Source organism: Cibotium barometz, chromosome 62 (genome assembly GCF_041138505.1).
Source record: "Cibotium barometz isolate CiBa-2024 chromosome 62, ASM4113850v1, whole genome shotgun sequence".
In the NCBI taxonomy this organism is placed as follows: Eukaryota; Viridiplantae; Streptophyta; class Polypodiopsida; order Cyatheales; family Cibotiaceae; genus Cibotium; species Cibotium barometz.
The window spans coordinates 28431975-28576153 of NC_141107.1; the positions used below are offsets into that span (position 1 = coordinate 28431975).

The following is a 144179-nucleotide window of genomic DNA, read 5'->3' on the forward strand; positions in this document are numbered from 1 at the left end:
TCAATTATGGGTGGGTGAGTACTTATTTGGTTCCACCGATTCCAGTGGTAGGGTGGTGGCTAACCCATGGGCCGGATGGGGTTAGGCTGGAATTAGTGGAGTTTTAATAATCAAATTACAAAATCTTAGGATTACGCTAAGATTCGAGTAGTTAAATAATCTCCTGATAAATTTTTCCATAAGTAGATCAACGGCTGTGCCTGACCTGGATCAGGAAAAAAGCGTTGAATTTACTAAAATGATCAAATTATATCAGTGATAGTTTCCTTCTATCTGGTTTATCCAGTTAAAGGATAACTTAGAATTGATCACGTTAGAAAAATTCGTTTTAAAAAAAAAATCATAATGGTGGAATCGCCCCCGCTTTCCGGGCATGGGAATTTTTCCCGGTTTCGGTTTTTGGAGTGACCACCAGCCTAGTTTCGTGCCCGGACATTCGAGAGCGAGACCCCGAGTGAGAAACCCGCCCCGCGCATGTGGGGGCTGCTTCCGCTGTTCGGCTACCGAGAGTCCGGCGCGCGGAGGGGGCAGAGGGATCTCACAAAGCTAGTGTCGAGATTAGCTAGCTACTCTTCTCTAGGGTGCACGAGGCCTAGCCCATTTGCACAAAGGCGGATGTAGGAGAGCCAAAGCTACCAAGACAATGTTATGCAAATCCAACTCCTAGATCATACCACCCAAATTTAGTTTAGATGAAGAGGCAGTGCATTTATTAGAGGCTATAAAAATAACAATCAACGTCACCTCACTCAGAATGAAGGTGAAGGAGCTCTTGGACCAATCAATACAAATGCCAAAACCACCACAACTCCACACCCTTATATGAGCTACACCAAGAAACAATGTAGGAAAGACTGAATAAGAAGAAGGTAGAGTTAAAGGAGATAGACATGCCACATGTAAATTGTTGAGTATGGTGGTCACATCAGATTTGGTGGTGTGGATTACTGGTTATAGTAGGTCACTTGCATTGCTTCTGAGATGGTAAGACAAACACTTCTCTAAGTGCTCATTCCCTACTGCTAACCAAAAAATATAGTGCGCATGGCAAGGTCAGTATAACCCTTGACCATGGAAACACTAGAAATAGAGACAAAGGTGTAAAAGAACCATAAATACAAAGTTGATGCATGCCATGGTAAGGATTCATCTAGCTAAGAGGAGCGTGAGATGTGTACTTGAACTAGATGATTTCGAGGTCTCTAAATTGCTCAAAGTTGTAGAGCTCTTAACCTTTGCAAATCTCACACTTCATGCACCTTGAGCTTAAATATGTGCAAGGAACTTGTGAAAAAATTTAAATGTTGTACTTGAGCTATGATCTCATAATTAGACTCATGAATCCCTCAAGGATCCTTGATTTATGCCAGTTTTAAAGCAATTACACTTTATGCTACCAAAAAGCTAAGAATACTTACACTTTGTACGTTTATCCTTTAACTTGTGATGTTTTCAGCAAGCTCAAAACCCCTAACATCCCATTGAATCTATAAGCCCAACACATAAAGGAAGATTCCACACTCTAATTTATGTAACTATAAGGCCAACTTGATGACCTTACGTGCAAACTACAACACTCGTTGTAAGCAAAATTCCAAGTCAATGACTTTGGCAGTAGTTACTTAACAATTTTTTAAGGGTAATCCCATTTCTTTGCCAAACCATGGCCATGGAGCAAAATTCCAAGTCAATGACTTGGGCAACCATGTAACATTTTAAAGAGGCGACCCCATTTCGTTGCCAACAACCAATGGCTTGAGTCGATGACATATATCGGGTTTTTATCCCAAAACAATAAGGCTCCTAACATGAATAATACAAAATGCAATTGATCACTCCAAGGTTTTATTAGCCAAAATAACCAAGAAGAAGTGGCAAACATAGATGAAATTGAGAAATAAATTTGATCAATGAAGATTTTAAATCCTTTATGGGCAGCAAGTATTCAAAGCAGGGTCCTCACCCTTTGAATTGCTAACTCCATGTTTCCTATTATGAGAAAGCTCCACAAGGCCTAAGGGCTTCATTAGTAAGATCACATTCTCAACACTCTCTCTTGATACCTCACAAAGGGTATGTAGGCCAAGGAGATGATAAACCACTAAGGCAAGGGGTCTCATGCTTTATGGATAAGGACTATGGTATGGTTAGTTCAGGAAAGGGGAAGACGTTCACAAAGAGCCATATTAAAATGATGCAGGGCTCTCCATGCTATATGTGCAAAGATCCTCACAATCTGTAGCTTGAAAGATTTAATAGGACTATTGTATGGAGTATGGTTGGCTAGTTTAAGAAAGGAAGAACTTCACAAAGAGCCATATTAAAATGATGAGCTAGGATAGGAGGCAAGGCTCTCCATGCTATATGTTTAAAGCTCCTCATGGTCTCTAGCTTAAAAGCTTTGATAGAGCTTCTGTGTTTCGTGGCACCTATTGCCTATGGGTTGCTACACCTCTGTACATGATTTTTCGTCATAATATTACAAGGGTTGGTGGTGGATAGTAACATTTTTGCGACACCTGCTGCTATGATAAGGATGGAATGACCCATATATTAGAATGGAGGTGGGTTCTTTAACTCACTTAGCCTGTCTACCTCTGCAAGGGATCCTTTTGCCCATGTACACAAGTACTTAAGAAAAACATTATTTTTTCATACCTAAATAAGCTGGGATTTTGCAAGTAATTATTCTAATCTATGGAACTATATTCATGGGCATCATTATGTGTTTTAGCTTTGAATATTGCTGGATCAAATCTTTGTTTTAATTGTTCTGCATGGTAAGTATTTAAGAAAAATGAAAGAGTGTTGCTTTGAACTATGAATACACATGGTTATGAACATGGGTTCATTCTGGCCATGATCATCACTCTATTTAGACTACATCTTCTCATACTAAAGATATGCTACATATGGTTATGAGTTGCCCAGCCTAGGGCACACAACAGATTTACAACTATCCTCTAAATCTCTACTAATACAGTCTGACACCTTACCCTCCTTAACTTGAATCAGCTGATCCTCTAAAATGTCTTCTTAGGTCAGATATGACTTTGAACAACCCTATCTTCTCAGCTGACCTTCTTTGACAACCTGCTGACCTAAACTGACTCTCCAGCTGACTAGTACCCGACTGACTCTCAGCTGACTAGTACCCGACTGACTCTCAGCTGACCAGTACCCGACTGACTAGTACCCGACTGTAATCTAATCCAGTTAACTGCTCTGCTGACCTCTGTCAGATTCTTGTCCTCCAGATCCTTAAATTTTCCTCCAGATCCAGCAATCTTCAATCCTTGAATCTCTAGCTCTAGACCCTACTGAATATGTTAGTTATCCTCTACTAACTCTTATTTGACTCAATTCTGACTAAACTGATTTTCCTAACTCACCTGATTCAAATCTCCTTACCTCTGTGTCCTTTGACACTATCATAAACCTTCAAACACTTCAGATCCTACAAAGATTGAATACTATTATAGTCTCTTACCTGACTTTAGCTATGATGACTGCCTAAGTCTTATCTGCTTCAGCTTATCAATTTGACTCAGATCTTTCTACTTAATGTATCCTCTAAGCCTTAATAACCTTCCAAAACATTGAATCTCACAAAGATTCAGCCTTATAACCCCCAAACCAACATCATCTATCTTCCAACTGACTCTATTAGATATCTTTCATCCCATAAATTGTTTGACTGACTTAGACTGACTTTTGACTGTCAAACTAAACCCAAAATAGCTTCCTCTCAACCTAAATAGACTGACTCTATTCTTCCACACCCTCAGTTGACGGGTTATGACACTCACTTGACCCTATCGGACACTGATGACTCTCAGCTGATGCTATCTGACTTAACATACTTAAGATCTTCACTCATAAGTGCAAGTATTGCTTTAAACTATGAATACACATGGTAATGAACATGGATTCATTTTGACCATGATCATCACTCTATTTAGACTACATTTGCTCATACTAAAGATACGCTATAGATGGTTATGAGTTGCCCAGCCCAGAGCACACAACAGATTTACAGCTATCCTCTAAATATCTACTGATACAATCCGATACCTTACCCCCCTCAACTTGAATCAGCTGAGCCTCTAAAATGTCTTCTTAGGTCAGATATGACTCTAAACAACCCTATTCTTTAACCCTATCTCCTCAACTGACCTTCTCTGACAACATGCTGACCTAAACTGACCCCAACTAACTCTCAGCTGACCACTACTTGATTGTAATCTGATTTAGTTAAATGCTCTGCTGACCTCTGTCAGATTATTGTCCTCCATACCCTCAGATTTTCCTCCAGAACTAGCAATCTTCAATCCTCAAATCTCTAGCTCTAGGACCATACTGAATATGTTAGTTGTCCTCTAACTGACTCTTATTTGACTCAGGTCTGACTAAATCGATTATGTTGACTCAGCTGATTCAGATCTCCTTACCTCTGTGTCCTTTGACACTTACAGACCTTCAAACACTTCAGATCCTACAAAGATTCAACACTACAGTCTCTTACCTCACTTTAGCTGACCTTCAGCTAAAGTGAATAATGACCACCTTAATCCTATTTGGTTCAGCTTATTGATCTGGTTCAGATCTTTCCACTTTAGCTGACCTTCAGCTGAAGTGAATAATGACCACCTTAATCCTATTTGGTTCAGCTTATTGATCTGACTCAACATACTTCCGATATTTACTCACAAGTGTTTTTATAGTCTTACTGAGTTTTGAGAGTCTGTTTCAAACTGTAACATCTTATTGAAACCTACAGGGTTTAGCTATAGGGGTGCTGCTCCTTAGCAATTGTATGCAAGTTTGCTAATTACATAGCATTGAATTCTTTGCTATCTTCAGCTCAGTTAATCTACTCTTACTGAGGGGAAGTACACTCCCCTTTCACCTATTTGATCTGGTTCTCTTCAGGTCCTCCTTCTATGTCTGTAGTAGTAGCAGGATTTCAAGATTGATAGAGACACGGGCTGGCTCATAAAAAATTCATAATATTTGTAAGATATTAATGAACTTGCTAAATGAAGGTCCTTTCCACATAAATTTAATGGTGGTGAATGTTGGATAAACACATAACAGTTGGATGTATCAGTACATGTGGTGCTAGGTGCTACTTGGACTTACATAATTTAGCTTGGTTAGCCTTTTTTGTTTTTAACTTGCAAAGGTACAGTGACATCTATAACATGTGGATAGGTCCATTGACACCTATAATACACATTCAAGCTAATAAATTGTTTTGTTCGTTTGTATGGATGCAGGTAACATGACCTACCTTCTCTTCTCTTGCGGTTAATTTCAAACAAGATTCCCTTACTATTTAAATCACTCATCCACTAGATGCAACTTGTCACTCATCATTGACCCTAAAATGTACATGACTCATAGTTGAACTTGCTTCATGTATAACATTTCTTTAATCAAGATGGTATGGCTTCATGAATAGTTTTGTCTATTCATTTGTGGATATTGTATATGTTTTAAACTAACCACACACGCACGCACGTACACACGCACGCACGTACACACGCACACGCACACACACACACACATGCACACACACGCACCTGCGCATGCACACATGCACAAAAGCAAAAATATTTTCTCCTTTGGGTCACTTAAATTTATGATAGGCAATCCTTTTTCTCGAGAGTTTACATTTTCATCTAGCTTTGGATCATACTCATTTTAAACAAGTGAAAGATCCACCATAGGCACATCGTCCTTTTTTTGGGGGATAGTATATATATTTTACTTATTATTTTATCTTAATAAAATATGCATTACAATTAATTGTTCTTCTTATTATAGTATCATAATAAAAGGATAGATTTACATAGTAAGTGTTCTTAGTTATAATATGGCCATTAAAACTTATATTAAGTGTAATATGAGTTTTGTATTGCAAATGGTGTATTAGTGTTTAAGATATTATGATATATTATATATCTTTTTATTTACATTATGTTTAGATACTAGAGTAATGAGTGCGTGCATGAGTGTGTGTGCGAGAGAGAGAGAGAGAGAGAGAGAGAGAGAGAGAGAGAGAGAGAGAGAGAGAGAGAGAAATGACATGAAATGTTATATTAACGTCTTCAAAAGGCCAAAGTGACCTATGAGACCAAAGTTACAACCATGTGACATCTGATACATTGTCTGGAAAAGAAAAGAGATAGCCCCACAATACATCAGTAGGGGGGAAGCTAATGCTACTAGTCAAAATGGGGTACATGAGTACATGGATACATGAATACATGAATATGGGGGAGTACAAAAGTGAATATGGGGTACATGAGTACATGGATACATGAATACATGAATATGGGGGAGTACAAAAGTGACAGTGAGTACAACAGTATATGGCTGGAGTCGTCATCATCCTAGGAGCTCTAGCATGGGTCTCTGCGCAGATGGCCTGGATATCTGTCATAGTGAGATGCCTGGTCGGACGAACCCGATGCCTCGCAATGATGCTCATTTTAGTATATATATATACTCGTACACATGTATGCATTTATATGTTTAGTATATATATACACGCACATATATATTTAGACAAATTATTTGATATGTATTAATTAAATGCCACTGACGTGACATTTAATTAATACAACCTTAGAAGATGAGTTTCTCGCAACCCCTCCCTCTCCTCCTTCTCTCCCTCCCTCCCTCTACTCGTTGAGTGAGCCCTTTGAGGCTTTATATAGAGAATTGTGGACCTTAAATAGAAAGGATATGGGTGAATGCATGCAAATAGAAACAATATGGGGGCCATCATTTTATTGTCTTAAATATATAGGATTGCAAATAGAAAGCATATGGGTGAATGTATGCAAATAGAAATGATAGGGGTGGGGGTCATCATTCAAATAGAGAGGAAATGGGGGTCATCATTTCATTTACTTTGACATACTAAAATGAAACCATTGAAAAGAACTCTTATTCTTGAAAACCTTACATAATATATTTAATGGAAATACAAAAAACATTTTGGTGCCAATATATATGCACCCAAAATGTTTTTTTGGAATAAATAATGTTTATTTTGTTTCGTTGAACCTTAGGAAAACGAAAGTTTTGAAATACAAAAAAAACATTTTGGTGCCATAAGCACATTGGATGTATTTATTGATGTTGTGCGTATTACTACATGGCCAACCCTGGGACCAAACGTTTATAACTGCCTCGCCCAACACAGCGAAAACTTCATCCTTTGCAAAGCAAACCCTCAGCTGTCTCCTCTCGGCCCAGTACTTTCACCCACCTCGACGAAAGGCCAACCTTGTTCCGACATCAGCCAAAGGGTAAGAGGTTGGGGCTGAGTGAGCTGGCCGCTTTCTGGTCCCTCTACGTCTAGCCTCCTCTTGCAGCCTCCCTTTTCAACCCCATTGGTTCCGCCTCTCATACTGCAAAGGAACACGCAAGCAAAAGATTCGATTGAGGGAGGGATCCCCCCTCTGTGGGTCTGTGTGTGTGTGTGTGCGCGCATGCGCACGCTTCTCCCGAACATCAATGCCCATAGCTCTGCCGTGGCTGAGACAGACACAAAAGTCATACCAACACTTGCATTCGCCCGGGTAAGTTTATATATATATATTTTCACAAAGATTAATCCTTACATTCATGTAGTAATTGATTCAAATGCCATTGGTTAGCTTTAAACGATTGCTGTTTGGTTCTAATGCTTATTTGATTCAGTTAAAAAAACAGGTTAAGGAGCTAGCTTGATGTGTGTGTTGGGATGTGGTGTGGCGGGGCGGCCCATTCACTGTATCTAACCTTGAAACCAAAAACCCTGGAGAGCACAACTGTACGGGTGTTTGAAAATCCCCTTCTCTGTAAATTTTGAATGTACTAATTTGGAACTAATGTCAATGCATTAGCCTACCAGTTACCATTCTCAATGGTGAGGTTGTGGGCTCAAAACCCATCAAGGACACCCACCACTTGCTAGAAGGGGTTCACATGCTAATGCGTGTACTATGCAAGTGGGTATGATGATCTCCACACTTGCACATCAGATGCCATTGATGACTCAATGGGCACTCTCCACCTTCATATGCGATGTTTGTGTGATAACATCAACATGCTATTTGGCTCCTTAAAGCTTTGTGGTCTCTTTGGCACCGGGAAGGCCAAAGAGAGTGAGGGTAGTTCTAATGGGGGAGTGTTGAACCCCTGACTCTCTTTGGAAAAAATTCGTGCCACAAGTGGTAAGCAAACAAGGTCCTGTTTCTAGCCGTGTGTCAAGGAAGTCTCTTTAAAGCCAGTGGTGGGGAGGCTTTGCCATGCTTGGGCTACTTGAGTAGTTGTGACACCACAAAAGGACATGATAGTTGATGTCTTTTCACCATAGGTGGAAGTGGTTCTTGAGGATGTCCATAGGGAGGACCAAGCCTTGAAGCCCAGCATGAAGTTGGTAGATGTTCGTCTGACCATACATGGCAAAGGAAGTAGTACATGTGGGTTACAAGTTTGAGTTAGTGATTCTGAGGAGCACCGTCTATCTTTTTGATGATTCATTTACAGGATTTCTTTGGATTCGGCAAAGAGAGGTTTGGTGTTGTATCTGATTAGGTGCACTAGTGGATGGAGATGTTTCCATGACCTTTGGAAAGAAGTTGTTTCAAGGGCCAATACTTCCTCACAAGTTCCTAGACTAGTCCAAGGTACAGTTTCTTGATCATGAGTTTCGTAGGGAGATATTTTGCGGTTTTTGTGTCGACAAGAGGAGACAATGTTAGCCATAGAATAGGACGTAAAGTAGTCTCTCAATTCTCAAGGCATCTAGTACCTTGGACGTGGCTTGGATGAAGTTTTTCAATTCTTGTGTGTGACACCCATAGAGATATTATTTACTTGAGGAAAGTTGTAATCCTACTGGAGGAGAGTTTGCCCAACCTACAGATCAATAGAGCCCTTGGCTGAGCAAGCATTGTCAGGGATAGGCTACCTGGGATCTGGACCAATGGCTTGCGGAGGGCCACGTAAGAACCAAATGTGGATGAATGCCAAAATTGCGACCAACACAGACATCATTCTTACAAGGAACGAGCAGAAACATCATTTTGCAAAATCATAAAGACTGAACAACGTGCGCATACTATTGAGGAAGGTGTAACAACATCATCAGTATCCGCAGCCTCATCGGGTAGTGACATGTGGTGCAAATGGGACAAAAAAGTTATTGAAAAGTGCCTTCACCAAATGTCACATGGACCCCTTGTACTCAAGATAATGCTACATTCAGTACACTCAGGACACCTTTTCTGATATGCATTGTGCATGTTGTGAGCCTTTGTCTAGGGACATGTAGCTATGTGCCCTCTAGGTCTTAGGAATTGTCAGTGTCAAGTCATTTATTCTAGTCCTGCACACCAAGATGTAATCCTCTTGCAAGATGTAATGTTGTACAAGGCTGCACAGACACTTATTTGACCCATGGTTGGGTGCGTGGACTCTTGGATAAGAGTCTTAGGGTTTAAGACAAGTCTTGGGTTGTCACGTGTACCCTGCACTGGGTACACAAAGACACACTAGCATCATCATCAGGGCAACATTTGTATAGAAATAGTACCTTTTTGGAACTTTTGCATTTCTTTCAAAAGATCTGGCAGCTCGTTCAGACCAGTTGGCAGCTCAAGAGATCTAGGAGTTGTGCCGAACAAAAGGTAGTTCAACAATATTGCATACATAATGGATTGTTAATGCAAAAAGATAAGGTCTCTGTGCCGAATGTTGATGATTTGTGAAGGGGAATTCTCTTCGAGTGTCATGATGTTCCAAGTGGAGGGCACGCATGCATTCAAAGAACTCTTGCGTTAGTTAAGAGATATTTCTATTGGCCAAAGATGTGGTCCTATGTGGAGGCTTATGTAAAGAAGTGTAACCAGTGCCATTGAATAAGGCTGATCGCCCTAGGCAGGGTGGTTTACTTCATCCTCTAGGGATACCAGGAGCCAAATCACAAAGTATCTTGATGGATTTTATCGTTGAGTTCTCGAGGCATAATTATAAGTAATTATAGGGTTGAAAGCTTATAAAAGCAATGGGGCTAATGTCAAGGCCAGTGGCCTATACAAGTGAAACATACGCTCATAAGTTATTACAATCGTTTGGTTTGACATTGTTGAGCATGGAGCATCGGGGATGTTCACGGCGACGACACACCTTAGGGTGTGGTCTGGTGGTATGGGACGCTAGGTCTTACTATGGAGGAGCTTCTCCAAGGATGTAGCTACGGCCTCCAGCTTGTGATGAGTCCGGAGGACTCTATGGCTGGGAGGTGAGCCTTATGCCTCACTCCTACGTGGTTCTAGGGCTTGGTCATGGAGGACCTTACATACATGCTTCACTCACATGCTTGTGTATGGATTCTAGTGAGCATAGTTTCTTGTGTCGGAAGACATTGGGGATTGGGGAGTGAGATTCTTTGCGACAAAAGCTTCCAACTTGGCCAAAGGTTTTAGTTTCATGAATAACTTTGGAAATCTGGCATGTGATGCCCATGAAGCTTGTATCTTGAGGAATCCTTGATAATTGAATCATATTACAAGGGGGGTCGTGTGAAAACCTGCCCAAAATGGCATTTAACCAGCCCAAAAAGGGTATTTATTAGACATATATTGTCTTGTGCTACTGGCCAACAGCCCTTATCTGGGCTGACCAGCAGCCCTTCCACATATATAAAGATCGCTTCATAAATTCAGCACAACACAACAAAATAATCAGCCACAACCAACTTCAGCAACCGGCGCTACCTCTGCAGCAGCCGTCTGAATCATCAACACATCTTTTATCATCAGTAGCAGCAGCCGTTGGCTCCACTCCCTGCACACAGCAGCAGCCCGGCTACATACTGCTACACCTTCATCATCACATCCTGCAACAGCAGTGTTTCTGCCCACACCATTTTGCTGTCGGCTCTACTCCCTGCAGCAGCAGTAGCCCAGCAACCTCCTGCAATTCATCGTCTATCTTCAGCACTGCCTTTGCTGTACCTACTCTGCGTGGTGCTGCTTCATCATCTTTAGTAGTCTCCTACAGCTTTCAGCCATCTGTTTCCTGCTCTTGCATGCAACCCGGGTGTCACCATCGACAGTGCTTGACCCCTGCGTTTCTGCCGCCCACTACAGGTACTACCTCGGAGAGCCACCCCAGTCATAGACGTGAGCCTTCAACTACTTCGACTTCCTCTTTGCTGCTTCTTCGGCCTACTACTCAGAGTCACCTCACATTAGAGGGCCTCTTGTACTGGATTTCATTCCCCATTATACATACACTCATTCATCCATTACATGCTGTGTTGATTTGCTCTGATCTCTCACACATCTTGTCCTTTCGTCCTTTTGCCCTCACATGGTATCAAAGCTATCGTGAGCAAAGGGATTGAAGACCTCGAGAGCACACAGCATAGATTGTCTACCCATGATTTCAGAGGACCAGCCTTTGTTACGAGATGTTGGTTCTCCTTACTCAGATCTAGACCATACGGAGGATGGGACTTCTTACTCATTGGAGAGCCTTGTTCGAGGTCTTCAATCGGGAGACGACCAGCCTGTCTACACCTGCTCACCCTCGACACCTTTGGCATCTCGTCCTTCCTCTCCGAGCTTATCAAACTTCGCTACCAGAGGGGGATACATGCCTACAGCGAGCATGCTAGTACTGGACTTTAACATGCAGCGAAAGTATTCATAATGGAGGATCCTGTCACACATGCTCACACCGTCTTCTGTATCCTGAGTTTCGTGAGTTCAGCAATCCACTTTATGACTTCAAACTTTTAAGAGATTTTAGAGAGATAGAGATAGAAACTGTACATCGTATGGGGTCCCAAATTACCCACTGAAGGGCCCCCTATCCTATTACCGGAATAGTGTTTTCTTTATTTCTTTGAAGAGACTGACTGTGGACTGACGATAAGCCAAACGCAAGATCTCGGAGGATCCAGAGTAGGAAGGCTGCAAATTTGAGGTTGAGAGAAGGGGCTGATTGGGACTGTTCTAGGCTATGTATGAATGTTGAAAATGAGTATGAATGTTGAGTTTTACCTTCACCAAGTGACTTTAGCAAAACGATGCATATAAGGATGCTGAAAACTGTATGTATGCTGAAAATGCAAGGTGATCTGCAGGGTTGAATGCTGTAGATGCTGGGTTTTGCTGAATGGAGGCTGAATGCTCAAGCGTTGATGCTCCTATATGGTGATGGATGAAACGCTGATGACTGATGTGCTGAATTCTCCAATTGCTTATGCTCCTTGTGCTGAAGGCTCCAAGCGTTCAGGTCCTCTAGGCTGAATATGATATGAATGAATGAATGATATGCTCAACTATTTATATGGACACTTGATGCCGGTTGGTTGGCTGAAGGGCTAGCCGACTGCATCTTGTCCTTGATAAATGGATAAATAATGTAAAAATGTCCATTAAATGCTATAAATGATGGGAAAAATATTGGATAAATCCTAATAAATGCTAGATGTTATCTGAAGGCTTCTGCAATGGTTTATATGCAATGGATGAATGCTATGCATTATGCAGAGTGCTTTCTAATGCAAACCCTAAGGCTTCTACTGACTCTACATGCATGAATGCATCTCTTCAAGTGGGTTAAGGGACTTGGACTGACTGACTGACTGACTGTCTGTCTAAGGTTGAGAATGACCTACGTAGCTCGTGCCTGACTTATCTTGGACCGAGGATTGCAATGGGGTCATGGTGTACGATAATTATCATCCTAAAGGGTACTAATAATGTACAATGTTGCACTGATGATGATGAACCATCTTGTCACCATGCACTATATATAGTGCAGAGTGCATGTGACATTCCCTCCTGCTTAGCTTGGCAGCAGGTTCATGGCTTCCAAGTAGTCTCCCAACAACTGGGGGTACTCTTGAAAGAACTCCTTATCTAGCCAAACGGCTTCGTGGGTACCTCGATCTCGGAACTTCGTATAGAACTGACGTATTCGTCGACCGGAACCATGCTTCCAACGATGAAGAAAGATCTGCTCAGGCTCGATCACTTTTGCTTCGTCTACCACGTCTGGCTGCTGTTCATCTGAAACATCAAAAACTTTTGGTCCAACATATGGTTTTAGCCAAGAAACATGGAAAACATCATGTATCGTCCAATTGTTAGGCAACTTCAACTTCATGGAGACATCACTTATCTTTTTAACTATTGGAAAAGGTCCAAAACTACGGAATGAAAGCTTGGGACAACGTTTGCTCACTTGTTTCAATCTTTGTTTCATGATGCGCAGATAGACCCAATCCCCTTCCTTGAAGTGGACATCTCGTATAGACTTATTTGCCTGTCTACTATAAGCTTCCTGTGCTTTGGTCAAGCGGTCTTTAACTGACTCAATGATTTTGGAAAATGCTTCTGTTGTTTTATTAGCCTCAAGAGATGGAGACACCAATCTCGTCAAAAGAGAAGAGAAACGGCGACCAAAGGTTGCTTCATACAGAGTCCGTCCAACACTAGATGAATGAGTATCATTCAAGATGGCTTGGACCAATGGAAGATAATGTTCCCATCTGGACTGCTGGTCATGACAATATGACTTCAGAACATCAAAGGCCAACTGGTTATAGATTTTTGTCTGGCCGTCTGTCTGGGGATGGAATGCACTAGACAACTATAACTTAGTTTCAAAGTTTTCGAATAATGCCCTCCAGAAATGCAAGGTAAACTTGGAATCTTTGTCTGATGTAATGGTGCTAGGCAAACCATGAATGGGGTACCAATGTTTCAGAAAAAGACAGGCTACGTCCTCAGCTGAGGCTGTATGCTTGCATGGGATGAGAATGCAAAACTTACTGAAGTGATCCACAATGGTAAAACACTGAGTGTTACGGGATCCGGTGGATGGTGGTAGAGGCCCTACAAAGTCCATAGATATGTCGATGAAAGGTCCGTTGGGGATAGGCAAAGGTTGAAGTAACCCAGCCTTCTTTGTATGTGGAACCTCAACTTTTTGACAAATCTTACAGGCTTGAACATGTGAATAGACATCACACCTCATTTTTGGTCAATAAAAGGACCGTCCTAATTTCTCGAGGGTACTATTGATAACTCTATGTCCTCCAACTAAGGAGTCATGGGCATCATGGAGAAGAGTTGATCGCTTTTCTCGAATGACATAGAGGCGGTTCTTGAAGAACAACCAACCGTTCTGCACTAAATAATAGCCAGGCTCAGAAGTGAGGTCAAATTGTATTGAGTACCAAACTCAGGGGAGTCGACATATTGGTCTTGCATGCTATCTAAGTCCTTCATCGTGATTTCGAGAATGGTAGACTCTTGCACTGCCTGGATGCTGGCCTTTCGACTAAGCATCTGCAACTGGGTTATGCTTACCAGGGATGTACTCGATCATTCCTCCAAATGGTTGGAAGAGCTGACTCCATCTGGCTTGTTGATCGCTCCACTGGGCACTTGGCATGGTTTGAAGCCACTTAAGTGCTTGGTGGTCTGTTCTGATTGTGAAAACCTGTCCATAAAGAAAAGGCTTCCAATGTTTGAGCGCTGTGATCACACCCAAAAGCTCTTTGTCATAAACCGAATAATTCTTTTCGGTGACATCCAACTTTCTACTGTAGTAGGCCACGGGTCTATTGTCTTGCTGGAGAATGGCTACATTGCTTGCATCGGTAATGACCTCAAAAGGTTCATCCCACGATGCTAACTTCAAAACAGGCGCTTATGAGGTAGCTTTTTGGAGTGCACGGAATGCATTAAGCGCCTTGCGTGTGACTGAGACTTTTTGTCCCTCCTTGAGCAAGTCGGTGAGAGGTGTTGCAAGGTTGGAAAACTGGTGAACATGGGTACTGTAGGCTTGACAAAGGCCTACGAAAGAACGGATCTCTTGGGCGGTCTGAGGGATGTCCCAATCCAAGATCTCTTGAACCTTTGAGAGGTCCAATTGAATCCCATCGGAACCGATGATATAGCCCAAGTATTGAACCTCTTTGAAGATAGACTTTTTGGCGTTTATGTAGAGCCCATTATCTCGCAAAAGTTGCAAGACTTTCTCCACATCTTTCTCATGCTGCTTTGCAGTGGCTGAGAATACAAGTATGTCATCAAGAAAGATGAAGACACACTTACCAATGAGGATTGCGAAAATCTTGGACATCATTTTATTGAAGGTTGCGGGTGCATTTGTAAGCCCACAAGGCATGACTACGAACTCGTAGTGACCATGCTCTGTCCGAAAAGTTGTTTTTGGAATGTCAGCTTCGAAAATGCGGACCTGATGGTAACCACTCTTGAGGTCAATCTTAGTGAAAAATTTTGCACCGTCTAAACGCTCCAAAATGTACTCAATCCTTGGTATAGGAAACTTATTCTTAATGGTGAGTTTATTCAATGCCTTGTAGTCTACACAAAGGCGTGCAGACTTGTCCTTCTTTTGGACAAATAGGATGGGTGCAGCAAATGGTGAGGAAGAAGGCCGAACGAATCCGGCTCGGAGGAGCTCAGATAACTATCTTTCTAGCTCACTCTCTAAAGTCTTGGAAAGACGATAGGGGAATGTGCTAGGAGGTTCTGATCGAGGGTGTATCATCCCCCTTGGATAACTTGGCATTGGGATCCATGGGACAAGAGAGAGGTGTACAATCTGACAACCCAGAAAGTGTGAGCAGCTTTCACATACTTTTGCTGAGAAATGAAGATACAGTCATCTTTCTGCCAAACCTCCAGCCCAAGAAAATAATGTAGAAGGCCAAGATCAGTCATCTCAAATGTCTTTGAAAGCTTGGATTGAACCTATGTGACCAACCCAGTATTTGAACCAGAAAGAATGAGGTCATCAACATACGAAACAATGACATAGATATCTCCATCAGAAAGAAGCACATAGAGATTGCTGTCAGCATATGCCCTCTCAAAGCCAAGAGATAACAAGAAGGCATCAATCTTCTGATACAAGGCACGGGGTGCCTGTTTGAGACCATAAAGAGCCTTCTGCAGAAGATAAACATGGGTGTCCCCTGAATCACAAAACTAGGAGGCTGTTCGACATAAACTTCCTCCTCTAAATCTCCATTTAGAAAAGCGGATTTGACATCCATCTGGAACACTGGCCATCTGAAGTGTGCAACCAGAGCCAAAACAATCCTGATGGTGGTATACCTGGTTGTAGGAGCAAATGTCTCATGAAAGTCTTCACTTGCCTTCTGAGCATATCCTCGTGCAACAAGGCGGGCTTTGTACTTGTCCAAAGTACCATCTGCATGAAACTTGACTTTGAAAATCCATTTCACACTAATAACACGACGATGAGAAGGCCGTGGTACCAAAGACCAAGTGTTATTCCTCTCAATAGAGGCCATCTCTACTTCCATGGCTTGTCGCCACTGCGGCTGTGAAAGAGCCTCCTTTGGACTCTCGGGCTCATCAATCTCCTGGAGAGAACTCATGAGAGTATAATTCACTGTGTGATGAGATGTGGAAGCCCGAGATAAACGGTGAGGTCCAGGGGTGGTGGTAGAGATCTGGTTATGGAGTTGTGCATCAGTGAGACCAGAATCTCTAAAGAGTTGCTGAACCCACCGAAGTAGGCCAGCCTTCCTCTCAAAGCATGAAGAAGAAGATCGAGCTATAGTAGAGGACTCATCCGATGCTGCTGGAAGTGGTGATGAGCACTGGTGAGGATAATCCCGGAGTCAAAGCAAGACTCGTAGAGGGACTGGGAGCTGCAGAAGCTGATGCAACGGAAACGGGTGACTGTAAAGGACCAGCTGGCACCGAGGTTGCAGCAGGGGGAGGAGGAGGAGCTGGACGTGGAAGAGGTAAAAGATCACTAGCATGTGTCGGGAATGGATCATCCAGAAAGTTGGAAGATGCATCAGGCGGAGAGGAATCAATGCCAAACAAGCTCTCATCAAATCGAGCATCACGGGAAATGATGATGTCATCAACCTCCGGATCCCAAAAGTGGTACCCTTTGGATCTCAGACTGTAGCCTGTGAAGATCATTCGGGGTGAGTGTGGTCCTTTTCTTATCTGGAACATGCACATAAGCAACACAGCCGAAAACACAAAGATGAGATACAAAAGGCTTGTGTCCTGGAAAGTCTTTCTTCGGAGTCATCCCCTCAACTGCTTTTGTGAGAGAGCGGTTAATGAGATAAACTGAGGTAGCCACAACTTCACCCCAGAAAGCAGGAGGGAGACCTGCATGATGCAACAAAGCACGAGCCATATCTTTGACGGTCCGGTTCTTTCATTCCACAACTCCATTCTGCTGAGGAGTGTAAGGAACTGTAGTCTGTCGGTGAATGCCCTTCGAAGCAAGGAAGTCATCAAATGGTACAAACTCGCCACCATTATCAGTCCGGAGGAACGAAACTCTACCCCCAAACTGATTTTCCACCATCGTGATCCAAGTCCTGAAACAGGCAAAAGCATCTGACTTGCGAGCTAGAAAACATACCCAAACTTTGCGAGTGAAATCATCCACAAGAAGAAGAAAATATCAAGCCCCGCCAAGAGACTCAACCTCCATAGGTCCTGCAAGATCTGCATGTATAAGCTCCAGTCTTTAGGTTGCTGGATGAGTGGCCTTCTCTGGAAATGCGAGATCCATTGTTATCAACTTAGCTGGAGACCACGTCAGGTTCGTATGTACCTTTGAGTGCTTATGTGCCTAACACTACCTGGGTGTCTTCTTCTGCAACACAGGTTCAACATATGGCACCAGCAACTACCCTCGATCCGTGGAGCTTCCTGTTGGTGTTGGCATGTAGCCATTACCGGCCGTACCACCACAGGGACCTGCGTATGGGTTTTACCCAACACAGGGATCTCGCATTGTGTTGCCACTCAGCATTCCAGGGTATCAGGTAGTTTACCAACCCATCTCAAGCACTACGCCATACCAGCTTATGTGCCTACTCAAGGATTTGTGTCTCAGCTAGGTATTCCATCTGCATCGAGTGCCCGACCTTATATCCCTTCTTATGGAGTACCCTCGCCAGGTCCTACACCTGTGCTAGGTATTAGTGGTTATTCTGGAGTTCCACCTAACCCCCTCCACTCGGGATATGGGTACCAGCCATCTTGGACCCCACCACCTCCTTTCCTTTATGTCTCTATGTCTAGAAATGCTTTCACTGAAAAGAATCGTTTCAATGGGTCTAATTAAACCACTTGTGCTAACCTTATGGAACAGGTTTTCACTTCCCAAGGTTCTTGGAACCTGGTGACGGGACTTGAACCGAAACCCCACCCCTCACTAGCACCTCTTGAAGTCATCCGCTATCGGGAAGCTAGGAATGCCACTGCCATAGTGGAGCTCATGCAAGGCCCTCTGCTGGAGTTTCATTCACAACTCCAACAATTCCCCTGTCTCTGACAGACGGGCACACCTTGGAGAGAGATATGCAGCACATGATCGCATGCGTCACATTGTGTTAGAATTTATGCATCTCAGTGTTTCGGGGTTGTACCATTTATTGGGTATTATATATATTTTTCTCCTATTTATTTGTCCTGTGAGCAGTCGGCCAGCCCTAGAGGTAGTCGGCCAGCTCACTCATGCTCTATATAAGGAGTTCCCCCATTATTCACTATTCCATCCATTCCCTTGCACAAGCTCAACATTCTCTTGCTGGCCTATTGCCATTGTAAAGCTTCAAGCTAATATAAATGGTGATCTTGTCCACAAGCTCTCTCTACTCTCTCTCGTCTTGTTTATGCTTCTGCATGTGCATTCTCAATCATGGTATCATTCACTTAGGTTCAGGCTGCTCCATCATCTGCAAATCTGCCCGCCTTCTCATCTGTGCCTTGCGTTTTCTGCCCTACCTCCTCCTGGTTGTAGTTCAGTCCTAAACAGTGGCTGCGTTTTCATACACTGGTGCGTTTTCTGGTCCAGCCACTCTTTCCCTTGCTGCTGGCCAGTTCTTGGCTGCATTTTCTCCTATAGAGGCAAGCTGGCCTGGTTTCTTGGCTGCATTTTCTTCTACAGAGGCAAGCGTTGGAGTTTTGGCTGCAAATTCTGCTCCGGCATCAGATTTGGTGAGTTCTCTTGCATGTGGAGTTGCGAGACAAGTGGCTGTACATTTCCTTCTTCCTCCACGAGTCCTTGCCCTTACGGTAGGAGGTTCCTGGTGGTTTCTTGGACTGTTTTGCTGTTGTCCAGCCTCCTTCTCTTTCAGGTTTGAGAGGGGGCTGATTGGTTATGGAGCCTTGCTTTGTTGGAAAGCACTTGAGAGAAGTTTTTGAGAGCTAAGATTTGTTCTTTGTTGATGTGGATATGGCTCCCCCTGGTACGAACAAGGATGACAAGTTGAAAGGACCCAACTATGCTCATTGGAAGCTTCAGATGCGGATCTGGTTCATCCACAAGGGTTTGTGGGATATTGTTCAGGGCACTGAAAGGAAGCCCGAGTGTCCTCAAAACTCTAGGAGGTGGACACAGGACCAGGAGGATGAATTTGCTGTGGAATTACAAGACTGGGAGAATCGAGACTCGAAGGCGCAGTCTGTGCTTGTGCGGACCATCAAGAAGAGGTCTCACCGACAGTGCAAACTCTCACCAGTGCTCATCAGATATGGTCTAAATTGGAGGATCTCTTTGCTCGAGATTCGTTGATGAGGGTAGTTACCTTGCAAGGGCAGCTCTACGGTTTGTTTTTTCCTGAAGGTAGTTCCATGCAGTTGTTCCCCATGAAGGCCAAGGTTATCCATGACGAGTTATTGGCTATGGGTGTTGCTTTGTCCTCTGCTGAGCTGGCTGCACTTATCCTCACCAAGCTTCCTCTGGACTAATATGTGATTTCTCGATCTTTGCGGTGCCAGGTCACATTCACCCAGTTGGATTTTGATGATCTTAGCTCCCTACTTTTGGAGGAGGAGTCCGTTCTCGTCTCACAGGGTAAGTTGAAGGTGTCAGTCAACATTTTTGACCAGGCACTTTCCTCAGTTCAGAAGAAAGGTTGGAGTCGTTGCTTCTCTTGCGGGAAGAGAGGACATCTATCCAAGGATTGTTTGTCCAAGAAGAAGGACAAGACCAAGGGCAAGGCTTCATCTCAGAGGAAAGGCAAAGACACAACACAGGATAGTGATATAGATTCTAGTACCACTTCTAGGGCTCCCAGGGCGCTTCCGGCTGAGGAGAACCCAGATGGTGTACTTCTCTAGTACACATGCAGTTTTCCCCCATGTGCTTCCAGCCAGAGGAGGCTTGTGGGCGGGAGAGGGGGCTGATTACAGCTCCACGTACTGGTGCATGGGGACCGTGATTCGGAGTTCCAAGCATTAGACATCTGGCAGGACATGGTTATCTTTTCTATAGCAGAGATTATGAACTGGATCTGTTCCAAGTTCATTGTTTGAGGCTTTTGGGACGTGATGTGTTTCGTCCATTGTTGGGGATTATGGGTACGGTGTGCCGAGCAGCTCATCATCTATTCTTGCAATTCACTGCACACTTGTGTAGGAATTCGTGACCAAGCAAAGTTCCTTGCTGTTCGTGGTGGCATTTTGTTTCAAGGAAACAAGTTGGTGGATGCTCTCTTCAAGGTGATTCCAGTATTCGCGGTGTTGAGGGTCCATGGTTGCATCTTCATCGTCTTATCTTCTTCCGACTCTTGCACACTATGAGCTGCAGACGGGGTGTTAGAATTTATGCATCTCAGTGTTTTGGGGTTGTACCATTTATTGGGTATTTTATATATTTTTCTCCTATTTATTTGTCTTGTGAGCTATCGGCCAGCCCTAGAGGCAGTCGGCTAGCTCACTCATGCACTATATAAGGAGTTTCCCAATTATTCACTATTCCATCCATTCCCTTGCACAAGTTCAACATTCTCTTGCTAGCCTATTGCCATTGTAAAGCTTCAAGCTAATATAAAAGGTGATCTTGTCCACAAGCTCTCTCTACTCTCTCTCTCGTCTTGTTTATGCTTCCGCCTGTGCATTTTCAATCACATTGATCTCGAGCATCAAATCCAAAAATTCTCTATTAAAGAGGGGATAACCTGAAAGTTAAGGTTGCTGAATACCAGCACCTTAACACTGAGCACACCACCACTGGCTCCGCTTAGTCTCAGGAAGACTAGGTCACACATTACTGAACAAGTTGCCACCTAGTTTCTTTACTTTTTTCACATAGACCATTAGTTTAGAACCTATGCCTAACCTATATAAGTGTGAGTGCCAACTCTTGCGCTTTGCTTGGTTGCATGACCAGATTCACCCCAAGAAGTCATCTTCTTCCTCCTCTACCCAAGCGGGAGCCCTTGTTTCCAATACCACCTCTATCCAAAAAGGGTAGCAATGGAAGGGGAACAACAACCCAGGTAATCAAGGCAAATCACAAGGCAACACCATTGATCCCAAAAACTCTGCCTCAACACCCACTCCCTACTGGCAGAATATTTCCAAAAAGAATAGATACTCCAATCATTGCCAGATGTTTGGACATGTTGATGAGTGTGTCGTTAAAGCTAGGGAAAAAAGAGGTAACAACCCCAACACCAACAACTCGAATCGCCAAAACAACCACTGTGGCAGCAGTGCCCCAAATTGGCGGTCGAGAGGGGGTAATACTCTAGCACCTACTTTGTAGGGTCCCCCACCACGGAACCAACAATGAGGCACTGGTACGAATTGGCCTAGATCTTCTCAATGGCGCACCATTGGTCAGGTTGCTCAAGGTCCCCCCCCCCCCCCCCCCCCAGTCAGTATCCTTCACCACCCCGGAAGGGATGTCTAATTGGTCATCACTTACACGACATCCTGGCCCCACGGCCAAAGTTGCTTAGGCCACATGTGAGTTAGACTCTGGCCACTCTTTCGAAAGGAAGAAGAAACAACGGGCTAGACGAGGCCGATAGCCAGCGTGTGGAAGCTTCTGCCCTTGTTCAGATCTGTCAGTTACCTGATGATCCACCTGTGCCCATCATCGAAGCCCACCCAAGTCTTCCCTGTGGGCATCCGATCACTTGGATAGTTGACAGTGGAGCTACACACCATATGGCACGCAATGCCGACATTTTGATCTCTAAACATCCTGCTAAGGTTGAAGTTCGTTGTGGCAACAACACATTGATGCCCATCAAATCTATTGGCACTGTCTTATTTGACACAAACACATGCCCAACAAGGCAACCTTGGACAATGTCTATCTTGTTCCTAACTTGGGCCTCAACTTACTTTCTGTATCCTAGTTGACCCAACTCGATCGTGGAGTTTACTTCAGCAAGCGAGTTGTCGAGGTGATTGATGAAACTACTGGTCTCGTTGTTGCCCGAGGTCAAGCACAGAAGGATGGCTTATATCGGATGTCTACTTTTTTATCTGAGCCATTTTCTGAGGGTTCTGACTTTCATCGGGTTCGTGCCTATGTGACCAAAGAACCTTCGGACATTGAACGACTATGGTACTATCGCTATGGTCACTTGCCCTATGACATGCTCTATAAGTTGTCTAGAGACCAGTTGGTTGAAGGCACATCCCGCCTCAAACTGACTGGGGATGTCTGCCAGCCATGTCAAATGGATAAGAAGCATCGTACACCGTTCCCACATTGTCAAATCCCCAAAGGATCACCTCGTAGAACACTCTTGGTACAAGGCTTGAAACTTGCAAAACAAACCAAGCAACGTGAAGGGGGTGCAGGCCTGACTCACCTCCCAACCTTGACAGCTGTGGGCAAGCCCACAAGTCTTGGCTGTCCCCACCGAGCCCCGAGTTGAGCTAACTAGTTGGACGTGCCGACCAATCTCTACCTCGTGACGTCCCATACTGCCACGAAGCTACCCTTGCAGGCTTGAAGACTGCTGTCCGCCTTGGCTGCATAAAGCAGGTGCACGTCTGCACTAGATCTAGGCTCCTGATCATAGAGCTCTCACAAAGACACGCGAGACTCTATGAACTATTGACTAACCTTGGCCACCCTTTTATAGGCTCTTGGCCGGTCATCGGGCATTCACGCTTGGGTGCCCGCTCGTTAGTCTAGTCCAGCTCGCCAATCAGCCTGCCTAACTCCAAGCTTCCCCAAGCCTTGAAGCTAGTCTTGTGCGTGTAGCACATGACATACTCCCCTTCCTCTAAGAGCTCACTCCTGAGCTCACTAAAAAGCCAGGGTAATCCCTCTAAAGGGTAGTCAATGTCTCCCATATAGCATCCTCCTCAACACGATCCTTCCACTTGATCTTGTATTCCGTGATAAGTGTATTATGCAATCGTCTTTCACGAAATCCAAGAATCTTTCCGGTTCGTGTGGAACAAATGTCATGTCCTCGACATCTATAATTTCTTGAGGAGTAACTAACTGGTCTGTTCCACCCAGTACTTCCTGAAGTCTACTGACATGAAATACAAGATGAACTTTCACATGAGAAGGCGAATCCAGTTCATATGTGATTGAACCAATCCGTCGTGTAATACGAAATGGTCCACAGTATCTAGGGGATAATTTCGGAGATCGACCTGTCCGTAAAGTCTCAGAATCTTTTGGAACGCGCAAAATACCATCGTTCCTTTAGAGAACTCTCTGGGTGAACGATGTCTATTAGAATAAAATCTGTCTCTGTCTTGAGCACTTCTGTCTCTCTCTGGGTGAACGATGTCTATTAGAATAAAATCTGTTCCTTTGCATTGCTTTATGTTTTTTGTGTTTGGGGCATTCATGTATGAATGAAAACCCAAAAGGGCATTCATGCATGTGAAAACCTCTTGCATTGTGGCATTGATCCAATACAACCCAAACTCAAAAGACTCTACAAAAGACGAAGAGCACATGATCTACGCCCGCAACAACCAAACCCCACATACTTCTTCATGTTCCTCTTCACGCACTTACCATCTTCCTCATCTTCTTTCATAGTCCCCTTTTGGCCTGAGAGGGGGGGTGTGAAAACCTGCCCAAAATGGCATTTAACCAGCCCAAAAAGGGTATTTATTAGACATATATTGTCTTGTGCTGCTGGCCAACAACCCTTATCTGGGCCAACCAGCATTCTTTCCACATATATAAAGATCGCTTCATAAATTCAGCACACCACAACAAAATAATCAACCACAACCAACTTCAGCAGCCGGCGCTACCTCTGTAGCAGCGGTCTGAATCATCAACACATCTTTTATCATCATCAGCAGCCATTGGCTGCACTCCCTGCACACAGCAGCAGCCCGTCTACATACTGCTACACCTTCATCATCGCATTCTGCAACAGCAGCATTTCTGACCACACCATTCTGCTTTCGGCTCTAACCCCTGCAACAGCAGCAGCCCGGCAGTTCATCGTCTATCTTCAGCACTGCCTTTGCTGTACCTGCTCTGCGCGGTGCTGCTTCATCATCTTCAGCAGTCTCCTGCAGCTTTCAGCCATCTGTTCGCTGCTCCTGCACGCACCCCGGCTGTCACCATTGACAGCCCTTGACCCCTGCGTTTCTGCCGCCCACTACAGCTACTACCTCGGAGAGCCACCGCAGTCATAGACGCGAGCCTTTGACTACTCCGACTATTTCGACTTCGTCTTTGCTGCTTCTTCGGTCTACTACTCAGAGTCACCTCACATCAGAGGGCCTCTTGTACTGGATTTAATTCACCATTATACATACACTCATTCATCCATTACATGCTGTGTTGATTTGCTCTGATCTCTCGCACATCTGGTCCTTTCGTCCTTTTTCCCTTACATCCCTTTCCTGCCCTATCGCTTGTGTCATCTAAATTTCAGCATTGCTATCTTATTTGTATTTCACTCCTTGTGCAAATCGGCACTGAACAAATGTCCATGCTTGTCCAGAATGCGCTGTCTATTTGCCACCAAATCGTCCAAGTCATATGACCGCATAACCTCAACATATATCACATATTCAGGCCACCCTTGCATATGACCAGACCAGCTATCTCTTCTCCAATTTAGTAAATTCATCATGCCCTAATCCATAGTTAAGTGCTTCCACCACATGTCATGTAAAATTGGTATCAGAGCTTAGGCTTTGATCCAAAGGCAGTGATATTTTTTTTTTCCCTTGTGGATTGTTTATTGTGTTTTGGGCAAGAACCCATAGAAGTTGTCCACTAGATCGATCGTTTGTATGCGCTCTAGTAAAATCATTGAGCCAACCACTATGAATACCCCAGAAGAGCAATCCACGATGGATGGAGAGCCCTGAATTTTACAAGTTCTTTCTGTGATTACCTCTACTCCACCAAGTGCTCTTGCCATGGATACCCTCACAAACATGTTGCATTCCCTTGTTCAACAATCTTTTCAAAGCCAAGCAATCTTGCAACATGTTTTACAATCTAGTGAAGATCTGGAGGATGCCATACATCGACATGCGATAGATGGAAACGTTGCAAGCTACCCTCACACAAGACGCTGGAGACTGTTTGCGAGAAAGAGAAGACCAGAAGTATGTTTTCACGCATGGGAAGCACATCAACAAGCTGTGGAGGAACATTGCCAACAAGAGTTTGCAGCCATGCATGATGAGATAAGTTCGTTGATGGATTTCATGGATAGTCATACAGATACACACCGTGTAAATGTTGTTCATACATGAGATACAAGCTGGCTGTACATGTTGTACATGCATGCATAAATACATACCACACAAGAATATAGGTCATAAGAATACAGCTTCTCACATAGAATGTAAACTTTGCGGTTTAATGTTCTGCGTTTTCCTTGCAGCCTATGGGTGCACCTTTTCATCCCTTTTTTTCCCCTCATTATTTGGTTACAGGGATGACAATGGTTTCTATTTTTCAAGGGCATAATGACCAACCAACAAACCTTGCCCATTATCATGGTCAGGGTGCGGTGACAGCAATATTGTGAAAATTCGAGGTCATGCATTACCAGGGCTGAATTCTGAGTTGAAAGTGATGTGATCAAAAATATAATTTGGTTTTCAAAATTATGGTAATTTTTTAACCAATGCATGGTGTAAGAGCTTGAGAAAAGCACACTAAAATCAGTTAACTTCAGAGCTGGAGCTCCCCTGAAGCCCCAAGCACCCCCCCCCCCCCCCCCCTCCCCCCCACACCCCCCGCAGCTTGCATGGGTCATACCACAGCAACAAAGAGTAATGTAATGGCCAAAGAGACAAGAAGACCCGCAGTTCCAGGGCAGAATGCCCATGAAATTTATCCAACTCTTGTAGACATAAGAGGCTCAGATATATTTTTCCAGAGGTCACAAACCAGTCCCAATCCGAGGGCTATCTGGAACCATTGATTGTAATGCTTAATAATTTGTTTTTGTTTCAATTCAAAACATGATTAAAGGTATGGAAAGTTTCAATTCAAAACATGATTAAAGGTATGGAAAGAGGCATTTTATATAACAGACTACATTATTGATGTACTTGCAACTTTGCTACAGTGCTAGAATGCTGGAATTTCAAAAGAAGCTCTTTGACCTGGTCAGATGGATCATGCTTAAGCTTGCAGCATCTTCTTTGGAGCAAAAGTTCCCACCTAATGCAGACCTTGTGATATAAGACATGTCGAATCACGACAGCAATGAAGACACAAATTCTTCAGAGAATGAGGTTCCCGAAGAGCACATGGAGACAAAAGAGGAGGCTTTTGGGAGTTTTAAAGGCTTTGATACAGGCTTCACAGAACAAAACCTTCTGTCAGTGGGCAGCATGGAGGCTTCACAAGACGATGCCCTAGAAAGCACCTTCTTTCAGATGACAAAAGAGGTTTCTGAAGTGACTGTTAACCAGACACCTTTTGAAAAGAGTGAGACTTCAAATGATGACAGTACAGAGGCTGATACACAAGATAATACCAAACCATCAATGGCAACAAGCATAACAGATATCAAGAAAAAGATACCTGGTCTTGTGGACCTCATTTTGCCCACTACACCTCGGACACCAGGCTTTGATATAAATCCAACTGATGTGCCTTCAAGTGATAGTGATAGTAGTGAAGCTTGTCCGCCAGTGATACCACCACTACTCAGAAGAATCTCTATCCCAGCTCATAGTCGGTTGAAAACACGACTTCAAGACCCACCACCTCTCACACCAGCTGTGCAAAGTCAACTTACACATTGCAATTCTTCGTTGGTACGCAGAAGAGCCTCTTTAATTCTTGCTAATGAGCAGCAGAACCCAAGGCCAGACAGTGGATCAGCCAGCAAGCCTTTATCTGAAGGCACTGAGACAAATGCAGTGAATTCAGTCTCAAACCTCTCAGGATCCTTCAACTTAAAATCCAACAACATGGTTTCTCCTGCTGTCCTTGACGAGGACCGTGATCCTCTGGATGATGACATCATTCCTGATAGTAAGAAGAGGAAAACGCAGGAGAACAAGTGGGCTACTTATTTGCAGTGGATCAGCCTACTCCTCCTTATAGCATTCTTAGCTTGTTCAATGAAAATAAAATTCATTAAAACAGCAGCATTTCTGGGTCTTGACTTGTGGCGCTGGGAGGCTCTCACACTTGTTGTTTTCTGTGGCCGCCTAATCTCTGGGTGGATTATGAAGGTAGCTTTGTTTGAAAACCCTCACTTGCAATGAAATATTGAATTCATTGAAATTCCATATTTTTTTATACCACTGATTCTCAAAAAATAACCTTTTGGTCTGCCGGGTGTGAAGAAATGGGGTAAGTCACACAGCACAAAGAAAACTAGTGTACAATATGGTACCTGCTCGCCTCCGGAGGTGTCATCAATGGGGGCATCTTACGCGACTTGCGATCATTGTCTTCAGATTGGTTAAACTCTCTTTGCTTGGTTTTTCCTTTAGTTGATCCCTTCGCAGCAAGATTTTAGGTCTTTCCTGCATGATCCTAGGGTTTGCAGGTGCTCTTACATTATGCAGAGACAGTTGCCTCCATGCCTGAATAATTGGTCTTGATGCAATTTGCAGAAGGTTTTGCAGGAATAATTAGGGTTTTCTGTTTCAAAATCTTCACAGCGACAGATGCTTTCTTTTTGTCTGCTCAAATCTGAAAGCTGATGCTACAGATGAAAGGATCATGATGGTTTGCAGCTCAAATGTAAAAGCCGATGCAGATAATGGATGCCCTGGGTTTCAAAAAGATTTTGCCTCTCCTGCTTCTTTGCCTGCATCAACATATGGAAAAGTTTTTACTATGTTTAAGTTCGCTGCCTGCCATTTGATTGGCATTATGGCTTCTGCCCAATCCAATCATCCTCCACCCCACCGGCCGGGAGAACAATCCTTTTCTCCGAAGACGAGCTTAGGACCTTGCAGGCAGATTTTGATGGCTCTTTATTCAGTCAGTGGATGGAGATTGCCGGTAGACCGGCCCAGTGCCGTGTCTGTCAACAACAGGGCCACATTGCCAGACACTGTCCCAGAGCCAGGGCTGCACCAGGAGTTTGCACAAATGCGGCCCCTAGGCGACACAGCCCATGACTCCTCCAGCTTGTTTGGGTTTATAGACAGGTTGACAGAGACATGCACCCACTCCGATCCACTTGATGATCACTTGAGATCCATTATAGTGGGATTGCCAATGTTGACGCATCACCTTAGCTGGGAGGTAGATGTTACATGCATTTCTTTGCTGCCCATGACCTCTCCCATAACAGGGAATGTGTTAAGACAGCTGCAGAACATGCAGGGAGTGCTCCACTCAGAGCTTGACATGGTCAGGAGGATTGCTTCTGATTTTTATTGCCGCTTGTTATCTACAGAGGCCTCGAAGGGATAGGGGATGAGCATAGACATGCGATTCAGGAATTACCACATGGGAAATGTCTAGGGGATCATGGCCTCTCCCCCACGTTTTTCATGAGTTTTTGGGATGACATTGGGGATGAGATCAGATCAGTGTGGCATTACAAGATATGTGGAACATGGGCTCTATGCTTTTCTCATGGAGGGTCTTATCCACCTCATCCCCCTAAGGGTGGTGATACGACGAACATTGCCCGGTGGAGGCCTATCACATTGCTTGGGACTCCATACAAAATTCTTGCCATGGGCGGCAGTGAGCATGAGATTGCAGCCAGTGTTACAGATAGTCATTCATGACACATAGAATGGATTCCTCCAATGAAGAAGCATCTTTAATAAGATCTTTTCCTTTTGGGAGGTGGTAGAGGGGGCCAAGGCAAGTAATTAGCTCTTGACTTGATTTTGAGAAAGTCTTTGACAGAGTGGATTGGGACTTCTTAGAGGGTACTCTCGCGCACACAGGATTTTTTCAAGATTGGATCAGATGTGTCTCTTGCCTTTATTGAGAGGCTCATAGCACTGTACTTGCTTGTGGAGGTCGAGGTGTAACGTACCCATCTTCACTAATAAAGAAATGTCCATGTAATTATGAATTTTTATCAATGATTTTATTATTTGAGTCATTTCTACTTAGAATCTTCAAATTCTGAGCCCAAATTTGGAATCTGCGCGTGATTTTACCCTAATATAGGATTTTACAGCATCCAAAACGGACACCGGATCAAGCCTATACGTTTCATTTTAGTTAAAAAACGGCGACCTTTAAACCTTAATAAATGCACGACCGCACGTCCGATTGACGAACGGTCTGAACCCCTGCGACCAGGAGAACCTCCCGGACAAAAAAACTTTTCGTCCCTCGGGGCGGTCCGGCACGCAAATCGAGGCGGGCGTCCCAAATTTGGGTACCCCGTCCCAAAATTTGGTCCGTACACACTTACTAGGGTGCCCGTACAATGATCGCCCAAGAACCAAAGGATGGCCGCCCACTGTATGGTCCACGCGTACCCTTACGTAGAAACCCATGTTGTCCCAGACTAGATAAGGTACATGTGTACCACTTCTTTCCCGGACAACCGACACCGTACCTTTTCCCTAGACCCATGCAGGCCACTGATCCATAGCCTTTGAAGGTACACCGTCCTTTCGTCCTTGCTTTGGGCAGCGCCCGTACCCTCACCCCTCTGCTATATAAACCCCCGGGGTGCTCCTCCGACGGCACGCATTTCTGTGTAGCGTATACCCTGTCCGTACCGCCGTCCGTCCCTGTGTAGCGTACTTGCTGCAAGTACAGCCGCCCTTGCAGCCACCCCTCTCACACCCCCTCATTTGGCTCTTTTCAGATAAGCCAATTTTCCTCCATCCCCCTCTTGCTAAGAGCTAGTGTCCTTAACTCTTCTCTCCCCCCCCCCCCCCGCGTGTAAATAGACTTACAGAGAGGCTTGCAGCAACCCCTCCCAGCCCTCTCCACGTTTTTGCCTTTGCCCTTAAGGACATCTCACAATCCCCCCCCCCTCCCCCCCCCCCTTTTTGCGTAGACTTTAGTAAGGGTTTTTTGGCTCAAGCGAGGGTTCGTGCGCCATATTCTTTTGCTCATACGGTGAGCAAACGAGCTCGGAATTCAGATCCGACTGAAGCGTTTCGGTCGCAGTAGCGAGCTCTACAAGGCGACGCCTAAGATGGCCTCATCGCGGAGACGACAAAATATTGCCTCAAGAGGAGCACGTAACAACGAGATGGGGGAAGATGCGCCCAACGCGGCTCCAGTCCTCCCTTTTCAAGCCCCTCAAGGAAACGGTGGCCAGGTTAGCTTGGTTAATTTTTAAAAAGAAGAGATTTTTCTTAAATTAGTGTTAACGAATGGTGTCTTTTCCTCTTAAAATGATGACATAAAAATTATATGAAGTTATGAATTATGTGATGTTGTATTCGATAAATTGCGTTGAAATTGTTATCTTCATGAATTATGAATATTTAGTAAATTGCATTGAAGATGTGATCTTTAGAATTCAAGATTTTTTTTGGCTTCAACGCTAACTGCGTTCCGTGCTTGTGTAGCTGGGCGGCGTCGTTAGCAAAGCCCGGGAATGGCCCAAGGTATCCCTCATACCTTTGGGAGAATAAGGATCGCCGATTGAGGCGAGAGATTATGAGGCTGCCTAGTTCTGAGGGCCCAGGCTAGTGCGGTAAATAAGCCCACCCTAGTGTGCAGACATCCCTCTGAGGGGCGGGAGGATCGAGCGATGGAGCCTGAGAGGGCGACGGGCCGGCTTGAGTCCTCGCCAGCGGCCGACGATGAGGTGTATGGTCCCGTAGGGTTTTGCCCAGCATGTAGAGGCTGGAAGGCCGAATTCTAGATCATCGGCAGAATAAGAATAAGAGAGCCAGTTTGGTTTGTATGGAATTGGTTCATGTATAAACTTTTTATATAATTACATCTTGTCTTTGGTATGATTGTATTGTGTAAGAAGGCTGTTTTAACGAACCTTGTGAAAAAGGGTCTTAATTAAGCCCCGGCTTCTCTATTGATTGTTACAGTGATCTATTTGATTGATTTACCATTTAAAGTTTGTTGTTTATTTATGTCAAACAGTGTGGTAGGATTAATTAGAAAATAAATTGATGCGTGAGTAGGGTGGAAAGTGGGAGGATGGAATGCCCTGACGGCACCATCCTACGGACGGGTGGACCCGATTAGTCGGGTAGCTTTTCAACAGATTAAGTGAAAGTCTACGCTAGATAGTTAGGTTCCTGGGCAACTCTATTCTAGAAGACTAGGCCAGCGGCTGTGCCTTGCATAAGATGAGAAAAAAAGTGTTGTCCCTAGAAATCAAGTCTAGTAGTTGCCCAGCTTATGATCGATTACCCTATGGGTGAGATTTGATGTTTGGAAAATCACGCTCCCCGTGCGGGATAGAGCTAGGTCATACCTATAAATCGTATCCTTGAATCTCTGCAGGGTCAAGGTGTCGATGAATAGGAAATTTTTTCCAAGATAGGACTTAGCGGACTATCTTAAGTGTTTCTCTCATCTTGGAAGGGAGGAACCTTACAATTGGTATCAGAGCAAGTTTGGCTTCTAGGAATTGCAGTTTAAGGACTGTTTTGTAATAAATGTTTTACCTAATATAATGCTAATTAGTAAAGATATCCTACTAAAACAAATAAGTTGAATTGATGTTAAATGATTGTAGGAAGAGGAAGATGCCTACTCCAAGTTTCTAGTTTTCCAATGCATCTTCGAGACTGCTAGTCACTCCTCGAATTTCGAGTTCCGCGACACCATGGTACAGATATTAGAGAAGATATCCCTCCCTCATTTCTCTCGTATTCAAAGAGGATGGGGTAGAGATTTCTGGGGTCGTGGGCCGAGATACTTCTTCATCCGAGCAGATCAGATTGGGAACCTCACCACCGACCTTAAGCGGATTCGTTGGATTGAGAAGCTGAAGATGATCCGCTTATTTTGGTTTGTCGGCACCCCCAGGGCCGACACCTCGGTGACTATAGATGGGGTTCGCATACCTCAGGACCGTTGGGTGTATGACAAAGTGATGCAGGTCTTACCTGCTGATAGAGTAGCGGTGTTGGGATCTACCCCAATCCAGAGTTTACCACCCTTACCATCAGTTTTTAGAGTCTTAGAAACTACAGCGGAACCCCCATATTTCACCTATGTGGACCGCTCTACCCTTATGTCATAGTCAAGCCTAGGAATTCCCCTTGATGTCAAATGAGACTAATTATATTAGTCTCAGATCTTTGTAATAAAACTTGTCCTTGTAAATATTTGGAAATAAAATAATTTCAATGTTTTACTCTCCAAAAATTAAGCGTTGTGCAAATATGAATCTTGTAATCTTAAAATTATTTTTACAATGATGACCAGGACGACCACCCTCGACTTCCCAATGCGCTTTACACCGATACCCAGGAGAAGAAGCTCCTACTCAAGCAAATGCAACCTCCCTCCTTTAAAGGAGAAGGTTCAAAGGTTGAGAAGGATGCTGAAGTCTGGATTGAGGCGATGGACGATTATTTCTCTGCTGCTGCCGGTACTGGAGTAGCAAATCAGTCTATGCTCGCACGGTTTCGCCTCATTGGAGATGCTAAACTCTGGTGGAAACAGTGGTGCCGTGACAAGGAAGTCACCGAGCATTCTCAAACGTGGGAAGACATCAAGCAGGCAGTGAAGGAAAGATATCTTCCTCCATCCCATGAATCCATAAAGATGAATGAGTTTTTTAGTCTTAGACATTGCAGCTTAACTCTTGAGGACTACTATTCCAAATTCATTACCCTTCGGAAGTATGCCCCAGCTATGACTACTTCCCAGCAAGTGGCTCGTTTCTGCCAAGGGCTAAATGAACCCCTAGATTCCCGCCTTGAAGCAATGAGGCCAAGCACATTATAGGATGCTCTCATACGAGCAAAGCCCCTTGTGAAAGAAATGAAGGCTAACAAACCGAAGAATCAAAAGAGATCTTACCCTGAGGCAAACCTTAAAGATCAACCCTACAAGAAACCTCAACAGAATTTCCCCTACTACAACAGAGGGCGACAAGGCAACTCTTTTGCCCCCCGCTCGTATGCTGCTTCTTCCAGAGAAGGCCCTCTGTGTTTTGAGTGCAATGAGCCAGGACATTTTAGAGCCAACTGTCCCAAGATGGCAACATCATTTCCCCAAGGTAACAGAGGAAATCAAGGCCGTGGAACCCCTACCCACCAAGGTGTAAGAGGCAGTGGCCGTGGCAGAGGCCGCGGAGGAACAGTTGCTAGAACTGTCCGTGTTATAAGTGAAGAACCGACCTTGGAAACGGCTGAAGAAGAGCGCGCCACCGTCCATGCGGCAGTAGAACACCAAGGCCCGAATAAACAATTTGGTGTAATCCAAACCCCCGCCACTCATCACGGTCAGCCATTTCAGCTTTTGATTGATTGTGGCAGTACCCATTCATTCCTTTCTCCTAGGTGCTTGCAAAAATTAAACTTGAGTTAAAAAACAGCTAGAAAAATGATTGTAGAGTTAGCCAGTGGGAAAGAAGTAGTATCTCGCCACTCTATAGGAAACCTTGATTTTGAGCTGGGTAATGAGCAAACTCATGGTCACTTTAGAGTCTTGCCACTAGGAATTTATGATGAAATCCTTGGGATGGATTGGTTAACTGTGAACAAAGCTAGCATTCATTGTAACCAGGGGAGTATCACTTTTGAAAATGAGCATGGCCAAGTAATATGTGTTCAGGGGATCATAGGAAAACCTAAGTCTAGGGTAGTTAAGGCAAAACATCTTCTCAAGGGAACACGTAAGGGTCAGCAAGTTTTCTTAGTCAAACTCAATAAAGTCATTGAACCTAGTATGGAGACAGAACCCTCTTGGCTCCAAGAATTCTCTGACATCTTCCCTGACGAGCTTACAGGGTTACCGCCTCCTCGAGAAGTCGACCATGAAATCGAGGTGATCCCTGGAGCTCAACCCGTCTCAAAAACTCCCTATAAAATGTCCCTTCCTGAAGCCATTGAACTTAAGGAGCAACTTTCCCAACTCATTGAACAAGGATTTGTACGCCCTAGTAGCTCTCCTTGGGAAGCACCTGTTCTTTTCCAAAAAAAGAAGGACGGGACTCTCCGCCTCTGCATAGATTATCGAGGGCTCAATCAAGTCACTGTCAAGAATAAGTATTCTATCCCTCGCATCGATGAACTTCTTGACAGGCTTCATGGGGCCAAAGTCTTCTCAAAAATAGATTTGAGGTCTGGTTACTATCAGATCAAAGTCAAGGAAGCAGATATACCCAAAACAGCCTTCAATACCCGTTATGGCCACTATGAGTTTACTGTAATGTCATTCGGGTTAACCAATGCTCCTGCAACCTTCAACCGCCTAATGCAAGATATATTCCGTCCTTACTTGGATGAATTTGTGCTTGTTTTCTTTGATGACATCTTAATCTACTCCAAATCAATGGAAGAGCATGAGGAGCATGTGCGTAGAGTTCTGCAATTGCTACGCAGACACAAACTCTATGCCAAGAAGAGCAAATGTACCTTCTTTACTCATCAAATTGAGTATCTTGGATTCATCGTCTCCAAAGATGGCATCTCAGTAGACCCTGCCAAGGTCAAGGATATTCTAGAATGGCCACCCCCTAAATCAGTTCGTGAAGTTCGTGGATTTTTGGGAATCACGGGTTGGTATAGGATTTTTATCAAAGATTATGCCTTGGTAGCTGCACCTTTGACGGACCTTCTTAAGAAGGATTGCAAAATAGTGTGGTTGCCAATCCATCAAAACAGCTTTGATCAGCTGAAAGTCATTATTACTTCTGTTCCAGTCTTAAAGCTTCCTGATTTCTCCAAGAAATTTGAAGTGGTTACCGATGCTAGTAGTCTAGCACTTGGTGGTGTCTTAGGCCAAGAAGGAAGACCAGTCGCTTATACTTCCCGCAAGCTGAAGCAATATGAAGCAAACTATGCCACCCATGATTTGGAGCTCTTAGCAGTTGTTCATTGCCTCAAATTATGGAGACATTATCTCTTGGAAGGCAAATTCCAGCTTGTAACTGACCACAAAAGTCTAAAGTGGATCTTCACCCAGTCTAACCTCAACATGCGGCAAAGGAGATGGATTGAAATTCTACAAGAATATGATTTCGACATCAAATTCCGCCCTGGGAAAGATAATGTGGTAGCAGATGCACTTAGCCGCAAATCTTTCTTGAATGCAGTTTCAATGCCAAATAATCCCATACTGGTCAAGGTGGAAGAAGTCTCATCTGATGATCGAGATTATCAGAGGATAAAAAAATTAGTAGAAGAAGGGAGACATTCAGAGAAAGAGAAGAATCTAATCAAGGGATACTCCACTCATGAAGGAAGCCTCTACTTCAATCATAGGCTATGTATCCCTAAGGATCCTGCTTTAAAGAAACTAATCCTCCATGAAGCTCATGATAGCCCTGCTGCAAGACACCCAGGTTATGCAAAAACATTAAATGCTGTAAGAAGGAGCTTTCATTGGGCAGGCTTGAAAAATGATGTGCTTCGGTACTTGAAGCAATGTCTCTCATGCCAAAGGATCAAAGCTGAAAGGGTCAAGATGCCTGGAAAACTTCAACCATTAGATATTCCCCAAATGAAGTGGGAGTGCAGTAGTATGGATTTTGTCACAAGTCTCCCCACTGTTCAAGGAGGATATGACTCCATTCTACTAGTAGTGGACTTACTTACCAAAGTAGCTCACCTTATACCAGCAAAGAAGACCTTCAAAGCTTCTGATGTTGCTCGAATATTCATCAAGGAAGTCCTCAAACTTCATGGTCTCCCAAAAAGGATAGTAAGTGATTGGGATTCTGACTTCACTTCAAAATTCTGGCAGTCTTTATTTCAAGCCCTGGGAACTCAACTTTGCTTTAGCACAGCTTACCATCCAGAGACCGATGGCCAGACTGAGAGAGTCAATCAAGTAATTGAGACATTCTCAGAGCATATTGTGGACGGGAACCGAGAAGGTGGATTCAATACCTTCCTCTTGTAGAATTTGCCTACAATACATCTTATCATCAAAGCATAGGAATGTCACCATTCAAGGCACTCTATGGACAAGAATGCCTGTCTCCTCTAAATTTCTCTGATCCAACCATAAGAGTTGAGGCATCCAGAAAAATGCTCGAAGAAATGGAGGAACAAACCAAGGCAATCCAAAAAGATATTAAAGCTGCCCAAGATCGACAAAAGCTTTATGCTGACAACAAGAGGTCTGAAAGGATCTTCAAGGAGGGAGACAGAGTTCTTCTACGAGTCCGACCCAAACGAAGTTCTCTATCACTCGGGAAATATAAGAAGCTCAGCCCTAGGTATTGTGGTCCTTATACAGTTATCAAGTGTCTAGGTAAAAGTGCCTATAAACTCCAACTCCCAGCCCATATCAAAGTCCATAATGTATTTCATGTAAGTTTGTTAAAACCATATGTCCCCAGTCTCGATCATATTCTTGATGATGAACAAGTTGTAATCCCTACTCAAGGAGTCCTTGAATTACAGCCCAGTAGCATCATAGATTCTAGGGAAAGGCAACTCCGAAATAGAACTCTTGTAGAACATCTAGTGCAGTGGAAAGATTATCCTGAAGAGGATGCAACTTGGGAAGATGAAGCTACACTCTTAAAGGATTATCCCCAATTCATGACGAGATGAGGACATCTCGATTTCTTTAAGGGGGGAAGGATGTAACGTACCCATCTTCACTAATAAAGAAATGTCCATGTAATTATGAATTTTTATCAATGATTTTATTATTTGAGTCATTTCTACTTAGAATCTTCAAATTCTGAGCCCAAATTTGGAATCTGCGCGTGATTTTACCCTAATATAGGATTTTACAGCATCCAAAACGGACACCGGATCAAGCCTATACGCTAATTTCAATCATTTTAGTTAAAAAACGGCGACCTTTAAACCTTAATAAATGCACGACCGCACGTCCGATTGACGAACGGTCTGAACCCCTGCGACCAGGAGAACCTCCCGGACAAAAATTTTTTCGTCCCCCGGGACGGTCCGGCACGCAAATCGAGACGGACGTCCCAAATTTGGGTATTCCGTCCCAAAATTTGGTCCGTACACACTTACTAGGGTGCTCGTACAATGACCGCCCAAGAACCAAAAGATGGCCGCCCATTGTATGGTCCACGCGTACCCTTACGTAGACACCCATGCTGCCCCAAACCAGATAAGGTACATGCGTACCACTCCTTTCCCGGACAACCGACACCGTACCTTTCCCCTAGACCCATGCAGGCCACTGATCCATAGCCTTTGAAGGTACACCGTCCTTTCGTCCTTGCTTTGCGCAACGCCCGTATCCTCACCCCTCTGCTATATAAACCCCCGGGGTGCTCCTCAAACGGCACGCATTTTTGTGTAGCGTATACCCTGTCCGTACCGCCGTCCGTCCCTGTGTAGCGTACTTGCTGCAAGTACAGCCGCCCTTGCAGCCACCCCTCTCACACCCCCTCATTTGGCTCTTTTCAGATAAGCCAATTTTCCTCCATCCCCCTCTTGCTAAGAGCCAGTGTCCTTAACTCTTTCCCCCCCCCCCCGTGTGAATAGACTTACAGAGAGGCTTGCAGCAACCCCTCCCAGCTCTCTCCACGTTTTTGCCTTTGCCCTTAAGGACATCTCACAATCCCCCCCCCCCCCCCCCCCCCCATTTGCGTAGACTTTAGTAAGGGTTTTTTGGCTCAAGCGAGGGTTCGTGCGCCATATTCTTTTGCTCATACGGTGAGCAAACGAGCTCGGAATTCAGATCCGACTGAAGCGTTTCGATCGCAGTAGCGAGCTCTACAAGGCGACGCCTAAGATGGCCTCATCGCGGAGACGACAAAATATTGCCTCAAGAGGAGCACGTAACAACGAGATGGGGGAAGATGCGCCCAACGCGGCTCCAGTCCTCCCTTTTCAAGCCCCTCAAGGAAACGGTGGTCAAGTTAGCTTGGTTAATTTTTAAAAAGAAGAGATTTTCCTTAAATTAGTGTTAACGAATGGTGTCTTTTCCTCTTAAAATGACGACATAAAAAGTATATGAAGTTATGAATTATGTGATGTTGTATTCGATAAATTGCGTTGAAATTGTTATCTTCATGAATTATGAATATTTAGTAAATTGCATTGAAGATGTTATCTTTAGAATTCAAGATTTTTTTTGGCTTGAACGCTAACTCCGTTCCGTGCTTGTGTAGCCGGGCGGCGTCGTTAGCAAAGCCCGGGAATGGCCCAAGGTATCCCTCATACCTTTGGGAGAATAAGGATCGCCGATTGAGGCGAGAGATTATGAGGCTGCCTAGTTCTGAGGGCCCAGGCTAGTGCGGTAAATAAGCCCACCCTAGTGTGCAGACATCCCTCTGAGGGGCGGGAGGATCGAGCGATGGAGCCTGAGAGGGCGACAGGCCGGCTTGAGTCCTCGCCAGCGGCCGACGATGAGGTGTATGGTCCCGTAGGGTTTTGCCCAGCATGTAGAGGCTGGAAGGCCGAATTCTAGATCATCGGCAGAATAAGAATAAGAGAGCCAGTTTGGCTTGTATGGAATTGGTTCATGTATAAACTTTTTATATAATTACATCTTGTCTTTGGTATGATTTGTAAGAAGGCTGTTTTAACGAACCTTGTGAAAAAGGGCCTTAATTAAGGAATATGTTTATTTATGTCAAACAGTGTGGTAGGATTAATTAGAAAATAAATTGATGCGTGAGTAGGGTGGAAAGTGGGAGGATGGAATGCCCTGACGGCACCATCCTACGGACGGGTGGACCCGATTAGTCGGGTAGCTTTCCAACAGGTTAAGTGAAAGTCTACGCTAGATAGTTAGGTTCCTGGGCAACTCTATTCTAGAAGACTAGGCCAGCGGCTGTGCCTTGCATAAGATGAGAAAAAAAGTGTTGTCCCTAGAAATCAAGTCTAGTAGTTGCCCAGCTTATGATCGATTACCCTATGGGTGAGATTTGATGTTTAGAAAATCACGCTCCCCCTGCGGGATAGAGCTAGGTCATACCTATAAATCGTATCCTTGAATCTCTGCAGGGTCAAGGTGTCGATGAATAGGAAATTTTTCCCAAGATAGGACGTAGCGGACTATCTTAAGTGTTTCTCTCATCTTGGAAGGGAGGAACCTTACACGAGGTAAGCGCTTCGAGATTTCTCACTCCATACGGCAAGGTTGCCCCTTACCTCCCCTGTTGTATCTCATCGTTGCAAAAACTTTGAGCATTTTTCTTCGCTCCAGTGCTGGAGTATCTGGATTGAGATTGCCACTATGCACAAAGGAGGAGCTTTTTGGACTTTGAGTTGGCTGGTGATACAATGATGTTTCTTGAGGCATCTTGCTCATGTCTTTGCTCATTTCACAGTTCCTTGGAAGAGTTTTGTCTAGTAGTAGGAGCCTTTATAAATTGGCATAAGTTTGTTGGATTTTGGGTCAGTGACTTTGAGAGGATTGATTGGTGCACATATGTTGGCTTCACATGGATTGTGAGAGGACAGACACTACCAGATATCTTGGATGCCAGGTTGGGATAGACACTACACGTGCCCAGCAGTTTGCCCCTGTGCTCATGAGAATCAAGAAAAAACTCCTTCATTGGAGCTCCATTTTACGTCATGGGCCCCCAAGACCAGAAGTAGTGGAGGGCATACCTATGGAAGGTCAGGGCGCCCTAGGCATCTCGCTCTCCAAATTTGCCATGCAGATAGGCTCCTGATGATCTTCCATATAGTCTCTACAGAGGGGGTGGCGGGGAAAAATACGCGCACCAAATCCAAGGGAATAGAATGCATTTCTGAAGGCCTGGATGATATGTCATGCTCGTAGAATATCTGGGGACTGAACCCGTAAGCCATGTAACTGTTCCCTGAGTGATGACACATGGGGCTAGAGGCACTATCAGTGCTATCCTCTGCCAAGCCCTCTGCATGTCTATGCATCCTTAAATCCAGTGTTGAATTGACCTTTTAGTACTTTGTCCTAGCTCAAGTACTCTCTCCTCCTTGTGTATCTCCATGCAGCTGGATTTGTAGTAGATAATAAGGGAGTGTTCATGCATCTGTGGTCATCTTATTCAAGGATTGGATGGAGGTGAACCGAAAGACTTTGTAAAGTAGGTACTGGTAACATCCGTGTATCTCATAGTATGCTGGGCATCTGAGCATAACTATTCTAGTCTGTCCACCTCCTGAAAACTCAAAGCTCTTGGTGATCCCTTGTTGGCTTCACCGCTGGGCTGGTCACTTTGAAGTTTGTGCAATGAGATAATGCTGCCCCATAGATAAATTATCAGGCATATATGGTTGTCCACATGCATGTGCTGTAGTGATGAAGGCGTTTGACTCTGCTGGGTGAGGACCCGGGCTCAAACCCTGCTAGCTATACCTGCTGGACAGACTATCATTAAATAATACATGTATAATCTGTTTGAAAAAAGCTATGGTTCAATGGTTCTGCCTTATGTTAGCCTTATATGTTCAGGATTGTGCTTTACATGTTTTGATTTCCTCTTTTTCATCCCATAATCATAAACTGAATCTTTTTTGTCGTTGGTGAAGCTGCTAGAAATGTTGATCGAGAAACACTATATATTAAAGAAGCGAGTGCTTTACTTTGTGTACGGGTTAAGGCGCTCTGTGAAGAACTGTGTGTGGCTAGCATTGGTTCTTGGTGTTTGGGAGAGCATCTTCCAAGGCCTTGAAGACAATTTAGCTGTCAATGTTTTGACAAAGGTTTTCTAAAAAGCCGTTGGTCCAAATCTCTAATGATCTGGCTAGATTTCAACATTTTCAAAATCTTCTTCCATCCCCACCATTGATTTGTCTCTCATTTTTGGCAGATCCTATGGTGCTTGTTTACTGCCTCGCTTTCATGGATGCTCAAAGTTCTTGCTGTAAAAGTTGCAGCCAACAGTTTCCATCGGACTGCATACTTTGACAGGATACAAGAATGCATATTCAATCAATTTCTTCTTGAAGTACTTTCCGGACCCCCAACAATGGCAGGCATTGTGGATACTGGCTCCAATCAAGACGGATACAAAAAGCAATCGATGCACACGGAGAGAAAAAAGCACAAAAATAAGTCGTCTCGTGATCTTGACTCACATAAATCTGGCGGGGCCCAAGTACAAAAATTACAAGCCCCATACATGCAAAGATCACGGAGACTTTCCAGGCAGATCTCCATAGAAACTCCAGGGTATACGGCTGTTGAAGTGGGAGAGCTTCCTGCACAATTTTCTTCCGATGCACACACACCAAGCAGGCGAAGGGTTAGTTTAACAAATCAAGGTCCCCTTATTGCAAGAAGTCCAATTCCTATTGAGCAAGACAAGCTCCAAGAGTTGACCTCAGATGTTAGTTTGATTGCCTCTCCTTACAAAATCTCTTATTGACACTTTAGCAAAGATGAACACTCTTTCAAAAATATATGATTTTTCTAACGTGTCAATGCGGATATTGTAGACGGTTTCGGTTTGGACACTCAGAAGATTGATGAAGCTTATAAGGAAGACAAATATTTCAACATACTCCTCCATTATAACACAAGAAACGGAAGAGGGGGAAATTGGTAGTGAAGTCCAGGCAAAAGCTGCAGCTAAACAGGTGAACCTTACATTAAAAGACCACAAGTTTTTGTTTCATTGTCTTTTAAGTTCTCTGAGAGATAAAAGGAAAAGCTGAAGCAGCAAGGGAATGAAATGGTGGACAGCATTCAGGCCCTTAAAGCCAGTAAGGTCCAAGATAAAAGATGCACAGGAGGGCACACTGCTGGCTGAATTGGAGCAGCTTTGTTTTGGGGGAAGGTGTGGGCATGCAGTTATCGGTCAGGAAATGCAAAACATTCAGGAGGTCAGAGGTAAGTGAGACCTCTAAATGGGTGGAGGTTGAACCAAAATGAGATTATGGCAGCCACTTCGGATGAGAGACACAACGCACAGCACCAAGCGTACAAGTGATGCAATCCCAATCAGGGATTCTCCCAAAGAAGATGACTTTCAGTCATGTGAGAGAATGGGAATTGAGGAGTCCGTTTTTATTGATGCGGGGACATGACATGAGAGTCTCTCCCCTTAAATTCATAGACAGCTAGACATGTTTGGAGTTCCTTAGGAAGAGGATGATTCTGCAGTACCACAAATCTATATTGGGGATGATCTCACTCCATATCAGTAAAAGCAGCAAAGAACTTGCATGATTAAGGTCAGAGAAGCCTGAGAGCAAGGCAACTTGGTAGCGTATAATGATGGACAGGTGACCATCAGCCCACAAAGGTCTATGAGACCACAGCTGCATGGCACATAGCCACTTGGAATTGCAATGGCACTGTGGCCAGATCTCGGTGGCTTTGCAAAGACTTACTGGGAGGGACACCATTTTTTACATAGGGACACATCATAGTTGAGAGAAGGGGTTACTGAAGGTGTCTGGTTACATTTGGGAGTTGGCTAACATGGGGGTGACCAGGCATGCCAAAAAACATGTTTCATACCTTTGAGTGCCTGTACAAAAATTTGAAACATTTCAAACGTTCTTTTCAACATTTTTTTGAACTTTGGCAACGTTGAGAACACATCTGGAATATAAATCATGATTCATGAAATTTCTTCTGTCACTTATCTTAGGCCTGCTGCCAAGGTCCAGATGGCAGCTCTCAAACCTTGTTGCTTTCACATGTTTTAAAGGGCCAGATTCATGTGGGCTTAACTTGCCAACCGATTGATTGATAGACATTGCAATTTGCTACTTCCCATTCTTTGGCAGCCGTATTCAAATTTAAGGGAAATGCAAAACGGATCCACGTACCAGCACTACGCTTCACACACAAGCCCATCACACAAATCCATAAATCCTCTTTCCTTGCAAAAAAAATTTGTAGAGCGCCCCACTATTTGACAGAACCAGAGCTACAGTGAGCATTCTGCACAGTAGCTGCCATCCAACTAAACTCACAGCATTTGAGATTTGGTAGATCTGAGTCTGACAAAACATGCAAGGTATGCTCTATGGGGGTGCAGATATTGAGCCTCGTCCTCTTTAGAATACCCAGCTTATAGTTATGCTCGGGGGTTGTTACAGGATGGTGTGTCACCCTATGCTCTCCTTTTTGCAAACATAGTGGAGTTATCGCAAAGAGGAGTCATTATCCTTTTGGGTGACATTAATGCCCGGTTAGTAGGCAGCTGACAGCTGATAGGTCAAGATTTATGACTTCCACACAAACCCAGTCATCATGATACCCTTCGCACATGAAGAAAATATTGCCGCCATGTCAAGCATGGAGTTGATGTGGCAGGCAACTTTTTCACTGTGGCGTGCAGTTTTTGGACGGGCCACTGGAGACCTAGTAGCCTTTTGTTGAGAGAGAGAGAGAGAGGGAGAGAGAGAGAGATGTGACAGCAAACACAAGAAAGAAAATTATATTTACGTCTTACAAAAGGCCCGATGGGCCTATGAGACAAAAGATGATTACAAGTATCCTTGGAATATCATTGTCATGGAAAACTGAAACTGAAACTGGAAACCTAGTAAGTGAAGCTGAGTCCTAGGTAAATGCACAGAACAAACGGGGGAGCATGCTATAAATTATAAAGGAATGATCATAATGCACCCTATCCCAAATCTGTGGAGGGGAGGGGTCCATGGAGGAGAGCCATCATGGGGCAGGAGAGGATGGCTGCAAGATCTGAAATAGTGAAGAGAGGATGAGAAGAAGAGGCCTCCATCGTGTGTTGGTGACGTGTAAGGATGACATTGATCCGGGCCTGGTGGACTGGTGGTGGTCATGGTCCAGGGGGCCCAGGTCGTCTCGTAGCTCGGAGCACTGTGGCTCGCGATAAGAGTGACCCCTATGCTCCTGGATACTGTCCTAGTCTGATGAAGTGCTGGATCTACTGGTGGAGTAGGCACAGCATGCTAGGGCTGGAAGAAGCTGGTGATCCTGAGTTGGGCTGAACTAGCTCGTGAGGTTTGTGCTCTGAGGGGGCTCTCTCTGTGTTGTCGTAGCTTGAGCAAGAACAAGCCCAAGCATCTCTGGTCTGGATAATCCATGATACGCCTAATAGGACCGAACTCCGCTCTGAAAAGGCAATGGTACCTCCCTCTGATCTCATAGTAGACTGAGCATTGGCATACATAATGCTTCTCGGACTCCATCTCTCTTCTGCATAATCTGCAAATCCTGTCCTCCTTGGGTATCCTCGCTGCTCTTGCCAGCCTCGATCTCTAGGGTATGGGATGAAACTCGGAGCTGGCCAATGGCAATCCTCATGGGCCATGGCATGAGACATAAAGATATCCATGTAGCTTGGTCTTTGTATGAGCCCATCCGTAGTAAGACTAAGGAAATGATCCTGATAATACTGCATCTTGACAGGCAAGGGTGGCACCGGGGTAATCCAAGTGTCCCTAATGTGTGCTTGAAGCAAATCATATCAGAGCACCCGGTTACGGTCAACATGGGAAAGCCTGAGGTATGGTGAGTCTGGGTCATACTGGTAAGGAGGGAGCCGGTCAATCTGAAGCTTATGTGCTGTAAACCATGTGATAGCAGAGCCATATCAAAATGAGTGTGTGCCTTTCGCAGCAATAGCCTGTTAAGACTCTAGGGCTAGGCGAGGGAGTCATGTGGGTCTCTCTCTCTCTCTCTATATATATATAGGTAACTGTCTGGAAGAGTGCCTCTATAGCCATGGGGTTTGCGGCAAACTCTGCTCGAATGATATGATGTGGGAGATATGGTTTGCTGCGAATCATCTGTGATAGCATGAGGATCAGAGGCTGCTCAATTCGTTGCCAGTTTGTCGACGATAATCCCGGTGTCCAAAAGGGGGCTGCATACATCATCGTTGGACTGACCAAGGTGTCAAAGGGCCAACTCTTCATCCGAGGTTCCTGGAAGTGAGACTGATGGCATTGGCGCTCCAGGAGGGCTACTCCTGCATTATCCTCTGGTCAATCTATCCTGGGAGGCCTGCCGCATGGAGAAACGCCCCCCCATACTGGTGAAGGTAACCTCAAGGTAGACATAAGAACTAGTCACCTCCGCTCTACTGCCTCTGTATGTGATCACTGTATCCTTCATCACTTTGTGGGAAGTGTGAAACACCATCAATTGGTTTTCCCAAGGCTAATTGAGAGCCCCCGCTAAAAATCCTGTAGTGCATCCATATGATGTTGTAGTCCGGCTTGAGAATCTGAGATAAGCGCTATGTCATCAGCATAGAGGAGCATAGCAATGAGAGTGCTTGCCAAAGATGCACCTCTCCTGCCTGCCTGTTCAATAAAGGCTATGATCTCATCAATATAGATACCAAAGAGTGTGGGGGATAGGGGGCATCCTTGTTTCACCCCAATGGTGCTAGTGATCTCCTCTGAAAGGCCCCCCTGGGCATCTAACTCTCCCCACTACTAGCTCATATAATGAAATGATCCCCTAGATCATGTCTGATGGAACCCCCAGTAACTGCAACCTCTGGAGCAAGCGATCACGTGGCACTGTGTCAAAGGCTTTGTGGAAATCCACAAAGGAGCAATAAAGGCGTATGCCATCTCCCTTAGCCTGCTCAATGAGGCTCTTGAGAGTGAAGATATGATCTAATGTAGAGAAGTTATGTCGAAAGCCAGCTTGGCGGCCTAGTGCCCGGAAGCCCTCCCTCTCTACCAAGGCACTGAGCTGTGCCTCAAGGACTAATCCATAAAGCTTGGCCATGATATGGCCGATCGTAATGGTCTTATAGTTGTTGGGATCAATGGTATCCCCACCCTTATGGGTAGGGGCAATAGTATGAAGAGACCAGGTATGTGTGGAAAGCCCTCCCAAAGTGCTTTGCTAAACATGTGTGCTATAAGTGGGGCGAGGGTTTTGGAGGCGTAGGAGAGGTGCTCTTCTCTAATCCCTGTGTGATCTTCCTGTTTGATGTGATGGTGCTAGTCAAACGTCAAATGGAGTATCAATGTTTGAGAAAAAGGCGGGCTACGTCCTCGGTTGTGGCCGTATGCTTGCATGGGATGAGCATGCAGAACTTACTAAAGCGATCCACGATGGTAAAACACTGAGTGTTGCGAGATCCGATGGATATTGGTAGAGGCCCTTTAAAGTCCATAGAAATGTCGATAAAAGGTCTGTCGAGAATAGGCAAAGGTTGAAGTAATCCAGCCTTTTTCGTATGTGGAACCTTAACTTTTTGATAAATCTTACAGGCTTGAACATGTGAATAAACATCACGTCTCATTTTTGGCCAATAGCAAGACCTTTCCAATTTCTCTAGGATACTGTTGATACCTCTATGGCCTCCAACTAAGGAGTCATGGCATCATGGAGAAGAGTTGCACGCTTTTCTCGAAGGACACAGACGGTTGTTGTAGAACAACCAACCATTATGAATTGAATAATGGCCAGGCTCAGAATTGAGGGCCAAACTGTATTGAGTACCAAACTCTCCGGAATCGGCATACTGATCTTTCATGCTATCCAAGTCTTTCCAGAGATCTGGAGAATGATAGATTCCTGCATGGTATGGATGCTGGTCATTCTACTAAGAGCATCTACAATTGGGTTATGCTTACCAGGGATGTACTCGATCATTCCTCCAAATTGTTGGAAGATCTAACTCCATTTGGCTTGCCAATCACTCCATTGGGCACTTGGCATTGTCTGGAGCCACTTTTTTTTTTTATGGGAAAAAGATCCTTCAATTAGTTAAAGAAAAAACAGCCACAAAGGACTAGATCCAACCACAAAGGGCTACATAACAACTTGCCTCATTTTAGGGTGGGAATCAAATGATCATGAGGGGAAGAGACGCTTCTCCTTCGGCTGGCCGCTCTGTGAGGAGAAGGCTATCTCATACAGGGGGAGGAGGGGAGGAGGGAACAACCACACAGGTGGTTTGTAATGCCAAATGGGGTCACCTCCTCTATCTATGAGGAAAGGGCCGGGCCTCCAAAGTCGCAAGAAAGCTTCTCGCCACTTCCGCATGCAGTCTGAACCTCTTGTAACTTCCCCTATTGATCGCGGAGGGTGTGAATGATATCAAGCCATATGCTCCTGATGATCTCCGCCAGCGGAGTGTGGGTACCCTTGATGGCCTCGCTACATCTAGCATGCCAAATGTGCCAGGTTGTTATGCTACTGCAAATCTCCCATCTCTGGCATGAGCCTGGCCGCCAGTAGGTGGGGCTGTGACTGGTACTGTTGCAATACGATGGTGAGAGATCTGAAGGCCTAGCCCTCCCCCATCCTCCTCATTAGCCCTGACCACTCCAACCTCTGTGGCCCAAGCGACAGTGCCCCATGTGATAATCCGGGTGGATGCCCTGTCCATAGCAAAGATGCGGAGAATCCTCTGCCAAATTTGCTAAGCCCAATCCCAAAGGCAATGTCCCTGAGTCTCCTGGGGGTGGCCGCACCGCAAGCAAGCCGTTGGTCGACCACCAACTGCCAGCGAAGTACCAACCGCTAAACTCCTATGTGCCATCAACCAAAGAAAGAGGGTGATCTTTCTTGGCCGAAAGCTGTCCCACAGTCTCTTCCAGAAATCTGAAAGGAAACGCTGTGAGAGGTCCTAAGACTGCCAACGTGTTGTTGCATCTATCTCGGGCATCTGGATCTTGCGATCAAGCCGCGCAGTACATGCAAAGAAGGGGGCATCTAGAGTCTCCTCCTGATCTACTGGATCATGCCAAGTCCACTCTCCTGGATCCCACTGAAGGTGTGTGAGAGGTCGGCATTCCCGTATCCATACCCGCCATAATTTCTCCCTGGCCACGTTGGCCGGTGCTGGATCTATATGCCATTCTCGTGCCTGAAAACCAGTAGTTCAGACTAAAGAAATTTGAGCTTGGGCACGGGAATGGCACCTGACAACCGAGATATCGAATTGGAGTGCCCCGCAAGATCCACTGAAAATCCTCAACTGGTCGCCAAGTCGGGACTGCTGAGCCTACCCAAAAACCACACGACTTGTGCGAGTTGATTTGTGCTCCTAATGCACGACAGAAAACCTCGATCGCCTCCGCAAATCTCTGTAGATTTCCCACATCTCTTGCAAGGAAAGTCACTGTGTCGTCTGCAAACTCCAAGTCAAGTAGCTCCTCCTGCGTGCGGAGGGGAAGACGCAATCCTTGAAGCGTGGTCTCTTGGGCGGAGAGAAAACTACTCATGGCCTCGGCGACGAATAGGAAGAGGTAAGGTGCCAAAGGATAGCCCTGTCTAACCGAGCAAGAGATGTGTAATTTGTCGCCACGGGCTCCCTGAATGAGGACCTGGCTGTGTGAGGTTGAGTAAAGTCATGAGACTCCACGAATCATGGGGAATCCCATCCGGCTCATGGTGCCCTCCAGAAAGCTCCAATCCACCCTATCATGAGCTTTCTCTAAGTCTAGGAGTAGCACAATGAGGTCCTGCTGCTGTATCCTGGCCGATCATTGTATCTTTCATAACCCGTCTGGAAGTGTGAAAGATCATGACCTTGGTTTTCCCAAGGTTCAATGAAAGGCCTCTCTGTGTACAAAAATATCGAAGGCGTCCATGTGGCATTGCAGTCCCTCCTGCGAGTCAGATATCAGAATTATGTCATCCGCATAGAGTAGTAAAGTGACCAAAATCCTTGAGAGTGATGCACCACTCCCTCCTCCTCTATCTATGAATTCCGTGACCTTATCTATGTACAGGCCAAAGAGTGTCGGGGAAAGTGGGCAGCCTTGCTTCACCCCCATAGTACTATGTATCTCCTCTTACAGACCACTTGGGCATTTGGTTCATCCTGTCACCCTCTCATATAAAGCAATGATCCCCCTAGATCATATCTGAAGGCACCCCAAGAGTCTGCAATCTCTGTAGGAGCTGTTCCCGTGGCATTGTGACGAATGCTTTGCAGAAATCCACAAAGCAACAATAGAGTCTCTGCTCCCGTGACTTGGCCTGCTCAATGAGGCTCCTCAAGGTGAAGATATGATCCAGTGTGCAAAAGTTACTGCGGAACCTCTATGGCTGTGAGCGACTGAATATGCAAGTGATAGGTATTTATATGCATGAGGAGGACTGGTCGGTTTGCCAAAGAGCAAGTCGGCTGGCTCTAATACTACACGACTGGATAAATATGCTATATATGCTGATTATAATGCTTTATGCTGCCGACCGGCGGGCCTTGATGGTCCAAGGTGGCTACATGACTAGACTTTTTCATGTTTTCTTGACATCCGGTTTACTCATGGATCACATGTAATATCTTTGCGGTCTCATTGACCCTTTGGGTCTTTCGTAGATGTTAATAACATCTTTCTTTCATCTCTTGGTCCACTTTCTAAGATCATTGACGTATCGGACCAGCACTGCCTTGGGCTTTTCCTGCTCGAGATTTGCAGACACAAGGACACATTATTGAGAGAGCTTTGGCCCCAACCACGTCGCCACCTCCCTCACTAGCCAACCATCACTAGCTTCTTGTAGACCTTGGAGGACACCCATACAGTGGATCCCGTGGACACACCTCAGACAATTGCGGACCCACCTCGCCCCAAAGGAGTTATCTCAGACTAGGCATGCGCACTCTAGCGTGCTCGGTGCCCACATCCCCCTAGACAACAGCCATGATCCACTCACAACAGCTCTAGATCCAAGACATACTCCACCACCATTGACCTACCTTTCCACGTGACGTAGCTAAGGGAGACCTCATGGACATAACTATTCATTCAAGAGTCACACCCTTTCATTAGGGATGTGCCTCTTCATTTGTACCTCTTTAGGCCCTATTTAACAAGGCCTTGTGTCTCAATGCAACAACACAGCTTTCCACTCTAAGCATCTTACTTTTCAGTGTTAAGTCTTTTTAATCATGTTTTAAAACACTAATACACTAAGAATTCCTCACACCTCATGACCATACTCATTAGCCCCATGCTTGATATATTGGAGAGTGGTATACCTTCTATTGAGGGCCGATGCTCCTCTCATGTTCCTTGTTCCTTTTATTCCATGATGAGATTTTCATGGATTTTTTTGTATCACTCCAGTGAGATAGTTTTGATTTGTTCTATTTTATTTTATGTTCCATGATGAGATATGCCATGGACATTGTTTTATCACTTTGGTAGATGCTTAATCTATTTTTCTTTTTTCTGTTTTTCTTTCTCTCCCTCTCTTTTTTTTTTTTTTTTTTTTCGTGAAATGGTGTTTTATATTATATGTAAAATGTACATCAGCCACATGGCTCACACAGAACCTATGGCCCCAAACAAAACCCCCACAAAAGATCCTCTAAAGGATCATGACCATGCAAACCTGTACACTAATAAGAAAGCCTCCTAGCCAAATAAGCATCCCAGATAGAAGCATCAAAGATGAGCCAGCCGAGCCGCCGTAGACCATAAGGAAATAACATCTGCATCCAGTAGCTGAGCTGAGAGAAGAGAAGAAAACTGCCAAAGCAGCAAACCGCGGATACGTAGAATGTGCCCATGTATTCCAGACAAGGAATCAAAAATGAACCCATTCCGTGTAGTCCAAATATGCCAAAGTCCTGTCCATCTAAGGAAATGGAATATCACAAGGTGGCTGTCTGAAGTAATGACTTGAGGACAAATCCCAAATATCCACTGATGAGCCGAAACAGTAGACCTCTCTACTGCCTCCCAAACGCGAGAGACAAAAGACCAAATCTGACGGGCCACTGGACAACTCATGAACAGATGCATAACTGTTTCAGTGCATGTCGTGCAGAAGAAGCAAGAGGCCAGTGTAATTTTACGACGGCTGAGCTGATCCCGTGTAGGTAACCCTCCCACCAACATCCTCCAAATGAAAACCTTACCTTGGTAAGGGAGTTTAGACTGCCAACCACTCATAAGAGTTTTCTGCCACCATGATTTAGACTTGTGCAATCCCCACACTTTATTGGCCTTGGCTGAAACCCAATCTTTCTCTGATACAAGCTTATGATAGACCTGGTTAGCTGAGAGTGATATCAAGTCACCAGATTTACATAGTGCCCAATCAAGCCAAGGCTGATCTGCAGATGGCCGAGGCAATGGAGTAAAAGGCTCATTTGCATGCATGATGTCAGCCCATAGTGGCTGAAATGTCCGAGGAACCCTAAAGTGCTGCCGAATACGACGAAATGAATATGGCCTGTCACGACCAGGTATCACAGCATCTCGGATTCTAACCAAGCCTAGCCTGACCATGCGGTTGAGTCGTATGCGTGAAGCATCTCTGTCTGGCCAAACAATGACACGCGACTCCACAAATGTTTCGAACTGCAAAGAGTTCAAAAGTAGTCTTTCATGACCAGGATCCCACCGAGCCAACAGTAGAACTTCATGCCAAGAAAGGAGAATATGCGATAAAATGTGTGATGAGCGAATACGGACAGGATGAGCCGCATTCACAATGTCCCACCATGAAGCCTGCACACGTGTCCGCCCATGTGACAATCCCTCCAACTCAATCAAGTCACGAGCCATGAAAACCCAAGGCTGCTCTTGCAAACACATATCCTGAAAAAGCGCCCACCTACGTGCCACCATATGCAAGCGGACATCCAGTAAAGCAGCCCCACCCATTCTTTTGGGCGTCGTAATGTGATTCCAAGCTATCCATGTTTGACCCATAATATTTCCTTGCCTCTTCCACAGCATAAACCGAATGGGAGCAACCAAACGGATGAGAGATTTGTGCGTCCAAGGTAGCAAAGGTAAAAAATAGGAAATCATGCTAAGCATAATAACCTGAGCTACCTTAACCCTCACATGCATAGGCCACCCTTGAGCTTTCCAATACACAAATTTATCTGAGATCCGAGCAGAAATCCAAGCAAGAAGCGCTTGGGGGTCCACATCCACACCCACCGGATATCCAAGATGACGAACAATGTCTCCTGTATGCACCACACGGCCTTGCCACCCTAATGCCTCAAGATCAAATTCCGTGCATACAATGAGGGCTGATTTTGATGAATTTATTTTCAGCCCAGAAGCCAATGCAAAATTATTCCAAGCTTCCATTGCTCGATCTATATTGGCTTTTTCGGCCCTGAGAAACATAAAAGTATCATCCGCAAGGGCTTGAGCAACCAATTGCTTGCCATGAGGGAGATGCAAACCAACCACTTCACCATGCGATGCCATAGCATCTAGGCGAGATAACATAGGATGAGTGGCAATGGCAAAGAAAAGAGGGCTAAGAGGACAGCCCTGCCGGAGAGAACGGGTGAGAGAAATACCATCCGAAAGTCCTCCATTGAGCATAATCCGCGTGATAGAGCCAGAGCCAAGTAAATGCACCAAATTAGCCATTTTGGGACCAAAGCCCATGGCTGTCATTAACTGAGAAAGGAAAGACCAGCTGACATGATCAAAAGCTTTTTCAAGATCCAGCTGCACCATCACAATCTCTTGCTTCTTTGCCTTGGCATAATCCACTCCAATTTGAACATTAAGAATATTATGCAAAATATTCCTGCCATGCACAAATCCATATTGATACGGATGAACAAGAGTAGGAAGCACCTTCTGCAAGCGATTAGCAAAAATCTTTGTAAAGATTTTATACATAATACCCATAAGTGAGATCGGGCGCCATTGAGCCAAAGAAGTAGGCGAAGGGACTTTGGGCAACAAACGAAGTATGCCCAACTTCCAATCGGCAGGCATATATCCCTCATCCCAAACCCTTTGACAAATAAGCGTCAAAGGCTCTGCAAGCTGATCAGCATATTTTCGGAAAAACTCATTTGTCAAACCATCCCAACCAGGGCTCTTTCCCATGGGAAGTTTGGAGAGAACAGCTTCCACTTCCCCTTGAGTAACAGGAGCATCAAGCTGAACCGCCACATCAGGGTCAACTTGATATCGTACTTCAGCAAACAATGACTCCCTTGCAGCCAGGACAGCCGGTGAGACATCCTCTCGAGGGGCAAGCAAATCTTCATAAAACCTGATGCAATGCTGAATAACCTCAGAAGGTTGAGTAACAAGGTTGCCTTTGGCATCCATCAGCCTAACAATATTCTCACGCATATGTTTTTGATGCAACTTATCATAGAAGCGATGAGATTGACAGTTAGCATCCCGCAAAGCATCAAGACGTGCAAGTAGTTTAAAGCGAACATATTGTGCTTCCTGCACCCTAGATAGCTCCTTTTTCAGCCATTCTATGGCATCCGCAACTTCAGCATCTATAGAGTCAGTAAACATGAACGCCTGCAAGCCCTTTAAAAGCGACTCAAGGAGGGCCACATGCTGTTTTTGTATAGAGGCATTAGCAAGACCATAATGACGTGCTAATTTCCGAGTGTTGGTAAGGAACACTGGCCAAGCATGATAATCAGCCATGGACACTCTTGTGGAGAAATGTCGTATCAACTGACGCATATAAACATCAAAAACTTCATGCTCCAAAAAAGTGTGATTTAAGCGCAAAGGCAAGCGTCCCAACAAGCCTTTATATGCATCCACAGGATGATAGACCATTTCAAACACAAGCGGCCAATGATCTGACAAAACCTGTTGCTGATCAACCATCATAGTAAGAACCTCTGGCAAAAAGAGATCTTGATGTAAAATATACATCCTATCCAATCTAGCATAAGTGCCCCGAAACTGTTGTGAGGCATAAGTGTAACCCCTTTCATCTGAATGCAACCAAGACCACATGTCTTGTTTTAGCGACCTTGCTGCAAAAGCTTCCCACGCCTTTCTCTCCGGGCCATCCATTACAGAATGAGGCGACGTGGCTTGCTCCCTGGAGACACACATATTAAAGTCCCCCATCACAAAGCCAGGATGAGAGATTGAAAGAGCACACAAGTCATTCCACAGCAAACGGCGTGCACGAGCATTATTTGGAGCATACACCCCTAACAACCATAAAGGCGTATCATCCCAAACAATCTGTATCACTAGAAATCTTCCATGAACATCTTGAATCACAAGAGAAGGCTGAAATTGCGAACGAACAGCAAACATAACACCTGACTGCGAAGGAGGATGTCCGCTGTAGAAAACATGAAATCCCTTATATACATAGGCTTTGCCAGCCAACTTATGCTGCTTATGTTCAACTGCACACAAAACATCCCAACCATGACAAAAAGTTGTACGCCAAAGCCTGAACTGCTTTTGGCGCGAAGAAATACCCTTTACATTCCATTGTACAATTTTCATAAGCCTTCCCAGAAAAGGAATCAACAAGGCCGTGTACTAGGCCCAGGACAATCTGCCAAATCACGAACCTTTTGAAGCATTGCATTTTTAGACATGGTATTTGTGATCTCAGATTGCCCTTGGAGTTCCCGAGCACGTGTCAAAGGGTAATGACCATCCCATGGCGAGATGACCTCACCCTTCGAACCAAACACAAGAGGCAATTGTTGTTGTGCTTCTTTTGTTAGGCGATTTCTAATAGGATAGCGTTCTACTCTATCCACCCCAAGAGGCCCTGTACCCTGAGAAAGTTGGCCTCCTGGCCTCTCAATCCTGGTCTGTTGCTGGGCACCTGAACCCAAAGGGCGACGAGCATATGTATGTAAGGGCCCCTGATGAGCACGCAAAGGCCCCCGCCAAACAGCATCTGAGAAATCCCCCCGCGGGGCAACAAATCGTGTCTTTTTACCACGTACTTCCACCCATGGCTGCTCAACCTCATTCTGAACATCCACATGTACATCCATGTGTTGGGCATCATGTGAAGGAGCATCATGCTCATCTTCCACGGGCAACTGCCCATCAAGGATATCCTTTGTAGCAGCAACTTGTTCTTTCTTAGGACATTCGGAGACAAAGTGGCCCATCTCACCACATTTGAAATAGTGGCCAGCAAATGTATCCCACCTCAATTCATACATTAAAGGTTGCAGCCCAGCCATATTGACACGCAAATGTGTCGGCCTAGGTCTCCCAGTATTCCACAACATGCATAGACGATTTCGGTTTCTAGATGTCATTCGAGGCACCACCAAGACATCACCGATACCTCGCATGAGACTTGGTAAAACACGCCAAAACATTGGTGGGAATTGTTTCACTTCAACCCAAACTGGGCAAGCCTGGCGCAACATATCTTGGTACTCTGCCATAGGCTTCCACGGAACCACATGAACCAACTGCCCATCCAAAAAAAGTGGCACCTGCTCCAAGACTGCCCTACGGGCTTCCGAAGTGCGAAAAAGTATTTCATAAAAGCCTCTCGGACCATCGTAAATCTCCTCAAGTGCCTCAGGTGACACCAAGCGGCCCAGCCATGCTCTAAGACGAGGCAACAATGGAATACGCCCAGTAAAGAAAAAGATAGCAGCACGATCATGAAAATCTGCTAGCTGTTGTAGCAACAAAGGAGTCTCTCTCTCTCTCTCTCTCTCTCTCTCTCTCTCTCTCTCCCCAAAAAAAAAAAAACAAAAAAACAAAACAATAAACAAGAGGAAAAATGATGTTTTTTGTCCTTTCTTTTTCTTTCAGATATTCTATAACATGGCTAGGCCTGGCCAGAAATCTCTTATGATGAAGGATTTCCTATACTTCCTACCTGAGGAGCAGGCAGCGAGGGCTTTTGCCCTCTTTGAAATTACAGAATCTGGTGAAATAACCAAGAAAGCACTTGCAAAGTGGGTTGTGGGAGTTTACAAGGAACGCCGGGCTCTTGCTTTTACGTTAAATGACAACAGAACTGTAGTTGCAAAGCTACACAAAGTTCTCAATGTCGTAAGACATGCAAAAACCTCAACATAACTTCTTGCTAGCACAATCCTTTTGAGCTGATAATGACTGTTTATCAATACAATTATAATATTAAGTCGTTTTAGGGGCATAGTATGTTAAAACGTTTTTCTCTCTTAAAAACATTCCTCAACTTACCTGTAAATTTTGGATCGCAGGTTCTAGCCTTAGCTCTTTTCATTGTGTTCTTCCTCATTTTTGGTGTGGAAACATCGAAATTGCTTGTGTTTTTCTCATCAGTGTTCCTTCCATCCGTGTTTGTTTTTGGTAATTCCGCGAGAAGTACGTTTGAGTCCCTGATATTTCTGTTTGTTACACACCCATTCGACGTGGGAGACAGAGTTGTCGTTGATGGACAGAACATGCTGGTTGAGGTATGTTTAATGTGCTTACTTTTTTTTATAGTAATGATATGTTACTAGGTATGTTTAATGTGCTTACTAAAACAGTACGTTCAGAATATTGTCACACCACAAATCTGTGTATGGTTGTATGTATGTATACGTGTGTGTGTATGTCTGCGTATGTATGTATGTATGTATGTATACGTGTGTGTGTGTGTGTGTGTGTGTGATCCGCCTGTTGGCCATCGCCTAAACCTGCTGCCGTTGAATGCTCTTGCTGCCGGCTGGCCCCCCCTGCCTTGCCTCTGATAGAAGGTTAATTAGTCGCCTCTTCTGGTTTTGCCCAGCCTCAGATCTTCTGTGTATGTGTGTGTTGTCATCTTCAGTTGCCCTCTGCCTCTTCGTCCCTGCTCTGTGTGTGTGTGTGTGTGCAGTTCTGGGGATTATAGAAAATTTAAGGTGTGCATAATGGAATCGCCTGAGCTGGCCATTTATAAGCGTCGGAAAGCAATGAACACCTCGAATTTGGATGCCATGTCTTTGATTAAGGAATGCCTGCATGAGGATTTCGAAGAAGCAAGATGTGCTTGGGAAGGACCTGCTCCAGTCACAGAAGTGCGTATTCCGGTGCAGGAGCTCATGGATCCGGTTGCGCAGTATGCATTGAATGCAGTGATTCTCTTTTTCCCGGGCAAGATGCCTAGTGCACAGGATGTGGGACAATGGGTTGATTTCTTGCTTAAGCGTCAAGCAGTCCGGGGTGTTTATTTTGGAGCAAGAGGATTCTATGAGGTCTTGTTAGCAGACATGGAAGCTAGAGATGCTTTGTTGGAAATGTCTCCCCTCTTCTTCAATACGCAAATGACTCATGTTCTTCCCTGGGCTCTTACTAAAGATTATCAGAGCCTTATTCGACATAAGTGCCCGGTTTGGGTTGAAGTGGTGGATTTTCCTCGTACTTGGCGTCATTTTCTTCCTTTGTTGGCTGCTCAATTGGGCAAAGTGATTTGCCCCCCCAAGTTGGATGCCAATACAAATCGTTTTTGTATTCTATGGGACACTGATCTTCCTGCTCCTATGGGCATTACCGTTGATTCTGGGGACACAGTGGTCGGAAAGCGACCATTCAAGCTTAAATGGGGGAAATTTGCCAATTCCTGTTTTCGCTGTGGCAAATTTGGTCATATGCAATCTGAATGTTCTGAACCAAATCTACAACCCCCTCCTTCGGCTGTCCCTACCCCTCAGACTCCTCCTCCAGCGAAATCTTCCCCTGAGGCACAATCTAAAGGTGCTTCTGCATCCACATCAACAACTGGACTAAATAAAGGTAAAGGGAAGCAGTCTCAAATGCCAAGTGTTCCTGCTTCCCCGAACATCAAAGACAAGGGCAAAGAGAAGCTTCCTGCTATTCAGGCGTGGATAGTACCCAAGAAAACTGTCAAAGCACGTACTCTACCATCTTCTCGCAATTATGTGCCCCCCTTGAAGAATGTTGCTCAGCAAAAACTGCCTTGTAATGATAACTCTTCCTTGGCTCAGGCCTGGGATAAAGTTGTTCGATCCTATAAGGAAGTAGTTACAGGGGGCACCGCTTCAACGCCGGAAGGCCATCACTTGTTTCCTCCACATTCGAGTTTTGATTTGGCAGCTGATGTTTCTGCGACAGATGCGGATGTGCCCATGGGCACGAGTTCTTAAGCTTTCTGTTGGTTTTCTCGCCCACTGTATATACCATTTAAGATGCATAGTTCTATACATTGCATTTCATATAATGTGCGCGGATTATGCAATCAGGATAAATGGAGGCTAATCTGGCACTATGTACATACTTGCAAAGCAGATATTGTTGTTCTTCAAGAGCATAATCAGCATAATTTTGCCGGGCAAACTTCCTATTTTGCGGGATATTGGATAGCTTATGCATCCAGCTGGCAGATGGATGATCGTTCAATGTATTATCAATGGGGAAGTTTTTGAGTTTGGTGGTGTGTATGCATACACAGCCTCTACTGACAGGGCTCGTTTGTGGCATGCCATCTCCTCTTATTGTTGGCGTTCTAATGCATTTCTTTGTGGCGATTTTAATAATGCTCCAAATCATGTGGATAATACTACTGGACATTCTCACATGCTTCATGTGGAACGACAAGCTTGGGATCTCTTTCAGCACACATGTAATGCCTTGGATTTGTGGCCTCTGTTGCAAGCCAATGATCCAGGATTCACATTTCAGCATAACGCTCGATCAATGTATCGTGCTCGTCTGGACCGATGGTATCTCTTTTAGATGCAACAGTATGATGATTTCGTATGTGATATGTGGATTGATTACTCCTTGTGTCTCTCGGATCATGCTCCGATATGCTTGAAAATACAATTCGGTTCATGTTCTGCCAATGATTCATTAACTAGAAAGAGACTTCTGCATGTCAATAATGCTTATCTTAAGCATGAGGTTTTTCGCAATCTGATTGTGGATATTATTTCGCCATTGATCTCTCAAATGCATGTTGATATGGACACAGCATGGTTTCGTTTTGTTATGCGGGTTCAATGTGTGATCCAGGATTATGGCAGACACTATTTATCGCATTTCAGAGAGCAAGTTCAACAGGCCAAAGGCACTTGTCAAAGTTTGATGCATCTGGCTAACACTTCATCTCTTACTGAAATCCAGATGACAGAGTTGCTTTCTGCTCGTGCTTTGTTGCATCGTAATGATGAGAGAAAATTGGCAAAGTGGCAGACTAGAGCTCGCCAAAAAGCTATAGCGGATAAGGGATGCACTTCTAAACAATTCTTTCGTCATTTACATCTTTCTAGGCAGTCTCAAACTATTAAGAGGATTAAACTCCCGACTGGTGATTGGACTACCTCTCGTGTGGGGCTTGCACGGGCCATGGAATCTCATTATGGCAAGATTTTTGAGGCCTCTTCTCTCACGCAGGAAGGTCGAGAGGCTCGTCGCTTGTTTTTATCTCAAGTTGCACCGATTTTATCGGCGCACCAGGCTCAACTTTTGGAAGCCGCCTTCACGGAGACAGAATTGTATGCCAGTTTGTGTGATTTGGGCCGTTGGAAATCTCCCGGTTGGGATGGCCTTACTGTAGAATTTTTCTTGTCGTTCTGGCACTACCTGGATCAGCCGCTATTGTTAATGATAAACAGGGCATGGGAGCAACAGGTTTTGCCTTCATCTTGGAAAGAAGGCTTGCTCAAGTTGATTCCAAAGCAAGCACTTTGTGAAGAGTTCTCGCAATGGAGGCCGATTACGCTCATGCCTGTGGTTTATAAATTGCTGGCTAAAATGCTTGTCAATAGACTTAAAGGGTTTTTGCATGATGGTTTGCATCCATCTCAGTATGGCTTCATTCCACGAAGGCAAATTACTGATAATCTAGCAAATGTCATCATTGGCATGGAGTATGCGAAATACACTCGACAAGATGTATTGGTCATGCAGGTTGACATTGAAAAGGCATTTGACACTGTTCTTTGGGATTACATTGCAGATACCATGCTTCGGCTGGGATTTGGGCCTAAGCTATCCTCTGTGGTTTATTTCTTGTATGCTGACAGTACCTCTGCCGGTTTGTTGGATGGTTTTCTCACAGATCCTTGGCATTTGGGACGTTCAGTAAGGCAAGGTTGTCCTCTCAGTGCTTTGCTTTATGCGATTGCTACTCATCCCCTGCTTATGTATTTGGAATCTTTGACTTCGTCTGGAAGATTGCAGGGCTTGAAATTACCCTCTGGGAAACATTTTATTGCGCAAGCTTATGCAGATGATTCTCTCTTTATGCCTCGCAATCACCAAGATGATGTGGAACAAATTATGCACACTCTTCATTTGTTTGGATTGGCAGCAGGCCTCAAAGTGAATTTTCGTAAATCCAAACTATTGGCTCTGACTGAGTATGATTGGCATAAGCTGCTTTGGCCAGGCGAACTTGTTCCTCCGAACATTATAGTTCGTCATTTGGGTTATCCGCTGGGTTGGACTGTATCGGCTACACGGAAATTGGATTGGGTAGCCGAGCGCTTGCACTCCAAGTTACATTATTGGAAGTTGTCCACTTGGCCGCTTCATGTGCGTCTTAGAATTGTGCAATGCATTCTTGTAGCTTATGTGCAGTTTTATCTACCTTTGCTATATTGGTCTCAATCCCGCTTAAAGTCCCTTATGTCAAGTATATTGGCGCATTTCTGGCGCACTTCATCTCGTGGAAAGGGCCTCAGATTGTTATCCATGGACAAGTTATGCTCTCCTAAGCGCCTTGGAGGCCTGAATATTTTGGATTTGAGACGTCATGTTTTGGCTAGGAAAGCTATGCTTTTGCCGGTTTTGTTGGATCAGCAGCAACCCTGGACTCTCATGGTGTCCCATTTGTGCCGGCATATTGTCACGCCATTCTATGGTCATTGGCAACCCACATACTGGGATCTTATATGTGGAAAACTTGAAGGACACATTCCGGGATGTCCTTTCACTTCTTCTCTCATTATTGATTGGAAGGAAGTTACTTCACATATGACATGGCATGGTTCCCGATCTTTGATGGGCAATTCCCTGCGGCTAGAGAGTTTGCATTGGAGTCGTGTATTTTCTTCCACTTTGGTTGACCGTTCACCTCGTCAGGCATATTTTCTATCTCAAAAAGGAATTTGTCAGATACATCAGGTGGTGGATGACACTGGTGAGGTTCTTTCCTTCTCTGTTGCGGCGGATCGTTTTCAATTGGGATCCCATTATTCTCATCTTTGGACAGAAATTCAGCGGATGATTGCTGATATTTCTCCTTTACCTCGCTTGAATGTGGATTCCCGTCTATCTGATTGGAATCTTGGAACCACTGCTATGGAATGTATTTCAGCTGGGACAGTTTATGCCCTCTTGCAATCGGATGCATGGATAGTCAGACATGGTAATCAGCTATGGTCTCTCTCCAAATCTTCAATGTGGTGGAAACGTACATTGTTTCGCATTTGGAAAAGTCATCTGCCTCTTAAAGAACGCCTGTTCTTGTGGCGCTGTTTGGTTGGTGCTCTTCCTGTTGGTAGCTTCTTACATGCACGTCATATTGCGCCTTCACGTTGTGTCCGATGTAAAGCTACTGAGGAGACTGTCCCACATTTACTATGGGGTTGCGTATGCTCCAGATCGTTCATTCGCCAGGTCTCGACTGCTCTTCGCCTTCGTTTCCCTTCGGGCATTTTTCACAGATGCTTTTGGCTTTTTGGGGTGTTACAAGCATCACAGTCTCAGTTTGCAGTATTTTTCAGCTGGGTCCGATTCTGGGTCTTTTGGACCATATGGCATGTTCGGAACAACCTCATGTTCCAAGCCAATGACATTGTTCCCTTCCATTACTTCAAGTTCTCGCTTGGTCACGCGCTTCATTTTGCTTATGATGCTGGGGACATCACTCTTGATGCTTATAGGATTTACTTTGATTGCTTCTAGGTGGTGGAGCCTATAGTTACTCTTCTTTTTCTGGGTTTTCCTCGCTTACAGGTTTCCCACTTGTAAATAAAAAGTGTGATCTTTTTGGTGGGTTTTCCTCGTTTTGAGGTTTCCCACCTGTAATTAATGACATTAAGCTTTACAAAAAAAAAAAAGTGTGTGTGTGTGTGTGTAGGTGTGTGTGTGTGCTGCTTACGGTGTGTGGTGTAGTGTGACGCCGGCGGTGGAGACCTGCTCGCCTGCTCCCTTGATCTGCTCGCCTGCTCCCTTGACTATCTGCTCGCCTGCTCTAGGTGAGTACGTGTGGTGAGGCGCCTCTTCCTGGACTGTGTCGGGCTCCTTCCTGGTCTGTTTTGGCCCTGCAGCTCTCTTCGCTCCCTTCTCTTGTTCCCAGTTGCGCTGTCTTATCATCATCAATCTGCTCTTCTTCCTGTCTTCTGCGACCTGCGTACGTGTATAGGACTGTCTGTGTGTGTGTGTGCGCTCCTTCAACAGGTCACTGTTTTTTCCCTTCTGTGTAAGATACTTTTCCATAGAGCTGTCCCCTTTTTCTGATCTGTGCCCTCTGCTGAATCGAATAGTCTCGATGGCAGAAACAAGCAAGTTTTATATCAAGAGAGCTCTTTCTCCTGAACCTAAAAGACAATTAAGGGAAACTCTGCCCCCCACAGCTCCTTCATCTGAAGATGCTTCCTATGTTTTTGATATGTTGAATGAGGATTTTCAACAAAGTAGAAGAGAATGGATACTACCTGCTCCGGAACTCACCTACAAGATGAAGTTGCCTTCTCTTGTGCATCCTCTGAAGAAGCTCTCTCAAACTGCAGTCATCATCTTTTTTCCAGGTAAAATACCCTCGGCTAATGATGTGGGACAATGGGTGAATTCTCTTCTAGGTGGATGCTATGCAGAAGGAGTCTATTTTGCCTCCAGAGGATTTTATGAAGTTCATCTCTTGGATGCAATGACAAAACAAAAGATGCTGGAAATGTCCCCTTTATTTTTTGGTCGTCAAATGGTGCACATCATGCCCTGGTCTCCTAATAAGGATTATCAGAATCTCATCAAACATCACTGCCCTGTATGGGTTGAAGTCGTTGATTTCCCAGATTACATGAGAACAGAGCTTCCAGGCTTAGCGATGACATTGGGACAAGTGATCTGTCCCCCTCGTCCCACAGGTAACAAAAATCGTTTTTGCATCTTATGGGATACTGATAGACCAACCCCCTCTTCTATTGCAGTTGAGATTGAGGGTGTTAATTTGGGAAAGAAATATTTCACTTTGAAATGGGGCATTTTTGCTGGCGCTTGTTTCTCTTGTCACAAGTTCGGGCATCTAGCTTCTGAGTGTCCCTCAATCCTTCATCCGCCTCCTCCAGCTGCCATTCCTCCGCCATCTAATAAAGGAGGTCAAAAGACTTATGTAGAAAAGACTGAAGCTAAAGGAGCAAAGCCTTCAGTTCCTACAGGGAACCAAGCCAATTTAGCCCAAAACAAGGATAAAGGAAAAAGAAAGCTACTGGAAAATAATTCATCTTCTCATGAGGGTTGGCAGAATGCAAAGAAGACGGTGCCTCTCAAACAAAGACCTCTCCAATCTTGCAATTGGGATGCTTCTGCTCCATCTCCTGGTCAAACTTCTTCCTCTTCGGACAGCCCCATCTCAAAGACATGGGTCAATGCAGTTAAGAAGGGTATTCCACTTTGTGAAGAAGATGATTTAGTTAGGGAATTGGATTTTGAGGGTCAGCAAGACCCTGTGGCAATGGCAGAGGCTTGATGCCTCCCTTTCTCTTTCAGGACTGTTCATCTCTTGTACATATTTTCATGCGTACTTCTCTCAAATGTTTTTCTTATAATATACAGGGCCTCTGCAATCAGCATAAATGGAGGCTCCTATGGCATTATATAAACAATACTCATCCTGATGTTGTGTGTCTGCAAGAGCATAATCAGCATTCTTTTGCTGGCCAGCATGGGTTCTTTTCAGGCTAATGGATGACTGGAGGCCTATCACTTTGATGCCTATTATATACAAACTTATTGCTAAAATGTTGGTACACCGGATAAAGGATATCCTTCATGATGGACTTCATCCCAGGCAATATGGTTTTGTTCCAAGGCATATACATGATAATATCTCCAATACTCTCATTGCAATGGAATATGCAAAATACTCTGCTCAAGATGTCTTGGTCATGCAGGTGCATGTGGCAAAGGCATTTGATACGGTGCAGTGGGATTATGTTTCTCAAATCATGTCTAAACTTGGTTTTGGGCCAAAGCTAGTTAATGTCATATATTGGCTTTACTCAAATTCCACTGCTCAATGCTTTATAGGGAAACATTTGTCTGAGTCTTGGACTCTAGAACGATCAGTTCGAGGGATGCCCTCTCAGTGCTCTGTTCTATGCCATTGCTTCGCATCCTTTGCTTCTTTACATAGATCATCTGGTTGATACTAGACAGTTAGAGGGGCTTCAGATTTCTGGTTCACGGCCTTTCATTGCACAGGCTTCTGCAGATGATTCATTCTTCATGCCAAAGAACAGTCCTTTGGAGCTTCGTCTATTGATGGATACTCTTTCAGATTTTGGATTGGCAGCTGGTTTAAAAATTAATTTTCAGAAATCAAAACTCTTACCTCTCAAGCATTGTGACTGGCATGCTATCCTGTGGCCCGGCCAGATTATTTATCCGGAAAGCATAGTAAGACACTTGGGCTATCCCATTGGCTGGAAAATCAGAAATAAGCAACAAATATCTTGGGTGCTAAACAAAATTAAGGACAAATTAGAATATTGGAAGATCTCCACTTGGCCATTACATGTACGGCTTCGAATTGTTCAGTCCATTGTTCTGGCTTATGTCCAATTCTACCTTCCTCTCTTACATTGGTCATCTCGAGATCTTTCTTCTTTTATGTCTCAAGCCATGGAGATTTTTTGGAAAACTAAGCTTCATAAAAAAGCTTTAAGGTTGCTCAAAATGGACCTGCTTTGCTCGCCAAAAATGCATGGTGGTTTGAATATTATAAACATCAAATTTCATGTGCTGGCAAGAAAGATCACTATGCTCAAAACCTTTTTTCAACAAGAGCAGCCTTGGTCTATCATGTTGGCAATTCTGTGTGGTCGGATGCGCACAAATGCTTATGGTCGTTGGTTGGTTGATCCATCGGAAGTAGTGCTTGGCAAATTTCAAGGTAAAATCCTTGGTTGTCCATATTCTACTTCCTTGATTCAGGATTGGAAGAAAGTGCTCTCTCGCATCAAATGGTCTCCCCATCCTGCTTCTATAGCTTCCTCGCTTCGAATGGAAAGCATACATTGGAGTGCTGTTTTTTACTCTCCCCTTGCTGTACAACAACCAATCAGAGCTTACAATCTTATGAAATTGGGCATCCGGTTCATTGACGATGTAGTGGATACTACAGGGCAAATTCTTTCTTTTCCGGCAGCATGCCAACAATACAATCTTGGGATGCATCATAGATCTATATGGAAAGCTATTGCAGATCTCTTACACCCTTTCATTCCGATTCCAACATTGGATGTAAGAGACAGGCTTCAAGATTGGCATCTTCAGTCTTCAAGTTCAAGATTATCCTCTCAATCTTTGCATCTATTGACTTCTATACAGGCTTATCGATTGATATTACCTCCTCCATGGATTGCTCAGCATGCTAATTCTCTTTGGCATCTGGATAAGTCTTTAGCTTGGTGGAAAGCAAAACTAACATTGATATGGAAGTTGAAAATGCCATTGAAACAGAGACTCTTTCTCTGGAGATGCATTGTCGGTATTTTTCCAGTGGGAGTGAAATTGGCTCAAAGAAGGATTGCCTCTCCTATTTGTCCAAGATGTCATCATACTACTGAGAGTGCTCCGCATTTATTGTGGTCTTGTTCATATTCAAGAAACCTTCTAGACAAGATCTCCTATTTTTTATCTCTCAGATTTCCTGCACACAGGTTCTATAAGTTTTTCTGGATGTTTGGCACCTTATCAGCTTCATTGTCACAGTATTCTCTTTTCTTCCATTGGATCAGATACTGGGCCTTATGGACCCTCTGGGTACAGCGAAATCATACATATCTGAATTCACCCCTTCAGCACCCTTATGAGTTCTTCCGAGCCTCATTGCGGCAGTCCTTATATGATGCCGTGCATGAGGGAGATTTGGATGTTTCTTGTATTTAGCTTTTCTTTTACTGTTTCTGATGGATAGGGCATAGGCTCCTTTCTTAAGCACTGCCCTGATCTTGCATAGAACTTTTTTACTGCTGTTTTTAAGTTATAGGGTTTAGACATCCTCCTGATGTCAAACCCTTTTGTACATTTATGATATAATGCAATTTGTGTGTGTGTTTATACAAAAAAAAAAAAAAGTGTGTGTGTGTGTGTGTAAATGCACAAAAGAGGCTGATGGATTGGAAATTAGATAGATAGATGCCTGGTCATAAGCCTATTTCATTTGATCAATTGACTGGCAGATAGAGCATATAAGGTGATTATTTCTCCCCCATGGATTGCTGAGCACGCTAACCAGCTTTGGTGGATATCTAACCATTGCATTGGTGGAAAACATGCCTTAATAGAATTTGGAAAATAAATTCCCTTTGAACAGAGAGTCTTCTTATGGAGATGCCTGGTTGGGGTGCTCCCTGTGGGTATACTATTGGCCAAGAGATACATTGCCTCACCACACTGTTTTACAGGTGCTATCATGCACGAGAAACGGTACCTCATTTGCTTTGACACTATCCGTCTTCTCGTGCTCTTCTTGATAGGCTTTTTGAATATTTGAAGGCTCGTTTTCCTCGGCATCATTTCTCCAAGCAATTCTGGCTTTTTGACGGACATTCCAATGAATTATCGGACTACTCACAGTTTCTTGCGTGGACAAGATTCTGGACACTATGGACTCTCTGGCATGATAGAAATCAACGAGTCTTTACCGACCTATGAGTTGATACCTATACTTGTTTCAGACGCTCTTTGTGTGAATCTCGCCAGGATTCTTATGCCTTGGGTGAGATCACTACTAGGCAATTAGATGTGTTTTTTCACTGTTTCTAGCTTTTCCTTTCTTATGGACAGCTATGCTTGTACCATAGCTTGAGTAATTAATTAGACGGCAGTTTAACATTAAAAAAAAAAATTGTGTGTATGGGTGTGTGTGTGTATGTGCACATAGTATGTATGTGTGTGTGTGTGTGTGTGAAAAGCTTTAAGGTTGCTCAAAATGGACCTGCTTTGCTCGCCAAAAATGCATGGTGGTTTGAATATTATAAACATCAAATTTCATGTGCTGGCAAGAAAGATCACTATGCTCAAAACCTTTTTTCAACAAGAGCAGCCTTGGTCTATCATGTTGGCAATTCTGTGTGGTCGGATGCGCACAAATGCTTATGGTCGCTGGTTGGTTGATCCATCGGAAGTAGTGCTTGGCAAATTTCAAGGTAAAATCCCTGGTTGTCCATTTTCTACTTCCTTGATTTAGGATTGGAAGAAAGTGCTCTCTCGCATCAAATGGTCTCCCCATCCTGCTTCTATAGCTTCCTCGCTTCGAATGGAAAGCATACATTGGAGTGCTGTTTTTTACTCTCCCCTTGCTGTACAACAACCAATCAGAGCTTACAATCTTATGAAATTGGGCATCCGGTTCATTGACGACGTAGTGGATACTACAGGACAAATTCTTTCTTTTCCGGCAGCATGCCAACAATACAATCTTGGGATGCATCATAGATCTATATGGAAAGCTATTGCAGATCTCTTACACCCTTTCATTCCGATTCCAACATTGGATGTAAGAGACAGGCTTCAAGATTGGCATCTTCAGTCTTCAGGTTCAAGATTATCCTCTCAATCTTTGCATCTATTGACTTCTATACAGGCTTATCGATTAATATTACCTCCTCCATGGATTGCTCAGCATGCTAATTCTCTTTGGCATCTAGATAAGTCTTTAGCTTGGTGGAAAGCAAAACTGACATTGATATGGAAGTTGAAAATGCCATTGAAACAGAGACTCTTTCTCTGGAGATGCATTGTCGGTATTTTTCCAGTGGGAGTGAAATTGGCTCAAAAAAGGAATGCCTCTCCTATTTGTCCAAGATGTCATCATACTACTGAGAGTGTTCCGCATTTATTGTGGTCTTGTTCATATTCCAGAAACCTTCTGGACAAGATCTCCTATTTTTTATCTCTCAGATTTCCTGCACACAGGTTCTACAAGTTTTTCTGGATGTTTGGCACCTTATCAGATTCTTTGTCACAGTTTTCTCTTTTCTTCCATTGGATCAGATACTGGGCCTTATGGACCCTCTGGCTACAGCGAAATCATACATATCTGAATTCACCCCTTCAGCACCCTTATGAGTTCTTCCGAGCCTGGTTGCGGCAGTCCTTATATGATGCCGTGCATGAGGGAGATTTGGATGTTTCTTGTGTTCAGCTTTTCTTTTACTGTTTCTGATGGATAGGGCATAGGCTCTTTTCTTGAGCACTGCCCTGATCTTGCATAGAACTTTTTTACTGCTGTTTTTAAGTTCTAGGGTTTAGACATCCTCCTGATGTCAAACCCTTTTGTACATTTATGATATAATGCAATTTCAACTAGTTTTACTAAAAAAAAAAGTGTGTGTGTGTGTGTGTGTATGTGCACGTAGTAGCTGGCTCGCTTCTGGAGAGACCTGCAACCTGCTCGCTTTTGGAGAGACCTGCGACCTGCTCGCGACCATCTGCGACCTGCTCGCTTCTCACCTGCGCGTGCGGAGAGACCTGCGACTTGCTCGCTTCTGTCTTGCAACCTGTTCGCTTCTGGCTTGCAACCTGCTCGCTTCTGTCTTGCGACTTGCTCGCTTCTCACCTGCCCGCTTCTCAACTGCGTACTGCTTGCCTGCGTAAGCTTCTCGTGTGTGTGTCATGATTTGACTATGTGAACTGCAGATTCAGCCCTTCTTTTCTTTTTGCCTTTTCCCTCTCTTTTGTGCGCGTGTGTGTGTGCGTGCGTGTGTGTATGTGTGTGTGTAATGTCCTATGTCCAGTTCTATTTGCCTTTGCTGCATTGGTCCTCCAGGGATATTTTAGTCTTTATGTCTCAAGCTATGGAGATGTTATGGAGGACAAAAATTGCTGTGAAAGCATTGAGACTGATGAAGATGGAAATGGTGTGCTCTCCTAGGATGCATGGTGGACTTAATGTCCTCAATATAAGATATCATGTACTTGCAAGGAAGGCGACTATGCTGCATACTTTTCTCCGCCAACAACAGCCATGGACTTGTATGCTAGCATCCATGTGTGTCAACATGAGGACTTGTGCTTATGGTCATTGGATTACTGATCATTGGGAGGTTGTCATTGGGAAATTTGTAGTGAAGATACTTGGCTGTCCTTTCTCTACTGCTTTGATACTTGACTGGAAACAAGTACTTTCTAAGATCAAATGGGCTCCTGATAATTGCTCGGGGACAAACTCAATGAGGAAAGAAAGTATTCATTGGAGTGCCATCTTTGACATTCCACTCGCTTTACAGGAACCTGTTCGGGCATACAATCCATGAAATTGGGAATTAGATACATACATGATGTGGTAGATGATCAGGGCTATGTCTTATCTTTTCCTCAGGCCACTGCGTCCTATGCATTGGAAATGCATCATAGGTGTATATGGAAGAAAATTGCTGATTTATTACATCCTTTTCTACTTGTTCCTCCTGTGGCTGACACAGACAGGCTTACGGATTGGCAATTGCAACCCTCTGCTACATGCACTCATCCTGTTCCTCTTTCCCATAGTCACAGGGGACGGCGGGGACGGAGCCTAGGAACGTTGGGACGCCGAAACGGGACGGCGCACGGACGGGGACGGACGGACGTCCCCCGACTGGCGTTTCAAACAGGGGACGGCGCAGGGGACGGCGGAGGGACGGGGGACGGCCTGTGCGGGGGACGGCAGAGAGCCGTTGCGCCTGCGCCTGCGCGGGTCTGCGCCCGTTTCTGGCCGTTGCACCTGCCTGCCGCCTGCGTGCCTTCGTAGCCGTTTATGGCTGTTGGGCCTGGGCTCTTCTAGCCGTTTATGGCTGTTGGGCCTTGGCCCTCTCTCTCTCTCTTGCCCTTGAGGCTTTCCTCTCTCTCTTGCCTATCTATATAAGAGCCCACCTCTACAAGGCTACAAGCACACACAAGTTCATTGCTCATTGCTCAAGCTTTCAAGGCTCAAGCTCCTTGAATCTTCTCTCTTCCAACTTCCAAGTTCCAAGCTCTAGGGCCTAGGCTCTCACGGTCTCACCTCTCCCTCAAGCCTCTTGAGTCTTCCAACTTCCAAGCCTCTAGGCTCTCTCTCTCTCTCTCTCTCTCTCTCTCTCATTCCTCAAGGCTCAAGAGTCAAGCCATCTTCAACCATGGCATCCTCCTCACGTGCCGGGGCTTCTCGTAGAAGGACAACGGGATGGACATGGTGGGAGGAGGTAAATTACACCACATCCGTTCATGGAGGCGGTTCTTGGCCATGGGTATGCAAGCTTTGCCCATACCGGCGAACGGGTGGCGCCGACAAAGTGCGAGCCCACCTCTTGCATGAGAGTGGGCATGAGGTGAGGTTTTGCACGAATGTCACGCCCGAGAAGAGACGGGAACTTCTTGACAAGCTTAGCGTCTACGAAGCGGTCGAAGCGACAAGAAGGACACCACGAGTGGCCGTGGATCCCGCGACGATGGGGAGAGGAACTCAAGCCTCTACCATGGAGTCATGTGGTGGATCGGGATCATGCACACCATCACCTTCGCCATCAAGTCGGAATGTTACTCCATCCACGACACCGGCACCCTCCATTCCACGGCCTCTCAATCATTACGTGGCCCACGGCGACAATCTACACTTGGGGAGAATTGGAACCCCAAGTTGAAGGAGGAGGTGGATATGGCGGTGGCCCGCTTCTTCTTCCACGACCACATTGCCTTTCAAGCGGCTAGGTAAGTGCAATCGATCATTGCCAATTCATCATTCATGTTTTCATCATCCTAGTCCCCTTCTCATTAGTAAATTACTTTCTTGAATAGGTCGGAATACTTCAAGGTAATGGTTAAGAAGATTGGGGAGTATGGCTCAACCTATACGCCCCCCTCATCCGAGAGTTTGCGCACTACATTGCTCGACAAGGAGAAGCGCATTGTAGAGCAAGCGGCCGACAACACAAAGCGGCAATGGGAGAGGAACGGAGTCTCCCTCATTGTGGATGGATGGAGTGACACCCGCAAGAGGAGTATTCACGGCATGGTTGCATATTCCCATGGAGAGATGTACTTCATCTCATCTCATGATGCATCCGGCACTGGGAAGAGCGCGGATGTGCTTGCGGCGGAGTGGGCTACCACCATGGAGATCGTTGGCCCCGAGCATGTAGTGGGCTTTGTTGCGGATGGGGAGCCTTCCAATAGGGCGGCGGGAGCTATTCTCCAAAGTATGTATGGACATGTCACGGTGTCCTTTTGTATGGCTCATTGCCTAAACAACCTCCTCAAGGACATCGGGGCATTACCATGGATCAGCCCGCTCATTGAGGAGGCCAACACCATGGTCTCCTTTGTCCTCAACCACCAAAGACTTCGGCATGAGTTCAACAAGAGGTCCTGTCTCTCTCTCCTCAAATATTCCGACACCCGGTTTGCCTACAACTTTCTCATGTTGGGCCGGTTGAAGGATTGTAGTGGTGCTTTGAGGGGGCTTTTCCTTAGCGACGAGTTTGTCACCATGCAAGAGTCCCATACAAACACTGGCCAAGAGTGTAGGCTACGGGCGGATGACGCCTCTTGGTGGGAGCGTGTGAAGACCATAGATGCTATGGTGAGGCCCATAGTCCACCTGTTGAGGATTGTAGACGCTATGCAGCCATGCATAGGCAAGGTCTACGAGGCCATGGATCGCATGATAGAGAAGTTGAAAGACTTCGTGCGTGACGAAGACAGATACGAGGAGATCCATGCCTTGTGTCTAGGAAGGTGGAATACCTACTACTCTCCATTGCATGCAGCAGCTTATGTGGTGGACCCAGAATTCCAAGGCAACAAGCAGGAGAGCGACCGGGAGGTGAGCGCTGGATGGAGGATCATCTTGGATCGTCTTGTGCCTGATGCATCGGTTAGGCGCAAGATCAGGGACCAGCTTTCGATGTACAGGTCATTTCATGGCTCCTATGGCTGTCATGATGCACAGGTTGACCGCTCCAAAGTTGGTGCTGCTCTATGGTGGGAGGACTTTGGTTCAGATGGACTGGAGCTGCAGCAGCTTGCCATCCGCATACTTAGCCAGGCCGTCAGCTCCTCTTGCTTGGAGCAACTTTGGAGTACCTACAGCCACATTGCCTCTAGGAAGAGGAACCGACTTGGGGTAGAGCGTGCCAATGACCTTGTCTTCGTCAGCGCGAACTTGCGAATGCTTTGCAAGAGCGTGACCAAGAAGGCAGATTCCTTCACCGAGTGGGAGATGAGTCAACAAGAAGAGCAACGGGAGGATGAGGTGCAGGAGCAGCATGCCAGTGAGGATGAGACTGAGGATGAGCTTGATGCTTCTTTGGCAGCCGCACAAGCTACCCATGACCATGAGGCGAGCACTTCACGTGGATGATCATTCATGGATCATGATTCATGGGCCTTACTACTTAGCTCTAGCCTCTAGCCTCTAGTCTTCAGCACTTTTTAAGTTTTTTGTCATTGACTCATTTGAGTCCGTCCTTGTATTTTGCCTCCTTAAGGCTTAGTCCCGACTCCTGAGTCCTGACTCTTGAGTCATGACTCATTTTGTATCTACTTAATTATTAATATGACTCAAAATCTTACCATTTTAGTGTAAATTTGTGCTCATTTTGATGTACTTCCAAAGTAGAATAAGTGCAGAGTAGAAAAATTTTAAAAAAAAGTATTTTTTGAGTGCCGTTCCCTCCCCCGTCCCCGTTCCCTACTTACGGCCGTCCCCCGTCCCGTCCCCGTCCCCGTCACCGTCCCCCGTCCCTTGTGACTATGCTCTTTTCGCCTTAACCTCCATCAAAGCTTACAGGCTTCTGCAGCCTGCTCCATGGATTCAGCAACATGCTAATTCCCTGTGGCATATAAGGAAGTCCCTCTCATGGTGGCGGAAGAATCTCGGGATGTTATGGAAGTGTAAAATGCCATTGAAACAAAGACTTTTTCTTTGGAGATGTATGACAGGCACATTGTCAGTGGGGGTCACACTTGCTAAACGTCGCATTGCACCATCCACATGTTTAAGATGTCAGGCTCCTTCAGAGACTGTTCTTCATTTTCTTTGGCATTGCCCGTGTTCTAGGATCCTCCTCAGGAGAATTTCAGATTATCTTCGGCTCCGTTTCCCGAGTCACAGATTTGGGAAACATTTCTGGCTCTTTGGCAGATTTATGAGGTCTTTGTCTCAATACTCACTATTCCTCTCTTGGGTGAGATATTGGGCTCTTTGGACAATCTGGAGTGAGCATAATTTGGCATACTTGGGTCGGCAGATTCACAAGTCATATGAATCTTTCCGAGCCTCATTGCGGCAATCCTTATATGATGCCTGCCATGAGGGTGATATGGATGCTTCTTGCATAGAGCTTTTCTTTTTATGTTTCTGATCTTTGGGATACTCTCCATTTCGGAGACCTCCCATCATGTAAATTTATGAGCATATAAATATACTGCACTGGATATTACCAAAAAAAAAAAAGTATGTGCACGTAGTATGTATGTGTGTGTGTGTGTATGTATGTATGTATGCATGGTTGGATTTGACACTTTCATCACTGGATATTACCAAAAAAAAAAAAGTATGTGCACGTAGTATGTATGTGTGTGTGTGTGTATGTATGTATGTATGCATGGTTGGATTTGACACTTTCATCATTTGGATGAGATATTGGGCACTCTGGACTATTTGGAAGGCTAGGAATCATATTATGTTTCGATAGCCTTCTCTAGATGCTTATACTTTCTTTCGTGCCAATCTTCACTAGTCCCTACATGACTGTCGACACCTGGAGGCATTTTGACATCCCACAATTTGAAGTCTTTTTCTACTGTTTTTAGATTTCTTCCTTGGATGACTTCTCTTTGAAGTACATCCTCCCCATGTATAGTGTTTCTTGGTAATAGAAAACTGGTTTTTACTATTTAGATTTCTTCCTTGGATGACTTTTCTTTGAAGTACATCGTCCCCATGTATAGTGTTTCTTGGTAATAGAAAACTGGTTTTTACTAAAAAAAAGTATGTATGTATGTATGTGTGTGTATGTATATGTATATGTACATTTACATACGTACATGCATACATAAAATTATTTCAGAGTTGTTTTACCTTGATGTATTATTAAAAACGTCATTCTTGTATCTGCAGGAGATGAATGTCCTCAACACCATTTTTCTAGGGTAAGCATATGACTGTCGCTGACACCAAAGCAGTCATAATGAACAGAATATTGTAATGCTAAAGAATAATATCTTATTTGCTAAAATTTCTCAAAAGGCTGGGTTTGTTGCATGGACCAGTTAGTATTTACATGGTACAAGCTGATCACCTCACTGAATTACTTGTTTATTTAGACTTAGAATATATATATTTTTTTCCAGAGAAGAGACTTCTATTAAGTATGAAAAATATACAAAGGGAGATTTCAAACCAAACTAGGTGGAGATCTCAACCAATCGGGTGCCTTGTGTTGCCAACAAGGTCCCATATGGGTGGAAATGAAGAATAGACCATGATCCCACTCTCTCATAAACTAGCCGCATTGTCTCTCTCCGGCCCAGGTTGTCATAAGGGTATGGATAATATCATTGCAAATCTTGCTAAGGCACTGTGTCCAAGACAATAGTGCCCTCTATGGCCTCAGTGCATCTAGCCTTCGAGATGTGCAATAATCTCCCATAGACTTAGAATATTGAGGATCATTGGGATTTCTCTATGAAAGAGAGAAATACACAAGAAGATTCATACATGACTTTTGGCAAGATGCACACCCATACTCCATGTTTCTCAATTTAAAGGACTTCTTTAGGGAGTAGCACATGCTCACTTTCCTCTTGCTAGCTATGTATGCTATGTAGAGAGAAATCCCAATGATCTTCGTAGCATACATAGCTAGCAAGAGGAAAGTTGGGATTTCTCTCTACATAGCATACATAGCTAGCAAGAGGAAAGTGAGCATGTGCTACGCCCTAAAGAAGCCCTTTAAATTGAGAAACATGGAGTATGGGTGTGCATCTTGCCTTTCACATAAACGTCATGTATGAATCTTCTTGTGTATTCCCAATGATCTTTATAGCATACAGAGCTAGCAAGAGGAAAGTGAGCATGTGCTACTCCCTAAAGAAGTCCTTTAAATCGAGAAACATGGAGTATGGGTGTGCATCTTGCCTTTCACATAAAAGTCATGTATGAATCTTCTTGTGTATTTCTCTCTTTCATGTGCCTTTCTTGTTGCAGGCCATTCCCACTGCATTAACCCTCGGAGTGCTCCTTATGCCGTGTAGATGTCTTTGCAATAATTGTCAAGTGCACCCACTGCACCTAGGTGGCACGTGGGGATAGTTATGCTATCAGTGCAAGTTTTGGGTTAATCTTGTGTTACTTGGCATGCATATGGCTGCATCTTACCATCTACGGTTTTAGTTCGTTGCTGTCTTGATTTGTGTTTGTCCTCTAAAGCTTCAAGTTCACATAAGTCACCATAGAAGTTAGCAATAGCTCTCACAAAAGGTTCTCACACATCTAGGGAATGTTCACACACAAATCCACACATAGAAGTGGATGACTGGCTCACTTCCCAAGTATTGTAACGGGGAGGGCAGATCCCGGAGCACTTAACTATTAACTCAGTTAAATACAAAGCTAAGCACAATTGAAGTACTGCAATACCAACACCAATAATACCACAATGTGGGTTGAAGCAGGGCGAACTCCCCCTCCCCATAGTATTTGATTACCACAAGTGGTCAATAAACCACCTGATTTCCATTACAATGGTATGATGAAAACAAAATCAAACATGACTTTGGGTTTCTATTGTTGGACAACTGATATGGTAGCCTACTGTCCCCTGGCTTCATTTCCTGGTCATATTTCGAAGATTCAGTTTCTTTTGCTTTGTTTCCCCCACGCCCCCCCCGCGCCCCCCCCTGCGCCCCTGGAAAAGAGACTTCTATTAAGTATCAAAAAGTTTACAAGAAGGAAGATTTCAGATCAGGCAGGGGGAAATTTCAACCAATCTAGTGCCTTGTGCTGCCAGTAAGGTCCCATATGAGAGATATATTGAAAAAGATCCCATGATCCCGTTCTCTCATGAATTGGCCACGTTTTCTCTCTGTAGCCCTCGACGATCCCTGAATCATGGGCCAAGTGGCCATGAGTGTGTGGATAATATCACACTAGATCCTGCAAATGCACTGTGTATGATAAACCAAAGTGCCCTCCATGGCCTCAATGATCTCCCATGCAGTGTCCAATCTTTGTGTTGGTGATACGTAGCCAACTCTAGCATGTCTTGAAAATGGCACCGTTGACCCAATCCCTGGGTGACCCACATGACCTTATCTCTGTCGTTCCCTTCTAACTTGAGTTGCGGGCCCAACTATGTCAACCAAGCAATAGCACCATAGTCACAAGAAATGTTTCGAGGTTTTTCAGGTTTTGTTTCGAAAGGTTTCGTCCCTCGGCTAAGAAATTGCGAGGTTTCGAAAAATCATTAATCTCATAAAGTATAAATACTTAAAGAAATTATAGTAGCTATCTAAAAACAGTGTAATGATGAAGAAATGATGTCTTCTCACACATTTCGGAGAACCATCCTTATTTTGGTGAGGCATTATGACAATTTTGCTTGATTGATCAAGGACTCTTAAGAAATTGAAGAAGAGAAGATAGAAATTGGGAAAGATTCAAGACATTGAAGGACTGTGTATGAAGAAAAAGGGGAAAGAAGAGAGGAGAAGAAGAACAAGGGAGAAAAAGAAGAGGAGAGAAGAAGAGAAGGGAAGAAGAAGAGGAGAGAAGAAGAGAATGAAGGAGTAGAGGTGAAAGAAGTAGCAGAAGATGGAAGGAAATCCCTAGTGACCCTATATAGTGCGCGTGCACCTCCTCCATCTTGCTCCTATCATCCACAGCCTGGCAATCCTAGCATGAAATCTTCATACATTCATCCTGTTAGGTAAGGAAAGCTGAAGGTTGCTTGCATGTGTGTAGAATCCATCCTCAAATGAAGAGTCTTTGGCTTTGAAGAATAAGTAGAAGCTCCTCTTAAGTAGTCCTCTAGCGTAGCAGGCTGATTACATGGGCTAGGTTGTTAATTAGTGTTATCCCATATGTTATAGCTATCTATAGGTCAATAGTTGCTATATAAGTGGGATGAGCCTATTGAGTGGACGATTGTATTTTGTCAGATGACAGAGGCTTGTGCCGAGGCTTGGGACACGGTCCACTCCAAGCCTTAGCCCTTGTGCTCGAGGGTGGTCTACCATTGTAGACCTATAGTTCGGTCATGAGCGAGCCTGCACGATCTCTAATTTGGAAACTAATCATGTTTGCCCTGTGTTTAGGAGATGTATGGGCATAACAGTCGTGATAGTAGCTTGCCAGTTATGGCACACGAGGAATCATTTTACCTATGTTCCTAAAGTAGAAGAGAGGGGTGCAGCTGAACTCATCAAACATGAGCCACCATTACTCACACATGGTCAATGCATCATTCAGAGATTCCAAGCAAGGCAAATTGTAATCCAACATACATGAAAAATTGAAGGAAAACAATTTAAACTGATGGGTTGAATAAGCTTTAAGTAAGGATGCAAGATTCATACATGTCTGTAAATGGTTTCATGGGCACATGCCATCTATTTAGAAGGAGACCATCATGTGCTTAGTTTTACTTGTTTTGTCTAGAGTCATGTGATGTGATAGTTTCTGAACCCATCAAACATGAGCCACCATTACTCACGCATGGTCAATTTACCATTCAGAGATGAAAGGCCATCGTGTGCTTAGTTTTACTTGTTTTGTCTAGATTCATGAGAGGTGATAGTTTCTGAACCCATCAAACATGAGCCACCATTGCTCATGCATGGTCAATTTACCACTCAGAGATGAAAGGCAATGGTAATCCAACATACATGAAAGCTTGAAGGAAAACAATTTAACTGATTGCTTGAATAAGCTTTTGAAGTAAGGATGCAAGCTTCATACATGTCTGTAAATGGTTTCATGGGCACATGCCTTCTATTTAGAAGGAGACCATCACATGCTTAATTTTACTTGTTATGTCTAGAGTCATATGCGGTGATAGTTTTCGTTGTTTTAATGTGTTCTGGCACTTCCTTCTGCCCTTTTCTTTCTATTGCTTCAGGCCCTCAAATGAGAAAGTGTATTTTCCCAATTCTTTACTTAGTGTAAAAGCGATCTCGAACTATTACAGAAGTCCAGATCAGGGCGATGCTATTGAATTTCAAATACATATGAGCACTCCAGCGGAAAAACTTGGGATATTGAAGGAGAGGATGCAACGATACATTGAAAGCTTGCCACAATTCTGGTATCCAGACTTTCGTATTGTATGTGACAAAATCCAAGACTCTAACAAGATGACCATGGCAATTTGGATGAGACATCGGATCAACTTTCAGGTAGGGCTCTCAACAACATTTTCAATCAAGGTATTGTATATTATATATATATGTATATGTATATGTATATGTATACATATATATGTATATGTATATGTATATGTATATCTATCTATATATATATATATATATATATATATATATATATATATATATATATGTATATGTATATGTATATGTGTATATGTACATATATATATATATGTATATGTATATGTATATATATATGTATATATGTATATGTATATATATACATATGTATATATATATATATATATATATGTATATGTATATATATATATTTTGGGTGTGTGTGTGTGTGAAAGGGGAGACCTAAAGAGACCACAAAATTGCCACACTATCACGGATAGTTATTGCATGTTCAAGATTAATAGACCACCTTTATAGATTGCACTTGCATGATTGGGCTATACTTAAATTTTGTGAAGCTAGGGTAGTTGCCAAAGTATCTATGACAAATAGTTTACCAGTTGGGATATTTTTAAAGGTAAACATTATGGAAGGACCCATCTCTTAGATTCGGACATGTGGCAATAAAGTGGATCAAAGTGAGACAAGATGCCTCACACTTGTCACTTCAGCTACTATATGGCTCTCCACTTGTCATTATAGCCTTCTCTTGCCATTTTAGCTCATGGGATGCCCAAATTCATAAATTGGACCCCTCTCTTCATTAGGAGGAGGCTCTCTTGTTGCACACTAGCCTCTACCATATTGGTTGCTTGTGTTCTCGTCAATTACTACTTGTGGAGAGTTCTTACACTCCTTCACTCCCCTCAATAGAAGGTTTCTTTAGCCTCTTGATGGCTGCACCTTCCCTGTACTGGCTGATTTATGTATTGTACCGGCTGAATGGAGGGTTGTACTAGCTAATTTGAGGGCTGTACCTACTGTACCAGCCCATGTTCTTCTTGTACTGGCTGAATGGAGGGTTGTATTGACTGAAAAGAGGGCTGTACCTAGTGTACCAGTCCATGTGTTGTATCGGTTGAATGGAGAGTTATATCTTTTTTTTTCCGAGAAAAGATCCTTTCATTAGTTATTAAAAAAAAAACCGCCCACTGGGCTACAAAGAACCTCTCCTGCTCATAAGAAGGCAGAGCAGAGATCTAATCAAGGCAGCTAGGGAGACTCTCCCTAGGTGCAAAAAAGTACAATAAAGGTACAGATAATTGAGAGGCTATATCATACAATAGGGGGGGAGGGAGGGGAATCCACACAGGTGGCCTGTAGTGCCAACGGGGAGTACCCACGTGTAGAGAATAGAATGGGCCGCTGCGCCAAGTGGTGTGGAAGGCCTAGCGCCGCAAGATCGCTTGATCCGAGTCGCCCCGGATGCGGTCATACTGTCCTCGCAGGGTGTGAATCAACTCCTGCCAGATAGCCCGAACAGTCTCTGCTGGTGGCTCCAGTCTCCCCTCAAAGGCCCTGAAACAACGGGCTCTCCAGGTGAACCATATGGTGAGGCTGTTGAGGAGCTCCCATCGTAGTTCCCTCTCCTGTGTCCCAGCCGGCGGACGAGAAATCCGATGAAGGAACAAGGCGAGGCTGGCCCCTAATGAATCTGATGGCCTGGCTGTCCTGCTCCGTCTCGTATCCCAGAGAAGGCCCTGACGAAGTCGACCATGCAGCGGCTGCCCACGTATACATGCCCTCTGGAGAGAGGGGGGCCAAAATGCGTAGCATCCTCAGCCAAATCTGCTGCGCCTGTGGATAGTCCCAAAGGCAATGTCTCTGTGTCTCCCATGGGTGGCCGCATCGGACGCAGGCCGACGGAAGGCCACTGTAGACAAGCCAGGTGCCAACTGCAGAGCCCCCGTGGGCAACCAGCCCACTGGAAAGTCGAGATCCTGCGTGCCTGTCGACTAGCCCAGAGCCTGGTCCAAAAATCCTCCAAGAACTCCTGTGAGAGGCCCTGTAGCCGCCAATGCTCCGATGCAGCTGGAGAGACCATCCTCCTCGCAGTCAAAATATGCCTCTCCAACCGAACAGTGTACTGGAAGAAGGTGATCTCTGTGGCCTCAGGGGACGCATAAGGATCGTGCCACTCGTACTCGCCAGGGTCCCACTGGAGCCGGGCCAAGGGGCGCGCAGCATATGCCCATATGCGCCAACAATCAGAGTCCACATCTGTAGGGTCAGGATCAATATGCCACTTCCGAGAAGCGGCGGCCACTACCCGAATCCTCTGAAAGATGCACTCTGCAACCAAAGGCGACTCGCCTCCACTCTCTGAAGTCTGCCCTCCTCCTGTATCTCATAGTAGAGGCATCTGCCATCCTCAGTGCAAGCTCTGACAGCAATCAGGATCTCCAACTGTGTAAAGGCTCCCATCCACCGTGGGGCCGCTGGCTCGAAAGGCGTGAACCACTCCTAAGTGAGTGCCCCTGAATGTCATCCCTCATAATCAGCCCCCCTCTGAAGTGACTCCGCCTCTCCGCCTGGATCTCCTCCGGGAGACTGCAAAAGGCCTGCCAATCTCCAAAACTGCGTGCTGGGCGTGCCGCCAATGGTCCCCAGGCTAGACGAGGCCGAGAGCCCAGCATATGACCCTGCTTTGTGCGTACCGCGGGGCTCCAGATGAGCGGCTGTCTGGCCCGCTTCTCATCACAAGTAGGAGGTCTCTGAGAAAGCCCCGGTCTCAGAAGCTCCCACGCTCGCAGAATGCTCAAGGCAAATCTGTCCTCCCATCCTCTACTGAGGCCTGTCCTCCTCATCTCTATGAAGATCCACCGTATCTTTGGTACCCAAGTGCCCCCTGCTGGGGGAGCTCTAGCCTGCAGCCGCTGAAAAAGAAGCTCCTTCCAAGGCTCAGCGCCGCCTGGAAGCAGCCCCCGAACAATAAGCTTCCCTAGCAAGGCTCTACTCTGATCAGCTGGATCTATAATGCCCAAGCCCCCCTGGGCCCTCGGAAGAGTAATAACTGCCCAAGCAACCTTAGCCCGGGCCGGCTGACCATCCCGCCCAGACCAAAGAAAGTTCCTGATCAGCCTCTGTACTTGGCTGATGCAGGAGCTCGAGAAGATCCAGCAAGACGTGATGTACCACATAGTCGCTAAAAGCACCTGATTTGTCACCACCACCCTCCCAGCCAAGATAGCCGAGCTATACTCCAATATAAAAGCTTCTTTCGAATACTCAGAAGAAGCGGGGCGATCTGCTGCTCAGGTGACAAATCAAGTCCAATCTGGCAACCCAGATACCGCACTACTGTACCAGGAGGAATCCATCTAAAACCCGGGTCTGGGCTCCATGCCGGAGTGGGAGCGCTACTGATCCAAAAGGCCAATTGATCAATGCTCCCGAAGCCACACCAAAAACCTGTAGCGACTGCTCTGCTCTCTGTAGGTTGGCCTCCTGGCCATGCAAAAACAATCCCTTGTCATCAGCAAACTCAGAATCGAGCAGGTCCTCACCCTGGACTGGGAGCTGGAGTCCTCTCAAACCAACCTCCTCTGCTATCAGATACATGCTCATAGCCTCTGCAAAGAAGAGAAAAAGGAACGGGGCAAGCGGGCATCCCTGGCGGACTGATCTAGTCAGCTCAAAACTCGGCCCCCGCCCTCCTGCCATCAACACTTGGCTACGAGGTGTGGAATATAGAGCCGCCACTCCTCGAATCCAGTCTGGCTCAAAACCCAGGCGAAGCATAGTGCCCTCTAGAAAAACCCCAATCGACTCTATCATATGCCTTCTCAAAATTGAGAAGCATCACGACCAAGTCCTCTCCGAGAAATCTAGCTCGGGCCGTCGCCTCCCAGAAGGTGAAAATGTTGTCAAGGATACTGCGCTCCTTGACGAATCCTGTCTGGGTAGCATGAATCAACTCCCCAAGGAAGGCTGGATCCTCAAACTCAAGGCCTTTGCTAAGACCTTGTAGACAGTATTGAGGATCGTAATAGGTCTCCAATGCCGAATATCATCTGACACTCCCTCCCCCTTGGGGATAAGAAAGATCAAGCCCTCTGAAAAGCTCTGCGACATCACCCCAGTGTCGACAACATACTGAAAGCCCCTGCGGAGGCCTGGCCCCAAAAGGTCGCAACAGCGCATAAAAAAGGCAGGCGTCAATCCGTCCTCCCCAGGGCAACTATGACGCGGAAGGACCCTCAAGGCCTCAACAAGCTCATCCTCTGAAAGGGGCTCACCCAAAACTGTGCGCATACGATCTGTGACCCTCCTCTGCACATGGGCCCATACAGTCTGTCTGCAAGCATCACGTGCCTCCGTGGTGGCTGGCTCCGTTGAAAGCAGGTCTCTATAGAACTCAGTGGCAATGGCTCTAATCTCCCCGGGCTTAGTGGCTAACAATCCGTCCTGCCTCCTGAGCTGGCGTACTCCTGCTCGAGCATGGCGGGGTCCGGTAATCTCAAAAAACTCCCCAGTCACTCTATCCCCAAGTTGCGTCCACCACTGAGAGGCCTGGCGATGATAGTAGAACTCATGTCTCTGCTCCTCTGTCTCTCTAACCTCCTGGCGTGCTTGGCTCAGCTGGGATGCCACCCACTCACATGTAGGCAGCTGCTCCTGAAGACGCTGGAGCGAAGCAAGGCTACGTCTCAAGCGACGCTCCCGCTCTCGTGTCTCTCCCAGCCGTGTCAAGGCTGTAGCGTGCAAAAAAGAGCTGAGCTCGATGAGTCCCTGGGCACACTGGCCTGCTGCATCCAGGTCAGAGCTCTGGCTATCATGCCATATCCTCTCAATGTCCTCAGAAAGACTGGGATCTGTAAGTATCCTCTCTGGATCCTCAACTGCAAGCTGGTCTCCCGTGTCCTCTCCTCAAGTGTCAAAATAACTAGCGCATGGTCTGAAAAAGAGGTGCCAGCGAGAATGCCAACGGAGCCACCACGCTCCCCGAACCTGTCGCCCACATAGAAGCGATCAATCCGGGAGAGATTAGTCCCTTCCTGCCGGCGATCCGACCAAGAAAAACTAAGACTGTCCTGAGAGCGGGAGAAAGCCTCATGCTGCCATGCATGAGTGATCCTCAGTGTCATACAAAATCGCTCCCAAGCTGCAAGCTCCGTGCCGTGCACTGTAACATGACTGCCTCCCACCCTATCGGCCGGGTCCTCAAGCATGTTGAAGTCTACCCCGACACACCAATGTGCGGCCTCGGGCAATGCATCTGTAACAAGGGTCCAGAAATCTGCTCTGGCACTAGCATGGTTGGGCGCATAGACATTGAGCACACCAAAGTGCTCATCGTGCATCCTCAGAATAACATATTGTGCTCTACCAGGCACAATGACCCCGCGATCCACAATGGCCTGCCGCCATACATCTGCAATGACCATACATACTCCTCCCTGCCCACCCAAAGGGCCAAAACCTGCAGACCAAAATGTGTCCCATCTACCAGGCATCACCGAACCATATCTCCGAATCCTGCTCTCACTCAAATGGTGCTCCTGCATCATCAGAATATCAATACTGCCCCCAACCAGGCATCTCTGAAGCTCCTGCCTCAAGCAACCACGATAACGTACATAGTGTGCGCCGCCAAGGCCCTATACATTCCATGAGATGATCCTCATGGATGACCTGCTGAGGTGGAGGCTGTCTCAGCCATACGGCGGGCCTTCGCAAGCGGCTTGGATGGAGAGTAGTCCCCATCCGAGCGGCTACGAATCTGCCCCCCCCCCCCCCCCCCCCCCCCCCCCCCCCGTGTGCTGCAAGAGTCTCGGACCAGGCGCCAGTGGCTGTGTCCCATGGCGACTGCCTCCCGCTCAGAGAGAGCAACCTCATGTATGCATACATAGCCAGGGTCGCGTGCTAGGTCTGCCACTATGCGAACCACCAAATGTCGGATCCCGGAGGCATCCGCACTCCCGGTATCAAAGAAATGTGCCAACTCCCAGAGTCGGCCTATCACGTCTATCATCTCCAAGATCGCTCACATGGTGAGAAAACTCAACTGCCCGAGTCTTCAAAACACTAAGAGCGAGATCCAGAGTCCACTCCCAGTCGCTAGTGCCGCAGAGAGGGAAGGAGAAGGCCACAGCTGAATCAAGTGCCTCCTCCCCTCGGGCCGGAGGTATCACCACATGAACTCTGATGGGTGCTGGCTCATGGGGGCCCCCCGCTCCAAAAAGCCGTGTGAAGGAGTAGTCGAAAGCCTCCGAGCGTTGTCTAGTGTCGAGACTACTCAGCCGACTGCGGATAGAGGATATCCGTGAAGCACGAATCGGCATGGTAGGTCTCCTCTGCGGTGCTCGAGCAAGGTCGGTGCTCAGTGCCCGCCGGACTGCAGGTGATCGCCAGGATACTGCCAGTGCCTCTCGGGGAGCTGAGGCGAGCGGAGGGGGAGGAGGGGGGGGAGAAGGGGGTGGGGAAGGAGCCGCTGAAAAAGCGGGAGCGGGAGGAGGCGACGGTGGAAGCGAGGCGGGAGGGGGGGACGGGGAAGGGGGGGGTGGGGAAGAAGGAGGGGGTGCTGGCATCTCCTGATCCTCAGGTTGCGCTGGGGTCTCCTCCTGGAGGGGAGCAAAACTGTTTCTCATGGGAACCCAATGATGCTGAGGCTGTGACTGTTGCTACATCGGTCTCTGGGCATGCTGCTGTGGCTGCCTCCCTCTACGGCGCCCCTGTCCAGGTTGCCAATCCGAGTCTCTGTGGGCTGAGCAGGTGTCCGGAGGCTGCGTGCCGAGCCACATCTGTGGGCGGGCCATCGGTGGTCTGCTGCTGCGGTGAAGGTCGGGGTCTCCTGCGAGGGCAGGCCTTGGCCAGGTGGCTGACCTGCCTGCATATGAAACACTGGTTCGGGAGCCCCGAAAACTCCACTCTCTGATCTATCCATCCCCCCCCCCTATCCTAGGTAGCTGAATGACCTTCGGAAGGGAGGAGATGTCAGGAACCAAAACTCTGACCGAAGGTAGGCCAGCTGCTTTAGCCACCACTGAAGCTGCTGTGGGGCCAGTCTCAAGCCCCGAGCCCACCAATGATCCTATCCTAGAAAGGAGCAGAAGGTACTCGCGGCGGAGTCCAGGAAAGCAAACTGTGACATGGAATAGGCGCTCTCCTTGCTTGGCCGCTGCTGGATCGAAACCATGCTGCCAAGGTCTGAAGAAGGCCCGAGCGCCCCTGATGTCGAGGGGACTCATGGCTAGGACCTGGGCCATGCTCTGGGCTGTCTCGAACTCGATCTGGTAGTGTTCACGGCCCAGTAATTGAACGTCCAGGATCTTGTCCACATCTGCAAGAAGGCGGGCCTGGAGAAGATCCCGGATCTCCCCTCTGCTGGGGCGAGTGCCAACTATACGATAGATGGTGGAATGTGCCTGGAGGCGTTCCACCTCTGCGGCGAGGCTCACTTCCTCTTCTGGCGAAAGAGAAAGCCTGATGGTCAGGGGCGGGCGAGGGGGCTGCGGAAGAGTCCCTCTGAGGTGAGGCGGGAGGAGCCTCCATCAGAGTCTGAAGCTGAGTGGAGGGCGAAGTGAAACGGAGGGTCCTGCAAGAACCGAGCTGCACAAAAAGGCGAAGCGGGGAGGGAAAAGGGGAAAAGGCGGAAGACAGAGGGGGATGGGAGGAAGATAGAGGGGAAGGGGGCGGAAGACAGAGGGGGGCGGAAAAGAGGGGCGGAAGGCAGAGGCGGAGAAGAGAGGGGGGGTTGTGGAGAACGCAAAGGGGGGGGGGGGGGGGGGGGGGGGCGGGGAGGGGTGACAGGAAGCGGGGGGGGGAGGGCGGGGCAGGCAGGGGTGACAGGAAGCGGAGGAAGGGGGGGGGGGGGAGCGGGTGACAGGGCAGGCGGGCAGGGGGGGCGACGGGCGCGAATGGGGAAGGGGCGGGGGGACGCGAGAAGCACAGGGCGTGGAGAGAGGGGGGGGTGCGAGCAGGCGGGGAAAACAATCATGAGGGGCGGGAGGGGGGGTGTGAGCCGGCGACAGTTCGAGCAGGGGCGGGGGCTACAGCTTCAGCGAGCATGCTGTTTGGATTCTATAATGGAGGTTATACTTGTTGTACCAGCTCTATGCATGAAGACCCAGTGGCATTTCTACAACCTGTTTACTGGCTGAATTTTCTGGTTGCCTCATATTGGGCTGTGTTATGGCATTTTTTTTTCAGAAAGAGACTTCTATTAAGTATGAGAAAAGCATACAACAATCACAGCTATAAGCCGGAAGAGAATAGAATCACCCCAATATGTAAGGTGATTTCAACCACTGAGGAGCATCATGATGCCATGTAAGACCTGTAGTACTAGAGGAAAAGAAGATGCCATGGTCCCATTCCCGCATAAATATCACACGCTTCGCCTACGCAGAACGAGAGGGCCCCTGAATGCGAGCCCAAGTAGCCATAAGAGTGTGGATGATATCACCCCATATAGTACTAATGCACTGAGACCCAAAAATCTGGACACCCTCAATAGCCTCCGTGCATCTAGCTCTCCAGATCTGCCATGCTGTAATACTGGCGATAATCTCCCAACTGGTGTCAATCCTCTGTCTAGGGGGTGTATAATCAGAGTGAGGAACATCCTGCAATAAACCATGCTGGGCAATACCTCTACGAATGAAAAAAACAGAATCTGTACCACTGCCCTCATAAAAAAGTTGCGGACCGGACTGGGAGAGCCAAGCAACTGCTCCCCAAGTCACATGCATGCTCGGCCACTCAATTTGCCCATAAGTTGGGCTACAGGACCCCAAATCTGCTGTGCAATGCTACACCCCCATAGACAATGTTGTACGGACTCAGAATCTGCCGCACATCTAGGACAGAAAGGTGCTACACCGAAAACTGATCTCCATTGATTGGTGGGGAGACCACCATGTAAGAATAACCAAAAGAAATGAGAGATCTGGCTCCTTCTGTATGAGTGCCAAAGTCTATGCCAATATCTGCGCTGTATCACTGGAGAAATATCATAGCTCTCCCAATGAGGCCTGAGAGTAGGAATCCTATGCATTTGTTGAGTGAGGAGAAGCCTGGCATTCCGAACAGTGAAACTGAAAAAAGGAAGGCTTTTCAAAGGATCGAAGGCATCAATCCACTCCCACTCTCCTGGATCCCACTGAAGATATCTGATAGAATTGCCACCATATAGCCACAAACACCAAGAGCCATGAGTCACTATCTGAGGAGAAGGGTCAATGAACCAGTGCTTCCCCGAGCGACCAACAATCCTCACTGGACTAAGCCTAGTGTTTGGTATGATCTCCTCGATACTACATCTCCTCAATCTCCCACCATGCATGATAGAATACATGAGGAAATCTGTATCCTCCTGGCCTGGCAGAGCAATGATCTGCAGAGGTATGCCTATCCTCGAAAAAACTCCCAGCCAACTCAGATGATAGTCTCCGTGAACGGTCCCAGAAAGCCACTCATGCGGAATAGCTGCATCAATCTGATCAATACGAATGCGAGAGCCCCTAAGATGCTGAGTGGATGCACTCTCCGATCCTCCGGTCTTAAAGGTCTTCCAAGCAAGAACTGTGTATGCGCATCTCTCCAATCCTGACCATTGCATATAACGAGATGCACCAAGTGGCCGACCAGCCTCATCCCTAATGAACTCGCTCCACATAATAGGTTGTCGGTCAGCCTTGTCCAAAGACCTAGGAAAAGCCTTTGTCGCAAAAAATATCTCATGCTTCTCCATGCTCTGACAATGGCTGCAATAAGAGGGGAAGATGGTGCCCTAATATCAGCCTCTGTGAACAAAAAACGTGTGTTGGGCATCCAGTCTCTCCCGACCCTAGGTGTACATCTGGAAATCTGAGACAAGAAAAAAATCCTTGCAAGGCTCAGTGCCTGGTAGGAAAACCTCTCACCACAAGTTTGCAAAGCAACGTCCTGCATTGAACATCCGGATCGATAATATTCAAGCCCCCCCCTCTTTTGGGCTAAATAACTGTGAGCCAAGCAACCCTGGCACGAGTGTCTGAGGTGCCATCCAAGCCCGACCAGAGAAAATTGCGGATCAATCTCCGCAATTGGCCAATGCACGCAGAGAGAAGCACCAACAAGAGGCAATAAACCAAGTTGAGGCAAGCAAAACCTGATTAGCCACCAAAGCTCTAGAGGCTAAATCTAATCTCCTGGAGCTCCAATGGAGGAGCTTCTTCCGGATACTCATAAGTACCAGAGCAAACTGCTGTGCAGGAGAAATATCAATCCCAACTTGGCATTCCAAATATCTAGCAGTACATCCTCTGTTGATCCAAGTAAAACCAAGCTCTGCACCCCAATCAACTCTCGGTAAATCACTAACCCAAAAGCCAACAGATTTGTGCCAATTAATGAGTGCCCCTGCTGCCAAACGGAACTCCTCTGGTGCTACCCGGAAGGAACATAAGCATATATGTGAAGCCTCCAAAAACAGGGCTCTGTCATCAGCTAACTCAGAGTCAACCAACTCCTCATGACCACGAAGAGGCAACCTCAATCCTGAAATACCAGCAGCAGTGGAGCGGAGAAAGATGCTCATGGCCTCTGCAACTATGATATATAATAAAGGGGCTAATGGGCAGCCCTGTCGTACTGAGCGAGAAATCTAAAACCGCTCTCCTCTATCACCGCAAGCAAGAACTCTACTGTGGGCATCACGATACATGCATGAAACTCCCTTGATCCATCTCTGAGAGAAGCCCATATGAGTAAGAGTACCCTCAAGAAAGTCCCAATCCACTCTATCATAGGCCTTCTCAAAATCCAAGAGCAGAATGGCTAAGGGCTGATTGCTCGCTTTAGTCCATTCGACGGCCTCCCAAAACGAGAAAATGTTATCAAAGATGCTCCTGCCGTGTAAGAATCCATTCTGGGTATCATGAATAACATCCTGCAAAATTGGGTGCAATTTGATGCTCACTGCCTTAGCAAGAATCTTATAGGCAGTCCCAAGTAAGGTGATAGGTCTCCACTGGCCAATCAATGTCTTATCCCCGCTCTTAGGAATAAGATAAATAAGCCCCTCAGTGAGAGAAGAAGGCATAGAACGTGTGTCCCACATCTCCTGCAAAGCCGATGTTATCTCAGCCCCAATCTCATCCCAAAAATTAGTGAAAAAAACAGGGGAGAGGCCATCCTCCCCTGGACACTTACCATGAGGTAAGGCATGAAGAGCATGACTGAACTCCTGCATAGAAAAAGGAGCATCCAGAGCGGCACACATCTCCTCGGTGATCAAATGTGGCAATGCATTCCAAACCTTCCTCTGTGCCCTGTGTCTCAGATCAGAATGCGGCTCAGCACTAAGAAGCTGGCAATAGAAATCGGTGGCAATCTGTCTAACCATGAAAGGATCTGAGTGAAGAGTGCCATGTGAATCCTGCAACTGTCTGACACTATCTCTAGCATGAGATGGGCCATGAGAAGCAAAGAAATGTTTGTTACATCTGCCACCCATCTGTGTCCAAAAGGATTCCTGGGCATGGAAACAATACTCCGTGCGCTACTCAAGAGAGTGATGAAGTTCTGCACTAATAGTACATAAAGAATCTGCAACCCATTGAGCATGAGGATGTTTCTCGTGCTCTTTCTGCAAGGCAGCCAATCTACGTCTAATAGCCCTTTCTAAGTCCAAGGCCTCTTGCCTCTTAGACAGGGCACATGTGTGATAAAAGTCACTAATATCACAGAGAGCAGAGGCCAAGCTTTGAGAGGCCTGTAAGAAGTCATGAGATGTCCAAATATCAAGCATACGACGCGATAGTTTTGCATTTGAAAACAAATGATCAGGGATGCGTACATGGGGTGATGATCCATGGCAATTCGGATCTCTAATACATAAAACCACTGGGCAATGATCCGATTTGGAGGTGCCTGTAGCAATCAAAGTATGTCCACCTCTGTCAAGCACCCAATCATGCACATAAAATCTGTCTAACCGTGCATAGATACATCCTACATCTCTTCTCCTGTTAGACCATGAATAAAGAAGAGTGGATGGACTCCTCAAAATGTCATCCTCATGCCAACAATCTCTACCATGAATGGAGAGTATAAACCTCTCCCAAGACGCTCTTTCAAGAGGATGCACCAAGCCCTCATGTCCACCTCTTTTATCCGTTGGCATCTCAACCATGTTAAAATCCCCACCAATAATCCAATGGTCGGCAAGAGGCATCAATGTAGTGAGAGATTTCCAAAAGGCAATCCTCTCACCTCTATGGTTAGGAGCATAGAGGTTGAGAATACCAATGCGTGTAGTACCCTGCATAAGAAGGATCCACTGCGCTCTCGCAGGCAAAATGACACTATGTCCAATGATGCAAGGCAAGATCAAAGCTGAAACAGAGATACAAACACCACCCTTGGTACCAACAGCTGGTGACCAAAAGGTGTGTCTTGAGAGAAGCTTGCGTGATCTCCCACACTGACTAGCATCCAGTTTATGCTCTTGCAAGAGCAATATATCCATAGGTCCACCTGTGACTGCACAATGAAGCTGGATTTTTACAATTTGTTTCCGCCGACGCGGAAAAAAACCCCAAGACCCTGAATGTTCCAACAGACAATCCTCATAAAGACTCAGAGTAGGAACGACCAGATCTCGTGGTCGAGGAAGGACCCCCTTTAGAGGCGGAAGTACGTCTCGCATAGGTAAGGGAGGGAAAACTTGACGATGTAAACCTTACCTCTCTCTCCCACTCCGGGGAAAAGCCAAGGCTAGTCCTCAGAACTGGAGAGGTACCATGACAAAGCGAATGTGCAACATCATCCTCAAGGGTGCAATCATCCTGTAACTGTAATGCAGCATCCTCCTGTGAGGGATCCAGATCATGTGCCTGCAAGGCCTCATCCTCCAAAAAAGGATCAACATCCTGTGAGGCAAGAGCTGCAAAGGGGTTAGGGTGCTCCACAGGGAGTGTGGGTGAAGGGGCAGGTACGGGGGTCCGAGGGTGCCTGCCATCCCTAACCACAACCCAACGGTGTGTGGTCTGCTGTGGCAAAGGAGCAGCTGGAGTCTCGGCATCTACAGAAGGCCTCTGATGGGCAGGATCACGCCGCCTCCTAGCATGGCCCCTCGATCTGGGAGACAATCTCTAGCAATGTGACCCTGTTGACGACAAATCCGACACTGGTCAGGTCTGCCTGCAATCTCCATCCTCTGGTGGAAATGAGATCCGTGAGGTCTCTGAAGCATAACATGATCATCAGTAATCGATGGATCAGGAACAAGCACAAGGACTTGGGGTACACCATGAAGAGTGGCGGTAATGGCCGTGGAAGCTGAGGCGGGAGAGCTCCGGAGGATTGGTACCTCTAGAACTTGGCCAAAGGATGCCCCTATGGAAGCTAAAAGCCTTCAATAGGACCAAGGAAGAGCAGGGAACCGTAATGAGACCGGGGTAAGGCGCTGATCCTCCACCATTGGATCAAAGCCCACCTGGTATTGAAAGAAGAAAATCTTCCTAGGACCAAGAGGAAAGGGGCTGCTAGCCAAAGCCTGAGAAGTAGCTTCTGAAGAATGAAAGTCCACCTAGAAGAAGCCTCGACCAAGTAAACGAGTATCCTGAAAGTGCACAATTAGCTCCGAAGGGAGAGCTGCTAGAAGCCATACACGGGCCTGTGAACGAGAAGGGTGGGAACCATAAACTCTCGCAACAAGGGTAGTCTGGACCTCAAGGTCAATGTCGTGCTGAAGAGAGGTGAGCTCGTCTTGTGAAAAATTGATGATTCTCTCGGCCAATGGGGGTGACGAAAGATTGGCTGTGGCAGAAGAAGCCATAAAGCCAATCAAAAAAATGGGCGGCCGACTTGAATCCAGGTAAAATTGCTGCTGATAGAGAGGCGGGTGCAGAAGAGGGGGGGCAAGGGCAGGAGCAGAAGGGCGGGAGCAGTTGGGGTAGCAAAGGCAGTGGGGCAGGTGGGGGCAGCAGAGGGGCAGGCGGGGGCTGCAGAGGGGGAGGCGGGGGCAGCAAAAGGGCTGGCGGGGGCTGAAGAAAGGCAGGCGAAGACAGCAGAGGGCGGGCAGGGGGCTGCAGAAGGGCTAGCAGGAGCAGCAGGAGGGGAGGGGAGGGCAGGCGGGGGGGCTGCAGAGGGGCAGGCGGGGGCAGGAAAATCGGCAGCGCACGCTCACCAGGTCATCGCAGCACGTTGTGCATGCATATTATAGTGCACACTCAACCTATATGCATAATTCAAAAGATGCTTGCCTACATGGTGTTATGGCATTTTGTATATGTATAATCCGGAATCTCTCATGGGGAGAGAAGGCCTTCAAAGCTTGTACATGATATTTTCTCCTTGGGTAATAAAATACTTCAAGGGGGCGGGTCGGCCCGTTCCGGTCTCTATGCAGTGTCAATTGTGTCAGTTGTGCACATCTCTCTTTTACAGTTTTGTGGAATAAGTGGCATATGTTTAATGCTATGGCCAACAATTACAGTATTTGATTGCATTAATGATCAAGTGTTTTGCGAAACTCCTGGGTCCTCCAAAAGTTACATTGGTATCAGAGCGTTGGCTTTTTCACACTGTTGTGTGAAGACGATCTTGTTGGGTAAAAGTACTGGCTATTAGTGTAGCTAAATACATCTGGCCTATCCACTTATGAGAGCAGTCATGCATCAAGGCATGTGCGAAAGACAATCTGATTTATGGATTCTTAGTTTGGAATTGTGGAATTGGCTTTATTGCCTATATTCTCTTCTATATGGAATTGTCTATCTTTTGGCTGGCATGGTGGGTTCATAACCCTCACGCCACAGGAGTGAACCTAGAAAAAGAAAAGCTAAGTATACTTTGAGTTTGTGAAGTTGATACTTTTGTACTTATTATGAAATGCTTTTGAGGTTCACTAACCCTTGTATGCATGTACAAGGAGAATAGTGTGTTGTTGTTTGCCTTGAGATGGTTTCAGGGAAACATTTGTTATGGCTCCCTTCATTGGGATGGATTATGTTTTTGGCTTCCTTTATTTGGGATGCATTGGACTTATGGAACTCATGGTCATCTCATGGATCGAGGATTTCTTGGTGGGCCGAAATTCGTGTAAAACTAATGATGGCCGAAATGCCTATAAACTATGTGTAGCAGAAATGCTTATGGAACACTAGGCTATCTATGCCTACGAATGATTATTTTATCTTATTACCTGAGCCAACCTCCCCTCCAAGTTGTGTGGTCAAAGAACCAACACAGTGTGCAAGTGGTAGAGTGGACATGATGCTTGATTGCAGGGGACTTATGTCTATGCCAAGGGTCATGTGGAGTGACACCTTGTTGGCAGGGGACTTGTGTCTATGCCAAGGGTGAGTAGATTGGAATCTGGTACGTCGGGGGGCGGGGGGGGGGGGGGGGGTGTCTACGCTCAAATCCAGTGGACGTTCTACATCCGCGTGCATGGTCAATCGGTCTTCTATTTATTGGCTTGGTGTTCGCATGAATAAGCATGAAAGCTAGTAGAGAGTAGTATGCATTTGACGTGACTTTGGGGATTGGGGAACGAGTAACTATTCCTTGGAGTTGGATTCGACTTGGAGTATGGACAGAGAGATATGATTATGATATTTGGACTTATGGGACTCTTTTGTCTCGCCCATTTATTTGGGACATGATTTTGAAATCTGGACTTATGGGATTGTTTTGTCTTGCCTATTTATTTGGTACATGATTATGATATCTGGACTTATAGAACTCGTCTTGCCCATATTTTTGGGACATGATTATGATATGTGGACTTACGGTATTGGGACATTGATTCTTTTAGTTATATTGGATTTATGAGACTGTCTCGTCTTGTCCACTTGATGGGACATGATTATATCTTGGATATATGGCTTGAAGCTTAAAGTTGTGGACAACTTTTAAGAAGCTGGGGAGGATGTCACCAGCTTAGACATTCAGTATGAAAGAAGTGTGGTGGACTCCAGAACGTGTAAATATTTGGAAAGTATAAGCTTTGGGAATGGGGGATTATCCTGGAATACAAAGGAGCACACTCCTAAAATTTAGGTTAGTTGCTATTTTTGGCCTGACTCCGATGGAGATTCCGTTCGCGTCATTATGTCTGGAATTGAGCAAATACCAAGAGTTCCCAAAGTACCTATGACAAGCAGTGTATAGTTTTAAAGGTGAAGATTATGGAAGGACCCATCTCTTAGATTGGGACATGTGGCAAGAAAGTGGATCAAAGTGAGACAAGTGGCCTCACACTTGTCAATTCAGCTATTGTCTGGCTCTCCACTTGTCATTATAGCCTTCTCTTGGCATTTTAGCGCATGGGAGACCCAAATCTATAAATTGGAACCTCTCTCTTCATTACGAGGCTCTCTTGCTGCACGCTAGCCTCTCATGTTTGGTTACCCACATTCTCGTCGACTTCTACTTGTGGAGAGTTCCTACACTCCTTCACTCCCCTCAATAGAAGGTTTCTTTATTTCTTTACCTCTTGATGGCTGCACCATCCTTGTACCAGCTGATTTATATATTGTACGAGTTGAATGGAGAGTTGTAGTAGCTGATTTGAGGGCTGTACCTACTTTACGAGGCCATGTATTTGTTGTATTGGCTGATTTGAGGGCTGTACCTATTGTACCAGCCCATGTACTTGTTGTATCGGTTGAATGGAGGGTTGTATCGACTGAATGGAGAGTTGTACCTACTGTACCAGCCCATGTACTTGCTGTACCAGCTGAATGGAGAGTTGTATTTGTTGTACCAGCTCTATTGCATGAAGACCCGTGGTTTTTGGGGAAAAGTCAGTACCCACACGGAGGTATATTGTTGGCTTCGCATTTCTATAGCCTATGTACCGGCTGAATTTTATGGTTGCCTCATGTTGGGCTATGTTATGGCATTTGTATATGGATAATCCGGCATCTCTTGTGGGGAGAGTAAGGCCTTCAAAGCTTGTACATGATATTTTCTCCTTGGTTAATAAAATACTTTAAGGGGTGCTGGCCCATTCCAGCCTCTATGCACATCTCTCTTTTACAGTTTTGTGGATTAAGTGGCATATGTTTAATGATGTGGCCAATTGCAGTGTTTAATTGCATTCATGGTCAAGTGTTTTGTGAAACCCTTGGGCCCTCTGGAAGTTACACTCCTGCTTGGTGTTGCCCCCAGCTCCTGCCTTCCCCTCTTCTACCGGTTCAGCCTCCGTCTTAGTTCTTCGTGGCCTATGCCTCAATGCAGCCCACTCCTATTTTAGCCTGGCTCTTGCCCACTGCCTGCTTCCCCCGTCCTGTTGAGATCCCGCCTTTCCTTCCTTCCCGTCTGCCCCATCTCTTGTTTTGACCCCCCTCTCCGCCAGCCCCTCTTCGGCCTTGCCTTCCTCGCCTCTGCCCCTTATATCCTCCCTCCCCCTCGAGCCCCTCTCGTTGCCCTAGCCCTTCCTCCCTCTTGTCAAGTGTTTTAGTTTTCGGGTTGTTCTTTCTCTTCGGTGAGTGTCAGCATCTTCTGGTCTTCATACCTCCAAGAGGATTCCATGGCAACCGCTCCATCATCACCGAGACCGAGGCCATCGTCCCTTGCCTTTCCTTCTCAAAAGAGGACCACCAGCTCCTTGCTTTGATAGTTGAATCCTTGGAGGCCTCCACCTTGGTCTGCAAGATTGTGGGTAGCCGCACGGCACGTGAACACCTCAGGGACCTTTTGCAAGCAAGCCTTATCGGCAATCTTGGTATTCATCCTTTGGGGCGTGGATCTACCAGGTTGAGTTTGATTTGCTTGCAGCATCAAACAGAGTCATGAAGCTGAGCCTCGTCGCACTGTGTACACCCTAGCAAGCCTTCTTGTGAGGTGGCAGCACGGCTTCGACCCAACGTCCGACCCTCTAGTTGGTGTCTTAGGCTTTCCAATGACAATTTGCTTTCTTGGTCTTAGGAAGGAATACCTTCCACTCCTCTTGCTGATAGGTGGTCTTATTGGGAGAGTGATGGAATCCCTCTCCACTGTCGCTTCGGTTCTAGCTCAGAGGGCCAGGATTCCATCTCTTCGTATCTGCATAGCCTCTCGAGAGTCAGTTTCTCATGTCATATCACTTCCTTGTCTTCGGGGAGCTTCTATTCTGCAAAGAGTTGAGTACTCTAGCCTCCTTTGCCAATGCTTCATTTGTTGGTAGATGGGACACCTTACTAGAGCTTGTCCTCGCCGCCGTCAGTCCAAGAGGGTGCTTCGGTGGTCTGTGCTCCCATTCTCAGTTCTTAGATTATCATCAGGGAGGTGGGGGGGATACCGACCTGCAGGCATTAGAGCACCAAGGCCTGGCCTCGGAGGATCCCGATGCAGGAGAGTGGCAGACCGTTGGTCCAAGGTGGAACCACTGTCAGACTTCCAGAGCAGGCGCGCCAGTCTGGCAAGCTCTAGGAGGATACGGTTTTGTCAGAGACAGAATGGTTATGAGCACTTATCCTAGTAACCCGCTGACGGCAGTGACAGGCCCCCTCCCAGTACCTTCGAGGAACCCGCCGCCAATGGTGACGGCCCCCCCTCTAAGTGCCTTCGAGGAACCCGTTAGTGACCCCTCCTCTTTGGAGATTGATGCCTCGTCATGATCCCGCTACTAGAGAATCTTGCAAGCATCTCAAATTGTTCCTAATGTGCATAGGTCTATGCACTGAGAAAAATGGTTTGTTGCATATGCCACCCCCATCTGTGTCCAAAATGCATGAAATGCATGAAATGCAAACTCAACCCGCCTATCCATGGCCACCTATAACTCAGCTCTAATAGTGGACAAGAGATCTAGGATCCAAGCCCGGGACTCATGATGCTTCTGGTGTTTCCTTTGAAGCACAGCCAACCTGTGTCTAGTAGCTTGCTCTTTGTCCAGAGCCTCTTTTTTCTTGGCCAAAGCAATAGAGTGATAGTACTGGCTAGTCCTCTCCAAGGCCAAGGCAAGTCTCTCCCAGGGGTAAGGATCATCACAAAGCCTCCAAATCTCACCCCCTCCTTTGCAGATACATGGAGGGCAGGCAAGAATATGACACGAGAGCGGCCCCTTATCATTAGATTCCCTGATGCCACCAGTAGATAGGCTTCCTTAGATAGACGGGCTGCCCTCAAGGGCACATAGGTGTACATGGGAGATGATCTCACCCTAGCACAGGTGGCACACTGGCATGAGACAATGGTGACAGTTCATGAGGCCCATAGAGCGGGCAAGTGGGCTATCTACAGAGATGGTAGGGTCATTATCACACTGAGTGCCGTCCCAAATAGGGACGCGGGGTCTATGAGACCAAATACTTGAGGTTAGCAGTATGGAAGTGCAATGGCACCCTGTGGTTGAATCCACGAGGTTTGAGGGAGATTCTCACAGGTAGGGATGTCATTTTCTATATGGAGTCTCATCAAAACCCTGAGAAGGATTAAACATACGTAGCCGGGTATGAGTGGGAGTCAGATTTCCAAGGCAAGACCGGCACATTAGGAGTACGTGGCTCAAGAGGCATAGCTGTCCTTTTTAGACCCCATCTCCGACAGATTCTCAACATCGTCCGGAAGGACGAGAATGCACCGTATCTTTGGGTGTGGCTACAGCTTAGCGGTGACAGAGTCATCCACAATGTTGTGTGTTATTTTGCACCGCGCCACTCTCCTTACACCACACAGCATGGCCAGTCACCATACTTACCATTATATGGGGATATTATGGAGTTCTCACAACTGGGGGAAGTCATCCTGCTTGGGGACTTCAACTCTAGGACGAGGAGTCAGTATGTCCCACTACTCGATCTGGATGACCCTATCGAACTACATGGGCTGGACATCATTGCCATGGGGCTGCAGAGATCATCACAGGACCGTGAGGTCACAGTGTATGGGAGATATTTCTTAGAGCTGGGAGTTGCACATGGTCTTGTTATCTATAACGGGATGTATCCTGATGGCCCTCCTCCGATGCCCTCACCTCCTTTCCTCACTCAAGAGGTACTAGCACCTTGGACTACCTTATGGGATCTCCGGCTTTGGCACAACTTCTCCCTGACTTCTCCATCCCGCCACACCCCTTTGAAGCTAACCATGCCTACCTCTCTTTCACTCTTACTTGCACACCACCCGCCCCTCCGCCGCCCCCATCTCACAGTACACCCAAGCCCATTTTGGTAAAGAAGTGGTTTTGATCTTGGACGTGAGCATCCGTTTGGTTGGATTTTGAACCCGCCTCTTGTAATGCTGGAGGAGGGGGTAATCCTTAATGTCAGCATGTTCATTCTGTCGTGGATGCACAGTTTCTGCATATGTGCACAATGCATGGGTGCTTGCAAAGCATCATGGCATATATCCTGTTGTAAATCCTGCAAGGCCTCATGAGATGGCAACAAGTTTTGTGCATCCATACCAAGTGCATCCTGCATATTGTTCATCCCAAGCAAGGACTCATGCCTTGATGCAACATCCTTCTGCAAGGATGACTCTGCAAATTCATCACTCTGACCCAATACATCATCACGGTGTACATTGCGAGGCCTCATTCTGTACCCTAGCGTTCCCACTTGGAGGGTGGTAATGAGAGACGACCTGCCACTCATGGCTGAGGCGGAGCATGAGGCTGTGTTGCTTGAGGAGCGCGTTTGCATGGCCTCCTATGACCCCTAGCCTTAGGGCAATCCCTCGCAAAGTGACCCATCTGGTGGCTGACCCGGCACTGGGTAGGTCTACCTGACATCTCCATACGTTGCTTCAATGGACCATTAGGTCTCGGAAGTAGCACAAAATTTTCAAAGGACTCACTGTCACAGCCAACACCATAACCCTGGGAATGGCATCAGCTGAGGCAGTGATTGCCTGGGCAACAGAAGTGGGAAAATCAGGGAGGACCAATCCAAAGGCTGCCCCAATGGCCTCCAAAAATGACCAATAAGCATGAGGAAGACATGGGAACCTGATTGTAATAGGGTAACAGTTCCGTTCTTCTTTGACAGGGTCGAGGTAGTTGGTGTAGGGTAGGAAGAAAATATTCCTTGGGCCTAGAGGGAAAGGACTGGCCCCCGAGCACTTCTGAGGCTGCCTCCTTTGCCTCAAAGTCTAATTGGAAGAATCCTCTTCCAAGTAGCCTTACATCTTTAAAATGGAGCGCGAAGTCAGAGGGCAATGCCACTAGTACCTAGCCAGGGGCTTGGATACAGGAGGGGTGAGAGCCAAAGATTTTTCCAATGAGTGTCATCTTGGAGTCTTCCTCAATTTCGGCAAAGAGGGTGGCAAGCTCGTCTTGTGAAAACTGGATGGTTTGCCCGGCTGGAGGGGATTGATTAGCCATGATGCTAATTGAGAAAAAAAGGTCAACTTGAACCCTATTTAAGAGTATCAGTTCTTGAGGCTAAAAAGGGGCACCCGAAGCAAAGCTGAGGAGGGGCAAGGGGCGGAGGAAATAGAGGCAAAGCAAGGGAGGGGCAGATTCACAATGGATGGTTCCCACTTCCTATGGAGAGGAAAAGTACATGACGGAAACCCTTGTGAGTAGCACATTCTCACACTTTTCCTCTCTGTATAAGGGATCAAAAAAAAAAGCCACCCAATTCTAGTGGTGGGCAGATTCCACAATGGATGGTTCCCACTTCCTACTACAGGTGCATGCATTGCCGGGTGCATGGGTATCAGCCGCACCAACCCTTCCCTTATGGCCCTTATGGAGCCCCCACCTCTTTGTGGACATTCATGGCACCCCACTTTCCGGGGCAATTGTTGGTGTTGGCTCGTGGCTCGTGGCTCGTGGCTCTAGGGTAAACCTAATGCTAGAATTCACACTCCGTGCAGGTAATGAGACCAGCCAACTTCTGTGTCTGGATGGCGGACCAACGTGAGGTAACTACCATAGGCCTAGTGGAAGGCGTCACTGTCGTAATCCAGGAAATTTCATCCTTGCTTGACTTTGTGGGTCTCTAGGTAACAAGACCAGCCAACTTTTGTGTCTGGATGGCGGACCAATGGGAGGTAACCCCCATAGGCCTAGTGGAAGGTGTCAGGGAATTTCATTCTTGCTTGACTTTGTGGTGTTCTGGCTTCCTGAAGCACCGGAGTACTACATGGCTGGGGTACTAACCGTTTGTGGATTCTCAAGGAGCACGGTCCACGAGCTGAAATTGGAAGGTCTGGACCAAGGGATCCGTGGGGCCATGGTAGCCCCCACTTTGTCCGCCACCCCTCAGCCGACCACATCTTGGCCCATGTTTGGAGAAGGCCTCGTCCCCCATGGTGATGAGTCTGAACTACGTCATTGGCGCAAGCGGTGGAAGACCTCGAATCTTACATGGTGGACATCACAGAGGTACCAACCGACTCCACCAACTCTCTACAGAGCACTATGAGGTAGTAGGCCTAGGGGAGCTTGTCATGGGCCGCCATAGAGGACGAAGGGTTGTCAAACCTCTCTCGAATAAGGTTGACAAGCACCCAACCACGGGTCTGACCTATCTCCCGAGGCCCTAGGACAAAGAATCTACTACACAAGTTCTCTTGGAAGAACGTGCCATACAAAGAGGGGTTAACTTCTATTCATGGGAATCTCTTGCCATCTTTGACCATAGCCTGACCCTAGCACATTCCACTACTTGCAAAGTTATCCCTGTGCATTTTGATGGCATAGTTTGACGACCCCATTCTTGGGCTCTACCCTTCAATCCTAGCATTTCAGATTGAATGTTGCATCACCTTAAGATTTGAGCACCCAAGTTTAACTAGGCTGTAAATCTGCTTCCAGTGCCCATCATGCAAGTATCATGGTATAAATATAGACAGGCTGGCTAATATATTTGTCTATGTCGGAGGCCTAGATATGAAAAGTAAAAACACTAAAGTTGAATCATGGTAGCGTTGGTGCTATGGGGAGAGAGAGAGAAAGAAAGAAAGAAAGTTAAGACCCCAAGGGCCTATGAGATCAAAAGTAATACAATGGTACCATGGATATACTCTGAGCGAGAGAGAGAGAGAGAGAGAGAGAGAGAGAGAGAGAGAGAGTCAATTAATGTCCTGCCTGGTACACCATTCCTTAGTTGAAATAGCATTTAGGAGATGCTCTGGGCATTACCTATTAGAGATTGTATATGCCTATTTTTTGGTCTCATAGGTCATTTTGGCCTTCTTGAGATGTTAAAAAAGTCACTTCTCTCTCTCTCTCTCTCTCTCTCTCTCTCTCTCATGGATTCATTGTAACTTTTGGTCTCATAGAACCTTACGGTCTTTTGCAGACATTAATATATCTTTCTTTCTTTCTCTCATAGACTAATTAGGTCTTTGATAAAATCTCTCTCTCCCCCAAACACACACATGCACATGCATCGGGTGCAGTGTAGTTTAAATTTTCATTTTTTGGCACAAATCCAATCAAAGTGATAGTAACTAGAAGATGTTGAAAGTAATTAAACGAGTTTTCAAAACATGACAAATGTGGTAGCCAGTCTTTGTGAGTGACTTTATATGGATTTAGACCAGAGGGATTACCACCTTCATAGCTTGAGTGGATTATAATAAAATTGTGATCACTAACGGGCTTACTGTACACACAATTTGTTTTGTTAGGATGGAGGGGAGAGATTCCAAAGGAGAAGTAACATGCTGCTATATTTGAAGCAGCAACTTGAGGATCTTGGTATAGGATATCAGCTTCCAAGTCAAGAGATCACAGTTAGTGGAATTCCTATAATGACCACACCTTCCTTATAATGAGCTGGCATCATCCTTGAGACTCCAACCAGTGCTTCCTCTCACACCCCATTTTGCTTTTTGGGAATTCATGTACTATAGTGTGAGAGCTTTTGTATTGTTATGGGAATGTGAGGTGGATAGGGCGAGTTTTGAGCACCGGGGGTGCTTGGTGGCAGTATCATGTAAATTTTGTAAATCAACTGAGCATAGCTGATCTCTTTTTATAGCCTGAGTTTTACTAAAATGTTCATATTTATACACCACTTAAAATGAATGGTGAAAATTTTGGTATCAAACTGTTGGAAGTGCATGTTTTTGTAAAGTGAACAGAACTTATTTGGAAATTTTAGTCAAATACCTCTCAACAATTGTGATCTAGATCAAGGATAAAAATCATTTGCATTGACGTACTAACCATGTGGAAGCTGGTCCATGATGGAATTGAGGTGTTGTGTACCTCCCGGGCCTCCCCATGCCCAAGTGGAGACCACACTGCCCACAAGGGGGGGTGAGCTTGAACTAACTGCCCCTCCTCCTCCTCCTCTCTCTCTCTATTGTTCGCACTGTAGGCTCTCTGTCATCTCTCGTAGGGTGTCTTTCTTGCCCCTCACCACCTCCCCACAGTAAAAACCCATGAAAACAAAAAACACCATAACCACCTTGGAAAATCAATCCATGAAAATTCCATGCTCATTACAGGTAAAACATGGTGCAAGGGGATGAAACCGTAGGTAGAACAGGTCCACAAAGGTGGCTCCATAATATCGCTCCCCTAGTGGTGCATAGAAATAGTATGAGTGGGTTTGGAAAGGAGGAATAGTTAGTTTTCCCTTGATAGTACCATTCTATGCAATCCGAGTCCAAGATAGGGTCACTCTTATCAATCCATGAAAAGTCTTAATCTTTGTATCCTAAGGGATACCCAAATGTTTAGATGTGTTCCCATTGGCAAGCCTAAGCATGAGGCATTTATGAGTGGTGGCAAGCCTCCTTGTCAATCCTTGGTGATTATGCTAACATCAATACCACCATCCAAGATCGTGGGTGAGATCGTAAGTCCCTTGTACACACAGTCGGTAACATTGCATTCATTTTGTCACTTTTAAAATAGTGTCCTAGCTTGTTCATGGGAACTTTGGGCTATCCTTTGGGTTTTGCTATATGGAGGGAGGGTGGGGCATGGTTCACTTTCTTCCTTCTCCGTTTCAATTTCAACTATATGGCATCAATATCATTAACAAAGTGATTAGACGATGATTAAGATAAGATTAATGAGCAATTAACTAATAGCTTAATGTAGGCATGGATAATCAAAAACCAGCAAATTCTCATTAGGCCAATGTCTCAATTTATAGAGTTTACATCCACAAGATGTCAAGCATCTAATCCCACTGATCTCTCTTTAATTCACTCCACCTCTTTTGCTTGATTCTCTCCACCTCTTCATTTTTCCTAGAATATCTCCACACATCCTAAATCTTCTCATGCTACCCTTTATTCTCTCTTAGTAGATACCTCTCACCTTTGATCCATCATAGCTCATCACATTGCTGCAAATTTAACAGTGGCTATCATAAAGATCACAAGGTAGTTGTAATGCCTTTATTAGCAACATAATGCTGCTAGAATAAATGGTCTAAAAAATTGGCTTCATGTCTTGAAGATTCTTCCTTGGGCCTCTCCTTGTCTTTTCCCTTTTCTTCTTTGTCTCGTTTCTTCTTGTAATAGTTGGCTCTTTTTCTTACAGTCGAAACAAGACCTTGGGGTCTTGAACTTCTTCTCTTCTCATCCATGAGAAGAGCCTATTCACGAAAACATTGTGGAGTGGGGTGTTGATGAATATGTAATTGCCTCCATCCTTGTCACTTTTAAGATAAGAGATGGGGTAACACAAACTATGACAGACACACATTTCTCAATTTTGAGACATACTAACAAGAAGCACAAACGTTGCCTCTTCCTCTTCTATGGTGATCCCTGCACCACTTATTAGTTAATGTTGTTAACATGAGTAGCAACATTAGTTTGTTCATCCTTCTCCACTATGTAAAGCTTTTTTCTAATAAAGATCATTGTTGCATTAATTTTTCCAAAGATGGCTTTGAGCCTAGTCCATGCTCCATTTGAGTCCTTAATGATGAAAGAAAGTATTACAATTCCATTTCGCAACCATTTTAGGGTCTCTGCCACTTGGGTTCTTGTCTATCCCCAATCACAATGCCCCACATATCCCTATCAATCAATTCCATTTGCATCTTGATGCTCTTAGTGTGATACTTGGATCCATCAAACTTCTCACAACTTTGTTAAAATAACCCCTCCCATTTTGTGAGCATAACTTCACACTCAAGTACAATGAAGAGGAAACTCTTTATAGATTGAGGGTTTCTTGAAAGGTCTTCAAAATTACATAGGGTGATTATCCCTCACCAAATGAAGTGTAAAGGTCACCCTAAACAAATGTAAATATTTGTTAAGAAAATCAAAAAAATCTCAAGCTTTTGGCTGTGAGATAATAATGAGGTTGTTTTGATTTCTTAACTTTACTTTTTTTATTTACATTATATATGCCTAGGCCTCTTAGAACTTGACTCACAAGTTGATGTTGATGTAGCCATGCATATTTACTTTTACCATTGCTTCTAAGTTACTATTTTCACTATACTCACATGTGAATGTGTTCATACAGTTATCCTTTATCATGATGACATTACAATGGTTTGAGTCACTCACAAAGAGTGAATTTTTTTTTGTAAATGAGGAATTTCAAATTATCACCCTAATTAGTGGCTTCACTTTTTCCAGTAAATAGTGAAGCAAAAAGAGTCAACCCTCTGATGCAAATTAGCTTAGATTGCTCATTCCTCCTCATGATTTGAGTTGATTTCTCTATCGATGCAGAGACACAAGTTCTTAAGTGCATAGTTTCACTCACTAGATATCGTGTTACTTTAGCTCAATTGGTAGCTATAAAACAAAGATAAGCCTCCATTTTGACTAGTGATTCGTGTTTAGAGTATTGCTAGCTCAATCCAGAAGCATTCAAAGCAATCCAAGGCTTATTGGGAAAAGCTAACTCAAGTGCACATCCGTTCGTAACAAAAAATAATGCAAAAACCGATGCTATCTACTATCAATTTGGAGCTAAATGAAAGAGTGGATTAGGAATTCTTAGAAGGAACTCTTGCATGCTGGGATTTTCTCAAGATTGGATTAGAGGTGTCTCTTGCCTTTATTGGGAGGCTCACAAATACCGTGCTTGCTTTTGGAGCTTATAGTCCTCTCCTTACAGTATCCCATTGGATGCATAAACTTGGATCATTTTCCTTCGCTCCAATGCAGGAGTATATTGTCATTACCATTGTGCACAAAGAAGGATCTTCTGGACTTTGAGTTGGTTATTGACACAATGATGTTACTCGAGCTATCCTACTCATGTCTTTGCTCATTTACATTGCCTTGGAAGCGACCAGTGCCTCAAGTCCCTAAACTCATAGTCCTTGACACACTCTCTCTCTCTCTTTGTGTCCACCAAGGCTTACTTACAAGTGCCCGTGACCTTGACTGAAGTGCTCACACATACATCTATCACATGGCCTACATCATCGGCGGTGGCTCAAAGGTGGTTTTACTATGTTGGGACACAAGTTACATTGGGTTGTGGGGTTTCTCTCTCTCTCTCTCTCTCTCTCTCTCTCTCTCTCTCTCTCTCTCAGAAAAGATGATCTGACTCCACTTCCTTATTAGGAGTTTCCATGAAGTTTGCCGATGTCGTTCCTCCTCCACTGGGTTTGCTGTAGAAGCAGTCTCTTGCCATGTGTCATGGCTTCCCACAGTTGTGGCATGTGAAGGTCCTTCCTTCTACTCTGCCTCTTCCTCGTCCTCGTGAGAATCCTCCTCGAGTGAAGAATGCTTTTTCCTCTCCAGTTGTTGAGTCCACCCATTTCTTCTCTTTGACCTTGGACTCTTGCTCTAGTAGAGCTCCTTCTATCTCATGCAGCTTCAATTTAGGTACATTCTTTAAGGTTGCTACAATGTTTTCATATTCACCTTTGTCCACACTCTTCAGAAGCACTGCTAGTGCCTCATCATCCTCTACCTTCTTGTGCCAATGGTTGTCAGTTATTGCTTAATGCTTTTGTATTTGTTCAAGTGTGTGATTAAAGGTTCACTTTCCTTCATGTCAAGTTTATAGAATTGCATTAACAGATTTATCTTTGAAATTTTTTGCTTGAGTGCCAAATAATTTATTGAGTTCATCCCATGCATCTTTTGTCCATTGGATCCCTGTGATGTGGTGAATGATTTCATTATTTAAACTGAGTGCGATGAGTCCTAATGCTTTCTCATTCCTGCTCTTTCACTCATTTTTTCCACTCACCTCTGGCCATTCATCTCTTCCCTCAACTAGCTCCCCAGATTTTTCCTCATGAGCAAATACATGGTTTTTGTTTGCCATGTATAAAACTGCTTCCCATTAAATTTGGCTATCTCTTGTGCCATGCTCATGATGATGTGAAGGGGGTCTTACCTCTTGATCCACTTTCAAGATTCAGGAGCAGTGTCTACCCTTTTACAACTCAATTTGGTGTTTAGGTGATGATTACAACAGATTTATCAGCATAAATTCACCAAAAATTACATAAAGCCAAGGGTAACAAATCTGTACTGAATGGTTGGAGTATCAAACCATCTCCGAATTGTAATCTGAAGTTATAGGGATCTATATATCAGATACCCAATGGTAAATTTGAACCCTCAATTGTACCAAAATATAGTGATTAGTGTTGATTAATCATTGATTAGTAAAACAATATCCTATTTTGTGTGCAGAAAACAGAGTGTGTGAGGAGGCGAGATTTGAAGCCTTAGAGTTCAAATGAGCTCAACTCCTTTCAAAGCCATCAATAGGAGTTAGTCTAGTAGAGGATCAAACCAAGAAACAAAAGATTTGACCAAACATTGAATGCTTAATCTCTGTTTTACCAAAGTCACTGATTTGATGCAGAGCTTGATGCCACTTCTCCTTGAGGAATTTCACAAATCTGACATCATCAGCATGTAGAGCACCCTTGAAAACCCCTGGGGCCAAGAGGAATTAGATCAATTTCTTATGTGGAGGAGAAGATCTGCAGATTTCTTCCAGAAACAGGCGCTTGAAAAATCACGATTTTCAACAGCTTCTCTCAGCGGTTTGGCGATTTGACGTGATTGGCTGATGCGTGGGCAGCTTGGCTAGGTGGGCCTAGAAGCTTGAAGCCTATTGTTAAGCCTGGAGGGAGATCAAGCCGCTCCACCAGTTGGGGGTATAGAGGCTAATTGAAAAAGAGCTAAAAATTTGCTTCTCTTAATCTTAATTAATTGGATGATTAGCAAGATAATGAGCTCATAAATTGGATGGATTCTAAGCTAGGCTTTGATACCATGTTAAATTTGCAGCAATGTGATGAGCTATGGTGGATCAAATGTAAGAATCAACATCATTAATAAAGTGATTAGATGATGAGTAAGACGAGATTACTGAGTAATTAACTGATAGCTTAATGTAGGCACGGATAATAAAAAACCAGCAAATTCTCATTAGGCCAATGTCTCAATTTATAGAGTTTACATCCACAAGATGCCAAGCATCTAATCCCACTGATCTCTCCTTGATTCACTCCACCTCTTTTGCTTGATTCTCTCCATCTCGTCACTTTTCCCAGAATATCTCCACACATCCTAAATCTTCTCATGCTACCCTTTATTCTCTCCCAGTAGATACCTCTCATCTTTTCACTGCTTCTCACTCATTTATAGATTCTCTTTTACAGCCTCTTGCTAAGGGCTTGTTCCCACACACACCCATTGACTTGTATATTTCAACACCCACTGGGCAAACTTGGTGTTTTTCACTTTGTGTGAGTTCACACACCATGTTGGTATGTATGTAGATAAAGAGAGGGTGTTGAATAATGTGATCTACATACAAGAGCCGTAGAGGTCACTTAGTGGTGGTGATTTTAACACGTTTAGGCTATGAACTATGGTCTCACTAGCCATAGTTCATGTAGGGTGTCGCTAGCACCTTATGGGTGAGTGAAGGAGCAAGGTAGCACGTGGCAAGTGGCCCTTGCAAGGGGCTCTAGGTGCCTCCTTCATCACCACCTATATAGTGGCAATCTAGCCCTTTATGGGCAACACACTTTTTGGGTGAGTGAAGGAGCATAGTAGCACGTGGCAAGTGGCCCTTGCAAGGGGCTCTAGGTGCCTCCTTCATCCCCACCTATATAGTGGTCCTATAGCCTTTTGTGGGCAACATACTTTTTGTATCTTGTCAGTTCATTAGTGCTTTGCTAATATTGTGGCCAAGCATCTCATTAGGATAAGCTTGCTATGCATGAGACAAGCTACTCTCTATGCTTGGTCCCATTAACTAGCTAATCAAGCTCATTACTTGCATAGCTGAGAGAGTACTGATTCTATTGTAGTTATAAATAAATGGTGAGCTTCAATAAATGAAAGTTTGTTTAGCTTAACTTAGTACAAAGCTTTACAGACTGCTTCCCCAATGTCATCCCAAAAACTAATGAAAAATGCCATTATCCCCAAGAAAGTTACCATGTGGTGATGCCTGAATTGCATGTCTAACCTCAAAAACTAATGAAAAATGCCATCACACCCAAGATAGTTACCATGTGGTGTTGCTTGAATTGCATGTCTAACCTCATCTAGCAAAAAAGGGGCATCAAATAATGTACATAGGTCCAAAATCAGAAGCTGCTTGTGCCCTATCCCTTTGAGGGGGGTGAGCCTCTTGCTGTACCCTATGTCCCTTTGAGGGGAGTGAGCCTCTTGCTGTGCCCCTATCTCTTTGAGCGTGCCCTATTCTTTTGAGGCAACAGTAAAAAATCAAAGGCAATCCTCCAGTGAAGGAGACAGACTCTGGACTCCACTGACTCCAGTGTGAAGGAGACGGACTCAGAGGGTAGTAGAAGATCACTGTACACACTCTCCAGCGTGGATGACACACTCTAAGAGGAGTTGAAGTTTGTGCAAAAGCATTGGCATCCACTGGAAGACATTTGAAGAAACTATAGTTGGTTGGTTGTCCCATATCTCTGTAGATGGTGGCTCCTCCTAGGTTCAGGAGGACGATTAGTGGGAGTGCTCTGGCCATAGTGGGCAAGACATTAATGTCTTATACTAAATGGGGATGAATGGGGCCATTTTATCTCAATGTTTTATATTATATACATGGTTGATGAATGGGGTACTTATGTCCCAAGAAAGCTAATGGGATACTTGGATGTGGTACTAATCAAGGTTTCGGAAAAGATAGGTTCCTAGAACTTGTTCAAATTTGTGTAGAGCTTGCTTAAATTTGTGGGAGATGGAAAAGAATCCTCTTCAAAATTATCAAGTTTTAGTTATATTTTGTAACATTAATAGAGAAATGCCTGCTCAAAATGGTCAATTTTCTCTTCAAATTACAATGAGAAGGTTTTCAATCCGGCTCAATAAAATGTATTTCCCGAACATTGGTGCTAATCAGAGTTTTTAAGAGCCTAAACAAGATTTGAAGAGGTCAATCTATAACATTTTTTCCCCAATTCTTGTCAATATGGAATCTTGTAAAAACTATGATGTTCATTTATTTGATCACATATAAAATTGTATTAGTGAATATGCCAAAAAAATCCCCTCAATAGGGAATCTTGTCAAAACTATGTTCATTTGATTACATACAACAAAAATACTAGTGAATAATTTATTGGTAGTGATGATTCCAAATTTCATGCCAAACCTATTGAAAACTTTGTGGGGATTTTTTGTTGGAGCTCGTGTTCATGTTGATGTAGTTCCAATGCAATATCAATGTTAAAAGCATTGTGGAGATGACCTAGCCTAGACAAGACATAGCTTTTCATTGAATTTTCTTGAAGTGCATGTGGTGAATGATCCCTTTTGCTTTATAGTTTTTACTATCCCTTTATACCACACATATTAGAGTTTCTTTTTACACTAGGAAAAGTTTTGAGAATAAGAACTTTATCTCGAAAAAAAAACATGGGTGAATTTTATTGTATGAATGTGCTTAAAGCCACTTCACCACACTATGGAGAAGGCAAGCTACTTTAGTCATCACTTTGGTCTACCTTTACAAAGTTGTACAAAATGAAACCGCATGGAAAACACCCTTGTAAATAGGCCCAAAATGCTATTGACACATTAAGGTAGCATACCACCACCAAGAGAGAGAAGCTATTAAGATCTAGTTGTTATATTGGTACACACAACCATGCCAACAATAGCGGTACACACACACACCCACATTAAGGCAAGATTAGCCTCTCTCTCTCTCTCTCTCTCAAAAGAAAGGTAGGTAAGGTGGAAGAAAGAGAGGAATGAGAAATATTAACACCTACAAAACGAATCCTCGCTAAAGTGATCCTTCATAGAAACTTGCCTAGCTATAAAAATCATGGTAGTTATAGAAGATAAAAACATAAGTTAAAAGACAAAAAAGATAACCCTCTCTTTCTAGAAAGAAATGTACATAAGGTGGAGGAAATAGAGGAATAAGTGTCACGTAGGCTATAACGCCTGTGACCGACGACGGCGGGCAGACCGGATGGCCGAGGACGTGGCCATCCGGGGTTCAGTGGGAGAGGACACCCATGCGAAGTCATGGGCGGCCAGGCTAGTGTGGACGGCAGGCCACACACTATATAGCCTGGGGGATGAGGGGCAATCCTCATTCTTCCTATGCAGCTGGGTGGAGAGGCCGTCTCCTCCTATAGTAGCACCCATAGCGGCGCTACGGAGATCTAACATTGGTATCAGATCTTGGCGTCGGGATCGCGAGTGGCGTGCGAAGCGGACCCAGTCGTTTAATGATTGGAATGTATATCTAGGTAGGGAGTGGCTGTATGGCTTGGGCCCTAGTCTAGCTCAGAGTTACCTACATAATACGCTACGTTTTGAGCAGGAGGTAGAGTCATTACCCTGTAGAGGGCGACCGTACTGTCCCCGGCCACACCGCTTATTTCCTCCATGGAGCTGCGCACAGCGGTCCGCAGAGGCCAGATAGTAGAGGTATATGCTTGTTACCCTCTTTTAAATTTTGTTTCCGTAGTAGATGAAACTGTAGATGATGTTTGCGTAGACAAACAAGGAAAACAAAATAGCCTTGGACGAGACCCACTGTTTGAAAACCCTGTTTGGCATGCATGTGATTCAAACAAGCAAAAATCCAAGGCGAAAGAGACATTAAAGAAAAGTACATAGATACTTTAATGAATTTATTAGAGGAATTTCAGGATGTTTTTCCTGATGATTTGCCAGATGGCTTACCACCATCTAGAGAAGTAGACCATGGCATCGAAGTTATGCCAGGATCAAAACCTATAAGCAAACCTGCTTATAGATTAAGCCACTCCGAGGAGGCACAGGAGGTGGAAAAACAATTGATGGAATATTTAAACAAAGGCTTTATTCGGCCTAGTTCAAGTCTATGGGCATCACCTATTCTTCTGGTAAAGAAGAAAGATGGATCTATGCGGATGTGCATAGACTATAGAGCTCTTAATCAGATAACGATTAAGAACAAGTATCCGATTCCACGCATGGATGAGTTGTTTGATCAACTCTATGGATCGAAATACTTTACAAAAGTAAACCTGAGATCAGGGTATCATCAGGCTAGAATTAAAGCAGGAGATGTTGCGAAGACAGCATTTAGGACCCGTTTCGAGCATTTTGAGTTTTTGGTTATGCCATTTGGGCTAACCAATGCTCCAGCGACGTTTATGACGCTAATGGACAACATTTTACGTCCATATCTGGAAAAATTCGTAGTAGTTTGTGTACAGTAAGACACAGAAAGAACACATAGAGCATTTGCATCTAGTGTTTGAGTTGTTGCGAGAGCACAAACTATTTGCAAAGAAGAGCAAATGTGAATTTTTTGAAACAGAAATTCACTACCTTGGCCATATTATATCCACCGATGGTACGCGGATGGAGCCAGAAAAAGTAGAGGATGGCCAACGCCGAAGAATCTCAAGGAACTACAGATTTTTCTTGGCATGTCGGGGTTCTACCGACAGTATGTGAAGGACTACGCAAAGATTGCAGTCCCGTTGACTGTCCAGTTAAGGTCAAAAACTAAAAACATTAGTTGGGGGGAAGCCCAACAGAAGAGCTTTGATAAGCTCAAGGTGGCCCTTAGCAGCTGCACCTGTTTTGACTATTGTCGATCCAAATGAGCTGTTTGTCTTGGAAACAGATGCTAGTGATGAGGCCATTGAGACCGTACTTATGTAAAGGAGACGCCCAATTGTATTTGAGAGTAAAAAGTTAGATCGTGCATAGCGTAACTACTCGGCTTACGAGCGAGAGTTACTAGTGATAGTTCATGCACTAAAAAAGTGGAGACACTATTTATATGGTGCTCCTTTTGAAGTCCGGACAGACCATGAAAGTCTGAAATGGCTTTCAAGTCAAAGTGAACTGAAGGGTAGAAAAGCTCGGTGGGTGGAGATTCTACAGGAGTTTGACCTTCAGATACGTTACCAGAAATGTATTTATAACGTGGTGACAGATGCACTTAGTCGCATGCCACAGATTAATGAACTTAGTTTCACAGTCTTCAAGAATGATTTCTTGGAGTCACTATGTGGTTTATGTGAGCACGATCCATCTTTTAGAGAGGTCTGGCGTGCTGTACGTGTATGCACTTCTTCACAGACACGACAACCTCCCTCGTTGGCACGGATTGCTAGTCCAGAGAGACTGGTCGAAGGTGCAACAGGAAGGGAGAAGATTCAATCTGTCAAGGATTTCCTTGAAGATATGAATGATATGCTCAGAGCTGCACGTGAGAGCATTCATAGCGCTTAGGATCGCGCTAAAACTTATGCGAATAAAGGACATAGAAAGGTGACCTTTGCAGAAGGTGACTTTGTATTCCTCAAGGTTCCTGCGCAGTCAGAAACCATGAAAACGGGAAAGGTGACCTTTGCAGAAGGTGACTTTGTATTTCTCAAGGTTCCTGCGCAGTCAGAAACCATGAAAACGGGAAAGTGTGATAAACTTATGCGGATAAAGGACATAGAAAGGTGACCTTTGCAGAAGGTGACTTTGTATTCCTCAAGGTTCCTGCGCAATCAAAAACCATGAAAACGGGAAAGTGTGATAAACTTTCTCCGAGATATTGTGGTCCTCTTAAAATCCTTAAGAAGATTGGGGATGTAGCATATAAACTTGAGTTACTGGAGAGTTCTCAAGTCCATCCTATCTTCCATGTCAATAAACTGAAGAAATCGGTTCACGGGTTAGAGAACGCAGTTTCGCCAGGGATTTTGGTGGACTTAATAGAGCCACCAAAGATACCACATGAACCTAAAAAGATTCTAGGGTATCATGACAGACAAACTCGACATAAAGTGTACCAGGAGGTACTTGTTTAATGGACAGATAGGGATGAGGAGGCAGCTACTTGGGAATGCCGTAGTGAACTCTTCTTAAGGGGGGAGTAATGTCACGTAGGCTGTAACGCCTATGACCGACGGTAGACCGGATGGCCAAAAACGTGGCCATTCGGGGTTCAATGGGAGAGGATGCCCATGCGGAGTCATGGGCGGTCAGGCTAGTGTGGACGGCAGGCCACACACTATATAGCCTGGGGGATGAGGGGCAATCCTCATTCTTCCTCTGCGGGGCTGGGTGGTGAGCCAGAGGCCCCGTCTCCTCCTGTAGTAGCACGCGTAGCGGCGCTAACAATAAGAAATAGGAACACCTACAAAGACTAATCCTCACTAAAGTTATCCTTCATAGAAACGTGCTTAAAAATCATGGTAGTTAGAGAAGATCACATCAAATAGAGGCAACTTCAGAAGTGACTATTTAATATGATTAAAGCTCAATCAAGCAAGACAAGTACAACATAAAACTTCAATCAAATTCTCTCTCATGAGTGAGAACCCAAGTACATGAATTTATAGCTCAAACAACATTGTGCTTTTCCCATGTGACTAGTACACAACATGTGGTGTCTAACCCATGTGCTTTTCATGTGACTAGTACACATATGTCTAGCCCCCTGACATCACATCAAGTAAATCACCCATGATCTCATCCAATATACATCTTTTCACCTTTTCTCATCCAGTTTACATTGCAAATTGTAGGTCTCTTTTTACACATGCAAGAAACTCAAGGACTCTGCTCCTCCTTAATTACACAAAGTCTATCACCATAAATTCTAACGCTCCCTCTTTTTCATGACACTTGGTGTATGTTATGGCTTATTTTCCAAGCTTGTGGCTTGAATACCCTACCCTAGTGCCTTGAGTCTTAGATCTTGGCTACATTCAGTGGACAAGGCCTTCTCCTTTAGAAAATACTTACTTCACTTGGGCATGCACTTGCGCTTGATACATTTTATTAAAAAAAATACTTTTTACATTAACTTTTGATGCATAGTTAAGGTAGGAAACCCATAATCTCAGCAAACCACTATGTTCACATATCTAATTGCATACAAAAAATTTAAGATTTTTTTGGTGAATGATAATTGCAAAAAAAAAGATGAAAACTATGTTGATGGGGATTTTATTAGAGCTTGTGTTGATGTTGATGTAAATTACAGTATAACAACCATAATGTCATGTCAAAAACACCATGGAGACCCAATCTAATACAAGAAATAACTTTTTATTGTTTTTCCTTACAAGAGGGAGACCCACTCATTACATGGAGTAGACAACAAGGGTGTAGGTCACCATCCTAGAATCTCATGATGGGAGAAGTTCACCATGGAAGCTTATGCCATAGGCATCAAGGTAATGTGTATTCATAAAAGATATCAAAGATTGGTACAAACTATCCCATAAGTGACTTATATACTCACTTACTCCTAGGACCTTTCACACATGGGTTGCCCATAAAATATGCACCATATCATGGGCCTAGGCCCTCATCCCACATGTGCATGTGTAGTATAACCAAGCACATAATTTCCTACATTACAAACCATCCCCTCCTACATTGATTTCGCCCTCGAAATCGAAGGGTGGTCATGTAAAACAAACCAAAACCGACCCACTACATGTGGAGTCACCATAGTAAGTGCAAATAGTCCATGATCCTGTATAATAAGCCGAATCGTTGCTAGCATCAAATGGAAACCCTTGAATATGATGCACAAGCAATATCAACATCAACATCAACATCTACATCTACATCAACATCAACATCTACATCACAAGGTTCTCGTAGCCTCTTGGATCGAATGGAAAACTCCATGGACCAACTCCCAAGCTATAGAACATGATGCCGCCTGGGTCCAAAAGATAATGTAGCGTTGCAGTCTTAATCATCACGCAACCTCCTGGGTTAAATGAAAATCCATGTCTTGCACTTGCCAAGACAATGGCTCTATAACCTCCACGGTCAAATGGAAAATGTAAAGAATCATCATCTATGATGAAGATGATCATGTGCTCTCCATCAAAATTACACTCCAAATGGCACCAAGCATATCCAAAAATGAATGCCCCAACTACATAAACCATCACTTCATGTCGGTATCCATAAGGTCCAAAAATACATACCTCATAGCTGACATCCATATGGGCATAGGTATGATCGTCCAAATCCACATGTTCACTGTGCATACCGAAATCTCCACCATCAAGCATAGAGTAAACATCATCATAGTGGGTATCTCCATCATCAAAACTATCATCACATGCTCCACCATTAAGCATACATGCATCATCATAATCATCCCTGGTCTCATGATAGGTGGTCGTACAATGATAATCTAACAAACCCTCCATAGGTATAACTCTCTCTATGCCATCCTCTATGCAATGAACATACCTGTCAATGTCTCATGCACAAGGCATACACATCACGGAAACAAGAAGCATCTTGAATAGGTGTGTACAAGGCATCACTGTAATGCACAACACTATGATCAATACATGTTACATCTACATGTTACATCATCATGTGTATAACCATCACCACATGTGTAATCTTCCCACGTGTCCAGGTACAATCCTCAAGACCATCATTAGCATGGTTCTCATCAATACTAGACTTCGATAAGGCATCCATACATGAAGCGGTCTCATAGAGCTCAGAATCATAAACTTTCCACTCTGAGCTCGGAAAAGCATCATAAATTGGATTCACAAATGTATTCCATGGACCATCCTTTAAAGCGTCCATAGGTGAAAATCAAGTATTGCATGTGTAACGCATACCATAGGCAGATAAAAACCAAAGCTATCCACACTATGAGTATCACATATGTATTCCATGGACCATCCTTTAAAGCGTCCATAGGTGAAAATCAAGTATTGCATGTGTAACGCATACCATAGGTAGATAAAAACCAAAGCTATCCACACTATGAGTATCACATATGTCCACATCATAAGCATCACACAAAGTAGATGCACAACTATCCAATCTCTTGTGAACATAGGCATCACACAAAGTAGATGCACAACTATCCAATCTCTTGTGAACATAGGCATCCATCTCTTCCACAAAGTCATCATACCCATGGATACATGCATCAATACAAGGTGTAGTGCGCCCAAAGCAAAACCATCCACCTCCATAACACATATGAACTCCATCATCTCATGCACATCAATATCTGTCGAAGAAGACTCCAAGTTAACCCCAAGAAAGGATGAGTCATTCCAAGAAACTCGATGCCAATCCACATGTCCTTGTTGTCCCCAACAATCATCAATCAATGCATCATAAAGCCAAGTGTGAAGAGTCATTCAGAAAGGTGAAAGAGGCTCGTTCACACAACCATCAACGAGCTGTGAATTTCCAGCCATCACAAAGTTCATCATTGGCTCACAATGGGCTGCTACATCAACACATATGGATGTTTCCATCATAGGAAAAAGATCTATGCATGCCGGAACAAAATCGGTACATGAGATAATGTCCAAAACTTCTTGTACTTGAGTGTATGGTTTCACAATCACTTTCTTTTCAGAATTTTCAGCAGAAAGCAAGTGTGTTAACCTCATAGATATCCTCAATGAACTCACAAAGACCCATATAATCATAGTCCATGCAATGACCAAAAGGTTGAGTGAGCGAGTAACCTCTTTTATCCCTTGATATTAAAATCTTTCAACATGAGTTGAAGCATTCCGTCCCCACTCAAGCATGAAGTGTATCCAAGAATGGGTATTACCAACTCATTCATTTCTATCTTGCTTAGCTCAACAAACTTGCTCTTGGGTGGTCACAAAGTATTGCATAACATCATATGCCAAATTTTGCCAAATCCAATTATACACGTGCATTTTCTTCAACCACCAAGATCTAGCTCTTCCTTTGAAATGAGAAGTCACTTTCTTTACTTTGGCAAGCTCACCACAAGGAAAGGCATGAAAATAGGTATCCCAATTACGGATCCAATCAATGAATCCCATGTAAGTGACTCCTTCACCATCGAATGCAAACAATCTTTATGCAAATGGCTCTCCTCTTTTGAACCATAAACTACTAACTTGAGTAGATACCATATACTCAAGAAAAGCTTGCACTTTCATTGATTCCAACAACCTTGTATGCAAAAGTCCATACATCATGAAAAATCTAAATCTTGCTTTTGCATCATAATGTTCCATAATCCTTATGTCTTCAAAAGCATATTGTCCTTTGTCTTGACTCTCAATTGATAAAGGCCTTTGATAGGTATTTCCATCCACTACCCTTGAAAATGAAAAGTCTCCAGTTGGCCTTGCTTGAGAGAGAAGCCTTGTCCTTCTATACCATATATGCTTGAAGAAGGTTGCTTGGTAAAAACATTGCTTCTTGCTTGCATGTCATCAAAATCCTCTTCATCACTATCCTCATCAATTGAGTTTGTAAGATCACTCTCAATTGGGTTCCAATCACCATTGCTAAGAGTGATCTCATAGGAAGAATTGTAACCACCTTGATTGAGTTGAGATTCAACTTCTTTCATGGATCTAATCATCATTGCTATGAGTGATCTCATAGAAAGAATCATAGCCAACTTGATTCTTGTAGGCATAAGCATCAAAATCCATAGCTCCCGTATGCCCTTGATGATCATACCCATAGTCTTCATTACATTGATCATTATCCATGCACGTTGACTCTTCATGATTCCCTCTAGCCCTATCGGAAGTACCCTCTTTAATGCAATCTTCCTCATTCGTGGCACAACTTTCATTGCAAATATTTTCATCGGTACTTTAATCATCTTCATCCCCAAAATAGCTTTCATCATCCTCACTATCATAGTCATCCCTGACTCCAGAATAGTGTACCGGACCCAAAATTGCTCAGCTATGCCCCCAGTACAAGGTTTGATCCAACTTGTGATTCCAGAATCCAATTGACGAGGTTGAAAGCTTGTCGTGAAGTTTATGGGATAAGGATTGAAGCCCAATGATTGCTTTCAAAATAGCCCTAAACCCTCTTGACTGAATTAGGGTTTAGCACTCTACTCAATGCGATCAAAAACTGCCAAAACATCAAATAGGCCGTATTTTGCTCAAACAGACTCCAAATTTTATGAGATTTAGTTTTTCACATCTGCAATGGAGAGAAGAAAGCATATACCACCCTAGATCCCACTTTGGATGTGCACTATACCTCTCTGTTTTTTTGAGATTTGTGCTGCACGCCCATCTTCTACTTCACCACTCAAATGAACTCCAATTTGCGTGATCTTTGGGTCATTAGAATGCTCTTGATGAGTAGATCAAGGATATGTGAAAACAAATTTAAAATTTTAATTATCCTTGTCGACCAAAGTTGACCAGTGGAAAAGTCAGCCGCTTTGAGTTGACCAGTCAAACGATCTCTCAACCGGGCATGCTTGGGCTTGATGGAAAGCTCTTGATATATACTTTCATGCTATATAATCACTTTTCTATCAACTCAAGGCATTTATGACTGGGCCAAGGTTTTGTATAATCTGCCCCAAAAAACAATACGGTAGAAAATGTCAAAGTTCACCGCCTTTGCAAATTCCGAATTGGGAGTTCTAATGCTTGTTAGAAACATTTTTAGTAGTACTATCTAACACTCCAAACCCCTTCAAAAAATCCCTCACCATTTGTGACTGAATTAAGCTTTTCTACACTGCCTACGTGTGGTAAAAAATGTCCCACTAGTCTCAAATGCATCAAACTTGATTGACTCAAGATAAGCATTTCGCATTGCATTTTGAAGAAATTTCGGCATGACCTTTGGGCAATTTCTACCAAAACTCAATCCAAAATGTGATCACAAATAATGCCCAAGCATAGGCAATATGCATATACCAAACAATTGCAATCCTTTCCACTTTGCTTGTGCCATTGCTTTGCTCCAAATGCAATTACCAACAAGATGATTGTCGATGAAGTGTGTTGAAGCTTGCTAATCTCTTAGCCAAGCTCTTCCAACGATTGTACGCAGTTTTGAATTCCAAGGGCACAAGTTTGGTGGGCCATGTCTTCACCACCAAGACCTAATCTGTCACCGTACCGCTTTACCACCGCACTCATGGCACAATGAGTTCAAGCCATACTCCCCCCAGTCTCTCCTCCACATACCGAGGTACCCTCACACATCACTAGTGGGGCTAGAAATGAGAAGTGTAGTACAATGTGAAGTGGAGAGTGATTGAATTTCAAGTAGATGGTGAGATTACTTACAAACTGATTTTAAGCATGACTCATGCTCTTACAAATGTTCATATACTCGAGCATGTACTCATGCCAACATCATAATATCAATCTCATAATTTCCATACTCTTCCATAACACCATGTAGCTCCAAAAGCATCAATCAATACCATGTATGCCCCTTACATAGGCATGTGAAAAGCATGGGCATTCAATACCTCCATGTACATGCATATTGAGCATTCACATAAGCATATCATGTAGAATAGCTCCCATCAATCAAACAAGAACATCCAAGCATGTGATTATGGCATTCATGAGTATGATTGAGGCATGTAATTCCATCATATGCTATTCAAATGACATAGTGATGGCCATGAATATCATATATTGCATCCAAATGGCACAAGGAAGCAAGAACCCCCACCTTGTTGCTCTAGGGTTTGCTCAATGGCTCATATGAGAGCTTGCCATTGCAAATTGTATCAATTAAAGTGCTCAGTGACAACAAAGCCATACAATTATCTTGCATTGATAGCAATGGCATGGAATTAGAGTTGATGAAAAAAAAAGCCCCAATTCTTGAATCGTAATTTTAATCTTGGTCCAATCTTGCAAGAAATTAAGCATTGATGTGATAAAGGAAGCTTAGCAAACTTCATTAAGCAAGTAATGACTCATGAAACCTTAATTTCCCAAAAGAAACCTTTTTTTTGGGTAAAGATGCCATAGGCTCCATCCTCATCAAGATTCTAACATTAAAGGCATATTTGGGAAGGGAAAGGCATGAATTAGAGGATTATATGGATTATTTTCTCAGTTTAAGAGGAAATCCCTAATTCATGAGAAACCATTTTCTTTTTCATAAGAACCCTAATGTCAAAGAACATGCAATATTGAAGCATTGAGGGCATATGATAGTTGCTTACACTTGGGAGAAACAGTATCAAGCATTGATGCAACCCATCTTTGAGTCTTTAGCTCCCATTCTCATTAAATCATGCACAGCTCACGGGCAGTCTCACGGCCAAAATCGATCATAATAATCTCTATTGCAAGGCTAAGAATAAGCCATATGTTTGCTCAAATAGTACCAAATCTTAATCTACCTCCAATGTAAGCCACAATGCCCATGAAACGATGTAGCAAAAACGATGACCTCATGGCTGAGAATGAGCATGAAATTCGCCATGGACAGAAGAATAATGAAGCTTAAGCAATGCCTTTTCTAGTATGTAGGCTTTGGCCAAGATTTGGGCTCATAGAGGAAGCTTCATAGCTGACAAGGATCAAGCAAAGGGGAAGGAGCAGAAAAAACATTTTTGATTAGCATGACTAATCTAGATTAGCAAAAGTTTCCCCCAATTTTGGTCCTGAGTTTGAAATTTTGGTGCGTCTCCCCCAAAATTAAGACCACAATAAACCCATGGCCCTAAAAGCTTTAGGAATTAGATCAAGAAATGGCAATTTAACCAATCAAGGTCACCATATCCATCTTCTTAATCAAGTACATCAAGAGCATCAAGAAAAATACAGAAAATTCAAAAAACTTCAAGAAAATTCAAGAGAATGGATCAAAAGCATGGTTCTGATACCATTGTAAGAAGGAGGCCCACTCATTACATGGAGTAGACAACAAGGGTGTAGGTCATCATCCTAGAATCTCATGAAGGGAGGAGTTCACCATGGAAGCTTGTGTCATAGGCATTAAGGTAATGTGTATTCATAACAGATATCAAAGATTGGTACAAACTATCCCATAAGTGACATATAGTCACTTACTCCTTAGACCTTTCACACATGGGCTGCCCATAAATCCAAGTCCTATGCCCCATATCATGTGCCTAGGCCCTCATCCCACATGTGCATGTGTAGTAAAACCAAGCATATAATTTCCTACATCACAATCCTTGAAGTGCATGGATGTGAATGATGCTGACTTTAAAGTTTCTAGGATCTCTTTACATCGTGGACATTTATAAGGTCTTCTTTTACACCAAGAAACTCTACAGTTTCAAAATAAGAGCATTATTTTAAAAAAAAATTGGCGAGCATTACTTGGATTTGCTTGAAGAAGTTGTTGCCTCATTGGAGACACTTAGCTACTTCGGTCATTGTTGCTAATGGGCATCTGGTTTGTAGTAAGAAAATAAGTTTAATTTTTTTAAAAACCTTTATCAACTAAGGTTTTGATCAAGCATGGTGTGAATGCTTATGCAAGTAGCACAACAGGTGTGCATGTGCACAAGCTCCGAAGCTAATTTTCAGCCCTTCTTTACACATGGGGGGGCTAGTCTTCACACAGGAGAGGGTTCCATTCAAGCACAAGGCTTCCATCTAATCCTAGAGGCCACCACATGTTTCTTTTTGTTTTTTATTTTATCATTTTATGCCAAATCAAAGGTGGGAGTTATAATCAAGCCTTATCTTTAGGGAGGGAATTTGTCATTTGCCAAATCTTATTTTGGGTTTATTTTTTGGGCTTCAGTGAGTGGTGTTGTTATTTGTTTTCACATTGGGCTTTGAGATGATGATTATGATTCATGTTGGGGCTAGAATCTTATCTTTTGTGATGATCTATTTTTTTGACAGTGTGTTTTAAATTTCATTATAGGAGTAAGAGAAGAGGATGTTTGTTTGAGAGTGAGCATGGATTTTCAGTGTGGGAGGGTCATTTTTGTGTTGTTGGGAGGGTACCACTTAAGATGGTCCTTGGCATGAGGGTGTTTGGTAGCTTCATCAATCGTACTTCATTAGCATAGCAAAGATATTTAGAGCTGATTAGTGGTTCTTCCTTGAGAATTGGCTCATGAGGACATTTCGCGACTTCAGTGTGGGAGAAATGATGATGCCTGTATTTGGCATTATTTTGGCTTATTTCACATGGATTTTCATGGATATATTTGATGTTTGAGCATCATTTTATAAAATTTATATGCTTGGTTGTAATAATTGATATATTCAATTTGTTGTAAGTGGTTGTTTATTAATTGCATCAGCAAAGCCAATTCAAAAAAAAAACTCACATTTCATGAAAGCATATGACTTTAGTCATTTTGGTAGATTTGAATAAGGCCTCATGGACCTTAGGAATGCAAACAAATGTACTAACCTTTATTTTAATTAAAAAGGCCGTTGTGAATTGGTTGGAGGGAAGTTGAGGGCACGACACCTTTTAGGATCTCTCTGTTCTTTCTCCCTCTCTTCTTGCATTTCCAACCTCCCTTCCTTTCTTGTTCTTGCATCCATAGAGATGGAAATTGAGGTTGAGGATGATGATTTAGATTAAGGGATCTTGTGTTATGTATATGTATGTATGTACACTTATATGTATATTATGTGTGTGTGTGTGTGTTACATATACACACCCCAACGCAGTAAGGAAAACAGTGACAGCACTTTGGAATTGATTTAAACAACAGAGTATTACCAACACAATATATTAACTGAAATGCCAACTAATGAAAGGTAAAACTTAAGTTCAATACAGTAAAACTTAAGTTCAATACAGTAAAAACTGATATAATGGAGAGTATCCAAACTGTGAACATAGTACTACTATACATAGCTTAGTGATCTGAAAAAACTTGAAGAAACAATCTTGTAAAAGTAAGAGAGAGAGAGCCTGGTACTTGCCACCATTCAACAAACAAGTAAAACACAAATCAGTACTGTGTCCAAAGTTTGGTTGGGAAGGCACGTGTCTTAAACCCCCTCCACACATTATAGATGTCACAAATTTACACGACCATTAACTTCTAGTTAATTTCAGATAGTTTTTGTTTTAAAAAAAGTTTTTGTAGAAGTAGACATAATTGATTGAAAACAACACTTGTTTAATGTATATAACCATTTTTTCTTAAGTATTATGTAAGTAGCAATGTAAGTAGCATGAGAATTTAAGAAATGGGGCAGGTAACTGAGAGTATTGTTCTGTAGCACAGGATCCTACAAAACATGTAGTAGACACAACAAAACCCAAGGGAATAAAACACCACATAGTAAAACAGTGTTGAATCTACTAATGCTTTGCGAAAAACAAGGGAAGGGTGAGAATTACCTTAAAGAATGAATAGAATATTTTACAAGAGGAATAAAGAAAAAAAACACGAAATCTTAAAGTTTGAACAAGACCGAGAAAAATTATGTTGCTTAAGGTAGAAAAAAAAATTATGGAAAAGAGAGAATACAAAATCAGCGTGAGTTAACATGACCCGGAGGTCAGGAGGAAACAAGGACCACAAAGACCAATGTGTGTGTGGGTAAGCATGTGTGTACCCTCATTTTTCCCAGAAAGGGTCACACATAAGAAATGCCAAGGAAAAGGTCAACTGTTAGGGATTTTTATGAGGATACTAAAAAGGGACTAAAGAGTTCGGAGAACAAGACCTGAGGTCAAGAGTAAAAATGTACCACAATGTGCAATGTGTGTGTGTGTGTGTGTGTGTGTGTGTACTTAATAACATATCCACAACCAAACAAAAATTCGAGAACCCAAATAGTCTTGACAAATGACATGTTCAACATGATTACTAAAATAGAAATATTCTTTACAATAATCATGTTATGAGTTAAAGGAGACTGTGACTCCATAATTGAAAACATTTGTCGAGAAGCTTAAACCACATGGTATTTGAGAGACTAGATCATGTTACTTGCATCCATCCAGACAGACAAACAAATTGTTAGCTTGTGTGTGTATTACACGTGTCTTAAGATCTACTACATGTTATAGATGTCACTCAAAGAGCCTCAGATTTAAGCTATGATAAGGTCAGTTAATCTGTTTCTAGTTTTTGCCGTGAGGAGTCAATCCATATGTGTATCCTTCTATGTCTGAACGAGTTTTTCATAAATAGTCCTAACCTAAGGTAAAATGGTCAAGTATTCTATCTGTCAAAAGAATGCTCATCTAATTAGATGGTTGAATGGTCCTCACAAATAGCCCTTGCAAGTACCTGTAATGGTAACCAAGAGCATGCTACCCTCTATTCTATTGTTAGTTACCGAGTGGGTGTTCATCATATCCGTCATTATCTAGTCAAAAATATATATATTGTCAAGCGTAAAAAGGCCATGAAGTGAAGGTGTTTATTAGATCAAGTAGGTCATACTATATACCCTGTGTGCGCTTTTGCCGCACAGGTCGTAGCTGGGGACTTGCCGAACACCGTCTATGAGCCACGAATGGCTACAAGCATACAACCAAGAAAGCAAGCTCAAACAGAATGCAAAGGTGTGTCACTCACCGCTCTAACCGCCGCTGTGAAGGATTCCCGCGTCGCAGCAGTGAACGAGCCGCCGCCGTCGCCGCTCTACCGCCTCGCCGCCACCGCCGTGCCGCTACACAGTGCTCGATCGCTCTCTCACTCTCTCTCTCTCTCTCTCTCACACACACACACACACACACACAGGAGAAGGAAACTAAGAAGATAAGGTAAGAGCACTCTTGTATTCACAACACATGAGAATGAGAGTTTTAGGGTTACATTTGACTCTTATAGGTGACTTGGCCGTTCACACATGGGCGTCCATACATGGCTGGCCGATCCTAACCCTTACCCTGCTGATATTCAAGGTGCGTCTCTCATCGGCGATCACCCAATCCCTTTATCCTTAACATATGGTGCTGACAAGCCCGGCCTATGACTCATAATATTTAAATTAATGACGTAAAACATAACATAGTACGTCTCAATGTCTGTCATAGGTTAACATGCCCCCCTTCCTGATGTAGATTCCGTCCTCGGAAGCTATGGTATGGTAAGCTCGATAGGGTTGTTGTGGTAGACCGTCTGCAAAACAGGGAAGTAGAGTGAAAGTATGCTGGAATTCAAAAGATATAAAGTGTATAAATTCAAGCATGTTAGACCACAATGGATGTTGCTATGAGACTTAGTTTAAGGGGTCACATGAATGAGCTAGTGTAGCAAATTAACAGAAGTTTAAAATTATTGAAAGTAAATCAAGAGTTAGCAAGGCGTCAAAGGTTAATCAAGGTTTATAATTGGCCTAAGTTAAGGAAAATAACCAAGCTTAATAAATAAACAGATGACCACACTGTGTCTACTCTAAGAACAAGTTAATACCGCGAGCCTAGGGATACAAGAAACATCAGAGTTACAGGAGCCTTTTGCCTTAATTTTTTTTATGCACGTGACAATTTTTACACATAATGGCGACCTTCTTAAGGCAAAACTAACATCGATCCTGGTACCATGTTTAACACAAGGCATTATCCAGGAATCTATTAGTTCACCTTAGGCAAGGCTACCCCCTACCAACCAAGGCATCGGTCTAGAGTAGAATACTCCTCGCCTACCAAGTATCAATAAGGCGATAGGCTAACATTAAAGTACATCATAGACTTGTATTGCCATTTATTGTAGGCTTTTTTTTTAAATTTATTTCTTTTGATCTTCGCTCCTGAACTATAATTTGTCTTGCATCCTTTCGACAAAGGGGTAAAAGCTATGTTCTAGAGGTCAACACACACATGGCCAGGTGTCAAAACATTAAGATGGTTTGACCCTAGACCTAAGACAATCGTATTCCAAGGTTAACTAAAGACGTCATGCTGCCTAGGAATATATCCAATAAAGTTAAGCTCATTAATGATTTACACTAGCACGACAAGCAACTTCAAAAACTAAGTAGTACATTGATAATTTCCATGTGGTCATGCCTTCAGTTCATGCAATTAATTGAACAGTAAAAATGAAAGAGAGTGGGCATGGAAGAATTACACCTGTATTTTGGAGATCTCCTTGATTCGATGAGAAAAATGCCCGCAATTTGATGAGATATTTATGTATGAGCGTTGCGGCTATCTCAGGACTTGAAAGCGAACCCACCTCAAAATTTTCCACCTGTACAACCAACTAACAAGCGCTATACCTCGAGAGGCACATCAGTGTGAAAAATTAAAGACTCGTTTAAGGAATCCAAACTAGAAAAAACTTGAAAACACTAACCTACCTACCAGTCACCACACTACTGAGGATACGGTAAGAGGATGTTGTAGAGTCCTGGCTCTAGCCCTAAGGCTAAGCCTCTATCCGCATCATCCAAATAAATAAAGTCAACCTCAGTAGTGCCATGAGGATGTTGTAGAGTCCTGGCTCTAGCCCTAAGGCTAAGCCTCTATCCGCATCATCCAAATAAATAAAGTCAACCTCAGTAGTGCCATGAGTTTCATCCGTCCATTCATCATTGTCAGATATTTCCTTTTCATTTTCCCATCCACATAAACTCATCAAGAATGTAACCATGCGAGGATAGTCATCTTGTGGAAAAGGAAAGCATTGGGCTATCGGGGATATGTCCTCTACGGAGTAGGGGTCAGTCATGGTCAATAGGCAAATTAGCCATTCTAATTCCTCAACATTTTCCTCTCTGGCTAGTACATCTATATTATCCAATTTGGTTTTAATCTCACAGGATAGCACATGTGGAATATCTGAGAAAGGTACAGATGATACCTCTCACCAAAGGTGGATGAAGTGTGTGATGCTCTTGCATTTGCCATATCTGCAAACACAGATATAGCATTAGCAGGTTTATGACAGGTCAATCTAGTTCCTGATTGTATACGGATATTTCTCCTCTTTTTGTGCTCTTTCTCTTTTTACTATTTTTTTGTTTTTATTTTCTTTTTTTTTTAAATGTATGAAGCTATATATATACATCCCCTTGAATTTGGCAATTACATGGTCAGGGGAGAAGGTTAGGGAGGAAGCATTAGGGAGGAAGCATTAGAATGTCGAGCGTGAGTTTACTCCCCCTTTCCTTGGGTAGATCATATTTTTTGCAATGATGTTGCAGCCTCTTGGAACCAATTTGTCAAGTGGGTCATAGGTTGTGATATGGGCAGATAGCTTTTTATGACCCTTGTGGCCACATCCAATTGCAGAGATGTTAGTGTACGCTCCCATTGACGAATGGAGGAAATGGTTTCCGACGATACTATTACAAGGGGAGACGTAGACTCATCGGTCTTTTGTTGGGTGTTGACAAGAGTAGGTGTAGAGCATGTAGAAACTTCTATATCAGCATGTGCCTGGCATGAGGAGCTAGAAGCTTCATGTGGCTCCCTCCTTCCTGAGCTAGGTGGTAATGATCGATATCATTTGGGAATCCAAACTAACTCTGGAAGAAGTGGTGCGGAGCACTCTGTTACCTTTCCCTTACCACGGTCTTGAATTGTCATTGGGGTGGCAACAATTGGTTTGCAAGGTTTTACAGGTGATGTAGAGGGATTCAGCTTATGTTTAGGGACCCAAATCTGGTCATTCCCCTCGTAGTACCCTTGGGCTACTAATAATTTTTTAGGGATCCATCGTGATGTTACATTGCCCTTTCTCGGGTGGGTAGCTGCTTTCCTTCTACGAGGCTTCTTATCTGAAAGAGATTGAGCAGGGGAAGAAGTTGTTAACGAAGCTTTTGGGACCCATTTGTATGTGCTCTTTGGCATAGAAAGCGGAGCTTTAGAGACCACCCTGCATGTTTCCACTCTTGGCGTTGAAGCGTTAGAGGGTGGCAAACAATCAAAGATGGTTTTGCCACTGGACTTTGTGATTTTTCATTATCTAACATTTGAGTGGATGACTTAGGTGCAGGATTTTGAGCGATCAGACCTAGTGTTGGTTCTTGCGTTGTGACTCGTGTGGCTGCGACGTTCTTTGGCTTCAATTCTTGCTTGTATCTTTTTAAGCTCAGCTTGTTCTTTAGCGGCCTTCTTTTGATGGATTGCATGTAACTCCTCTTGGATCAGGGGGTCATAGTATATTTTGAATTTACTCCCATTAAGGAATCCAATGGTTTCAACTCCGTCGAGAGTCTCCACTCGGATGGTACCTTGCGGGGTAATTTCACATACTCTATACGGTCCCTTACCAGCATATTTGAGCTTCTTCTTTTCGTTTCGCACTCCATACATCAGGACTTTATCCCCAACCTTGATGTCCTTGTCCTTTAGGTGGTGATCAAACCATTTTTTCCTTCTATCCTTCTCCACAAGGACATTGTAAACAGTCAATTGTCTTTCTTCGTTTAGCCGCTCAAGGATATACAGATGCTCTACTAAGGGATTACCATCCCAACCCTCTTGAGTAGCAACACGAAGACTAGGAATGACAAATTCCCACGGCATGACTGCTTCTTGGCCATATACCATTTTGAATGGTGTGCAATTAATAGCCACTTTGTACGCAGTACGATAGGCCCATAAAGCTGTTGTAAGCTTTAGATTCCAATCCGTGCGATGAGCTTCAACTATCTTTGTCAAAACAGAGATTAAGGTCTTGTTGGTACTCTCGGCTTGGCCATTCGCTTGCGGATAGTAAGGAGTAGATTTATGATGGGATATCATGAAATTTGTTGTGAGCTCCTTAATCACTTCATTTATAAAATGCGTACCATTGTCGCTCACAAGTTCAAAAGGACAACCGAAGCGTGTGATTATATTTTCAAAGAGGAACTTGGCTGTTGTCCTTGCATCTGCCTTACGTGTCGCCTTCGTTTCAGCCCATTTGGTCATATAGTCAGTGGCCACAATAATATAGCGAGATTGTGTGTTTCGGGCCGCTGGGCTAATTGGACCTACAAAGTCTAAACCCCACTTTTTAAATGGTTGGTTTACTTTGATTGGATGTAGGGGCATCTGATCTTTCTTCTGGGGTTTCTTGTATCGTTGGCATTCATCGCAACCCTTCACAAAGAGTGATCCATCTTGGAACATAGTGGGCCACCAATACCCTGATTGTAAGATCTTTCGCGGAGTTAAGTCTCCTGAGAAGTGACCACCGGCTACACCCATATGTGCCTCTTGCAAAATGTATAGATACTCATCTCGGGCACAACGCCTAAGAACGTCATCCTTTCCTCTTTTATAAAGAGTCCCGGCTATCAGGCAATAGGGTTCGCATTCTTTGATCAGCTTTCGAGCTAGATCTTTACGAAGCTCCTTGGGTGGAAAGCCATTAACCAAAAAGTTAACAATCTTCTCACTCCATTCAGGCATTGTCTCCACCATGAACAGGGAAGTGTCAGTCATCATCAACCCCCGTAGGAGCCTCACCATTAGGTATGCGAGACAAATGATCTTTTGCCAGGTCTCACAACAACAGTGAAATCAAACTCAAGAAGAATCAATAGCCATCGTGTGATTCTTCCTGTGGAGCGTGGTTTGTTTACCAATACAATAATGCTTTATGATCCACATAGAAAACAAACTTGGTGGCAAGGAGGTAATAACGAAATTTCCTTACTGCATATATCATTGCCAACCCTTCTCGCTCCGTAGTGGTGTAGTTCATCTCAGCATCGTTCAACTAGCGACTGGCAAAGCTAATGGGGTAGTCTAGCTTGTGTTCTCCAGGTTGAGTTAACACACACCCAATAGCAAAGTTTGATGCATCAATATGCACATGGAAGAGTAAATCCCAGTTAGGCATTCTCAAGATTGGAGCACTCGCCAAGGCCTTCTTTAATAGCTCATAGGCACGGTCACATTCTTCGGTCCAAATAAACTCGATGAGAATCTTATACAATGGTCGAGCTATCTCGGCGAAAGAATAGAATAAATCTTCGATAATAACCAACGTTGCCCATAAAGCGTTGGACTCCCTTATAGTTGGTGGGTGGGAGTAATTCCAGAATGACCTTGATTTTACTCTCGTCAATGGAAATCCCATTTTTGGACACTATATGCCCTAAGATAACTCCGTGTTTAACCCAGAATTGGCATTTGAAAGGATTCAATGAGATGCGATATAATCTACACCTTTCAAATATTTTTCATAAACACATCAACAAGTGCTCGTCCCAAGAGGAATGAACACAAAGATCATCTAAGAAAGCTTCACAGAAATCCCTTAGATATTCCTTAAAGGCCGTGTTTATCAATCGTTGGAATGTTGTAGGTGCATTGGTCAAGCCAAAAGCCATGACGCGAAAGGCAAACACTCCAAACTCCGTGATAAATGTTGTTTTAGCTTGGTCCTCGACTGCAATTGTGATCTGATTGTAACCCGAGTACCCATCTAAAAAGCTATATGCCTCCTTGCCTGTAACTCTTTCAAGCACATGTTCAGAATACGGCAAGGGGTAATGATCCCTTTTGGTGGCTGCATTAACCTTTTTGAGATCAACGCACACTCTGAGTTTCCCATTCTTCTTTGGTACGATGACTATCGGAGAAACCCATTCTGAGTGCTCAATAGGGTATATGAATCCACATTTTACAAGCTTTTCAATTTCCTCTTGTACAATCTTTGCGTACTTAGCATTCATTGGGTAGGGACGTTGCTGGACTGGTTTAGCAGTGCTAATCATTGGAATCGTGTGTTGCACCACAGAGGGTGGAACACCCTTCATATCATGATATATTCAGGCAAATATGTCCTTAAATTCCTTAAGAAGCTTCGTAAGTGCAGCTTCTTCTGCCTTGGTGAGGTCTTGAGCAATAAAAACTGGTTTAGACTCCTCACCCGGATCTGCTAAGTCTATCTCCTTGACTACCGCCGGGCCATCGTAGACACTGCTACTCCCATTGGTAGGCGTTCGTTGGGCTTTTGTGTAGACCACTTTACGTTCCCCTATGGTAAATGATTTGAAATGATCGGGTGTGGGATGTAAGTCTACTGGTTCTTGTTGTGCCAGGATTTTTTCTTTCAATTTCGCTTCCTTTTGTTGCTAAGCCAACTCTTGGTTTTGCCGCCTTCTTGCAGTACGACTTAGTTTCGGCTTCTCTTCGATTTCTAATTGGGCGACGTCATGAGGTTGCGGAATACACCACATGACACTTTGGAGGTATTGTCCCCAATTATCCGCTAACTTTCGATGAGCGTCAATGGCTCCTACATAACTAAGCCATTCTGTAGTGGATCTTTCCTTGTTTATTGCAGTGCATACATTAGCTCGATAGCGTTGGCGCTTATGTCTCGTTTTCTTCTTACCAAGTTTTTGATTTTTGTTTCTATCAGATTCGGACTCACTTGGTCGATCTTCACTTGTGTCCCCCTCACTTTCGGATGAACTGCAGGAGGTCACTGTCCTAGGCCTTGAGCACCTTGCTTCCACATTTGGGTGAATATTTGATTCATCCCTCCATCAGGCTCAGAGTCAGTTTCTTCTTGAGATTCATACTCAGAGTTGCATTGGTCAGAGTCTTCGCTGCTTTCAGTGTCAGTGGAGTTTTCCACTTTCTCGCCATCAGGAGTCAAGTGCATAACACCTATCAGGTTTATTGGCACTAACGGTGGCATATCTTGCCCCTCAGGTGTTACCCAACTTGTGCCTCTATTTTCCCATGTGTCTATGGTTGCCGCTAGGTGTACCCAATCCACATTATCCGACTCAGTCATACCCGGCAGGACATCCATATAAGGAGAATCTTTCCCATCATCAGTCTCTTTTTTGCATGTATAGCAATACCTTAATGGGGCTGAGTGAATAGTGGTATCCGATCGATTATCGATGATAACCTTGCTTCCATTCTCAAGATCAACTCGAATGACAGAATCCTGGAATTATAGGTAGACATGGTTTTTCGACCAGTCATGCCTTGCCCGTATCCAAAAATCTCATAGGGCCAGTGGAAATCTCATAGGGCCAGTGGAAACTAAGTTCACTCCCCTATTTTGCCTCTCAATTTGGATAATTCTATGAATAACCTCACATATCATTTGTTGTTGCTCCTCTAGATTAGTGGCACTAGATGTAGATCGTAGGACTTCTAACCAACCTACATGGTATGTGTAACCCCTGTATAGGTCAGTTAGAGTCTCTGTGTGTAGATCATATTCCCAATTTTCATTGAGAAATATCCCATCTAGACTTGGTGTGCCAAACGGTTCTCTTGAAGTGGACGCAATGTCACTTCTTATGGATTGGCTTCTAGGGACCTCTACTTTAGGAAGAGCATCGGAAGGTGGCAGCTCAGTAGGGCCATCATTAAATGAAGTGGGTAGAATATCCACATGGACACTCTTTGGGAGGGTAGGGTCTACATGGAATGGCGAATCCACTACCCCTCCTTCTTTATTTACTTCGCTTGTCGCATGTTCAGAGCGTGTAGCTCTACTAAAGGTCTCTATTAGACGACTAAACATGCTAGATCCGGGTTGTGGGGTCCAAACTAGCATGTTTTGGCTTGTCTCCTCAGGGTTCTTGGTAAGGTGCCCTTCCATGGCTTCTGAGTCAGAGGACGAATCACTATCCGCTATTCGTGGATCTTGCATTGCACTCCCTTGGGTTCCAGCTAAAGGCCAAGATGCCAACGTGGAGGGATGGTGTGAGCCTGCGTAAAGTGAAACGCTTTCTAGTGGCTCAGACTCTAGCACCTGACCAGAGCATAGATGCATGTGACGTGGGTACCCTACGGGCGTTGGTAACTACCCTTGAAGTCCACACAAGTGGTTTCTTAGGTGTTTCACACCCCGTTTTTACTTGTTTTTGTATTGTTTTTAACCTGTTTCTAACCCCCTTACTTATGGTCGAACCTGAACTAGGGCGTGTGATAGCTCAAAACGAGCGTATTGTTTAAAGGGTCCTAGCGTGCTTTACAGCATCGTATTCGCCTATCCAGAGCTCCTGTGGTCCTCAAAACAGTCTGTTTCCTTGTGGGGGAAAGGGTAAAGGCCTATTTGCTTGTGGAGGAAAGGGTGAAGGCTTTATCCCACATGCTCACTTCACTCCTTGGGGAGTGGGCTACATATAGGGCTCAACTTCCCATAAGCTCTCACTTGAAAGAAAGCTATGGAGGCTCACTCTCCTATATATATATATATCATTAGACCGAGGTCGAGGTCGAGGTCAGTTGGGGGTTTTTCTTTTCAAAAATTTTTTCTCCAAATAAAAAATCTTTCCTCTCCACACGTTTGGTTTTTTCTTTAAAAATAAAATTTATTTTTTTATTTTTATTTTTATTTTTTTTAAATTATTTCTTTTTTGAGATAAGTTTTCTAGGGTTTCTTCCTAGGGTTCAGCCTTGGCCGCCGCGGCACAATTCGCACACAGCACAGGTCTGGGAATTCAGAATACCCCCCTCACATGCAGAAAACTAGAGAACAGAATGCACACGGAGCAGAAAAATAACAAAAGAAACAAAATTGCAGAAGACAGATTACAGAAACAGATTGCAAAACACGGAAACACCTCAACAACAAACACACAGTCGCCTTTCCTACAGTGTAGATTTCACTTCACGCAGCAGCCCGAGCTGCAAACTAGAGCTTGGTGCAGGGCATCTCCCCAGCAGAGCAGCGGTGCCAAAAATGTGCGCTTTTGCGCACAGGTCGTAGCTGGGGACTTGCCGAACACCATATGCGAGCCACGAATGGCTACAAGCATACAACCAGAAAAGCAAGCTCAAACAGAATGCAAAGGTGTGTCACTCACCGCTCTAACCGCCGCCGCCGTGAAGGATTCCCGCGTCACAGCAGTGAAGGAGGAGCCGCCGTCTCGTCGCCGCTCTATCGCCTCACCGCCGCCGCCGTGCCGCTACACAGTACTCGATCACTCTCTCACTCTCTCTCTCTCTCTCTCTCTCACACACACGCAGGAGAAGGAAACCAAGAATATAAGGTAAGAGCACTCTTGTATTCACAACACATGAGAATGAGAGTTTTAGGGTTACATTTGACTCTTATAGGTGACGGCCGTTCACACATGGGCGTCCATATATGGCCGACCGATCCTAACCCTTACCCTACTCTGATATTCAAGGTGCGCCTCTCATCGGCGATCACCCAATCCCTTTATCCTTAACATATGGTGCCGACAAGCCCGGCCCATGACTTAGAATCTTTAAATTAATGACGTAAAATATAGTACGTCTCAATGTCCGTCATAGGTTAACACCCTATGAGAGGCCAAATTAGATAGATGCCCTAAACACCTTGTAAGTAGACCTTGTAAGTAGACGTTGTGTACTAGCTAATATTATACTTCATGTAGGTGGTCATCAAATTGAATTCAAGTACAAAATCAAGTAATCTATCAGTTAGATGTGCTTGTAAATGGCTTCTTGGGATATTCTCGTAAGAGAAATCGTTGTATTGTACCCTAATAAAAGGTGTGTGACAAAAATCTCAAAAGAGAATACTATTAGTTATGCTAAGTAAGCAATCGGTATCAACAATGGAGATGGCGCCCTCATGGGCAAATTGTATTTAATATAGGTTTCGATTAATTAAGATTATAGAAACCAGTTTTAACCCATAAGGTCATGCCCTTCTTAATCTGATATATCAACCTACAATCCTTGTTTTACAACCCAACATAATACTCAGTCAGAATATTATAATATGCAATTTGGGCTTTTATTAAGGATCCCACTTAATACAAACTAATTAACGTTGTAATCATGACAAAAAAATGCATCCTACATAATATCTGTGTGTAATTGTGTTCCCAGTTTCGAAACTGCAGCAAATACAAGATAGGAAAGTCCATCATATGACATGTTTAACATAATAAGAGGGTCAACCCCTTGCATGTCCCTAATGATCATCAGAATCTGCATGCAGCATAGATACCAGAGAAGCATGAATAATAATTTTTTAATTCACATTATGCATGCAGCAAGATATAATTGCCTAAAAAACTATAGCTTAAAATACCGTAAATCCATATTTGAGATTCATAAAGTCCTTATCCTATAAAACAACTCATGAGCTTTAGAGAACCATAAACCATAATTTATTTACTCATGCATCACCATACAATGCTCTAAATAACCACAGTCTAAACATCGAAAATCCATCTAGTGGGATTCACCAAGTCATTATCCCACAAAGCATACTCCTAGGGCTAACAATAGCAATCTTCAGAGAAGCATAAACCATAATTTTTTTCCCGTCTACATATGTAGCATGAGGTGCATGCCCTAAAAAACAAGAACAAAAATTTTGGAAATCCATTTAATGGGATTCAACAAGTCATTATCCCATAAAACATCCATTAGTATTCCATACGTATAGTCAAGACGTAGATACCTAAGAGGAAGAGCTCCTAGCTGAATGCAAGTACTATAGACATGGCAGAAGAACGCAAGTACTATAGACATGGCAGAAGAACACCTAACACAAGCTAAGTGAGCTTGTAAAACTCACCATATTTTGTCCATTTTACACTCGAAAGCAAAGTCAAGGTTGCCAGCTATCACCATCAATGCCTTCATCGGTGCAATCTCTTGTGCATAACCATTATCCGCATGCAGCCCATAGGCGCCACAGAGGCACGCTTGAAGTTAATACCCTTGGCAGGAGGTAATAGTAAGTCCTAGTGTAAGGCATTAACATTGGTTTCCAAAAATATCCATATATAATGATTTGGTTCTCAAAGAAGAGCGTGTGTGTGTGTGTGTGTGTGTGTGTGTGTGTGTGTGTGTGTGTGTGTGTGTGTGTGTGTGTGTGTGTTAGGAACCTTCTTTCTTTCCCTTTTATCCACCTCTTGTGAGGTTTAACAATTGCGTAGGAACCTTCTTCTAAGTGGAGAATCTAGGCAGATCTCTTCCTCTATACTCATCCAGTTGGAGATTCTAGGTAGAGCTCTTCCTCAACACCCGTGGTGGCTATGGAATGTTAGAGAATATGATGTCACATATTTATGTAATTGAGGGCATAACTTAGGTAATATCAATTATGTAAAGTTGGAAGGATAAGCACATGGGTAGGTGCTATCTTGGATAGGTGACAACTCATGGATAGGGATGCCATATGGCAAAGAGTCTTGGCTACATGGCTATCTATATTATTAGAAGCATCTCATTGTATGGTTAATACTATATTATAATACATTTGTTTGAGTGTGCTCATTTGTGTCCACGTTTCTTAATGTGTGCTCATTGGTGTCCATGTTTCTTAATGTGTGCTCATTGGTGTCCATGTATTGTAATATGGTTAATACAATATTGCAATACATTTGTTTGAGTATGCAATATGGTTAATACCATATTACAATACATTTGTTTGAGTATTGCAATATGGTTAATATTGCAATACATTTGTTTGAGTATGCAATATGGTTAATACCATATTGCAATACATTTGTTTGAGTATGCAATACATTTTTTTGAGTATGCTCATGGATTATGTTGATTGTTTTAAGCGTCCCTAATCTAATCTCTCTCATTATGTGCAACACTCTACCAAGCCTATCCCTAGAACCTTGGATTCTCAACATGGTATCAAAGCCATGCTAGGTTCTTAGGATTTGGTAGAGAGTTTAAAGTAGATTTTCTCATTGGATCATTTGATTAGGGTTTTATGCATTTCTTTCTTTGATTTTGGAATATTAGCACAATCATTAGCACCCTTACGTGGAACATGAAGAGGTACAAGCTTATCTAAGTAAGGGATAAGTGGTTGATGCATGCAGATCACCTTGAGCATGAAATCTATTGAAGTCTTTCATGTTGGTTTTGCACGTATGTTTTCTAAAAGAGACCTTTGAGGACCACCCTTGAAGATTTGGCATACAAAGAGGAGAATCATGCATGTAATGAGCTCAATGGTGAGCTCTAGTTTATTCTTAATGGAGGTAAATTTGGAGCTCTATGATGAGCTTAGTTTTTTTGTAAAAAGATTGAGGCAAGTTGGTAGAAGAAGAGAGATGCCAACTGAAAAAGGTATAATTTCAAGATGCATTGCAAAGTTTCTATGCCTTACAGTATGCAAATTTGTTTTGCCAAATCTATGATTGAAAATGATTGGAAAAGCTTGTTCTTGAAACATGGATATATTGCAAGAAAGAATTGTATATTGTATGTCTATGTAAGGAAAATATCTTATGCCAAGGAAAAACATGTAGTAAAAGTGTTGTGAAACACGATTTCATTGAATTTGCAGTTGAGATTATAGAGAAGAAGAAAGGCATGTAGTAAAACCAAAAAGCATCTAAGAAAAAAAAAAAAGAAAAAAGAAGAGCATTAAGGGAATTTCACTATAGATGCCATGCCCAACGTAGTGAAGAATGTTCTCAATTTGATGACTCTTTGCTTATGTCACTGAACACGTCCAACAATCCGCCCCCATTTCCATGGCCTCTACACATGGTCTACATTAGAAAATGAGCAACACCACCGTCTCCATTCAATCATGCCCAATAGTCTTCCTTTGAGGATTAGTTGGACTTGTGATATCTTCTTTTCCCTCTTCTTACTTACTATTGGATTGGATTCATGCATTCTAGATGAATGTTTGCTTTTGAATAGGTTTGTTCATAGGTTTTTTGCTTACAGCATTAGCTTCCTTTTCATCTGTTTTATGAGAAAGAACCATCGCAAAGGACCATCTATTGTTGCCTCCGTCTAGTCATAGAGAGCTCTATGTTCACCCCATTGGCAAGGAACATTTTGGTGTGACAACAGATTGAGGAGGTAACAGATGAGCTAGCACACGTACATGTGGAAGACAAGGCCCAATGATGCATTCTTTGGCAAGGCTAGAGTCACTTACCTTTGGTTAAAAGTAGCCAAAATTGAACGAGTTGCTTGTGTCCTCTATTCAAGTCAAGAGCTTACCTGGCCATCCTCTTTTCCAATTGTCACATGATTTTAAATTAAGCATATTATCAAAGTTCTCTTTAAATTAAATTTGTAAAGTAATTTTAGTTATTTAATGTATAATATAAGATTTATCTTCTTCAATTTTGCATTAATTTTATTATTTTATTTTTCAAAATTTTAAAGAATAGTGCCTTTGTGCTTTTGGCTTGTGATTGTGTTTAGAATCCAAACCAATACTCCTAAATATTTTCTATATATTAAATTAAAAATAAAATTACAAAAGAAAAACCACTCACATTAGTTCATTGTGATGATTACTTTTAAAATTTATGTTTCTCTATTGTCAAATTCAATACAAGATATAAATTGTGTTTCTCCTATATATAAAATTTTATGTTTCTTCGATATATATGTATAGTTCAATACAAAGTATTTTAGTAATTAGGATGATTAAAAAATATTTACCAACTGGTAAATCCAAGAGAGTCGAAGGGTTCAAGATCGCCTTAAGCTAGAACCTCTCGTTTAGCAAGTTATATCATTACATACTAAAATGAAAATCTCATAGAAAAACACTCTTATTCTTGAAAATCTCATAGAATATATTTATAATGGAAATGCAAAAAAACATTGTGCTGCCATATTCATTTCAAAAATTATTTATATCAATTTCATTTTGAAAAGCCAAAAACCCATAGAAGCTTCCATGGGGTGGCTGCCATGGCAAGTTTGCGTTTGCATGGATTTTCGGTTTGATCCGGTCTGTGTTCTTGCTCATTGAGTGCGTTTCTTCAACCGATTTCTAAGTCAATAAATTAGAAAAATGTATTTTTAAAAAATCTCTAAGGCATGCTGAAAATTTTCAAAGGTGTGTTTTTCTCAATGATGTTAATGCTTGTAGATTTTTTAAAAAAAAATTCAAGCGCCAGAGCATGCAAGAAATTTTTGAGAATCTTTCATGGCCACCGGACATGGTATTATTATTATTTAGTTTGCCTAGTGTTTACCTTTTGATCTAGTGCTTTTTTAAAAAAACATTTTAAAAAAATCACCAAAGCATGTATAATTTTTTTGAAAGTCTTTCATGGCTACTTAGACATGTTTTTTTCCTTTTTTTGAAAGAAATTTTGAAGTTTGTATTAGAAAAGTCTTTCATGGCTACTTAGACATGTTTTTTTCCTTTTTTTTGAAGAAATTTTGAAGTTTGTATTAGAAAAGACAATCTATGCCAATCTTATTACATAAAGCTTTTTGGTCCAGAGAAGCTTTACTCCATCTATCAGACAAAAAGACCACTTATTAGAGGGTAGCTTAGACCTCAACAAGGTCCATAATATAGTGCATGAGTTCCTCATCCCTGATAGAGGCAGCTATTTCTTCCCTTTTCTTATAATCTAACTAGATTTTTGCATCTCTCACTTTATCAATGAGATTCACCATGTTTGAATCCATTCCAGTCCCATTAGACTGTCTTTGAGTTCTTCAATCTCAGCATAAAGTAGGTCCTTGGTATCCCTAGGGCACTTTGAATCTCAGCATAAAGTAGGTCCTTGGTATCCCTTAGGGCACTTCGACGAATCTACATAACCAAAGAGTTTCTCAGACCCTGTAGAATGTCGAATTGTTTATTATGAAAGACATGCAGATTTCTACCAATCCATACATTCCATAAAAATGTAGATCTAATAAAATTCCATATTCTAGCTAAGCACCCTTTAGCTTCATCCATAGTTGTCACAGTACAAAAATATGATACCGTATGGTATAGTATCATATGGGAATTTTTGGTGCAATATGAAATTTTGGGATACCATATGATAAAATACGATTTTTTACCACTTACAAACCTAGACATTTTCATTTTGGAAGGGTCAAAAACTGCCAACGGTCAATTCGTACCATATACGACCGTTCAATATCATACGAAATCGTACAGTACGAACCGTTTCATACTGGTGGTACGAGAAACAATTATAGCTTCAACCAAGTAGAATCTCTTTCCAATTAAGATCGCGGGGATGAGTGAAGGAGACACATTGTTGTAAGAGTTTCATAGCTGTTTTGACTCTCGGATAAGACATGAAGAGATGGGGAACAGGTTCCATGGCACTGTTACATCCTAAGTAGAGCCCATTGCCTAATCTGAGTTTGCCTGCGTGGGCATTTGTCCATAGGTCGCCTGATGCAAAATGAGCCATAATAGGCAAGAGATTTTTGGCAAAATGTATTTGGACCATAAGTTGGTGAATCTATACTCCCATTGGCTTCTGTTCCAGCTGAGATTGCACCTTCTATTCAGTTTAGAGTATAGTTGAGGCTCAACATTTCTGAACTAAGGGATCAGTAGGAGACTATCCTTCCCAACCTACATAAAAATTTTGGGAAGTAAAATACCTTTTAGCTGGATAAATTATTCTTCCTAATTCTGCCATATTGACATCCTTTGTGTCAAATGGTTGAGTTCCTCCTCATTAAGCTTGTAGATTTCTTTAAGTTCAGGTCTAGATAGCCATCCTTTGGTTCTAAAGCCCCACACATCTCCCCAAGTTGAAAGGCCTTTCTTTGAGAGCTTTTGTGCATACCTGTATAAGGGTTGTGGGGCATGTAGTCTTGGGAGAAACATATGGAGTCCTTGTGATATATCCCACTTTGAGTGTGATATTCTCCTTGAGTTTATTCCATGAGGTCCACATCCTTTTAATGAGCATGCTACCCTTAGGTTTGATTTAGATCTTATTGAAGAAAAAAACCAGAGGGGGGAAATTCTTCTATCTATGGAAGCCCTCGATAGCAAACAAGGTAGAATCCATGTGGATGAGTTGGACCCAGTCTTCATTACGGCTAAGCAAGCTCCTGACCACCCACTTACCAGCCATTCTCTCAACAAGTTTAGTTATATCTAGAATCCTCATCCCACCTTTTTCCTTAGGTAACGTACAATATTTCCATGTAGCTTTAGGCAATTTTGAAAGTATCTGCATCACCACCCTAAAGGAAGTTTTTGCACATAGAGTCCAGGGGCTTAATCTCAGCCAGTGAAGGTCTCCCACCAGCAGAGAAATGTTTCAGCACCATAATCCTGCAGGCAAGACTGATTTGTAGACCTTTACATTTGGCAAAATTCTTTTTTACCCATAGTGCATATTGACTCCAAATCCCATAGGCATCCCTAATAGTCTAAAAATCCTACCATCAGGGATAGTCTAACAAACTTGTTCAAGAAGCCATTGATGAGGCCCTTGAATAAGAGTTCCTCTGATACCTATTTTGGAGTGGTTGATGAGGGACCCAGAAGCTAGAAAGAATTTCTGGAGGAAGTCCTAGAATGACCGTATCGATTGGGGGTCATTGTGAATCAAGCTATCTTTGTCATCTACAAACTGCTGGTGGAGGCATATCTACTTTTGGCCTCTTGGGAGACTGATCCCTCTTAGCCTTTGATCCTTTATTGAATTATTAACCAACCAACTAAGAGCATTAGTAGCAATAGCAAACAATAGTGGTGTTAGTGAGCATCCCTGGCTGATAGATCTATGTTATGTGAGAGTTAACCGCTATCTGTCACCCTTGCACTTTCATTCCCAAACATGGTGTGAATAGCCTAAATAAATCTTGGGCTAATACCCATTTCCTAGAGAGATTTTAGTACAAAATACCATTCCAATCTATCATACGCTTTATTAAAGTCAATTTTGAAGAAGATGAAGTCTTGGTGGTTCGAACTTTGAGCATATTCAAACCCCTCCAAAGGGCAATCATTAGGGAAAAATAGGACTCATTTTCAGGCCTTGTAAGATAATCCACGTCATTCTATTTTTTGTGAGTTTTTTTTTTTAAGAAGAAATTTTGGCTCATTTTTGCATGTTTTTGTAGAGAGAGATAATCAACAAGTTGGTCCTTACTCTGATGGCGTGTTTTTAAATGCTTGAGAATAAAAGAGAATATTCTATTATTGTCGAATGTTCCTTGTATGTAATAAATATCCAAGGAATAATTAGCCCCCAACGTATCTATTGGGAAACGAGTTCTAAATGAATGCACTATATGAAAAGAGTTTTCCCTCTTTAGTAAAGCATTTCTGTTTAAGTGATTTTTCTCTCTGTGATTCTATTGCAATTTTATCATTTAACCTAACACACTAATATTGATGTCCATCAAATCCTCATTCTATTTTACACTTACTCTATGGAAGCATTGGAGATTGTCAATATGCTACAAGATGCATATCATCACTAGCTAAAGCTGGTATATCATCTTATGACTCTGAGTATCTTCCACTCAATAGAAATGAGAAACATGGAGAGTTGTAACCTCTTCCTCTTTTTCTCTTTGGAGACAAAGAGAGTTGTAACCTCTTCTTCTTTTTCTCTTCGGAGACAGACCTTGGCCTTATCTCTAGTTTTATGCTAGAAGACAATATGCTTTAAATTTTAAATAAAGGATGGGAATTAGATCTACTGATTAAAAAGTGTAGAATTAATAAAGCATGTGTGTCATTGTGATACATCATTGGAGAATAAAGTTTATATATATCTTTTTACAATACAAGGTGGCAAAAACTAAATGGGATATTTACAGCACGATGAGGAAAAATAATATAACATGATGAATATTGAAATCCTTATTGGAGATGAAGTTTATAGTACTTAACATTTCGAGAAGAGTTAATTACTCCTTGGTTCAATTGAAAACACACTTATGCAATTATGAAGTGAAAATTCCATCCAACTTTAGCTTCATCCTCAATCTTAAGCAGGTAAAACTTATATTTTATTTTTTAATCTTTCTAGTATGATGTTTGAGCATAATTAGTCTAATTTTAAGTATTTTAAAATTTCATATATGTATGTAGCTACTACTGAAAATATTCAAATACACAATGTATATAGATAAAAGATTCATCTATGAGTATGTATGCAAGGGTTAGAATGAAAGAAACACAAGTGTATAAGGGTTAGAATGAAGAGTAAGACATAAGTGTACAAGTGAAGATAAATTGTGCAAGCATATAAGGGGAGGAAAGCTGCACTCATTTGAAGAAGAGTAGACAGTAAAGAATTGAATAACAATAATTTTATCGTTCATAGAACAATGTACTTACTCTCATTATTATATGGGAGAAATTATGTCTTTTTGGATACTTATTTTGAATGTGATTGTGACCCTTTTTTTACACCTTTTTCTTGTCACCCTGTGGTATTTCTCCACCTCCAAAACTTGAAACTTCATTACCTTTGATTGGACTTGAAAGATTAGTGTTATATATGTTAATTTGAAAACTAGTTTAATAACATTGCATGATATAAAAGTGTTATTTCATAGATTTAGGGGAAAAAAATCATTGCTCTAAGTGAAAAAAATCATTGCTCTAAGTGAAAATCCCACTCATGACATCCTTTCTAGGCTCACTCTACATGACTAGGCACTCATGGTAGAAATATAAAACTTTTAAAAGACCATTAAACATAACGTCCACACCATTTCAAATAAAGGCCAGCACAACATTGTGCACATAATCAAAAATACAACTACAAAATTACTTTTTGCACAACAGTGAGTTATGAAAAATGGAGTCGAGCCATGGGTTATTGTTTTTGCAAAGTTAAAATAAATTGTAAAAAGGCCAAAATTTGATAGAAATTCAACTTGCATTGCATAAGGACTCTTTCATTTTTACTTAAATGACTAAAAATGCAAACTTTCTTCTCATTACTATTTTTGGTGTTTCAACTTTTGAAGAAAATAGAATCTTTGGGGGAAATTTTCATAGATCAACAAAATTCTACTTCCTTTCAACACATAAGTGATTGTTTTTAAAGACAAGCCATTGCTAAAGACCCTAATAAGGCAATTACTCAAGAAGACAACAACACTACCAAGAAAAAATATATTTCTTCAAGAAAATTAGAGGGCATGCAGCTTGGCGCTTTCCATACACATTTTTTCACTTTAAATTTA

General features: G+C 43.9%; 2 protein-coding genes across 6 annotated transcripts; both read left to right on the forward strand.

The window, feature by feature from the left end:
- The first annotated feature begins 7146 nt into the window (after positions 1-7146).
- LOC147604325 (mechanosensitive ion channel protein 5-like) lies at positions 7147-102405 on the forward strand. 5 transcript variants are annotated; one of them, XM_086795239.1, is made up of 10 exons: positions 7147-7595; positions 26390-27509; positions 40830-41003; positions 41111-41629; positions 41739-41879; positions 55731-55973; positions 56147-56362; positions 74200-74231; positions 78269-78476; positions 101910-102405. In XM_086795239.1, exons 2-10 carry the CDS (start codon positions 26511-26513, stop codon positions 102051-102053), a joined length of 2676 nt encoding a protein of 891 aa, XP_086651365.1. In that variant the 5' UTR covers positions 7147-7595; positions 26390-26510; the 3' UTR covers positions 102054-102405. The 5 variants fall into 5 exon arrangements, 4 of the variants coding, with proteins under 4 accessions (XP_086651365.1, XP_086651367.1, XP_086651364.1 ...); XM_086795238.1 differs by having other exon boundaries at positions 7148-7595; positions 78200-78476; XR_015265407.1 differs by lacking the exon at positions 74200-74231 and having other exon boundaries at positions 78200-78476.
- Positions 56801-58033, forward strand: LOC147604326 (uncharacterized). Its single transcript, XM_086795280.1, has one exon. It carries the CDS (start codon positions 56801-56803, stop codon positions 58031-58033), a length of 1233 nt encoding a protein of 410 aa, XP_086651406.1.
- Positions 102406-144179: the final 41774 nt, after the last annotated feature.

Bases quoted from the DNA above. Each gene is read 5' to 3' on its own strand.
- LOC147604325 (XM_086795238.1), top strand. From the start codon at position 26,511: ATGTCGAATCACGACAGCAATGAAGACACAAATTCTTCAGAGAATGAG. The intron at 41,004-41,110 runs GTTTTCTAAAAA...CATTTTTGGCAG, and splicing joins CTGTCAATGTTTTGACAAAG to ATCCTATGGTGCTTGTTTAC. The intron at 78,477-101,909 runs GTAGGGCTCTCA...TTGTTTTGTTAG, and splicing joins GACATCGGATCAACTTTCAG to GATGGAGGGGAGAGATTCCA.
- LOC147604326 (XM_086795280.1), top strand. From the start codon at position 56,801: ATGGAATCGCCTGAGCTGGCCATTTATAAGCGTCGGAAAGCAATGAAC.